Source organism: Nomascus leucogenys, chromosome 2, assembly GCF_006542625.1.
Source record: "Nomascus leucogenys isolate Asia chromosome 2, Asia_NLE_v1, whole genome shotgun sequence".
In the NCBI taxonomy this organism is placed as follows: Eukaryota; Metazoa; Chordata; class Mammalia; order Primates; family Hylobatidae; genus Nomascus; species Nomascus leucogenys.
Genome location: NC_044382.1, coordinates 148,181,822 through 148,326,000, shown reverse-complemented (window position 1 = coordinate 148,326,000; position 144,179 = coordinate 148,181,822). Strand labels below are relative to the sequence as shown.

Genomic DNA, 144,179 nt, shown 5'->3' with positions numbered 1-144,179 from the left:
CAGACCCAAACCATATCAGTAACTATACATGGTATGGACATGTAAAATAATGGTAGCCAAAATGCAGTGACTTATTTAGGAATTAAAGCAAGGATGATTTTCTAAAGGCGGTAAGACCTCCCTACAGACTTGATCATTATCTAATTGCACTTATTTTTAAAAGGCTCCCATAAACTGTAACCCTGGTGATTTACATGAATCAATTAACATCTCTGTACAGTAATCATTCATCCAGCAGAAAAATATATTACATATATGCCAAATTATTTTTTTTGTCTCATTTAACACAACACCAATCTCAGTTCACATATGTTCACTCTTCTTCTTCTTCTTTTTTTTTTTTTTTTTGAGACGGAGTCTCGCTCTGTCACCCAGGCTGGAGTGCAGTGGTGCGATCTCGGCTCACTGCAAGCTCTGCCTCCCGGGTTCACACCATTCTCCTGCCTCAGCCTCTCAATTAGCTGGGACTACAGGAGCCCACCGCCATGCCTGGCTAATTTTTTGTATTTTTAGTAGAGACCGGGTTTCACCGTGTTAACCAGGATAGTTTCGATCTCCTGACCTCGTGGTCTGCCCACCTTGGCCTCCTAAACTGCTGGGATTACAGGCGTGAGCCACCGCGCCCAGCCCTGTTCACTCTTCTTAATCCACAGCTGCTATTGCATGATTCTGTGCTTATCATTTTAAAAAAAAAGAAAATTTAATTTTAAGAAATCTGAATTAAGCATTTATGTTAGAAAAACAGTACGTCAGCTCAAAGGAGATGGTTGTGTTAACGTAACAAAAGGTTTACCTCATTCCTTGTGCTCACTGAGGTAACCCTCATTCAAGTTGATATCCTTAAGTGAGCTGTGGTAAAAAATAATTGTATCCCAGGAGCTTAGTAGGGGCAAAGGAAACTGCAACACAAAAGGAATCTTTTGAGATTAATTTTATTATTTAATATTTATAAGATTGTACCTAAAATGCTAACTCAAGAATAAAGAAATGTCACAGGTTAACATAAGTTTAAATATTTACAAATATTGAAATAGTGGGAATTGTCAAGTGAAAACACAAGAGACAAGGGCAATGCTATGCCTGATCCTATGAGCATCATCAGCTCATTCTGACAACTATGATCAAAGAACACAAAGAAACCAGAATTACAATGAAGTGATTTTACATGGCTTTGGTTAGTGTGTTTTCTGTTGGAAATAAAAGAAGGAAAACTAGAATTGGCTTAAATAATGACTTTTATGATATCACAAAGCAGGAAGTCCAGAGCTACAGTGGCTCCGTGGTGAGTTCACTTGGTAATTCACTGATGTCAAAAGGAACCTTCTTCACAACTTTCTACTCTTCCAACTTAAGCATGTTGGCTTGCCCTCTGAGACTGGTTCTCTTCAAGATCCTTAAGATGGCTTCTGCAATTTCAGGCATCACATAAGGATGACAATCGTCAGAGGCAGAAATCTTTGCTTCTAAGGGTAAATTTTACACAGAAGCACCATATGCCTAAGCCAAAGACTCCCCCTCAATACTTATTGGACAAAATTATATCACAAACCCATGTCTAAATCAATCACTGGGAGGGTAATAATTAGAATTAGAATGTCTGATTTAGACTATTCAAGATTCACCTTCTCTCAAGGCTGATGGAAACGCTAACTTCCCCTAAAACACATTACTACCCAATATTTGAGAAAATTTAGAGTTCTACCAGTAACAAATAAGGCTGGTGAGAATGACAACGGGGTAGACAGCCTGAAGAATCAACCACATATACCTAATAGAAATAGAATAGAGCTTAACTCACTACGCTATGGCTCAATTCATAGAGTTGACACAATTTCACAGGTGGACAGTATCATGTATCTAAGATTAGCCATTGTTATTATAGCAATATATCTTCATAGAGAGCTGGAAAGACATGAATCTCTCTTTAAAAGGCACTAAGTGATTATAATTGAAGCACAAATCATTGCTAAATCCATATCATCTACGTGCACCCAAAATAGATATTTCCTCTATTATTGCAAAATCAAGGGTTCCTTTTACTGGAAATTTGAGTTCCAATGAGTTTCCAGTAACAGTTTCACATTACAGATGTGCATTTGTAATAAGTTTAAATTGGTTAATTGGGTTCAATTTATCTAATGAGCTACTAAAGTGCTCAATTGTTATGCAAATTAGGGAACATGGCTGTATTAACAAGTAATGTATTGTATAACATACTACCTGAATATATTCAGATATACATTGTTTCATTTTTCATTTCATTCTAAATTTTCATTTATCATATCACCATCTCCCACATAGAAAAAATGGCTACAACGATACTTGTTAACTGTGTGCTGTTTTCCAAAATATTTAATCAATTCTAATGAGAAAAAATACTACTGAAATATTTTACTCTGTTTAATGTGGTGTAACAATAAAACAGTCAACTGAAAGGCAGGAAACAGAATTCCAACTCTGATAGCATTTATTGAGTACTCACTATGTACCAGGAACTGTGCTAAGTGTTTAACCCATATTCGTTTCTTTAATTCTCCCAATAACTCTGTAAACGAGGTACTATGATTATCCCATTTTCAGAATGAAGCACAAAACTGGGGCACAGGGTCACTTGCGCAGGCTTACACAGTTAGTAAGTGGCAGAGGCAAGATTCAAACCCAGACCACATGACTTCAGAGCCAAAGCACATAATCGTGGTGCAATACCACCTCTCTAGTTCTGGAATTGGCACTAGCTGCTTAAATTGGTGGGGAGTAGGGAGTGGTTACAGTTTTCTAATGAATTAAGAATTTGAGATATTGGAGAACATTTCCAGCCCTAACACTAAAAATGTCACGAAATCCATGACCTTATAGACAATCTCCTCTGCCATATGGTTTATATTAAGATTACATTTATGAGCCGAGGGCGGTGGCTCACGCCTGTAATCCCACCACTTTGGGAGGCTGAAGCGGGTGGATCACCTGAGGTCAGGAGATCGAGACCAGCCTGGCCAACATGGAGAAACCCCGTCTCTACTAAAAATACAAAATTAGCCGGGCGTGGTGGCACATGCCTGTAATCCCAGCTACTAGGGAGGCTGAGGCAGGAGAGTCACTTGAACCTGGGAGGCAGAGGTAGTGGTGAGCCAAGATCGTGCCATTGTACTCCAGCCTGGGCAACAAGAATGAAACTCCGCCTCAAAAAAAAAAAGATTACATTTATGACAGAACTGAACATCCATCTCTGGACTTTCTAAGTAACAACAACTGCAAGGTAATTCAGAAGGAGGAGAAACTAAAAAGCCAACCATGACATATAAGTCACAGAAAAAATACATCCCCTTGGAGGAATAATGTTACAGTTTATGAGACCTAAATTCATAAGGTATTCCAGACACTGGCGTGAGACCCACCTAGAAGGTAGGCTACAGAAGTGAATTTCCTAAACTATGGCTCCTGAATTAACCAAATATTTTTCAAAGCACACTACAATGTTTCATGACAATAAACAAGGGAAAATTCTTTCCTCTCAGAGCAAAAATTCTTTCATTACTCTGAGCCTCCTAAAGAGTCAGAATTAAGGTATTTTTAAAAATCCCACCAAACATAATTATGAGTATTCATAGGATTTCTCAGAATATCCTCTTTGGCTATACCCAAACTGAGGCATAGAGATCTATACATTTGCAGAAGAGTGAATATTAAATTTTTTTCTCCAAACACTGTGAACTAACTACTCATTAGAAGGGCCTACCATTCAGGTTATCTGAAGAGTGAAATTTGTAATCTAAATGACTAAAGTATCTAATCTTATGTGAAGGATACAAGCAGGATTGTGCAATATCTTCCTGCAGTCTGTGAAGAAGTTCATCCTTTATGTACTTTCTCACTATATGTAAAGAGCATCATTGAGTGGTCTAAGTTCTGGAAAGTGTCCTGGTCCGAGGTGTTTTCTCAGCCCAGTCCCTATGGCCCATGGTGGAATGGCTATGGCACAGAAGTGCAAAGGATAGAAACGTTTTCTCTGAAACAATCACTGGAATATAAAAATCAGCAAACTTTTTGTTAAGGATCAATTTTCTTTGCGGTATAGACAGTTCCCTTTTGAGTGTACAGTAATAACTCAATTATCTCCAATAGATAAGGGAAATAATAGTGTGACTATGCAAATAATTCATGTCTCATAATATGTGTTTGTGTGTATGTGGGCATATCATTTTATGGATTTTGTTTGCAATCCCATTCTTCTTATATTACATAATAAAGTTAATTTGTTATTCCTGAACAAAAGATGACCAAAAGGTTCCAAAGCATTGTGGATGCTAAGGTCAAGTTGTGAAAAATAAATTTGCTACAGTATGCAAGGGCTAATCCATAACAACTTGCTTAAAAAGATAGTAACAGCTTGTTTACATCTATAATGTGAAATGTATTCCAAATAAAAGTGCTGTGCACTTCTATTCCCATATACTTGCTATATCTTTGTCCTAGGTTTATGGAGTAGATAAATTAAAAGGAACTTTATGACATTTTCCACTGATGAAAAACCTTAGGCAGCTGAGGCACAATACAAAAAGCCATTGATGACAAGAACCATCTGCTTGTCATGTAAATGTTTCCTAAATCAGAAAAGGCATGAAGTTCCTTTTGTGTTGTTTCTCCCTTTCATCTTTCAGGCCAATCAGATTCTATGGACAAGGGATAAAATGGGAGGAATTACTACTATGTCTTGTCTGAGCCATTAGTTCATAATAAAATAAGGATAATATGGCAATTCAGCAACAAAAGAGGCAAACAAGTATGAACTGAAATAACAAAATTCATTTGGTAATATTGAGACTTCAGAACCCAGGGAAGCAGAATAATCAATGAAGCGAGTGGAGCAATGGCCAGGGAGTCCCACCAGCTCAGGACCAAGCCTGGGTCAGACTCTTCCAAACCTCTGGCAAGTAATTTCGCTGCTCTGGATCATGTTTCTTTTATTTCCTTTCCTTTTCTTTTTTCGTTTTAGATACAGGGTCTTATTCTGTCACCCCAGGATGTAGTGCAGTGACTCAATGATAGCTCACTGCAGCCTCAAACTTCTGGGCTCAAATAATCCTCCCACTTCAACCTCCAAGCAGCTGGGACTACTGGCATGCACCACCACTCTGGCTATTTTATTATTATTATTATTATTTTTATTGTAGTGATGAGTTCTCACTGTGTTTCCCAGGCTGGTCAAGCAATCCTCCTATCTTAGCCTTCCAAGCCAAGCACTGGGATTTCAGGAGATCATGTTTCTTAATCTGCGAAATGGGAATAACAACAATACCTATTTCAAAGGGTTGTGGTGAGAAATAAATCATCAACTTGAAAGCGCTTATCCCAGTGCCTGGCACATGGCCAGCAATATATACATGCCAGCTGCTACTCCTATTAACCCGGGAGTAAGATCATCCAACTTAGCGGCAATATGTGGATAGCACACCCTGCCCTGAGAATGTCTCTCATTGCATGTTTTAACAAAATGTATGTAAGTTCTTCCTTTCATGAATTCTTTGAAAATTTAATTCAGAAAGTAATATACATTTTCAGCCAGGTGCAGTGGCACATGCCTGTAATCCCGGAGGCTGAGGTCGGCAGATCACTTGAGGCCAGGAGTTCGAGACCAGCCTGGCCAACATGGCGAAACCCCATCTCTACTAAAAATACAAAAATCAGTCAGGTGTGATGGTGCGGGCCTATAATCCCAGCTACTCAGAGGCTGAGGCACAAGAATTGCTTGAACCCGGGAGGCAGAGGTGGCAGTGAATGAAATACTTCCATAGCTTCTATGGTTTCATTATTGCGTTTGAATTTTTTTTTTTTTTTTTTTTTTTTTTTTTTTTTATACTTTAGGCTTTTAGGGTACATGTGCACAATGTGCAGGTTTGTTACATATGTATCCATGTGCCATGTTGATTTCCTGCACCCATTAACTCGTCATTTAGCATTAGGTGTATCTCCTAATGCTGTCCCTCCCCCCTCCCCCCACCCCACAACAGTCCCCGGAGTGTGATGTTCCCCTTCCTGTGTCCATGAGTTCTCATTGTTCAATTCCCACCTGTGAGTGAGAACATGCGGTGTTTGGTTTTTTGTCCTTGCGATAGTTTACTGAGAATGATGTTTTCCAGTTTCATCCATGTCCCTACAAAGGACACGAACTCATCATTTTTTATGGCTGCATAGTATTCCATGGTGTATATGTGCCACATTTTCTTAATCCAGTCTATCGTTGTTGGACATTTGGGTTGGTTCCAACTCTTTGCTATTGTGAATAGTGCCGCAATAAACATACGTGTGCATGTGTCTTTATAGCAGCATGATTTATAGTCCTTCGGGTATATACCCAGTAATGGGATGGCTGGGTCAAATGGTATTTCTAGTTCGAGATCCCTGAGGAATCGCCACACTGACTTCCACAATGGTTGAACTAGTTTACAGTCCCACCAACAGTGTAAAAGTGTTCCTATTTCTCCACATCCTCTCCAGCACCTGTTGTTTCCTGATTTTTTAATGATGGCCATTCTAACTGGTGTGAGATGGTATCTCACTGTGGTTTTGATTTGCATTTCTCTGATGGCCAGTGATGATGAGCATTTCTTCCTGTGTTTTCTGGCTGCATAAATGTCTTCTTTTGAGAAGTGTTTGTTCATGTCCTCTGCCCACTTTTTGATGGGGTTGTTTGTTTTTTTCTTGTAAATTTGTTTGAGTTCAGTGTAGATTCTGGATATTAGCCCTTTGTCAGATGAGTAGGTTGCAAAAATTTTCTCCGAAGTCAAATTGTCCCTGTTTGCAGATGACATGATTGTATATCTAGAAAACCCCATTGTCTCAGCCCAAAATCTCCTTAAGCTGATTAGCAACTTCAGCGAAGTCTCAGGATACAAAATTAATGTACAAAAATCACAAGCATTCTTGTACACCAATAACAGACAAACAGAGAGCCAAATCATGAGTGAACTCCCATTCACAATTGCTTCAAAGAGAATAAAATACCTAGGAATCCAACTTACAAGGGATGTGAAGGACCTCTTCAAGGAGAACTACAAACCACTGCTCAATGAAATAAAAGAGGATACAAACAAATGGAAGAACATTCCATGCTCATGGGTTGGAAGAATCAATATCGTGAAAATGGCCATACTGCCCAAGGTAATTTATAGATTCAATGCCATCCCCATCAAGCTACCAATGACTTTCTTCACAGAATTGGAAAAAACTACTTTAAAGTTCATATGGAACCAAAAAAGAGCCCGCATCGCCAAGTCAATCCTAAGCCAAAAGAACAAAGCTGGAGGCATCACGCTACCTGACTTTAAACTATACTACAAGGCTACAGTAACCAAAACAGCATGGTACTGGTACCACAACAGAGACATAGATCAATGGAACAGAACAGAGCCCTCAGAAATGATGCCGCATAGCTACAACTATCTGATCTTTGACAAACCTGACAAAAACAAGAAATGGGGAAAGGATTCCCTATTTAATAAATGGTGCTGGGAAAACTGGCTAGCCATATGTAGAAAGCTGCAACTGGATCCCTTCCTTACACCTTATACAAAAATTAATTCAAGATGGATTAAAGACTTAAATGTTAGACCTAAAACCATTAAAATCCTACAAGAAAACCTAGGCAATACCATTCAGGACATAGGCATGGGCAAGGACTTCATGTCTAAAACACCAAAAGCAATGGCAACAAAAGCCAAAATCGACAAATGGGATCTCATTAAACTAAAGAGCTTCTGCACAGCAAAAGAAACTATCATCAGAATGAACAGGCAACCTACAGAATGCGTTTGAATTTTTATAGCAGTGAGGTGAGATTGCGCCACTGCACTCCAGCCTGGGCAACAGAGTGAGATTCTGTCTCAAAAAAAAAAAACAAGTAATATATCTCAAAAAAAAAAAAAGTAATACATATTTCGAAAAAGATTCTGTTAATGCAGGTTTTAAAGTGAGAGTCTCTTCCCTACTCACAATATCAATTGCAATCATTACTTTAAATACCACTGTTCTTGATTTGGGATATATGCTTCCAAGCTTTTACATGTTTAAACAAATATAGATATCATTTTTATAATTTTTTTTTTTGAAATGGAGTCTCACTCTGTCACCCAGGCTGGAGTGCAGTGGCCCGATCTCCACTCACTGCAAGTACCGTCTCCCAGGTTCACACCATTCTCCTGCCTCAGCCTCCCAAGTAGCTGGGACTACAGGCGCCCACCACCACGCCCAGCTAATTTTTTGTATTTTTAGTAGAGAAGGGGTTTCACCATGTTAGCCAGGATGGTCTCGATCTCCTGACCTCATGATCCGCCCACCTCGGCCTCCCAAAGTGCTGGGATTACAGGCGTGAGCCACAGCACCCAGTCTCATTTTTATGATTTTTAAAATAGAAATTAAACCATATTATAGAATTTATTGTTACTTCCTCTTTCACTTAACATATCCTGCATATCTTTCATAATACGTTAGTAGGTGTAGATTTCTGCTGTTGATATAAATCTAATATTAAATTTTAAATAAGGAGATAAGTGATAAGATAAATGATGAAAATAAAAAGATCATTAAAAAGTGTTCTTTCATTGTTGCTTAGCTTTTAAGTGTGATGATGGCATTGGGATTATGTTTTGTTTTAAGTCCTTACCTTTTAGACATATCTACTGGAATATTTACAGATAAATTACATGATTCCTAGAATTAGCTTCAAACTGAAAGAGGGATGGAAAGAGGAAAACTTGGAAACATAAATAAAACAAGATTGGCCATAAATTGATAATTAAGCTGGCTGATGACCATGTAGGGATTAAAGTATTCTCTTCTTTGTACTTTTGAATATTTTTAAATTTTCCATAGCAAAAAGATTTAACATTTTCCTTTCTTAAAACTGATCTACTAAATGCCAAATAGCTATATCTTTAAATCACAGCAATTAATTCCTCCTGACTGGTTAGATAATAATTTAATCTACAAGACTAATCATTCCTAACACACATCCCCTAAGCCGCGCAAACCAATTACAATTTACCTTTCTTATAGTTTGAATGATGCTATAAAAATTCAAATGCAATAACGAAACCATAGAAGCTGGTTATTGTATTTCACCAATGTTAAGGGAGCTATTTATCGACAAATGCAAATTATAAACTATGATAATTATTGTTTTTTTAGAGTTAATGGCGTGCTTTCCTTTTTCTCTTACATTGGAATTATTGCAGCTAGATGAAAAAATAAAAACAGTTGTTTAGTCTAAGTACAGTCAAGAAATCAAGAAGATCGCATGGAATGTTCTGTTTGTTCACCCAGCTAGGAGGACACATGCCACCTGGAGTGTGCTCACCAAAATTCTGCCATGCTGAAGCCAAGAGAAGTTCTTTGCTATGCCACTGGAGCAGAATAATGTTTTGAGTTTCATGTTTTACTCTATGCACACCTCAACACTTCCAGGAAGGTGGCCAGGCCCTTTGTCTGTCTTATCTCTGGCGCGGGAGAGGAGGTTTATAGGACATAGAGGGGAACTGCCTGAATCCTATAGCTCCTCTTGGCTTTTGTAAAAATCTACACACACTGAAGAGGTATGTCCCTGAAGCCCAGAGGCAGACAGGAAAGACAGTACTTTCTAGGGAAGCAAAAGGGAAGAAGAAGTTTTTTCAATATTGGGTTAGAGGTCAGAGTTCAGCAGATCCAGTGAGACAAAGAATCTTACAAGGCAAACAGTATCTGTATTGTGCACCCAGCAATGTTGGATGCTAGACTTCCAGTCCTCTCAAAGATTTCTGACACCGAACGTGGACTGGAAGAAAGGGAGAATCAGAATCTAAAAAGATTAAGATGAATGGAAAATAGATATCTCTGCATTATCAGTGAGATAAGGACATGATAATGCATGATCAATGACAAGGAGATCTTCACCTATGATTTGGCATCATTTAAGATCCTGAACCCTTGGACTATGCTTGGGGCAGGACATCACTAATAAATATTTAAATTTAATTTCTGCCAGCCCATAAGTATAATGAGATGTTAGATTTAAGTTTAAGTGGATTTAAAGAAAATAAAAATGTCCAATAGTACGGATCTTAGTTTATGGCAGTTAATTCATACAGGCTACTCCATTAAAAATCCACCATGCCAATAAAAGAGACTATAGAAGCAACCTACCTCCATTCTGTAATAACCATCCTTTACATCTGCACAGCTTTGGATTTGTAAGGTGTTTTCACACACGTTGTCTCGTCTGATCCTCACAGAGTTTAGAGGGTTCAGCGGCTCTTGAGCTGTTCAGAGTAGATGGGCAGGAGCGAAATGACTCAATGGAAGACAGGAGTTTCTCAACTGGTCACTAGTCATTTCTTTTGCTTGCTCGCTCTCTCACTCTCATTCTTGCTAGAAACAAGAGGAACCATTTATTCAACACTTCATTTAAAAACATCTGTGCAAAATTGTCACTTGTAAGATGGATTTTATGGAACCTGTTGTCAAGGATGAATTCACTTCCTCAGGGGTGGCAATTTAGGCTGCCATCCAATGGTGGTGGTGAAGTCTTGGCCAAATATTACTCAGCAGAGAAATAGTAATATAACAAAACAATTGTTTGTAGGTATATTTAAGAAGGAAAAATAATTATAGCACTTTCCAATGTCTTCTTACTATAAGAAACAGACTTCTTTCTTAAAACAATTCAACAGAAAAAAAGTTCATTTAAAGAGTGTTCTTTTAGTGCAAATTTTTGAAGCCAGAAGATTTAATGGAAGTTGCCTCTAAGGAATGGGAGTTGGAGAAATGAAGTAGGTGAGACTTTCATTTTTCTAATTTGTACACTTCTTTACATATATATATATATCATAGTTTGGAAACTAATCTTTTTTAATCAAATGAATCTAATTATCTAATTGGGTTCTTTTCCTCTTTATCACATCATTGCTAACAAAATATCTACAAACGTGAGCATTCTTTAATAACTTACAGGGCTTTAAAAAGAGAACTTTGATTCCTAATTATTTACTTTTGTCACTAAAACCCCTGCCCTGATTTGTCCATGCTCTTTAGGCCAGGAATTTCTAACTATGGTGAGAACAGTGGGATAAAGGAGCCTTCAAAATCAGTATCAGGATTAAGAACTCACTTTCCATCAACCTACGCCATCTGGTGAGTATGCAAGGTTTCATGCACCTGCCTTTGATTTTTCAGACATATTCTCAGCATACAAGCAGTAATACAGGAGAACAGTTTTTTGTTTCTATTTTAAAGTTGTAAGAGGAAAAAAATTCTCCGAAAGACAAAATGCATTTTTATGTCTGCAAAACTTACTACAGGCTTTCATGGCTAGAAATCCTAGAACAAAGATTCAAATTCAAGTCTTTCTATTTCTAAAGATTATGTTCTTTCCACTCCACCATACAACTTCCCCTAGAGATCATTTTCATAAATTTAGTTTTCTTTAAAACAGTAAATTGGATTTGCAGAGTTTTTTTCAGCCCCTGCTGCTGTGTGAAACAGAGAAAATGTCTCACTGTTATGGTCAGCAGTGTCTGGGTACCACCAGTATGTGCCTGTATGATTTGTGTCCAGGTATATGTGATGACATCCTTCTCCAAAAGCTGTGAGCACCTGCGTAGCTTGAATTCAGCTTATGTGGAGCTTCCCATAGCCACAGAACAAACAAGACTTCCCAGCACAACTAATAAAAGACGATTTTTTAAAAAAACTTACTACAAATAATAAAATAACAAAACTTAAAGACATGTAACTGTCCTTATAAGAAAAATATTGGCTTTCTGTTTTTTAATGATGGGAGGCATATTCTTAGAGTAGTAGAGGGATATAGGAAGGTGAGAGCAAGAGCCCTTGACTCGGTCCACAGGCCCAGCAGCCTTCTTTTCAGCTGGCATCGGCTTCTATAACCTGCTCTCCTTTTCTAGGAGTAAGGATTCATTGTAGGTAAAGAGAAGACTGTTTGGCCTCTCCAGTCCTCTGATTTAAGACCTTTCTTTTGTTACTTCTCATTAGTAAACACGACAATTACCCCCTTTCCTTGAGAAAGTAACAATCCTATGTCAGCTGTGGCCAGGTTTCCAGTTATAACATGTTCCCCTAACATTTCATTTCCACGTGCTTCCTTTTTCTGAGAACCTCCTCCGTCCTTCCCAAATGTCTTCCAGGTTTAGACCTTGTGGCTTCATTTGCATTATTTGATTATGTTTTTTAAGTTGTTTCTCTTCATAATCCCCATAGAAACTGGCTTCTTTAGAAATTTCCTCACAGTCCAAAGATATCATACCTTTTAACTGAAAATAACATTTTGAATAGAATTTGTACAGGAAAATAAGCTGTTTTATTACCTCGTCCTTGACTTTTCATTTCTTTAATTTTCTTTTGTAAAATTAAAAATTTTAAAAAAACCTGTCAACTCAGCTGGATGGAATTTGTTGGGTATTGTGGGGCCTGTAAGTTATTAAAGGATGTATATAATTTTTTAAATGCTGTCTCACCCATTTTACAGAGCAGGCAGTTTTTCACTTACTCATTCAATAAGTGTTTTTTTAGTATCTTAAGAACTGTGTTTAAAGCTGTGAAACTTTTAAGGTGAGTATAAAACCCAGAATTGTCCTCCTGCACCTGAAGTCATTTTAGGTAACAATAAAATGTAGTGTGTAATTAAACACTGAAACTATAAAACAGCCCTATCATCATTTTCAGCTGATAGAAGAAGGTGAAATTTGAATTGGGCCCTGAGGAGTAGGATTTGAAAAGCTGAAAGAACACCGAAAACATTATTCTAGGCATCATTCCAGAAGAGAAGGCAGTGTGAAATTTATATGAAGGATAAATGTGGAGTGTTTGGAGGGACAGTGAGTAAATCAACTTGGCTAGAGGGCAGTATATTGAGACATATAAGACAGATGAAAAGCTAGAATATAAGGCTGGAAGGCAGGTGTAGAAAGTCTTACCCATCAAGTCTCTACCTGGGTTTGGATTTTATCTCAGACGTGATAGGATTAACTAGATAAAATGGAAGATTAATCTGCAGGAAATTACAAAGTGTAACCTAAAAGAATCTTCAAAATGGCTTGAGCGTCAGGCTTTCTCCTTGTCTTCTGCTTTGTTCCTTCCTTCCTCCATTTCCCTACTCCACTTTTAGCCAGTGATCTTAAGAATCACACAGTTCTATTGTGCAATGTTTAAATGGGGTCATTCTCCTGCTTAAAACAGTTCAATAGCCTTGCAGAGACTTTCAGAAAAAATCCTACCAATTTAACACATGGCCTTTAAGATCTGGCCCTAACTTGCCTCTCTAGACTTGTCACCTATACAAGAGGCATCATTTTAACCCTTTTCTACTGGACTGAAATATCCTTCACTCCTCCATGCCCCTTTCCGTTTTTTTGTCTGACAAACGTGTAACTCATCTTGAGGTTTTGGCTTAGATGACACTTTCCCAAGGATGGATCTCAGAGCGCTTTAAATCCAGATTATGCTGCTTTCCACATCTTCCATTTCCATGACAGTACTTAAGATCCACATCATTGTCTTGGGCATACCCATAGGGGTGGGGTGGTTTCCCTAGTACCTAACATAGCACCAGAAACATAAGAGATGCCTTAAAATTTTTGGTAAATAAAAGAATAAAAAAATGAAGAAGGCGGAAAAAATACGAGTCTATGGCAATCGGACAGTCATAAAATAGTAAGATTTAGGGCATAAATTCTGGGATAGGCTTGCAGCAATGGAAAAGAAGGGATGGATGGAGGCACAGTAAAAAAGAAAGCTGGGTGGAATGCTAACAAATCTCAATTCTGACTGAGCTGACATAATTTGGTATACATAATTAAAAGGTCCATCTAACTCTATAGTTTCCAAATACTGGCTGATCATCAGAATCATCCAGAGAATCAGGAATGTTTTTGGTTTTGATGTGTTTTAATTTTTCATGATCTTTCTCATAACAACTTACTGATGTTTAGGAATTACCTAGATGTCATATAAGGCCATTTGCAGCACTAATGTTCTGATTTAACCAAGACATCCATGAAAAGATAATAAGTAACTGAATGTAAGAGCAGAAGGAATGCCTTATACTACTACATTTTTAGGCTGGTTAACCTAGAGTCACAATTTGCATGTAACAGGCAGCCAAAAAAAAAAAAAAATACTTGATGAACAAATCAGGGAAGCAGAAAGAGGGAGCACATTTTGCGGGATGGATTTGATGTTGGATATGAGTTCCTAATTGACACTCAACCATTTGTGTGTCGTTCCAGCTGTCGCAACAGAACTCTCATCCTGCTTTAAGTGGTTATGTCCTTGGCATTGCTGTTTTGGCTAGTATAGTGACTATCTCTGAGGAACAGCACCCAATTTCTCTTTAAAGAATTACCCTCCGCCATTGTGTAGTCTTCTTGAAATTGTAAATCAGGTCCTGCCCTCCCTCAGCTGAGACATAACGGAACTCTCTCCTTGATTTTGAAAACTTCACTAGAGTGTCCAAAGAGCAGAAAAATCGATTGGTGCTCACCATTCTTGCTGTGTCATTAAGTTCCTTGGAATGCCCTGGTTTCTGTTCTTTTAACTTAGCCTTGTTATCAAGCCTTCTCAACATCTATGAACTACCGAGTATCCTTCTAAATCATCATTTTGTTTAACAACTCTTTTCAATATCTGGTACCTACAAACAAACAAATGAACAAAAACTAATAATATACTACCTTCATTGTCTCATTGCATAAGAGTTCCTTCCTGTGCTCACCCTAGATTTTCCTCTAGTTTCTGCACTAGGAAGGTATGCATAGCCATTGCAGCATTAAAAAAAAAAAAAAATGCAAGCCACACATGTAATTTTATATTTTCTAGCAGCCACACTTTAAAAAGTAAACAGAAACGGATGAAATTAGTTTTAAGGCTATATTTTATTTAAACAAACATATCTTTATTATTAATATACAATATGAAAAACTTTTTTTTTAGTGTAAGTCTTTTGAAGTGTGGTATGTATTTTACAGTTACAGCACATCTCAATGCAGATGCTAAATTTTGAAAGGTTAAAGTGATATATGTTCCTTCTGAAAGAATATAGCCACATATACAGAAAAATAACTCACACTGTTACTTTTAATATTTAAATTGCTGGGCACGGTGGCTCATGCCTATAATCCCAGCATGTTGGGAGCCCAAGGCGGGCAGATTGCTTGAGGCCAGGAGTTCGAGACCAGCCTAGCCAAAATGGCGAATCTCCGTCTCTGCTAAAAATTCAAAAATTAGCCGGGTGTGCTGATGGGCACCTGTAATCCCAGCTACTCAGGAGGCTGAGGCATGAGAATTGCTTGAACCCAGGAGGTGAGGTTGCAGTGAGCCAAGATTGCACCACAACACTCCAGCCTGGGTGATAAAGCAAGACTCTGTCTCAAGCTAATAATAATAACAATAATATAATGAAATTTAATTTAAATTAACTAAAATATTCAGTTCCTCAGTTGTACTAGCCACATTTCAAGTGCTCACTAGTGACATATGACAAGCATCTATGTACTAGGCACCACAGCCTTAGATCTGCTACAGGAGTGAAGAGTCAAAGAGAACCTTTTCTTGATGGATCTAGTAGTTGGCAGGAATTGGAGGCTTTCATACTTCCAACAAATTCCATTATGACAGGACTCAAAACTGTGTGAAGACCTGTTTGAAATATTTCTTCCCCCAAAATGACGTTTCTTTGGCTGGGTAACTACAACAGGTTAACACATTACTGATTGTGAGATCTATCCTCTGTGCTCTGCAATTCAGGTGCATAGAAAGATCAAGGAATTATCTTGTCAGGTAGTTTTCAAAGTTAAAATTACACTATTACTCTTAAATCACTTCTCATTTATAACATGTTGAGGGGTGGGAAGAGACTTGGGGGATTCGTTTTAATTTTAAGGATTTTCACCATCAAATAGAAAAATAGAATTTTAAGTGGCAGGTTGAAGAAGTTGACCTTTATCAGACAATAACAGATATTGTAAATTTTAGAGTGAAAGAATAACATAATAATGTCAATGTTTCAGGAAAACAAATCAGAACCCAGACTGGTACAACAGCAGTCCATAGAGAAGGTGTGGTGCTTCCAGCATCCTTAGATGATAGATACATGCTCTTATTTCGCCAGGAATGCTGTTTTCCTCTTCTGAAGCTGATAAGATATGTGTTCATCCTAGTTCAGTCGCCCCTTAGTTTCCCAAGTGCAGATGGCAGACTGAGTCACTTCTCCCTTCACCTCTACTCTCACAGCAGTTCTTTGAGAATCCTGCAGAAAAGTCAAATTTATAGAGACAGAAAGTAGTCGCCAGGGGCTGAGGAATTATTGTTTAATGGGAACAGAGTTTTCTTTTTGCAAGATGAAGAGTCCTATGGTGGTAAAAGCAGCACAACACTGTGAATGATTGGTGGGCCTTTCCCCTGATTAACTCTTCTTCACGTTTAGGAGAACTCTCATTTCCAGGCCAGAATGGTTTAGGTACCCTTGTTGTACCCTTTCATGACCCTCATACTTTCCTTACCGGGCTCTCATCACAACTGTCATCTACAGCTAATTGTATGGTATATCACTCTGCTAGGGTTACTATAAGAAAACACTACAGACTGGTTGTGATTTTCTCACAGTGCTGGAGGCTAGAGGTCTAAGATAAAGGTGTTGGCAAGTTTGGTTTCTCCTGAGACATTTTTTTTAATTTTTTTATTTTTTTGACTTTCAGATAGTCTTTCCTTTATGCAAACACAACCTTGGTGTCTGTGTCCAAATTTCCTCTTCTTATGACGATATCAGTCAGACTGGATTAGGGCTCACCCTAAGGGTCTTGTTTTAATCACCTCTTTAAAAGCCCTGTCTCCCAATACATTCACATTCTGAGGCACTGAGAGTTAGAACTTCAAAGTATGAATTTTGGGGGATGCAATGTGGCTTATGATTAACCTCTGCTGTTTCCACTTGTTAAACTTTTAACAACACGGACTTTGTCTTGTTCATATTTCAGGACCTTTACAGTTGCTGCTGTCTTCTGAGCACACTCTACCTCCAACTCTTCATACAACACGTTTTTCTCAACTTTGAAGCCTTAGCACCATCATCTGACAAAGGCCGTTCCAAACTACCTTGTCTAAAGTAACCCTAAACGTTACTCTATCACATCACTGTTTTCTCTCTTTCACAGCAGTCGCCACTTACTTACGTCCAGATTATCAGCTTCAGGAAAGGTGGCGATATGTGTTTTTACACGCTATTATACCCCCAGCATCTCACACACAGTCCCAAGTGAATTAGATTCTGTAGCCACTTAGCACATTACAATGATTTTATTTACCCCTGGGAAAACCTAAAGGGCTTTTAACATCCAAATCGGTGTTTGAATTTCAGCTCTAACATGGGTTAGCTGTGTGAACACCAAGTGCCTTACCCGCTCTGTGTCTCAGAATCCCTAACAACACGATGACAATACCTTCTTTCCGGTTCTTATGAGGATTAAGTGAGCTAATTACCCCTAAGGTGACCAGGTCAAGAATTTGACATAGAACTCGTGGTATCACCTGAGATGCTATTAGCTTGAGAGTGTTCCAAAGCGTCGGACCTGGGAATGGTTTTCGAAAACGTGCTTAGGTGGTACCCAGAGCATTAAACACCAGGGTATGAACGCTACCCTATTTTCAGTGGGTTTTTTTTTATTCTTTTTGTTTTGTTGTTTTGTTTTTGAGACAAAGTTTCGCTCTGTAGCCCAGGCTGGAGTCCAGTGGCGGGATCTCACCTCACTGCAGCCTCAACCTCCCGGGTTCCAGCGATTCTCCAGCCTCAGCCTCCCAAGTAGTGGAGACCACAGATCCGTGTCACCACACCCAGCTATTTTTTTTTGCATATTTCGTACATTTTTTGTATATTTTGTATATATTTTTGTAGGTATTTTTGTATATTTTGTGTTTTGTGTATATATATATATATATATGTATATATATATATATTTTTTTTTTTAGAGATGGGGTGTTGCTATGTTGCCCCTCGCTATGGTCTTTTCAATTCTTTTGATCAAAACCAGGCCTTGTTCTCATTCACGTGTCTTTGGCACCCATCCCTGCCTCCATCCCTTGCCGTTTCTTGAGATTCTTCTGTTTAGTAGAGATCACTCGGCCAGACACGCACCGGCAGCAGCCCGGGGATGAAGCCAGCCTAACTGGGGCGCCCCCGCCGCGCTCCCCCGGGACTCCCGGCTGCTGCGAGGAAAGCAGCAACTCGTGGGGTCCTGATGAAGAGAAAACGACCTGGCCCCTGCAAAGCGACCCAGAACACAGGGAGCCCGCCACCCACGTTATAAAGACAAAACACGTGGGTAACACAGCCCAGGCGGGTGGCAGGCGTGGCGGAAACCTCTGAGGCTAGCGAGGACTACTGAGTCTAGAGGGGGTCCCTGAGGAAGGGAGTCCCTGAGGGAGGATGGCCCTCCGAGGGGGCCAGGCCGACGTCCCGGGAAGGCGGCCCGCAGCTCGGGGAAGCCAAGCTCTAGGTCGTCCTCTGACTTCGGCCTCTTTGGGTTCTGCCGCGCTCATCCTCGCGCCGCCAACCCGCGCGCTTACCCGAGCTTGCCAGCCAGTAGAGCGCCCGCTGAGGGGCCTCGCCCGCGCGCGAGACAAGGGGCGGGGCGGGGTGGGGCGGTGCGTGTTACGTGAGGGCGCAGCTACGCACGCGGCTCCGCGCATGTGCGGTGAGGCTCGCGGCTGCAGTGCGGCGCTGGGGGGAAGCCACCATGGCGGCCGAACGCAAGACAAAGTTGTCCAAGAATCTGCTGCGCATGAAGGTGCGGGGACGCTGAGAGAGCCACGCCGGGCGGTAGGGGCACCCGGTCCTTCCGACCTGGCCGGGGCCGAGGCGGAGGGTGGACAAGGGACACCACAGAGAGGCCTCAGAGGGCTTCCAGCTCTCGTGCTCATTCATTCACTTAGCGTCTGCTCTGCACTGTTTACTGGAAACCAGGTTACGAATTAGGCCGATTCTCAGGAGGCCCGCGGGCGGATGGGAGCTTGCATACACATAAGCAGTCAGGGTACAGCTTACCAAGTGCAGTGAGGGTAAAAGCGCCGGGGTCCCTGGGAACTCACCGAGCTTCTCGCGGGGTAGTAGTCTCTTTAGGTTACTGGGAGGGTGGAAGGCACAACGTCCTAAACTAGGAGAAACTGAGTTCAGAAGTCTGAGAGGCAAGAAAGAAAAAGAAAACCATGGAGATTTCCAAGAATTACAGACAATTAAGTATGTCTGGAAGGCAAGTACTAAGAAATGGTTGCAGAGTAGGCAATGGTCACAACGTGCAGAGAACTTTAGGCTAGATTAAAGGTATTTTCCTTTATTTTGTGAGCAATGGAAAGCTATTGACACGGGGAACAGTATCCAAAAAAATAGCAAATACTTACAGTACTAGACAATGTTTGAAGTGGTTTGCGAATATTAACCTATGCAATTCACACAATGACACTTTGAGGTGACTACAGGCAATAACTCTCTTTTTACAGCTAAGGCAACTGAAACAGAAATAAGTAACTTACCCAAAGTTACACAGCTAATAAGTAGTGTAGACAGGACGGGAACTCAGGCAGTCTGGCTTCAGAACCCTGGCTCTTATATTACTGCTCTGTACTCTGTGATGCCTGTTACTGAGCACTACTTATAGAGAGTAGCAAACTGTTACATGTCATGTTTAAAGAGGTGGAATTTCCAAAAGAAGGAAGGAAGCATTCATAATGTTTTGAAAGATAGGCCGTTCGCTTTGGCTCATGCCTGTAATCCCAGCACTTTGAGAGGCTGAGGTAGACAAATCGCTTAAGCCCAGCTGTTTGAGACCAGCCTGGGCAACATGGTGAAACCCAATCTCTACAAAAAATACAAAATATTAGCCGGGCCTGGTGGCACGCACCTGTAGTCCCAGCTACTTGGGAGGCTGAGGTGGGAGGATCACTTGAGCTTGGGAAATCAAGGCTGCAGTGAGCTGAGATGGTGCCACTGCACTCCAGCCTGGGTGACACAGGGAGACCCTGTCTCAAAAAAAAAAAAAAAAAGAGAGAGTAAACATTACATGGGCAAGATTTGAATGGAGTTGAGCTAGGATGGAGTTAGGGATGAATGGGTGAATGAGGGTGGAGGACAAATTGCAGCATAACTTAGAGTTTGTCAAGCACTTTCATGCATGTTAGCAAAATTTGATCTTTACTGAACAGAATTTGATTTTATGATTTGTAATAACATTAATTTCAGAGAAGTGGAGTGAATTGGCCAAGCAGATATTGAAAAGATTTTAGCAGTTGTTTTAGCTCTTGGAATAAGCCAGATGATGTACTGGGTGACTCAGGCTCAAACTAAATATCCGAGTTGCAACTAAGAAGAAATTAACTTAAAACAAATGTCCATCCCCACCAAATTGGGAGACTCAACTGGACATTGGAAGCAAAGGAGAAGGAAAAAGATCACCCAGATTCTCTATTTGGTTTAGCAGCTTTGGTCATTGATAAGAAAAAACTTACTGGCAAGATAGCAGGAGACACTGTCTATACTGATAGAACTGAGTATACTGTGAGAAGGCATGGAGCAGCTGCACTTAGAGTGCCTTAACCAGAGCTAAGTCCTATATAGCATGGGTCCCAAACCGCCAGGCCACAGACCAGCACCAGTCCATGACCTGTTAGGAACGGGCCACACAGCAGGAAGTGAGCAGCGGGCAGGCAGGCAAGCAAGTGAGGGAAACTTCATCTATATTTACAGCCGTTCCCCATAGCTTGCATTACCACCTGAGCTCCACCTCCTGTCAGATCAGTGGCAGAATCCTAGATCCTCCTAGGATCAAAAACGTTACTGTGAACTGCGCATATGAGGGATCTACCTTGCGCTCTACTTACGAGAGTCTAATGCCTGATGATCTGTCATTGTCTCCCATCACACCCAGATGGGACTGTCTAGTTTCAGGAAAACAAGCTCAGGTCTTCCACTGATTCTGCATTATGGTGAGTTGTATAATTATGTCGTTACGTATTATAATAATAGAAACAAAGTGCACAATAAATGTAATGCACTTGAATCATCCCTAAACCATCTACCCTTCCCCTCTCCACCACCCGTGGAAAAATTGTCTTCCAGGAAGCACATCCCTGGTGCCAAAAAGGTTGGGGACCACTTTTTAGGGCAAGTATGAGAGGGTTGAGGATTTAATCCTGACTCACCTCAATGCCTCTGACTTGGTCAGCCATTGCAGGGTGATCCTGATGGGAAGCAGAAAAAGAAGGATGTGGATGGAAGGTCTTCCAGTATGGAATGCTTGTACAGGGTGTTTATTTGTGATTTTAGCACTGTTAGGCTCTTAGAACAGGGCTTGGCAAACTTTCTGTAAAGGACCATATAATAAATATTTTGGTCTTATGAGCCAGACAGTCTCTGTTACAACTACTCAGCTCTGCCATTGTTGTTCAGGATCGAATGACCATGGCTGTGTACCAGTAAAACTTTATCGACAACAACAGACATCTGGCCTGAGGACTGTATTGTGCTGATGCCTGCTGTGAGTCCTCACTAGTTTTGGAATGTGTTCTGAAATGCTCTGGAGTAGGAAAATCGAACTTCTACCTAACTCTGGAGGTGGTCGATTCATATTCACAGGGAGTTCTGTCCTTTCTCTGTGTACAGAACATGTATATGGCTATTGTATACCAAAAGAATAGGTGCATGACTAAATGGGAGAAAAAAAGGGCAGTTGGGCAATATTGATGAGTTTTATCACGAGGAATATTAGTGATGAAATGAGGCATCTGCATTTAAAGAAAACCATCCCAGAAAGAGAGTCTGGAAAAATAAGACAGGTCCAGGTTCATTTACATTCAGAGAACCTTCATTGAGTGAGCTCTTTTGTGTACCAAGGGTGCCGCCTAAGTGCCAATGATACAGGATGAACAAGAGTCATGGTCTATTCAGAATCGTAGTCTTGGGAGACACCAAACCAGCACGATGGTGAACAATAATCCAGTGTTTGTGAGGCTGTCTTGGGAAGGTGCTTCTTTATAGGAGCAGGCCTGGGAAGAGCCAAGCCAAATGCCAACCAGGAAGTCTTACCAAAGGACACACGCTGTGGGCTTAAAAGAGTAAATATTTTGCCGAAATATGGCAGAAAATGGAAACGTTAAGTCGCAAAGGCAAAAAGGACTGGGAAGTATAGCATGCACATTCCAGAAACTGCAGTTCTTTCCTGGGATGAGGATATACGCACAGGTAAAATGGATGAGGACTGCAAAACAGTAGTCTGCAAACTTGTTTTCTTTTACTTTTTATTTAAAATAGTGATAGATTCACAGGAAGTTGCAAAAAGTGTACAGGGATATTCTGTGCGTCCTTCATGCCACCTCCCCCAGCGGCAACATTTTACAACACTAGGATACAATAAAGAACCAGGACATTGATGGTGAGCTGACTCAGATTTCACCATTTTACATGCACTCACTTTGCGTGGACGGTTGCTGGGTCATATGGTAAGTGTATGTTTAGTTTGCTAAGAAACTGCCACGCTGTTTTCCACAATGGCTGTACCATTTACTTTCCCACTAGCTATGTTTGATTGATCAGTTTCTTCCCATTCTCATCAGCACTTGATGTTATCACAGTCATGAGTTAGTTAATACATGATTTAACAACAAGGATACATTCTGAAACATGCATTGTTAGGTGATTTCATCATTGTGAGATCATCGTAGAGTTCACCTGTGCAAACCTGGATGGTATAGCCTAGCACACACCTAGGCTATGTGGTACAGCCTGTTGTTCGTAGGCTGCAAACCTATACAGTATGCTACTGTACTGAATTCTGTAGGCAGTTGTAACACAGTGATATCTGTATCTAAACATATCTAGATATAGAAAAGGTACAGTAAAAATGCAGTATTGTAATCTTATGGGACCACTTTCATATATGGGTTCCATCGTTGACCAAACATCATTTTGCAGTGCATGACTATTTTATTCGTGAACATTCTTAAGATTTTTTCATTTAACTTAGTAGTCATAGTTAAAGCGCTTATGCCTAAAAAGGCTTCGGTTTGGAAAAGATGGAGTAGAAGGAGGAGAAATATGGGACCTGGGCCGGGCGCAGTGGCTCACACCTGTAATCCCAGCACTTTGGGAGGCTGAGGCGGGTGGATCACAAGGTCAGGAGTTCGAGACCAGCCTGGCCAAGATGGTGAAACCCCCGTCTCTACTAAAAATACAAAAATTAGCTGGGTGTGGTGGCGGGCGCATAATCTCAGCTACTTGAGAAGCTGAGGCAGGAGAATCACTTCAACCTAGGAGGCGGAGGTTGCAGTGAGCTGAGATCACGCTACTACACTCCAGCCTAGGCAACAGAGCGAGACTCTGTCTCAAAAAAGAAAAAAAAAAAAAGAAATATGGGACCTGAATAAGGGAAAGAAATGGGGGATACATAGAAACCAGTGGAACCTGAAACCTCACTGCTAGGAGGCTTCTGGGTATTTTCTGATTTTATTTTCTCCAATGTTGATATTTTATCATTTTGCTGTGGTTAGCCTCAAGTTTGTTCACTTGTTCCCTGAATAAATACAGGTATTCGTGCTAGTGAGAGACTGGCAGCAGGACTATTATTTACTGCCATATTTTGAGTCAAGTTTCTGCAGATTTGATAAGAGCAGCTCAAGAGTTTAGCAGCATTTCAGAGGAAAAATAAAGACGAAGAGCAGACTTATAGATGTACCTTTGCTTCTGCCTACATTTATCAGGCTCTTACTGTGCTTCAGTCATCATATTGGGATAGATGAAGGAAATGACCCAGACACCCAGTCCTTAAGGTCTCTAGAAGAGATAGATGCTCAAAGAGTTAAGATGTGGTGAGTCTATTGGAGGGAGCCATGGAAGCATTTAGGACAGAGGCACTGATTTTACAGGCACTCAAAGAAGTGTAGTAGCTTTACCTATGTCAGACGGGCGAGGAGTTGGCTAGGTGGAAGAGGATAAGAAGAGCATTTCAACCCCAGATCAGCAGGTGCCAAAGCCAGTGGGCTCTGTGGGTGAGCACAAGACGTTCGAATGTGGTGTCTTGGCCCTTAAGTTTTCCAAAGGAAACATACATTGTGTATTTTCTCATGCCCTGACACAACCCTTCATCGTCTAATGTAAAGTTGGAAGGGTAGAGCTAAACCGTGTGATCACTTGCCCCAACCCTCAATCTTGAGATGGGTTCCATAGATAAATGAGGGAGAACAAGTAGAAGAAGAAAATTATTTGGGGTTTTCCTCAATTCTAAAATGGGAAAAGTTTCTGACATTGATTTTGTTTGTTTTCACAGTTTATGCAAAGGGGACTGGACTCAGAAACCAAGAAGCAACTAGAAGAAGAAGAAAAGAAAATCATTAGTGAAGAGCACTGGTACTTGGATTTGCCAGAGCTTAAAGAGAAAGAGTAGGTTTATTAAAATTTATACTGATGATGCTTGGGGCATTCAGAAAGAAACTCCTGGTAAATTTAACTCATCATTCCAGTGACATAAAGCCCGTGACATAGTTTCTGTTCAGTTTATTGAGTTAGTGGCACAACTAAAAAATATTAAACCTATTAAAGTTGTACATGGATTTACACATTTTTACTACTCCCCCTCCCAGCCACTATTTATCACATTGTCCTTTTTTACATTGAACAAAGGAACCTAGCCCACATATCTCTAACAGTAACAGCAGACGTTTGGGGGAAGCTGTAACGTTCTGTCACCTTAAGTTCTAAAGATTAGGTGTGTACTTCAGGCCTCTCCAGTTTTGTTTCAGTTACAGAGTTCATTAGGTTGAGCATTTTAAGGCAGGTCAGGAGTTTTTGTTTCTTTTTTTAAATTGTTACTACTTGTAATACCGTCCATTTTAGCTAACATTTACTGAATCTGTAGTGTGTACCAGGAACTGGGCTAAACACTTTACTTCTGTAGTTATTGAATCTTCGTAGTTACTGAATCTTCGTAGCAAACTTAGGAGCTGCCTCCTATCATTCTGTCACTTTGTAGTTGAGGAACTGAGCTCAAGGGAGGGTAACTTGCCCAGGTTCACCCAGCCAGTCAGTGCCGAAGCTGGGGTAGACAGTTTCTGGACCACCCCCAAGCTTGGCTGGTGCCTGATCAACAATTTTGAAGGAAGGAGTGATGGATTTATTGCATCCTTTAATTTAGCTGAATCCTTCTGGAAGCTATTTTTCATTTTTCCCTGATACTTTTCTCACCTTAGTAAGCTCCGTGGTATGGTAGTTTTACTTAAACTTTGGTCAAATGACTGAAGATGCTGCTTACTATCTTGTGACATATTTGTGTCTTTCCATTCTGTACCTGATGTTTGGGCTTTGATTTGGAATGTTATATTCCCTTGTTGATTTGGCTGACCTCTGGACATTGTTTGAAGGTTACATACCCTTCTCTAAAGATAGAAAGTATGTCCCACCAGGAGGGATCGGGGGAAGGTACTTTTTTTCTCTACTTCTTGGAGGAAGCAAGATGTTGGTGAGGAGGGAGAAGATAATGCCAGGGGCAGGGTCACAGGGAGGAAGGGACCTTTGCTGCTGAGGAACTATAATTTAATTTTATGCCTTAAGTAAACTGGCCGAAGTGTTCCTTCCAGTTGCTTATTAAAGAGCAGGACTGTTTCTATCTTGTTTCCAGTATTTTTCCCCCAATACAGCATATTATTCCCAGAAAATGACCTTTACATTTCTTTCTGGGAAGGTAAATAGTACCTTTTTGCCATTACTCAGCATCTTGTTTATGTATAGGTGTGTATATCAGCTCAAGATGTTGGCAGGAAAACATGACCCTCTCAAACTGAGGAGAGACTATCAAGGTGTGGGTGGGGCATAGGGGAGCCCCTCGGGGCAGTGCAGTACCTCCTAGCATGTGTAGTGAGAGTGATTACCACCTGAGCTTGCAGAGTCAAGGGGTCGGGGGGTAATAGCTGCTACCGAATCTGGAGATAAGCTGTGTAGAAAGAGCACCTTAGAGGAGCTACTACCTCCACTCACGGGTACAGCCAGCCCAAGGTCATCCTAGCAAGGGAGCCCTTCCGTGCATTACATTCAAGTCAGCCTCCCAGGCCAGAGAAACGGGTGAAGACGGGAAGTAGGTCTGGAGGGGTGAATGGATGACATAGCTTTGGTATATGTGTTGTATTGAGTTGTTGTTTTTAACACCCTAAATAGGGAGATCATGGAATGGATTGGTTGATTAAGCATATGGGCTCTGAAGTCAGGCAGACCTGGGTTTGATGCCCAGCTCCATCACTTGTTTACTTGTCACCTTGGGTGAGTTACTCAACCCGTTTTGTGTCATTTATGTATTGGGTATGATGATAGTACCTGTCCAGTACATTCCGAGAGGTAGATGAGGTAATATACGTAAAACACTCACCATAGCACCAGGCATAAAGCACAGGGATTGTTGCCATTGTGTGTGTTTCCTTATACCTGAATATATGAAGTACACCCATTCCTTTCTACTCGCTTATGTTTGTGTATCCTTTTTTGCTAGTGTTATCTGAACTATTCTGTGAAGTTGGAGATTGCATGTGTCTGTGCTCTGAAAGTCTCAAGTTTCCCATTTTTAGTGTCAGCCATATCAGTCTGTAATTCAGTGAAGATAATTAGGGCTATTCAGTGTTAACACTGCCTCACAGGGGACACCTTTAGCCAATGGCTAGACCATGCAGGGGAATGATGATCTAGCTGCTGTGCCTCAACTTGGAACAACTGAAGGGCTTTCCTGACTCCAGAGCTGTCATATGTGGCTGAGGCCTTACTGTAGCCACATTGCCCATCATCTTCTCCCTCTGGCCAATCCTCCTGTCTCTGTTTTCCTAGAAGGGCATCTGCCGAACAACACTGCCTGCTAAGTTTTCTGCATATATGTCTGTCTTAGAGTCTGTTTCCAGGGAACCCGATACAGTCTGAATTCCTAGGAGTGAAATTTACCAGATCAAAGATTTTGCTATGTATTGCCATATTGTTTTTTTCCCCAAGGATATGGTCCGGTAAGAGTGTGCAAGAATAGGCGGTTTAATTACTCCTTTGCCGTAGCAAGTTGTTTAAGAAGTATTTTTGGCTATTGTGCGTCTTATGCTTGTATTTTGTGGTCTATTTGGAGTCAGAAGCTGTAGGGACCTGAAACTAACAAGTTAGCCTGCCACACTTTCCCTGATGCTGGTGAAAGATAGGAGCCTTCTGGGTCTGAGATGTAGGGGAGGAACAATAGCCTTTCCTTCCACCCATTTGAAATTCATTAGTTGGGGTCCCTGTAAGAAAAGACAGATTAACAAGAGAAAGGTATACACTTTGATTTCACAAAAGTTTTAGGTGACACAGGAGCCTTCATAAGAAAATGAATACCGAAGAATTGGTTGAACCTGAGTGTTTTTATGTTAGGTTTGACGAAGAGTGGAAAGTTGTGAAGGAATATGATGGGACCAAGGGGTATGACCAAAGAGTAATAAGCCAGGAGAAACTTAGCAAGTCTTTAGTTCAGATTCCTCTCTCTGTCCCTTCTTCTTCTGAGATAAGGATGTTGCTTTCCTCTGAGTGTAGGGAGGGCACCTCTTACGTGAGGGTTTTATGACCTGCTTCAGGGGACGGTCAGAAAATCCTACCTGCACGTCATTTTTCAGATTCCCCCAGCGTAAAAATTTTCAGTATGCCAAGATGCCATATTTTGGGGGTAGTGTCTCCTGAACACCATCAGAAACAAAGGACTTACTGCACAGCAAGCAGCACAAGCATCAAGTTGGCATCATTTCTCTTTTGTCCCCAAGTCCTATGAGGGATGTCATGAAGTGGCCCAGGTGGATGCTCTGCACCCACTGAATTTGCATCATAGCTGAGATCTCCTGAGCTTAGAAAACTGGAACCTTGGATAACGGGCCACAAGCAGGCTTGCCTTCAGCCCCAGGAGAGGCATCCGTATTATGGTGGACAGTAAGTAAATCTGCCCTTTGCTTTAGAGGAAGACTGTTTTTCAAGGCTGCTCGCTATGCATATATCCTGCAAAGATAGTCCAGAACAAACGAGCAGTTAGTGCCTCACTCAAAAAATGTGCAGGAATGTGAGACCCACTGAGAAGGGTTTTCTAACTGGAGTTTTGCCATGGTATTTGTGGCTTTAGGCAAGTTCAGCGTTTTCTGAGCAATAGTTTCTCATCTGCGAAATTTATGAAATAGATAATTTTGTGGGTGTGTTTTAGCCCGAAAATTATAGAACCTCCTTAATGAAAATTGGATACTTAAAATACAAAAACAGTTAAGTTTTGAAATATTTCACTTGCTTGTCAACTCTGTAATTAATTTTTCTAATTCTTAAAACCATGCATGTAGATACAAAACACCCGTGCTCCTTTTTATATTAAAGTTACGGTGTCATTGCAAAGCCGTGGGAAAAACCTCTAAGGGGCCAGGTAGTCCTGCTGTGAACCCAGTCCTGGCCTCTGGAGGTTGTCTTTCTCTGGGTCCCTCGTTTGTCTTAAGTGAAAGCTTTGATGTATAGTGCTTTCCTGAGAGAGGTGATTAACTTTGGAATTGAGGAGGTCTCATCAGCTGCTCACTCTATAAGGAATAAGACTGGGCAATTGAGAGGGAATCCCAAGTTCCTAGAAAAAGCTGAACAGCAAGTTCTGTGCCCAAATTTAGATTCCCTCAGGGAGAGGCGGTTCTGAAGTAACTGAGTTGCTGGCCAGACTAGAGGGCCAGTGAGAGAGGAACCAAAATCACAGTGGTTCTCAAAGTTTTGGAACTCAGAAGCTATTTGCATTTATAAAAATTATTTAGAACTCCTAGGCCTGGCACAGTGGCTCACGCCTGTAATCCCAGCACTTTGGGAGGCCAAGGCAGGCGGATCATGAGGTCAGGAGATCGAGACCATCATGGCTAACATGGTGAAACCCCGTGTGTACTAAAAATACAAAAAAAATTAGCCAGGCATGATGGCGTGTGCCTGTAGTCCCCGCTTCTCAGGAGGCTGAGGCAGGAGAATCACTGGAATCTGGGAGGCGGAGGTTGCATTGAGCCCAGATCGCGCCACTGCACTCCAGCCTGGGCAACAGAACGAGACTCTATCTCAAAAAAAAAAATTTTATTTAGAACTCCTAGAGAGTGTTTTGTGTGATTTATATTTGTCAATATTTACTATATAAGAAATTTTAAAAATTATTTAAATAACAAACTCATTACCTAACACATTTTCAATGAAAAATAACTTTTTTAAGACAAGAAATTTAACGAGAAGAGTGGTACTGTTTTCTGTTTTTGCAAATCCCTTTAACATTGTGGCATAATAGAAGACAGCTGGACTCTGAACACCTGCAGTCAGCCTGTTAAAACATGTTGTTTTGGTTGAAGTATATAAAGAAATTCCCCCTCACACAGGTGATACAGTTGAAAAGACAGGAGTATCTCAATGGCCTTTTCAGATAATTCTTTGGTACAACTCCAAAACTCAATCAGTAGTAGTTTCTTCAGAGTAAATTGCAACATGGAATCTGAAAACACCAGTGAACTTTTCATGTCTTGGTCTGTCTTGTATTCTAAATAGATCTTTTACCCGTATATGATTTCTTAACATCCTGCATCTGTCATTTGGAAAATGAGTTTAGTATAGATTTTCCCAGTTTTAACTCATCTTGTTATACAATATCAAAAATCACATTCATTAGTATCACCATGGGTTTCATCAGAAAAGTCTTTTAAGTGTTGGGAAGCTATCAAGCCGAAGATGACAGATAAAAGCTATTTGGAATTCTAACTTTTTCTTGAAAGCTTGAATTTTGTTATTGGCAATAAATAGTGTCAGTTGTTCCCCTTCAAGTGTCAGGTTCACTTTATTTATTTTCAAGAAAATGTCTGCCAAAGAACCCAAACCCGCAAAACCATAGTTATGGTGTCACATTGAAAAAAAGTGTCTAGTTCGTCTCTCAGTTCAGTCACACAAGTGTGGTTATTTGACTATGAAGAAGTATCTTTTTTTTTTTTTTTTTTTTGAGACGGAGTCTTGCTGTGTCGCCCAGGCTGGAGTGCAGTGGCGAGATCTCCCCTCACTGCAAACTCTACCTCCCTGGTTCACACCATTCTCCTGCCTCAGCCTCCGAAGTAGCTGGAACTACAGGCGCCCACCACTATGCCCAGCTAATTTTTTTTTTGTATTTTTTTTAGTAGAGATGGGGTTTCACCATGTTAGCCAGAATGGTCTCAATCTCCTGACCTCATGATCCTCCTGCCTCGACCTCCCAAAGTGCTGGAATTACAGGCATGAGCCACTGCTCCCGGCCAAGAAGTATCTTATATATATATAGTTTCAATTTTGTATACCGAATATTTTTTAAAGTAATCGAGGGCTAAGATTAACAGAAATAAATTTGTGCTGTGTCATCAAGAACATTCTAATGTGAAACTGGCATTTTTCTTTGAACTGTGAGGGCCTGGCAGTGATTACCAGAGTAGTCTGGTATCACTGCTGCTTTCACTCATGCTAAGATTTCGTTTTACCCAGAGTAACTTCTGCACATTCTGCAAATGTCAACACAGTAAAAGATGACACCTTAATGTTATCATGCAAGTAACTCTGACCTCCTACTACTCTGCATTCTCTCCATTTCAGCTGCAGGGGCTTTATGTTTCTCAGGCCGGTTAGATTCCCTTATCAGGGCCCCCACTTACAACGGGGACTTCAGGTGTTTTTCACCTGGGCGTCCTGATATCTTGCTTCCTCCTTGCCTCCTGGTCCTTGCTCAGATGTCACCCCCGACAAGAGGCCTATCCAGACCACTCTTTTAAAAGACAACACCTCTCCTCTAGTCTGCCCTCACTATCTCCCCTTAAACTGTGTGCGGGTGTGGGGGTGTGGGTGGTGGTTGCATTCAGTGGAATGTACTTAAGTCTACAGCTGTATGTGTTTTGATAGTGCATGCATCTTTGTAAACCATACTCCTATCGCGGAAACATTTCCGTCATCGCGTAAAGATCTTCATCCCTCTTTCTAGTCAGTCTCACTCCTGCTCTGACGCAAGCACTCTTCTGATTTCTTAAACAATAGATTGACTTTGTCTGTTCTTGAACTTCATAAAAGAGGAATTGTGCAATGTGTGCTAAACTGTGTCGGCAAAATGTTTCGGATATTCATCCTTGTTTTGGAACATCAGTAATTTGTTTCTATTGCTAAGTAGTATTTCATTTTACAGGTACACCGCGGTGTATCTATTCATTCTTCTATTAATGGACATTAATAGAGAAGTGTTATAACACTTTCACTAAGGAAGTATGAGAGTTCAACATTTGGAGTTAGATATCTTTTTAATTTTATTCTAATGGCATCTTATTGTGGTTTTTAATTAGCCTTTTCCTGATGACTAATAATGTTAAAGAACTCATGATTGGGTTGTTTCCAGTTTTTTATTTTTTTATTTTTATATTATTTATTTTTTTTTTTGAAATGGAGTCTCGCTCTGTTGCCCAAGCTACAGTGCACTGGCGCAACCTCGGCTCGCTGCAGCCTTCCTCCCAGGTTCAAGTGGTTCTCCTGCCTTAGCCTCCCGAGTAGCTGGGATTACAGGCATGCACCACCATGCCCGGTTAATTTTGTTTTTAATAGAGACCATGTTGGCCAGGCTGGTCTTGAACTGCTGATCGCAGGTGATCGCTGGCCTCGGCCACCCAAAGTTCTGGGATTACAGGTATGAGCCTCCACACCCAGCCTGTTTTTTTACGCTTATGGATAAAGCTGGTATGACATTCATACTCTTGTTTTGTTATGTTTTCATTTCTTTTGTAACTGTGGAATTGTACTTTAACAGAAATTTTCAGACCAGTTTGTTCTACGATTTTACACTTTCACTAAGGAAGTATGAGAGTCCAACATTTGGAGTTACGTATCTTTTTACTTTTAACTATTTTAGTGGCATCTTATTATGGTTTTTAATTTGCATTTTCCTGATGACCAATAATGTTAAAGAACTTCTTCCTTTTTGGCCATTTCCATATCTACCTTTGTGAAGTGCCTTTTCAAATATTTTGGCCATTTTAAAAATTGAGAAAGTTTTGTTTTTGTTTTGTTTTTTTAAATAATTTATGTCACATATTTGTTCATCCCCCATCCATCCATCCGTTTATTGTATTTTTGATGCAGTAAGTTGCAGACATCAGTACATTTCTTTCCGAAATATTACAGCATGCACATCATTAACTCAAGCTCAGTGTTTCTGGGGGTTTTTTTGACACAAAACTTACATACATCTGTGCATGTAGGAGTTATTTATGTTCTGAATACAAGTTCTCTGTCACATATGTATATAGTGAATATTTTCTTCCAGCCTGTTAATGTTGTCTTTTGATGAGTTTTTATTAATTTTGTTTTATCAATTTTTTCTTTTATGGTTTATTCCTTATGACTCTTGTCTAATGAATCCTTGGCTATGCCAAGATGGTAAGATATTTTCTGTTTTCTTCTAAAAATTTCATAGTTTTAGTGCTGACATTTTTATCCATGGTTTGCCTGTAACTTTTTGTGTACAGCATGAGGTAGAAATCAAAGGACATGTCTTTCATAGATAACCTGTGATCCTGTTAACTTTTTTTTTTTCTTTTTTGAGACAGAGTCTCACTCTACCAGCCAGGCTGGAGTGCACTGGCGCAATCTTGGCTCACCGCAGCTCCACCTCCCAGGTTCAGGCGATTATCCTGCCCCAGCCTCCTGAGTAGCTGAGATTACAGGCGCCCCCCCCACCACACCCAGCTAATTTTTGTATTTTTAGTAGAGACAGGGTTTCTCCGTTTTGGCCAGGCTGATCTTGAACTCCTGGCTAACACGGATCTGTCTGCCTTGGCCTCCCAAAGTGCTGGGATTACAGGCTTGATCCACTGTGCCTATTAACATTTATTGAAAAAATTTTCTTGTTGCATTGTTTCTCTCTAAGTACTTCATAGTTTTATATATCATAAATAGAGTTTTTTCAAACTTGTCTGTTGTGTGTATGTATGGGGTGGAGGGGTGTGTAGAAATTGAAGGTTGTACGTTGACTTTGTATTCTGTAATGCTAAATTGACTCACTGACAAGTAGTTTTTTTGTGGATTCCTTAAGATTGTTTACATGCATAATTATGTCATCTGCAAAAAAAGAGAGTTATACATTTTATTTCCTCTTGTTGATTGATTTCATGGCTAAGGACCCAATACAGTATTGAATAGAAACGACAAGAGTAGTCCTTGAATTGTTTCTGATCATAGTTGGGAAGGCATTTACTTTTTCTCTATTGCACATGAAGTGCTGTTTTCATGAATGCCCCTTATCAATGGTCACAGCTACTCCTTTATTTTCCTAGTTTGCTGAGGGTTTTCATCATAAATGATGTTGAATTTTGTCAAATAATTTCTTATGAGAAGATCATGATTTTTATTTCGTTAGTGTGTTGAAAACTGTATTGACTTTTGAATATCAGAACAGCCTTATATTTCTGGCATACGCTCTACTTGGTCTTCATATGTAACATTTAAAATTTTTAAATTCAATTTGCTGACATTTTATTAACGATTTTCACGTCCATATTTATAAAAGATGTTAGCCTGTAGAGTTACTGTAATGTCTTTGGTTTTGGCCATAAAATGAGTTGGAAAGTGTTGCTACCTCCTCTTCTCAGTTTTTGATTTGTGTAAAATTGAAAGTATTTCTTCCTTAAATGCTTGGTGAAATTCACCAGTGAAGCCATCTGGATCTGAAGCTTTCTCTGTGAAAAGATTTTTAGTAATGTATTCCATTTATTTAATAGATATAGGACTAATCAAGTTTTTTACTTCAGATTTTTTTTCAGGTATATAATTTATTTTTTTGATTGTTTTTTCCCCTAATTACATAAATTCTATCGATGTTTTTTTGCAGTCTCTGTTTCTTAATTCAGGCTGTCTGTTCATTGCATTCATGTTTTCGTTTAAATCCTTGAATAAATTTACAGTAACTGTTTTAAAGTCCATTTCTACTAATTTCATCTTCAATTATTTTCCTTCTTTCTATGAGGGGATTACATTTTCTTGCTTCCTTGCATGTCTAGGAATTTTTTATTGTGTGCTGTGCATTTATATGTATTACATTGCTGACTACCTGGATTTTGTTATTTTTCTTAAGGGCGTTGAATTTTGTTTCATTAGGCAGTTAACTTACATGCCAATCAGCTTGTTTTTGTTAGGGTATGTTTTGTAGCTAAGTTGTCTCTACTCCTAAGGTGTGGCCTTTCTCCTAAATATCACAGAGTGTTTAGCTTGTTCTCTCATCTCTGGCTAGGCAGAACTCAAACATTTCCTTGCTCTGTGCAAGCTCTGTTATTTCTTCAACATACAATTGCAGGGTAAATTTTTTTTTTTCCCCAGGTGTGGTAGGCTGGAAAATGGTCCCCCAGATAATATCTAGGTTTTCATCTCTGAAACCTGTGAGTGTTACCTTATAGGGCAAAATTTACCTTGCTGGTATATGAGTAAATTACGAATCTTTAGATGAGAGATTATCCTGGATTATCTGGGTGGGCCCTAAATGTAATCACCTTTCCTTATAAGGAGGAGGTGAGGGAGATTTGACACACAGAAGGCCTTGTAACCGTGGAAGCTTCTGGAGGGATCCCAGGCCTACCAACACCTGGATTTTGTACAGAACTGTAGGAGCATAAATTTCTGTTGCTCTAAGCCACCAATTTTGTCAGCTTAAATTTGTTACAGCAGCCACAGGAAGTTAATGCAGCAGATATTCTCCCAGAAATCATCTCTCCAGCAGTTAGTTTTCCCCTAAGTCTGAAGACTCATCCTGCATATGTGGAGCTTCATGGTCAGCCAAAGATTCAAGGGAACCCAATATGCAGGTCCTGAACTCCATAGTGTAGCTCCCTTTCAGTGGTATCCTCACCCAGATATTCCAGCCACTGCCATAACGCCAGATTTCAGTTTGTGTCTTTATTTTTTTCAACTAAAGCCCCAGTGAAACACTTTGTCTCTTAAGCTCAGCAAGACAGGGCTTTGTGTGAGTCCCCCACTCCCCGCCCCACAATCTGGAAATTGCCTCCAGGCAGAAAGCTCCACATTCATGGGGCTCACTTCATTTGATTTTCTTCTCTCAGGCATCACGGTCATATGCTTGGACTTGTTCATTATCTGAAAATGGTCATTTTATATTTTGTCCTGTTTTATATAGTTATGGCGCGGGAAAGCTAGTTCCATACCAATTACTCCCCTAGAGCTAGGGATGGAATAACCTGCTTTATTTTCATCCATTGTGTGATATGAATGTTTCATGTTTGATTCATTATTTGGCCCCTCTTTCTATAGACTGTAACCTCCATGAGAGCAGAGGCTCTTTTTTTTTCTTTTTTCTTTTTTTTTTTTTTTTTTTTTGGAGGCGAGTGTTTCGCACTGTCACCCAGGCTGGAGTGCAGTGGCACAATCTTGGCTCACTGCAACCTCCACTTCTGGGATGCAAGCAGTTCTCCTGCCTCAGCCACCTGAGTAACTGGGACTACAGGCGTCCGCCACTATGCCCAGCTGAGGCTCTTTTATTGGTGGCTGTTTCCGCAGTTTGATTTAATACACCCAGTTTGGTTTAATAAGTGTTGCATGAGGGAATCTTTATGAGAATCAGAGCCTACTCCAGCAAACAAGCCTTAAAAGCCACATGTTTGCTTTCCTGCCATGCTTTAGGGTTTATGGACAGGCTGGAGATAGATATGTCACCTTGGATTTAGGGTCATGTGGTGGTGACTCAGCAGAGAAATTCTGCTGGAGACAGTAACATCCTGGTCCAGGGAACGCAGCCTGCCCCAGTGCCGTCAGTGGTGTCGTGCTCAGCCCTGTCAGCAGCAGCAGTGGTTTCCCTAGGGTCATTCTTTAGCATGATTTTGGTTTTGGTGCAACCACCTAGCGACCGTTATTTCTGCCCATCTTCCTGTTCTGCCCCTCCAGCCTTCCCGGTGATTCTGAGATGCCCAGTACAGCTGGCTCTTTTTATCACAGATTTTGATATCCACAAGGGGTCCTGGAACCAGCCCCCCTTGGAAATGCAGAGCCTGCAGTGTTCTTACAGTAAATTCTTTCTCTGCTGAAGTCATCCAGGGTCAGCCTTTGGTGTTCATAGCTAAGAGCTCTGACTGATAAGACTGTTTAAAGCTGCCCAAGCCTCTGATTTCCCACTACTTCACCTGGATTTGTAATAAGAATTTGGTGGGGGCAAAATCTCAGAAGTCACCACTAAAGAATTTATCCATGTAACCAAAAAACCACCTGTTCCCCAAAAACTATTGAAATTTTTTGAAAAAAATCTGTGTATAAGTGCACCACACAGCTCAGACCAGTGTTCAACAATCAACGTAAATGCAAGTATAAAAAAGACTGGAAGGAAATATTCAAATATATTAACAGTCCTTTTTAACCTCCTGGTAAGGAACTTACAGGCAGTTTATAAACTCATACTTTATTCTGTTTTCCAAATTATGTTCCTTAAAATGTGCTACTTTGATAATTAGAGAATGGAATTTTTGAAATCCCTGAGAACGAAAGACAAAATATGCCAGAAACTTTAGTAAAATGATTTGGAGTAGTGTGTCATTGTATACCGTATGTGTTTTTTTACATACATATTATTTCCTTTCTGAAAAAGAATTGAAAAAAAATATGGTGAGGGGATGTAAACAGAAAAGAAACTTTGCTTCAACTTTGGCAAATTCAAGTTTATTGTCAATACTTTAGATCTTTATATTATGTAGATATTTACGCAAATTAAATGTGGTGTTTAAGAGAGGCTGTGCCTCCAGCCTCCTGCTCTTGTCTCCTAATGCCTTTGCTGACCAAATTAATCAGATTTTATTTTTAACGCTAAGTTAGAAATCTTACTGTGTTTTTACTTCATTCTACTGAGAACCATAGGTTGATTTTTTTTTTATTCAAAGTGTTGGCTTTTGTTTGCTGTGCTTTATATACGGAGAAATGCTATTTTTATTTTCCCATGTAGGAGTTTCATAATAGAAGAGCAGAGTTTCTTACTATGTGAAGATCTTCTCTACGGAAGAATGTCATTCAGAGGATTTAATCCTGAGGTTGAGGTATTAAATATAATTGCTTCAAATTAAAAATTTTTCCAATTGAATTTTTTTCTGCTAATAATTGGGCTTAGGTGTTTCTCCACCAGGTACCATTTCTACTCATTATATAGAAAATAACAAGTCTTGAAATATCGCCATAGCTATTTAAAGAAATTGGAGACATTGCAGTCTAGTTTTATGGTAGAGGTGAGTAGATAATTTCATATAGCAGTATACAGCCCTTGACAGTGCCACCGTAAATAATAAAATTTCAAGTTGAGTCTTTCACAAGAACGTCAAGATTTTATTCATATGATGCTATTATGAAAAGTTATTTTCTGGCACCTATAAATGTATTTTTTCTAATGGAAAAATGTTACTTTAGAATTGCGTAATTTGACTTTTTAATGGACAGTTGTAATCCAAGCTTGTAAGTAGATTTTTAAATGAATCCTTTCGACAGTTTGTTTGAAAAATGAATATTTGCCTTATAACTGAGCTATTGATTTGAATTTTCGTGCTCCAGGATAGAGAAGCAGACCTTTATTTAACAAATATTCATTTAGAACTTTGGCTCATATGTTAAAAGCCATCCTATCAAGTACTTGATGAACCAAATGGACACTTGAGATACAAATCTTTAGTTTTGTAAATATTACTCGAAGCCAGGGTTTCTCGCCCTTGGCAGTGTTGACATTTGGGGCCAGATAATTCTTTGTGGTGGTGGCTTTCCTAAGAGAATGATGAACCACATCCCTGTCCTCTGTTCTCTACCAACTAAATATCAGTAGCACACGCACACCCCATCCTCCAACCCAGTTGTGACAACCAAAAATGTTTCCAGACATTGCCGCAGGTTCCCTGGTGGGGAAAATCATCCCCAGTTAAGAACCACTTCTCTAGGAGCCACAGTTAACTAAGCCAATTGCCAGAGTTTATTGAAAGATTCTAGATTAGTTTTCCTTTTCTGCTTTTTTGGCAGAGTGGGAGGAGGCATGTGTGATAATTAAGGTGTTGTATTAGAAGTGTTTCTTTTTAATATATGCTGGTCTCGCTTTGACCTGCTTTAAGCTTCAGATTGAGAAGGAGAGGGGCTGGGCAGTGGGATAAAGAGGGAAGAAAAAGGCAGGGATTATGAAGATGTGGTGTTCAAAGAGTAGGGTTTGGATAGGCGAGCATTCCAAAGTACGTGTGCTGCAATGGGAAACGAGAGGTGCCACTGCCCGCAGAATTTGATGGGGACGGGTGTTAGAAAATGGCCCTAATTACTGGATTCTGTAACACTGAGTACACTCCCCCTAGGAAAAGGTTTTGAACTATTATCACTCTTTTAAGCCTTAGATAAACTAGTTGAGATTGATTTCTCATCTTTTATTCCTTCTGCTCTTGCTAAAAAGAAGAGATTACACATTTTTTAAAAAAAAAAAAGGTCAGAGAATAATTATCACAAAAAGGTTTATGTGAAAGAGTTGGAGGAGAGACGAGACTCGTGATGCATGGATGTTACATGGGATGCATTATCCACTTTAAAGTTTAGGAGGGTGAGGCTGAGGTGCATAGATTCCCTCCATTACACGGGGCCAGACTTCCACTTCTCCCACCTCCTCCACCCACCACCACCACCACCACCAAGAGATGCATTTAAAATTATTATTGACTACTAGTGTTTCTTCCATTTGGCTTAAAGATGGGGTGGGGGGAGTTCAGAGAAAATCTGAAAGTTTATTATTTCTTTCCCCACTCACTGGAATGTGTCAGCAGTATGCCTGCTTTAAATATGAGTAACTAATACTAAGATTTATGATCTTAAATACACTTTAAATTCACACTAAGTATAATCCAGTGGGGCTTTGCCTTACTATTTTTTTGACTCAGAGCTGACTTCTCTTATACCATTGTGGTATCAAGTATTACAGAGAGTCCCTTATCAATTTTGACTAGTTCTCTAGATTATTTGACTTCAGTTTCTCTGCCTTCAGGTAAGTTTGACATCAGTTCCTTTCACAAGCTTTTTCTAGCCTGAAGGTCAGCACTGGTGTATTTTTCAGAAATTGATGCTTCAGATGAATGCTAAGCACAAAGCAGAAGAAGTTGAAGATGAAACAGTGGAGCTTGATGTGTCAGATGAAGAGATGGCTAGAAGGTAACCGTGCTGCGCAGCAGCTTTCTAATCTGGACCTAGCATTCATTGGCTCTCCCAGCAATGCTCCTCTTACCGCACAGTCCACGGCAGCTTTCAAGGGAGTCCCCCATTAGGACGATGACTGTGATCGGCCTTCTCTTAATGGCCTATGGGGGCCGCAGACCTGTTTCAGGCTGCCAGTTGAGGGCCCATTTCCAGAGCTGCTGGAAATGTGTATTTTAAAATGTACATCTCTTTTTATTTAGGGTAATGCAAACGCCAAAACGGCAAGGAATTTAATCACTCTTAGAGAAGTTCATAAATTGTTAAATCAGATGGTTTCTTTTAATCATAGTTTTCTTTTTGTTAATCTTTTTTATTGCATATTTGGTCTGATATTCTTGACGAGGCTTGATCCCTACGTTTTTATTTGAAATTAAACGTGTGCTGTCTGTCCTCTTGACAGATATGAGACCTTGGTGGGGACAATTGGGAAAAAGTTTGCCAGAAAGAGAGACCATGCCAATTATGAAGAAGATGAAAATGGAGACATAAAACCGATTAAAGCAAAGAAGATGTTCTTAAAGCCCCAGGATTAAGATGGATGCCCTAAGCGATGGCCCCGGGGTGCTTGGTGGAAGTCAGCAGTGCATCTGGAGTTCATCCCAATGGTGTCTCTATAGTTATTAATACTGTAACGTTTACTTTGTAAAGAGATGTATCATTTTAGAAACATGCTGTTTTTGAAACAGATGTGTGATGGATGTTGTACATCCTTTGCTTCATGGTATTCATTCAGAGTGGATTTTTAGCCCCTGATCTACAAATGTACGTTGTTACAGGGCTGCTTCCTAAAGATTTTTTTGACCTCAGGTTTTTCTTAATACATTTCTCCAGTCACCAACCTTGAATTGACTCGTATAAATTACTGCCAATGTTTAAATTTCCCTTATGTTTATATTTAAATTATTATGTCAAGCCAATTCGTACATACAATTTGGAATCAAATGTCATAAGAATTTATTATATAAATTTATCAAGAATAAAAATGCCTCTCCAGCCTTAAGTATTTTACATGCTCCCAGGTCATTGTCAGTTTATGGTATTATGTTGTTTTATTTAAAGCATTGAATTAATAGAAAAAAAATTGCTCTGTAATAAAAATCTACTTTCACATACTTTTTATATTTTCTTGTACTTTCAAATAACAATTTTAGTCTAATTCAGTAATATAACTTTTTTCCAAATAGTAACTTTAAAAAACAGCCATTGATCAGAATATAGTGATGTATTAGGTTGAACCATAAGAAATTGCCTTTTACAGGTCAAAAACAACCATTAGTTTCTTACGGTATAGCCCAATAGAATTTACCACTGACCAATGGTACCATCTCCTAGTCTGAACTCTATTCTAAATGCTAAGTACAGAAAGAAGCACATAGAATTAAGTGTGTGTATGTGTGTCTGTCTGTCTGGAGATAAGTACCTAGGACTTCTGAGAACTACTGATTTAATTTCGCTCCCAGGAAGTGAATGAGGTACATGTCTTCTCTCTCCTCAAATCTCTATATTATTGCTCTGTGACCTCAGTTCTCTGGTGAGTTATGAGAAAAGATAGGAATTTGAAGTTAATCTGGCCTTTTTTTTTTTTTCATTGTGAGTATGAGAATGATGCACCTCCCAACTCTGGGCAGTAACGAGAAGTTCTTCCCAGTGCCTTACCAGCGCCACAATCCATGGACTTATTACATGTCTTATGTACCTGTCTGCACAGTACAACTTCTGATTGACAAACTCATTTCACCATAAAAGAAGTGGGGTAATGGGGGCTTATGCCTCTCGAATGCACTGGTCTTAGCATATCCCCCATCACCCAGGAACAGCGGGCATAATAGGACGATGGAATGGTCTGCTGAAGACTTAGTTATGGCACTAGGTGGAATACAATTCCATCTGACAAATGTAACGTGTGCTTTGATTGAGTGACCATTCCATGGGACTGTTCTTGGTCAGAATGCATGGTCTGGAATCAAGCAGAGGTAGATGGAGTGGTCCCACTCATGGGTGATTTGTTTCCTGCTTCTCTTGATAAGTTCCCAAGGGAGGAGTGCTCCCACTAGGGGACACAACAGTGGCTCCATTGAGACAGGAATTGACACCATCCAGTCATTTCAGCACTGAACCAACAGGCTGGAGTTTACTGTTTTGGCTGGTACAAGTGATCCTGGCAACAAAGGGGCATTTATGTCATTCCTACACAATGGATGGCGAGAAAGGCATCTGGAACCCAGGGATTCTCTAGGGCATTTTTAGCACTTCCCATGTATGCCACTAACTTTAAGGGATAGCTATAACAGTCTCAAAGAGGGGAATGATTGAGGTCCTTTAGGCAATGACGTTTTGGTACACCCCACACCGTATAAACCCTGAGAAGCTGAGCTAGTGGCTGAGGGAAGAGGAACCATGTGACGTGTAAGGAAAGAAGGAAATTTATTATTTCAGCCTTGTGACTTGCCAGTTACAGAAACAAGTTACTGCAGCTGTTACATGTAGGGTTGGCACTCCATATCAGTGAGTTTCAGATACAGACTTGTCAACCACAGAAAGTACTCAAAAAATAAAAATACAATAAAAAATAATATAAAGTACAGTACAGTATGACAACTATATAGCATTGACATTGTATTAGGCATTATAAATCATCTAGAGGTAGTCTAAGGGATACAGGAGGATGCACATAAGTTATATGCAAACATGCTGTGTTAGGTAAGGGATCTGAGCATCTGTGGATTTTGGTATCTGCAGGAGGTCCTGGAACCAGTCCTTGGATACCCAGGGATGACTGTTTTCTTCTGCGTGCGTGTGTGTGTGTGTGTGTGTGTGTGTGTGTGTGTACTAATTTGTTCTCTCACCTCATTTTGTTTTCTTATGGCGTTAATTTCGCTATTTAGTCTCAGGGTAAGAATATTAGGTGGGATTGTGATTAATTTTAGGTGTAATTAACTGATAGAATGTCTGCTGGGACTTTGTATCTCCTCATTTTGGAGAAAGGGTGAGGCTATCTTGTACAAAGGACGTTTGCAATGTATTTGGTAGACACAGTTGTTTTCCTTGTTGCAGGAAGTTTAGGTTAGAAGTGTGTGGATGCTAAATGGCCGAAAGGGCAGATTGTGGCAGATTCAAAGCTGTTGCTTCACAGAATCAAACTCACCCTCTGTATTCAGCTTTTTGTGCCGGGCTGGGACTGAGCAAACCCCATGTCTCCTATGCAGCTGACTTGATTAGGATTGGCCAGTGGAGGCCCAGCTGGAGATGGTGAGGCTAGAGGAAGAAGACAGGATGTGTCCCTTCTCTCTGCTTCCTCTGCTTTTCCTATTTCTTTGTCACCCTCAAAACACCTGCACCCCCACCGAGGCTGGTATTCCAGGAAGAGTTGTTAATATGAGTTTACTCTTCCCAACACTTGCTGCAACAGCCTCATAGCAACTCCTCAGAGACATCACCAGCAGCAACCACCCTGTACTAATTCAGACATATATCCAGCGCCTTGGCCACAGGCCTCCCCCACCCAACCCAGAGACACTGATATCAACAGAATAACAACTTAATGTCAGAGGTCTGAGTTTTGGCTCTTTGGGGCCCCTCCAAAGTTTCAAAAATTGAACAATTTTCCTCTCTTCCCTAGGAGTGGCAGCTTCCTGCATGATACCTCAGTGTTTTCCTTTTGCCTCGTTTAGTTCTTTAATACCCAATTAACAATTCTTTATATTTAATTTCCTCTGTTAAAATAAGGGTGGCTTTTAATCTCCTGACTAGATTTTAACTGTTACCAACACCCTAAAGCAGTATCTGAAATCATGGGTTTGCTAAGCTTAAAATGCTTATTTTTCTAATCTGCATTCAAGCGTATAATGATTAAAGTTGAAATGTTTATCTACCTACAACTTCCTGGAAGTTATCTCAGGAATCCAGGAATTAGCATGCACTTTTTAAAAAACACTGCCTCTGTGTTTTAATGCCCTTTGACTTGGTTGCCAAGTCATCCTGTTCATCTGCTTAGTTGCCAGGTTACTGTCCTCTAAGGTAGGGCCTGTATCTTATTTCATTTGCCCCTGTGCCTAGCAAGGAATATGGCCTATATTGAAGCTTTTAGTAAGTATTTCTTCAGTAAGTGAATGAATGGCAGTTAGAGTGATTTAGAAACCAACTGGCTCACAAAGCCTATTTAAACCTACTTAAACAAAGACCAAAGGAGAAAAGCAAAGCCTATCGATTCTGAGCTTCCTATAGCAAAGGAGTCAGCCACCATCACTACCATTTGCGCGGAAACTCAAAGGCACGCAGAGGAATGCAAAATCTTTAAGACCCGTGGAAGAGAAGGGTCAGGTGTGCTCTGATTGGACTATTGGCGTGAAGAAGCTGGAGGTAAGCTAACTACGTGCAGGTCACCGTGTGTGATAGGTAAGAGGTACATGTTTGACTTTCTGTAGTTGGTCCTAAGTTGAAAGCAAGGGCAAAATTAGGGAAGCTGTCAGTTATTAAGTCCTGGCCATCTGGGGCCGATTGTTACAGAAATTATTTACCTTCCAAGATAGCCATCTGGCTTCCTGCAAGTGTGGTTTATATAGCAGGCTGGGTTCCTGGGTTGCTTACTGTAAATAGGAGTTGGTTTCTTGGGCAGGTTGCTGCAGGTGACGGGTCAACATTCTATTTTTATATATGGTCTGGTCGTTGTATATTCAGTTTCTCAGTCCTCAGGTTTATTTCTAATCATAACATGCAATGTTTGATCGTGTCTCTATGGAAATGTGCACCCAACTTAATAGGAAAACGCCGGCAATGGGATCAGGAATGTTTGTGGCTCTAGCCATGAGCAGAGGTGCCTATTCTGGCGGCAAGTACTTCAGCAGTTAGCACCACAAAGACAAAGCCCACAAATCAAGGGATCTTTCACTATCCGAGATCTTGGGGAAAAAAAGTGAATACCACACGGATATAAAATTCGGTTTCACATAACCATTGTTTCATGCCGACATACAACCATCCAATCACTGACATTCCCATTGGTTGATGAGCTTAATCCAAGTGGGCTTTCTGGGGAAAGAGAGATGATGTAGCTTTCATGGTAGTTTCAAGAAAATCCCTAGAGAACTCACTTTTTAATATGTCTTTTATAAAGGTATCAATTTCCCCCCCTTGCCTGCTGAGACACATTTTCCCGGTCTTGGCCTCAGAGAATACACAGATGCCTTATCATCTGAGTCCAGGGTGTCTTGGCAGCCTCTTAAAGAGAGACTGGAGTCTGACCTCCCATAGAAATATCCTTGCATAAGCAGTTTATTAAAATTATTTGATGGTTCTGTAAGTTCCTGCAGGGCTGTAAGGTCTACTACAGAAGGTTTACATTTTAATTTTAATCATTGTGGAAGTCATTAACCCAGAATCTTACCTTGTTCAGCTCTGTTTGGAAAAAAAAATCATTTGCACAGAGAGGTCACTGCTTTTCAAACCAACAGCTCAATGTTATATACCAGAGTTTCCTTCCGATATATTTTGCTTGTTTTTTTTGGATGGCTTTGTGTTTTCATTTTCCCCAGGGAAAAGATGCACTAGGTTTCAGGATACTCATGAAGTAAGAGTCTGGACTCATTTGTGCAAAGTTGCACTGATATCTGTAAGATATATTTGATCTGGATGGTATCTCTTGCTAATACCTCTTTCATCAGTGTTGTCTGGATGGGAGAAAACTCTGCCTGCACATGAGAGCAGGGGTGGCCCTACATAATTGCAAAATTGCGGCAGGAACTCAGAATACCATTGAGGTCATGAAGATGACAATCTGCCAAATATTAGCAGACTGCATGTTAGTGTGACATCCCTCCTCTCCCGATAATGGCAGGTTCTCACCTCCAGCACCCTTCTCTGACCTCTGCTCTGATCCCTGTCCCTGATGGATAGTTCATCATGTATAACACCTGTATCAAACAAACGCTCTCCCTGAACCGAATCCTTCCTGCTTTCACCTCAGAGCTTCATTTAACCTCACTGGGATGGCCACAAGTCAAACATAGAGAATGACACAGGAACAGGTCTGCAGTTCAAACTTTAGAGTAGGTTCTGGAGTCCATAGGAACAGAAAACGAGCTATGTCAGGAGGGTGAGGCACAAAGCCATACTTGGCTATCTGAGCTCCTATCAGGCATTCAGTCAAGAAGTTAGTAGATAATGACAGGAACAGGACATTACCTGCAGGAAAATAAAGCAAGGTGGAAGCAGCTGCTCCGATGGGTGCTCCCCAAAAGAGTAACCACTGTGACAGCCATGCAGTGGAGACCTGTGTGTAAATGCCAGGAACATTTGGGACATCATTCACCGTAATGATAATAATAATAACAACTCAATAATAAATATTGAGTTTTGACACTGGGCCAGGCACCGAATTATGGGTGGGGGATGTAAAGTATTACCATCATTTTACCCATGAAGAAACAGAGGCACAGAGACATTTGGTACACCCAATGTCACACAGCTTTTAAGTGATAGAATCAGGATTTTAACCCAGATTAACTGACTACAAAGCCGGTGTTCTCTCTCTTAGGTCATGCCCAAACCGAGGTTGTCAAGCCCAAACCGAGGGTCGGGCTACTTATTCTCGCAGCCCAATAACGAGCTGCAGATGAACTGGGAGAGAATCGAGTTTTTATTTCTGTAACCAGTTACAGGGAGAAGGCCTTGAAATTATCTCCAGACAAACTCAAAACTACAAAGTTTTCCAGAGCTTATATACCTTCTAAGCTATATGTCTACATGTAAGTGTGCGTTCATCTGAAGACATAAGTGATTAACTTCTTTTAATCCATAACTAAGGTCTGAGTCCTGAAGCTCTTCCTCTGGAACCTCAGTAAATTTACTTAACCTAAATAGGTCCAGGTGCTGGGGTCTATACCGTTGTCTTGTCTCCTGCTAAATCATGGAGGTTTGGGGAGTTTCTTTAGTCCCCAATAAAGCTTGTTTGTGTAGGCCTGGGCAGTTTCTTTGGACCCCGCAATAAAACTTATTTACTCCTAAACGGGTCCCATTAAGAATTCCTTCATTATCCTGTCATGATTCAAGGCGCACGAAAGGCCCAGGCAAAGCTCTTGATGGGCTTTTGTGACATTCCATCCTTTGCAGAAGGGCACTGACTCTCTCAGCTTTTATTAATTAATTTATTTTTTTTTTATTTTTTTTTTATTTTTGAGACGGAGTCTCACTCTGTCGTCCGGGCTGGAGTGCGGTGGCACGATCTCGGCTCACTGCAAGCTCCGCCTCCTGGGTTCACGCCATTCTCCTGCCTCAGCCTCTCCGAGTAGCTGGGACTACAGGCGCCCGCCACGACGCCCGGCTAATTTTTTGTATTTTTAGTAGAGACGGGGTTTCACCGTGGTCTCGATCTCCTGACCTCGTGATCCACCCGCCTCGGCCTCCCAAAGTACTGGGATTACAAGCGTGAGCCACCGCTCCCGGCCTCTCTCAGCTTTTAATATTTAATGGAACCGCTCGGTCAGTGCTGAAACCATTGTTATGGAAGCCTGTGTTAGTGAAACCAGGCCTGCCACAATGTGGTGAAGAAAGCAAAAGAAAATAACCGGGAAACAGGTATAAAACCTAGCCCCATAAAACTGTTTTTTTCTTTGTTTGTTTGTTTTTTCCAAACAGAATCTTTCAAAATCCTATTGTTCTGGCAGGTATTTTTTAATATTTCCTTCTTACAAATTGCCTTTTTACAGATTATATGCATTAAATTGACATTAGCAATCAATCTTAGATGCAAGTGATTGTTTTTATAAATTGGATCTCCTCAATATTAGTGATCCCATATTAAGAAAGATAGTACATGTGAGCCAATGGTAACCAAAAAGAATTTGAAAAGTAATAATTTAGTGAGAGCTCACTTGGAATATAACTGTATGTCATCATGTATTTATTTAAGTCATATTCTATGAAATACCCTATTTGAAAGCAAGGACACCCTTTGGTTCCAACCCCAAGTTACTCATGCAGTACTTTGTAAAAAGGAGGTGTTGGCTGGGCGCAGCGCCTGTAATCCCAACACTTTGGGAGGCCGAGGCAAGCAGATCACTTGAGATCAGGAGTTCGAGATCAGGAGTTCAAGATCAGACTGGCCAACATGGTGAAACCCTGTCTCTACTAAAAATATGAAAATTAGCCAGAGCAAGATTCCATCGCAAAAAAAAAGTATGTGTTTAATAGATACTAGTGAATTGAATGAAAATATCATTCTATTTACCCAATCTCACATAAATGTTTTCAGTGAGTCTCTTCTGTAAATGCGTTTTACAAATATTGGACTCCTCAGAGGTTTTGCATGTTTCACTGTTTTCCAAAGTAATCCTGTCTGACAGCATATATTCACAAACTCAACCTCTTCAGTTGTTCAAGGCTCAAGAGTAATGGAGTAGAATTTCAGTATTTTCCCCGGAGACCAGCGTTATGAAATTCGTGGTTTGGGATGTACTGCTCCCTTCTCGTTGAATCCTGGCACCAGACTCGATTCCCTTCTGTCACACAGAAGGTTCGAGGCAATTGAGGTGGTTTCTTCCCAGAAATTAAATCTACAGTTCATTTGATCTGGTAAGATCTAGCTAGGGAAATTTCCAGGCAGAATGTTAAACATGACAGATAGCTTTCTCTGGCTTCCTATGGTAAAATACAAGATAGAAAGGAATTGTTTCATTTTTCAGCAGAATTTCAAGAAAAGTTGAGGCCCCATGGTGGTCTTTCTATACTAGCAATCAGAAAGTTCTCAAAGTCAGAAAATTCAAAGATCAAATCTAGCATGTTGTCAGCAAAATTTGGTCTAAGGATAAATATCAAGGTAAATCCTCAAATGAAGATGCAGCTGTTAAATCATTTTTTGAGATGTCAGAAAGATTTAAGAATGTGCCTCCTAGACCCTCCTTGCTATGTAAAAGAGATTTCTTGAATCTTAAGGGCATTGTCATTAATTTGGAGTATAGTTTGTTATGCAGCAATACATAACTAAAACACCAACTTTTAAACGTTTGCCAATCTTATGTGTACAATGTGTACCATCTCAGTGTTACTTCATTTGGATTTATGTGACACTAATAAGCTTGAGAAGCTTTACATGAATCACTGTGAATTCCCCCCACCGCCAGCATTGAATGACAAAGTTTGGAGGGGAAAAAAGTTTCTCTGAATTAGCTAATTCAGAGAAATAACAATAAATCAACAACAGGCGATAAGCTATAGTGTGGTTATTGCTGGAGAGAAATTTCAAGGGAAGAAAATAATTCCAGAATATTAGGTTGCCCTCTGGCACTGGTGCACCTCATACAAGATAGTGGTAACATTGGACCTGCTTTCAAGAGAACAGTTGTTCAACGGATTATGGCCTCTATCCCCTTGATTCTAGGAAAATTGGTCTCTGTATTGTTTGAAAGTAAAGCTCAAAATGGCCAAATGCACAAGTCTGAGGTTGCTTCTGTCACCACCAGCAAAAGTGGCTGGTGGTTTTTTTTATTTTTTAGTTTTTTTGAGGAATCTCCAAACTGTTCTCCATAGCAGTTGTACTAATTTACATTCCCACCAACAGTGTACGATGGTTCCCTCTTCTCCAAATCCTCACCAACATTTGTTATTGCCTGTCTTTTGGATAAAAATAATTTTAACTGGGATGAAATGATATCTCAATGTGGTTTTGATTTGCACTTCTCTGATGATCAGTGAGGTTGAGTGCCTTTTTATATGCCTGTTTGCCATTTCTATAACTTCGTCTGAGAAATTTCTATTCAGATCTTTTCCCCATTTTTAATCAAATTATCAGATTTTTTTCTACAGAGTTGTTTGAGCTCCTTATAAATTCTGTTTATTAATTCCTTGTCGAATACGTAGTTTGCAAACTTTTTTCATTCTGTGGGTTGTCTTTTCACTTGTTCATTGTATTCTTTGCCGTGCAGAAGCTTTTTCACTTGATGTGATTTGTCTATTTTTCTTTGATTTCCTGTGCTTATGGGGTATTGCTCAAGAAATCTTTGCCCAGTCCAATGTCTTGAAAGGTTTTTGTAAAGTTTTTGTGTAGTAGTTTTATAGTTTGAGGTCATGGTTTTAAGTCTTTAATCCATTTTTATTTGATTTTTGTATATGTGGGAGACAGGAGTCTAGTTTCATTTTTCTGCATATAGATACCAAGTTTTCCTGGCACCATTTATTGAAGAGATTGTTTTTTCCCCAATGTATGTTATTGGCATCTTTGTCAAAAATGAGCTCACTGTAGATGTACAGATTTATTTCTGAGTTCTCTAACCTGTTCCACTGGTCTACGTGTCTGTTTTTATTCCAGTACCATGTTGTTTTGGTTGCTGTAGCTCTGTAATATAATTTGAAGAGAGATAATATGATTACTCCAGTTTGGTTCTTTTTACTCAGGTTAGCTTTGGCTACTCTGAGTCTTGTGGTTCCATATACATTTTAGGATTTTTTTCTATTTTTGTGAAGAATGTCATTGGTATTTAGGTAGAGATTGCATTGAATCTGTAGATTGCTCTTAGTACTATGGACTTTTTAACAACATTTATTCTTGCAATCCATGAACATGGAGTAACTTTCTTTTTTTATCCTCTTTAATTTCTTTCATTGATGTTTTATAATTTTAATTGTAGATATCTTTCACTTCTTTGATTAAATTTATTCCTAGGTATTTAATTTTATTTGTAGCTATTATACACGAGATTACTTTCTTGATTTCCTTTTCAGATCATTTGTTCTTTGCCTATAGAAATACTACTAATTTTTCATATGGATTTTGCATCCTGTACTTCTACTGAATTTATCGCTTCCAGTTGTTTTTGCGTGGAATCTTTAGGTTTTTCCAAACATAAGATTTTATCATCTGTAAACAAGAATAATTTTTTTTCCAATTTGGATCCCGTTTATTTTTTTCTCCTGTCTGATTGCTCCAGCTGAAACTTCCAATATTATGTTGAACAAGAGTGATGAAAGTAGGCATCCTTGCCTTGTTCCAGATCTTAGAGGAAAGGCTTTCAGTTTTTCGCCATTCAGTATGATACTAGCTGTGGATCTGTGGTATATGGTTTTTATTGAGTTGAGGTATGTTTCTTCTGTACTCAGTTTTTTTGAGGTTTTTTATGAGAAAGGATGTTGAATTTTATCAAGTACTTTTTCAGCATCAATTGTAATAGTCATATGGTTTTTGTCCTTCATTCTGTTGATATAATGTATCATATTGATTGATTTGCATATGTTAAACAATCCTTGCCTCCGTGGGATAAATCCCACTTGGTCATGATGAATGATCTTTTTAATGTGTTGTCGAATTTGGTTTGCTAGTAGTTAGTCTAGAATTTTTGTATCAGTGTTCATCTGGGATATATTAGCTTGTAGTTTCTTTTTTTTTTTTTTTTTTTTTTTGTCTGGTTTTGGTATTACAGTAACACTGGCCGCACAGAAGGAGTTTGGAAGCATTCCCTGCTCCTCTATTTTTCACAATAATTTGAGTAGGATTGGTAATAGTTCTTCTTTAAATATTTGGTAAAATTCTGCAGTGAAACCATCGGTTTCTGGGCTTTTTCTTTTTTTTTTTTTTTTTTTTTGCTGGGATACTTTTTATTACATCTTCAATCTCATTAGTTGTTATTGGTTTGTTCAGGTTAAGGATGTCTTCATGGTTCAATCTCAGTAGATTGTATGTGTCTAGGAATTTATCCATTTCTTCTAGGTTTTCTAATTTATTGACATACAATTGCTCATAGCAGCCTTTAATGTTGTTTTGAATTTCTCTGGTATGAGTTGTAACATCTTTCATCTCCAATTTTATTTATTTAGATCTTCTCTCTTTTTCCTTAGGTAATCAGGATAAAGTTTTGTCTATTTTGTTTATCGTTTCCAAAAACCAACTTTTTATTTCATTGATCTTTTGTGGTTTTTTTTCCTGTTTCAATTTTGTTTATTTCTACTCTGATCTTTATTATTACTTTTTTTTCTACCAATTTTGGGTTTAATTTGCTCTTGCTTTTCTAATTCTTTAAAAGGTTGTTTATTTGAAGTTTTACTAGTTTTTTGATGTAGCCACTTATCAAAAGAAGCTATCACCTTCCCACTTAGTACTGCTTTCACTGTATCTGATAGGTTTTGGCATGTTATGTTTCCATTTTAATTTGTTTCACCTTAGGCCTCTTACTAGCAATGGAACTCAACCTTAAAACCAATAACCTTAAACTAAAATACCCACTACGGACATTCAACTTCTCCAATATACTAGGTTTTCATTTGTTTGTTTGGTTGGTTGGTTGGTTGGTCGATTGGTTTTTTTGAGATGGAGTCTCACTCTGTCGCCCAGGCTAGAGTGCAGTGGTGCGATCTTGGCTCACTGCAAGCTTCGCCTCTGAGGTTCATGCCATTCTCCTGCCTCAGCCTCCTGAGTAGCTGGGATGACAGGCGCCTGCCACCAAGCCCGGCTAATTTTTTTGTATTTTTAGTAGAGACAGGGTTTTACCGTGTTAGCCAGGATGGTCTCAGTCTCCTGACCTGGTGATCCACCCGCCTCAGCCTCCCAAAGTGCTGAGATTACAGGCGTGAGCCACCACGCCTGGCCCAATATACTAGGTTTTTATTCGATCAGAATTCACCGTACAATTCACCCACTCAAGCCTATTCACAAGCCAAAATATGGGCTCACTTCTTCTAGACCTAATTTGACTAGAAAAGTCTATACCAAAGGCCATCTCACAAACCCAAGTTTCAGCCTCCTTTACCATATCTACTCAAAAAGTCCTAATTAAACTATTTCTCTCTTTTTTTATCCCATCCCTTCTAACCCACTCTTAATTAATCTATTACCCCAAGTAGTTTCAATTGCAACATAAATACTAACAAATAATGATCAACCAGCAACTACCACCAATCAACACCGATAAATGTACAAGGCAGCCACACCCGCAGAATCCTCACGCAACAACCCCGCTCCCTCACCCTCAAAAATCATTCAACTCTCTATGCTATTAAGATCAGTCATAATTACCACCCCATCGTACTCAACTATTCACCAAACCAACACCAACTCTATTAATAACCCTAATAATAAAGCCCCTCAAATGTCAATATTTGACTCTCATGTTTCAGGGTATTCCCCAATAGCCATTGCCACAGTATAACCAAAAACAACCATCATACTGCCCAAATAAATAAATAAATAGGAACTATTAACCCCACGAAAGCTCCGCCAAAATTCAACAGAATACCACAACCCACAGCACCACTAATAATTAACCCTAGACCTCCATAAATAGGAGAACGTTTTGAAGAAAAACCAACAAACCCAGTAACCAAAAGTACACTCAATAAAAATAATGCATATGCCATTATTCCCACATGGAATATAACCGTGACTAATGACATGAAAAATCATCATTGTACTTCAACTATAAGAACAGTCATGACCAATACCAGCAAAACACACCCGCTAACAAAAATTATTTATTACTCATCTACTGATCTTCCCACACCATCTAACATTTCTACATGATGAAACTTTGGCTCGCTTCTTGGTACCTGCCTAATTGTCCAGATCATTACGGGATTACTTTTGGCCATGCACTGTACATCAGACACCTCAACTGCCTTCTCTTCAGTTGCCCATATCAGTCGAGATGTAAACTACGGCTGAATGGTCCACTGTTTTCATGCTAATGGTGCTTCAATATTTTTCATCTGCCTCTTCTTACACATTGGCCGAGGCTTATACTATGGATCATTTATATTCTTGGGAACCTGAAATATTGGCATTATCCTCCTATTCACAACTGTAGCAACAGCATTTATAGGCTATGTTCTCCCATGAGGCCAAATATTATTTTGAGGCACTGCAGTAATTACAAATCTACCATCATCCATCCCATATATTAGAACTGACCTTATACAATGAATCTGAGGCGGATTCTCAGTTGACGAAGCCACCCTTACACGATTTTTGCCTTCCATTTCATCTTACCCTTCCTCATTACAGCTCTAGCAACTATTCGCCTTTTATTTTTACATAAAATAAGATCTAATAATCCTTCAGGGGTTTCATCAGACCCTGACAAAATCACTTTCCATCCCTACTATACAACCAAAGATAATCTAGTTTTCATTTTTCTCTTCCTCCTTCTAATAACTCTAGTACTATTTTTGCCTGACCTTCTGAGCGACCCAGATAATTACACTTTAGCCAATCACCTTAACACCCCACCACACATTAAGCCAGAGTGATACTTTGTGTTTGCATACGCAATCTTACCATCCATCCCTAACAAAGTAGGAGGTGTACTGGCCCTTGTATTGTCCATTGTCATTCTAGCAGTTATTCCCGTACTTCACATGTCTAAACAACCAAGCATAGTATTCAGCCATTCAGTCAATGCCAATTCTGAATGTTAATCGCTGACCTGTTTACACTCACATGATCAGAGGGCAGCCAGTCAAATGCCCTTTTATTGCCATCGGAAATACAGCATCTATTATGTACTTCTCTACCATCCTCACCCTCATACCACTCACTACCCTAATTGAAAATAAACTACTTAAATGAAAATGCCTTTGTAGTATAATTCAGTACTCCAGTCTTGTAAACCAGAAATGGAGAATTCCCTCCCCAGGACAACTCAGGGAAAGAGCATTCCCATTTCACTGTCCACACCCAAAGCTGAAATTCTAATTAAAGTATTCCCTGAACTTTTCTCAGCACACACTTCAACTACCATGCCAGTCCTAATCAACTAGCACTAATACATTAGTGCTTTTATGTACTTCACACATTACCGTTAGTCCCCATGGATAATATATAGTACTATAATGGCTTATTTGTACATAGTACATTCATATATGAGAGTACCTTATAAATCTAGTCCACATACATATAAGCACGTTAACAATCCCTTAGCCAATTGTTGCACATCTACTATTTTGAACCATACAACAAAACCTAATCCGTATGAATATTGACCCATACTAAAAATCCTTAATATTACATAGTACATACATTAGTTCATCGGACATAGCACAACTCAGTCAAGAAATCTCTCACCAACATGCATATGCCTTACTAAATTTTGGTCTTTTAATCTACCACCCTCCGAGAAATCAACAACCCGCTCAGGAGTACTACTCCTCGCTCCAGGCCTATAACATTTTGGGGGTGACTATTCTGAAACTATAGCTGTTTCTTATTTCAGAGCCATAACATTAAGATCGCCCACATGTTCCTCTCAAATAAGACTTGTCGATGGATTAGTGACTACCACTCTGTTAACCAATCACAGGAGCACTCTCAAGCGTTTGGTATTTTTAACTTTTGGAGATGCTGTCACTCAGCATCGCAGAAGGCCTGGTCCCCTCCAAATCCGCTGTGGACGAACTCGGATTTGATTCCTGCCGAATCAGTTGTAGAAGCTGTTCCCCTAGTCCTGGGTAGGCCCAGAAATTCTGTACAAGAGCCAGGGCCTGGAGTCAAGAACCTTAGGAATCTACCTGGTGCTCTATTCTAGTGTAGCTGAGCTGTCACCCAAGCCTCAAGACAAAGCGCTTCCCACTCTTCCCTCCCCTTTCTTTAAGCAGAGGGAGTGCCTCCCCATTGCCAGCACTACCGCAGGCCTGCAGCCAGTACTTACTGGCTACGGCTGATGTTCACTCAAGGCCCAAGAACTCTTTAGGAATATAAAAATAACCAAAAGTAAATTTACCACAGAAGACATGCCTTGCAGACAGATGTAAATTCTATAGAAACCAGAGCACTGAAACCAGAAGGGCACTTATCTTTATGCCAGAAAAGACAAAAAGTATTTTATGTTCCCAGGAGTGTTTTAAGGTCCTTTATTAAGGCAGCCTTATCACCAAAGCAAATCCAAAATGAAGCCAAACACCTCTACCAAAAAGAGAGAGGCTTGGTATGAAAGAAGACTCCCCAGGGCAGAAAAGGCCAGCCATAAAAGGCAAACCATGGAAGTGGGGCTCCAAGGACTCAAGTGACTGCTGAACACTAACTCCATGAATTGCCAGTTCCTCCTGATAGTGATATTTCTTCAGGTTCCCCTTCCCGCACCATTTATATCAACCTAAATCACTAACAGAGAGAGCCTCTCTAAAATAAAATTATATCTGTTTGGAAACAGGGCATTGCAATGGGAATATATCTGCCATAGTAAACTATAAAGTTGGTGCAAAACTAATGAAAAGCAGCGGCAAAAACCGCAATTACTTTTGCACCAACGTAATATGTGCACATTCAGGGAGGAAAAGGAAGATAGATGTTTTTAAAGGAAAAATCAAGAAGGTTACATAATTCTTTTGAGATAATAATCCTTGGCTAAAAGGATCAATAACAAGGGTGGTGCCAGTTCAGGCCTGGACAGGCAGTTGCTGGGCAGATGTCCTGACAGCAGGTTTTTGTTTTTTTGTTGTTGTTGTTGTTTTGCTTTTTGGTGTTGTTGTAAGGTTGCATTGGCCTTTGTGAAAGATTGTGGCTTTTGCAAAGTGTTTTGTGTTTGTTTTTATCAGGCATTTATCCATGAGAACCTGCCTTCATGGACTTTTAAGGCTCCATTTGTCAATTTTTTTGGTTTTTTAACACAAGTGACTTTATATGTATTAATTTATTTTGTTTTGTTTTATTTTTTGAGACAGAGTCTTGCTCTGTCACTCAGGCTTGAGTTCAGTGGCCCAATCTTGGCTCCCTACAACCCTCTGCTTCCCCAGTTCAAGTGATTCTCCCACTTTAGCCCCCGGAGTAGCTAGAATTACAGGCGTACACCACCACGCCCTGATAAGTTTTGTATTTTTATTAGAGATAGGTTTTCACCATACTGACTAGGCTGGCCTGGAACTCCTGAGTTCAAGCAATCCTCCCGCCTCACCCTCCCAAAGTGCTAGGATTACAGGCGTGAGCAGCAGCCCCTGGCCACGTGACTTTATTTTTATACTGACAACTTCAACAGTACTATCTTCATTGTAAAATTCTAATTTATCTATCTTCAATTACTCTTAGAGAATCCAATGTTGCCTAGTTTACTCTTTATTTTCTTACTGAATACCAAACAGAAAAATAAAGAAATGAATGGAAAGGGAAGAAGACAGGAAGAAAGAAAAGAAGAAAGGGAGAGGGAGAGAGGTAATAACAGAAAGAAACAGAAAGGAAGAAAGGAGGAAAGTGCCGTCAGAAGGAACAAAGAGGTTCTCATCCCTATTGTACCCTCTCTAAATATCTGATCCACCAACTCATAGGTGGCCAGAGACATAACTTTTTCTGGGAATAGCCCTCAAGCAATTACCAGCCCAACTGATATCAACACATCCCATCAGGTGGAGAAATTCGGAGATGTGTGTTTAACACCATTTCGTAGGATTTTCCTAGCGATTAAGCTGCAATTGCCCTCAGTGCTGGCCTGCTTGTTAAGACAGCTTGTAAGACTGGTTTCTCTTCTCTTTACTCTCTTCCAAATTTTTCCTACACCTCCAAATTAACTGCTGGCACATGAATCCTCATCTGAAGGTCTGCTTCTGGGGGATCTCAAATCAAGACAGCAACTCTGAACCAGACATTTGAATAATAGTTATTGGTAATGTAAGAATGGATAGACAGGCAGATTAATAGATAGATAATAGCATGGACAGATGGATGAAATAAATGGATGGATAGATGGGGATGGATGATTAATATATAAATCAAGAAGAATCATTGGAAAGGAGAGATATTACAGACATTTTTATCTGGAAGTTCATGTTAATTAAATTCATATTTTCTTACTGAATGCTTTAAAATTCTGTTTATTTTTTTAATTATCTTTGAAAATTTTAACCCTGTACCACAGTAGAAAAACTGCTAGTATCATAAATTTCCATATATCCATCTTCTAGGCTTCAAAAATTATCTACTCATAGTAATCTTGTTACATTTCTACCTCCACCCACATATCCCACTCTATATTATTTTAAATAAAATCCCAGATGTCATACAGTTTTCTCTGAAAATATTGCACCATATATGTATAAAAGATAAGGACTCTTAAATAATAATCACAGTATTATTATCACATCTAAAGTAATTAACAATTTCTTAATATCATAAAATATCCAATAAGTATTCAATTTTCAAATTGTCCAATTTATTTATCTAATTTTTTTTACAGTTTTTAAAAATCATGATCCAAACAAGTTCTCTACATTGTGGCTGGTTGATATTTTTTTTAATTCTCTTTTAATCTGTGTATCTCTGCTCCATCTCTCTTTTTTCTCGTGTAATGCATTTCTTGAATAATTACTTGATACATTTTAATTTAGCAAAAACTTGGCCAAATCAAATGCAAATTACATTTTTGCTTCCTATGAGTCATGCAATTTATAACCCAGGGTGAAGCCAGTGCTTTGACTTTATTTCTTACTGTCTGAAGACTAATAGCGGAAACTGTTATTTATATTGTGGAAAGCATTCTTGAAATGTAAATGCTTGGAGGCTGTGGAAACAGTCATATGTTTATGAAAGTAAAATTAGGTATTCTCAGAAGCTGGATAATTAAAGAGAATGAGAAAGCCAGCAGTAAATTCCAAATTACTGTGCCTTATAAACCTGGAAATTGATCATGCCATTTCCCTGCTTAAAATATTTCTATGGGTTTCCATTACATTGAAAAGACGCTGCAAACTCCTTATCCCGACCCCGTGTGATCCTGGCCTGTCTACCCATCTAGAAGCTCTCCCTCTCTCTCACTACACTACAGTTACATGGTCTTCTCTCTAAACCTTTGATCACATTATGCACTTGTATTATAGGCCTGGATAGCATTGTTTCTAATTCTAAAAATGCCTGCTCACAACGGAGAACTGAAAAAGTGCAGAGTACTTCTCAGGTTTAAAAACATATATCCAAATCTGAAAGCAACAGACGAGTGGCCATGGGGGATTTTAGCCATAGTAGTAAGCAGAAATAAAAATCTTTTGGCCCATGTGGGTGTCTAGACAAGCAAATTCTTTTGGAGCTGGACCTTGAACCCATGTTTTGAAATGGAATCACCCTTTGGTGATTGTTCATTTGGGTACAGAATTCTGGGTTGAAGTGTGTTTTCACAAACACAGAGACCAAGACCTATGACTCTTCACAGACTCTTTCTGGAGCCAGTATTAAAGAATAGGCTTAGGAAAACAGAGACAGTTGTGTCATGCAAGAAGCATTAGTGAGGACAGAAATCAGCAAATATTGGTTGGAAAATCTAAATATACATCGATTGTAAATTGTATGATTATTTGGTTTTAAAAATAATACCGGAAAAAAATAACACGGAAGACAGGAGGGGAGCATTTTAAGGGGTTAAACTGTGCTTAGGTCCTCGATTTATTTAAAAGGAGACCTAAAATACAAGTTTATGTAGATACGATTTTTAAAAATATAACATTTAAGTGTACATGTTAAAGTTTTGAGGAAGCACTAAAGGAATTGAAATAGATTATGGTTAAGTTAAAAATAGAAGGTCAAAGAAAACTTAATTCATCCAATACAAGACAGAAAAAGAGGAAAAATAAATAAACAAAAGCATATAGCATGGCATACAATAGATAAATGAATGGAATATAAGAAGTACAGAAATACACCCACAACTATATGGTCAGTAATATTTTTTTTTAAAAAAAAAAGGCATCACAGCAATTTGGTGGGTAAGTCTTTTTAACAAATGGTGCAGGAAAAACTGGATATTCTTATTTAAAAAAAAAAGTGAATCTTCACCCCATTATTCTCTTGTGTGGGCCAATCAAGTGTAAGAATTTCTCAAAACTCATTGAGCCATATGCTTAAGATGCGTGTGTGTGTGTGTGTGTGTGTGTGTTGTATCTAAAATATTACTTACTTTTAAAAATCTTTATTAGAAATGATTACATCTGATTCCTTATCAACCTTTGTTCTCAGCCTAAATGTTACTTCCTCGAAGAGGTGCTCCATAACCGTTTATGGTAGGTTAAATTTTAGGCCTCAGTTCTTTACCAGCTCCCTGCCTCCACACCCTTTCTGTGGGTAGAACTTACTTTCCCGTGTCTGGATTGGAGATTGGCCATGTGACATGCTTTGGCTAAAGGAATCTACGTGGAAGTGACAGTGTGTAGGTTCTGACTTTAAGTCTTAGAAGGCATCATGTGTTTTCGCTTTCGTTTTGTACTTAGGCTCTTTCCATGAGAAGAGCTTCTGCTGGGTAGCCACTATGCCTTCTGCCTACTCCCCAGAAGGAATCCAAGCTGAGTGAAGCCATCCCAAACCAAATGAGCCCAATCCACAGCTTAAAGCAGAACTGCCACGCTGCATACATCCTCAAAAACCGACCCCCGGTTGATTTGCAGGTATGTGAGATTAAATGGTTGTTGTTGAAGCTATTAAATTTTGGAATGGTTTGTTACACAGCATTTTGAAGGTCATAGCTACTCTACACAAGTAAGCCTTATTTGATTCTCTCTCATGCTTCTTGGTTTATTTGTTTGCCAGCAATTATTGAAATTGGTGTGTACTTATTAGTGTATTTGTTTACTGTTTCATTGATTATTTCCCCACTAGCCTGTAGACTCAAAAAGGGCAGAGACCTAATCATTCTTATTCATTGTTTTATGATTCATGTAGAGCCTAAGTCTTGGCATGTAGTAGATTCTCCGTGAACATTTATTAAGCTGAATTGAACACTGCTCTTTCTAGGCTGATGGAGGGAATGGCATCAAAGGAAGTTTGTTTTAGAGGGGGAGACCTGAGCATGTTTGGAGATTGAGAGGCAGAATCCTATAATAAAGGAAAGACTGAGAAGCTAGTGAGAGATAAAGATAGAGATAGAGATGGAGATAGAGATAAAAATAGAGACACAGATAGAGCTACAAAGAGATAGAGATAGATAGGGAGAGAGATACAGTCATGTACAGCATAATAACATTTTTGGTGAATAATGAACTACATATATGACAGTGGTCCCAGAAGATCATAATAGAGCTGAAAAATTCCTACTGCCTAGTGATGTCATAGCTGTCATAAAGTCATAGCACATTACCTTTTCGATGTTTAGATACACAAATACTGACCATTGTATTACAATCGTCCACAGTATTCAGTATAGTAACATGCTGAACAGGTTTGTAGCCTAGCAGCAATCAGCTATACCATACAGCCTGGGGATACAGTTGGCTATCTCACCAAGGTTTGAGTAAGTGCACTCTGTGATGTTTGCATAACAAAATTCCCTAACGATGCGTTTTTCAGAACATAATCTTGTCATTAAGGGACACGTGACTGTATGTCAATAGCTGGCTGAATATTAATTATCTCAGTGTCAGGAATTTCCTCTCCTTTTCCTGGGTGTTCCATGAAACTCTGTTGAAGGAACAGCTTCAATATTCAAAGCTCTTGAGGTTAAGCCTAACTCCCTAACATTGGTTTCAAGCCTTTCATGGTATGACCTTTGCAAATCTCACACTTACCTCTTTACATTCGAAGTTCCACCGAGCAATGTGTGGCTTACAACACACCAAAGCTTGTATCTGAGGCTTTGCACAAATGCTGTCCCCTCTGCTTCCCTCTTCACTTGCCCACTAGACTTCGTGCAGCTGGCACCTGTTCTTGCTTCAAGTGTCCCTCTATACGTCACCTCCAGGAAGCCATCTGTGAATCACTGGTTGGATTAGATGGCCTATCACTCGCCACACCTTGGCACTGATTTCATTCTTAATAATAACTGCCATGTACACGAGGCAGGCTGTTCAAACAATTTTATATGCATGCACTCATTTAAGATTTATAACAGCTCTCACTATAAGGCAGGTATATTATTGTTCATTTCTTCAGATAAGAGCAATGAAGCACAGAGGGGATGAGTATCTTGTCCGAGATCCCACAGCCAGTAAGCAGTACAACCGTACAACCAAGACTTAAAGCTTGTCTCTGAGGTAGTGTGGATTCAGAGTGTGGGGTTTTCACTGCTACACTTAACTGCCAAACTACGTTGTAGAAGGTCTTGTACATTACTGTTCACTAGAAATATACTGTGAGCCATATATGTCATTTTAAATGTTCTAGTAGCCACAGATTTAAAAAGTAAAAAGGAACAAGTGAAATTAATTTTGATAATATATTTTGTTTAGCCCAATATTTCCAGAATGCTAGCATTTCAATGTGCATGTGACAATAATTGGTGTGACTATCATTATATTGAATTTTCAATAAAAAAAGTTTTTGAGCATTTTACATTCTTCTTTATTTTTGTACTAAGTCAACCAAATCTAGGGTATATTTTACACTTTACAGCATATCTCATTCGGCACCAGCCACATTCGAAGTGCCTCATGGCTACATGCAGCTGATGGTTACTTTATAATTCCTGAGAGTACTCTATAATCCCGGATTAGAATGCTATAATTCCTGAAAGTAAGGATTACATCTAGTTAATTGCTGTGACCATCCCCCCAACCTTCCCAGCATAGTAACTAACACATAGTAGGTTCTTTAAAATTTCAAATCAAATAAGTCGTTGTATGAAAAAGACACTTGCACATGCATGTTTTTAGCAGCACAATTCACAATTACGAAAATATAGAACCAGCCCAAATGCCCATCGATCGAGTGGATAAAGAAAATGTGATATATATACACATGTATATATATATGTGTATATACTTATATATGTAAATATGTACATATATACACATGTATATATGTGTATATACTTATATATGTAAATATGTACATATATACACATGTATATATATGTATATACTTATATATGTAAATATGTACATATATACACATATATACATACACATACATATATATACGTATATACATATCACATGTATATATATACATATATATATATCACATTTTCTTTATCCACTCAATCAATGGGTACTTGGGCTGGTTCTATATTTTTGTAATTGTGAATTGTGCTGCTATAAACATGCGTGTGCAAGTGTCTTTTTCATACAACGACTTATTTGATTTGAAATTTTAAAGAACATACTATGTGCTAGTTAGTATGCTGGGAAGGTGGGGGGGATGGTCACAGCAATTAACTAGATGCATATATATACGTATATATGTGTATATATGTATATATGTGTATATATGTATATATGTGCATATATGTATATATGTGCATATATATATATATGTATATATATCATATCATATGTGTATATATTACATAGTGTGTATATATATCTATATATGATATATGTAGTGTGTATATATGTGTATATATAGTGTGTGTATATACATATCATATAGTGTGTGTATATACATAGTGTGTGTATATATATGTGTATATATAGTGTGTGTATATATATCACATAATGTGTGTATATATACATATATATACACAGACACACTATGGAATACTACTCAGCCATAAAAAGAAACAAAATAATGGCATTTGCAGCAACCTGGATGGAGCTGGAGACCATTATTCTAAATGAAGTAACACAGGAATGGAAAACCAAACATTGTATGTTCTCACTTATAAGTGGGAGCTAAGCTATGAGTACACAAAGGCATAAGAATGATAAACCCATTACCCAATGTGTAATATTTTATTCCTCACCCTCCTCTCGCCTTTCCCTCATGCTTTGGGGACTCAGGGGAAAAGGTGGGAGTGGGGAGAGGAATAAAATATTACATGTTGGATAATGGGCATGCTGAAATCTCACAAATCACCACTGGAGAACTTACCCATATAACCAAACACCACCTGTTCCCCAGAAACTATCCAAATAAAAAATATAATAAAATAAAATTTCAAATCAACTTACTGGTCATGTGGGCCTCCTCATTGGCAGATGCTTGGACTACTAACTAATCTCCACACCTTCAACTCTACAATACCACCAAGTCTTCACTTTCCTTTATTTCATTCTCAATTAGGCCAAGTAAACTTAGGCTGGGGCCACATGTAGGGTGACCTCCCAAATTAGCTGGGTCTTGGGAAACATGGAAGGGCTTACAGAAATAGCCCTTGATTTCCGAAACCTAGGTACTATCTCCAAGGAGGTTACTGTCATAATGTTGGGAAGCTATGGGAGGATGTGGTCACTAACTTGGCAAAGTGCCCATTCAGAAATGTCATCCTCTCAGCCATAGGAATGTCAACCCACTAAAGAATCTGCAGGCATAGTAGACTGATTGCATTAGTGGCCCCAGTTATATATCTTTCACTGCATACGTGCCGTTTGCCATGTGACTTTGCAGCTCCTGTCACTGAAGAGGCAGAGTGTCTCTTGACTTGCTTTGGACAATAGGATATGTTGATCATAGCAGGGTGCCAGCTCTGAGCCCAGACCCCACGGGGCCTTGTGTGCATCCACTGGTTGTCTCTCATGCCTCTGTTGTTGCCATGACATAATGCCCAGACTGGACCTCTGGAGAATAAGAGCTATTAGAAGCAGAACTGAGTCATCCCAGTTGTTCCTGCTGGGCCAACCTGCGTCAGTCAATAACCAGTCTACCCCATGTATGCTAGTAAGCCCAGTCAATGTCAACAGAGCCACATAGCCACATAACCCCACAGACCTGTGAGCAGAGGAGCCTTCTTGTTGTGTGTTTGTTAGGAAGTAATAGTGTGTCAGTTGACAACCTAGTCAGCAGGAGAAGAAAATTACATTGATTAAGTACCTGTTACTTACTAGGCACTCTGAATTTGTGCTTTCAGTATATTTTCTCACTCAATCCTTTGTCTATTATAGATGAAAAGGTTTGGCAAACATTATTTGCCTACAACCGACAGTTAATACATAGCCCAGCCAGATCTGGACCTAAATCTATCACCAAAGCCCAGACTTTTTTCTCTATTTAGGAAGATCTGCTGAGTACTGATCAGAAGTGCTCTCTTAAGATAAAGTTGTTTGGTGTTTGAGGAAGTGTCCCCACACAAATGCATGTGGACCCAGATCCTGTGGGTGTGACCTACTAAAAATACAAAAATTAGCCAGGCATCATCACACATGGCTGTAACCCCAGCTACTCAGGAGTCTGAGGCAGAGAATCACTTGAATCCGGGAGGCGGAGGCTGCAGTGGGCTAAGATTGTGCCACTGCACTCCAGCCAAGGAGACAGAGGGAGAATCCATCAGAAAGAAAGAAGAGAGAAAGAAAGAGAGAAAAAAAGAAAGAAAGAGAGAGAGAGAGAGGAAGGGAGGGAGGGAAGGAAGGAAGGAAGGAAGGAAGGAAGGAAGGAAGGAAAGAAGGAAGGAAGGAAAGAGGGATGGAAGGAAGGAAGGAAGGAAGGAAGGAAGGAAGGAAGGAAGGAAGGAAGGAAAGGGAGGTGGAGATTGGAGTGATGCCACCACAAGTCCGGGAACATCAAGGATGGCCAGCGTCCATTGCAGCTGGGTGGCAAGGAAGGATCCCGCCCTCGAGACTTTAGATGGCATGGCCCTGCAGACACCTTAATTTCAGACTTCTAACCTTCAAAAATAAATTTCTGTTGTTTTAAACCACCAAGTCTGTGGTGCTTTATTACAGCAGCCCCGGGAGATTAACAGAGTGTCTTCAAAACTGGTAGCTTTAACACTTCTTTTGCTTTTGTTTCTGTATTTTTTTGTTTGTTTGTTTGTTTGTTTTGTTTTGTTTTGACAGTTACCAGTGGTAAGAAATAGAAACCATTGCAAAGAGGCAGAATAACAGAGTTGCTAAGAGTTGCTAAGAGCATGGTTCCGGCTCCGGAGATCTCTTAGGCTCAAATTTCAACTTCCCCATTTGCTAATTATGTGATCCAAGGCAAGATACACAATCTCTTTGTGCCTCCTCTCCATAAAATGGGACTGATGCAACAAATTGGATGAATCTTGCAGGAATCATGCTGAGTGAAAAATGCCAGTCCCATAAGCTCACATGCTCAATCGATTCCATTAACACAATAGTCCAGAATTGACACAATTTGAAAACTGGAGGACAGGTTAGTGGTTGCCAGGGTTAGGGGCACAGAAATATGGTTGATGTGACTATAAAAGGGCACCATGAGGGATCCCTGTAGTGATGGAAAAGTTCTGCATCTTGACTTTATCAGTGGCAATTTCCTGGATGTGAGACTGTGCTAGTTTTGCAGGATATTAGCATCAGGGGAAACTGCGTCATGGGCACAAGGGATCTCTCTGTATTACATTTCATAACTGTATGCGATCTACACTGATTTCAAAATAAATACTGTAAGTTTTAGAAATTGAGCTAATAAGAGTATCCAGCTTATAATTTGGGTTAGTTTGTATCCTGATGACTGAATGAGTTAATACACGAAAAACAGGTTGGACAGGGCCCAGCAGAAGTGCTTATGAGTCTTTATCATTATCGGTTATTGTTCAGTACGACATCCTGTTTCAGAACCGTTTTCAGTCTTACATCTTGAAATGTATCTGTGCATTTGACACCTGGGCTCAGTCTCTGCTTTATCATTGCCATGAGGCAATCTGAGTAGATGGCCATTCATATAGGTGAGTCAGACGTTATGACAATTGTCTACAGGGCACAGAGCCTTTTGAGTATCGTTTCATCCACGCAACTCTGGAAAGAAGGTGCTTTCCACACAGTGAGGAATCCAACAGCTGTGCGTGGATGGTTGCAGCAACCAGTCCAGGGCATGCCAGCGTGGGTCTGAGCACACCTGGTTCTCTTGGTGTGAGATGTAGTCCTTTACTCTCAGGGATTATAGCATTGTAATTAGGGATTATAGAGTACTCTCAGGGATTATAAAGTAACCATCAGCTGCATGCAGCCATGAGACATTTCAAATGTGGCTGGTGCTGAATGACATATGCTGTAAAGTGTAAAATATACCCTAGATTTGGTTGACTTAGTACAAAAATAAAGAAGAATGTAAAATGCTCAATAACTTTTTGGAGGACACTGCCTACTTCCGAGAGCAGCCCATGGAATTACTGAGCACAGAGCTTTGCAGGCAGCACAAGGCACGTGCCCTGTAAATAGTATTCGGAGTACTTAAGGCAGAATTCTAAAGATGGAAACACAGTTGTAGATTGAGACATTCCTTTTCTGTATTCACACAACCGTGTATACCCTTCTCTCTTCCCCTCCCCATTCCCAACCCCAGTGTCTGAGAAGTCTTTATAATTTAGGAGTACCCATGTTACTGGGTGGCCAAACCCGAGGGGGTTGGTGTTATCTGAACTCAGCACTTCTTTATATTAGAGAACTAAGTCAAAATCTCCACTGGAGACACAAACCTTATACTATTGCTATCATGTCAGCACAAAGACCTGGAAGTTTTAAATTCCATGAAATTCTATGCTCAATGATTTCCTCCTTTATAAACTTTTTATTGAAGTACAAATCACGGTGTAATCCTCAATGAATTTTCACAAAGCGAGCACACTTGTGTAACCAACGTCTGTACTTAAAACAAAAACAGAACATGGCCAGCCTTCCTGAGGCCCCCTCAAGTCTGCGTCTAGTGAAGATTCCCGTCCACCCAAAGTAACTTCTATCTTGACATACATTTACTTACTTATTTGTTTATTTATGTGTTTATTTTATTTATTTGAGATGGAGTCTCGCTCTGTCACTCAGGCTAGAGTTCAGTGGCTCAATTTCGGCTCACTGCAACCTCCACCTCCTGAATTCAAGCAATTCTCCTACCTCAGCCTCCCATGTAGCTGGGATTACAGGCACCTACCACCACGCCTGGCTAATTTTAGTATATTTAGTAGAGACGTGGTTTCGCCATGTTCGTCAGGCTGGCCTCAAACTCCTGACCTCAGGTGATCCACCCACCTTGGCCTCCCAAAGTGCTGGGATTATAGGTGTGAACATGAATTAGGTTTTTCTTTTTTAAAAATGTGTATGAATGCTTGGGGTTGAAGCAGAACTCCCTTCTTTTATAGCAGTGTGGACCAGGTGGGTAGAGGGGACCACTAGGACTTGCCTTGGCCTTTGGCTGAGCAGCCAGGAGTCGCAGGGCAGAAACACTGGGGCTCTCGCTGGGGTAGGTGGGATGTATCATATATGAAATAGTGAAGTTGTGAAATGCTTCATCCCTTAGCGTCTATTTTGGCTGGTATGAGTCTAGCTACACCAACTTTAAAAAAATTAGTTTTAGCACGGTGTATCTTTTTAAAAATCTTTTTACCTTCAATCTTGAGATGTTTCTCCTGTGGACACTCACTTGTTTTCACTGTCGTGGTGGACATTGACCCTCAGGAGTTTGAGGAAAGTGCATTCCTGTTCACTACAAAGTGAATTCTGGGAAGGGGGGCGGTGTTCTCTCTGCTCTGACCTTCTCCAGCTTCTCACCCAGCACTGTTGCTTTACGATTTACCAAAGTGGGGCTGCCTCATATCTTTCACCAAGCCAGGAATCTCACTCTCAATTACAATGAAGCAGAAGTCACAGGACACAATGATATAGAGATGGGTCAGGATGTTGCCCTCTGCTTTTACTGCACGCCAATTATGATGCCAGGTGTTACTGGCTCTGCCTCCTTGAGCTTTTCTTGTGCTTTTCTTCAACCACCCATTCACAGCTGTCCTGAGAGGGAGAATGTTCTGTCCCTTTTATCATTTCACTCAAGATAGAAAGAAAAGGTTCATGATGACACTGAATTAGTGTACTTTTACCTTATTTGAAACACTGATGAGGCATCTTTTCTCCAATTTTTCAAAACATATAAATGCCGACAGTAATTTTCCAACAGGAAAATTTGACAATTTCAACAATGCATTATTATAAGAAATAACATCTCAACAAAAGGCATTTACACACCACCTACATCTTCTCCCTTCCTGCAGATGAACATGCCTTTATTGGAAGGGGCACACAGACTTTGGAAATTTAGGAAATTTCCTTACTTAGGAAATTTGTTACAGGTAGTACCAGGAGGTTTCATGATCCTTCTCAGGAGGAAAGACTTTCTGACACCTCCCGGTAGATTTCAGTAAACCTTGGCACATAGTAGGTGCCAATGGATGCCTTGGAATGAATGGAGGATGATTTCTTTTCCTCCTGAGTCCTAATCTTCCCATTTTTCTTGAATAACAGTCCCATTTACTGGGTAAATAGACCATACAGCTCTACAAGGGCACTAGCAGCACCGAATGTAACTAAGAATAAATCTTGCATCTCCTGATATGGTTTGGCTATGTCTCCACCCAAATCTCATCTTGAATTGTAGCTCCCACAATTCCCATGTGTTGTGGGAAAGACCGAGTGGGGCATAATTGAATCACAGTGGTAGTTTCCCTCATACTGTTCTCATGGTAGTGAATAAGTTTCACGAGATCTGATGGTTTTATCAGGGGTTTCCCCTTTTGCTTGGATTTCCTTCCCTCTTCTTGCCTGTTGCCATGTAAGATGTCCCTTTGTTCTTCCTTCATCTTCTGCCATGATTGTGAGGCCTCCCCAGCCATGTGGAACTGTGAGTTCATTAACCCTTTTTACTTTATAAATTACTCAGTCTCGGGTATGTTTTTATTAGCAGCATGACTAATATACCTTCCAAGCTCCTCACCCATTTAACGTCAACCCTGTCCACCTTAATTAAAATAACCCATTAGTATGTGAGATAAAGGGCTCTGAAACCATGCAGTTTATATATGAAATCGTGACTTAGAAAGAGAAAGTGAACTTCCATCTAGGATAGAAAAGAGAGAGCTTCCTTTGACCTTTCACCGCTCTTCAATGAGAACTGATGCTTCTCTTGGTCTTTTCTGATGGCTAAGTTGGAGCTGTGACCGAGTCATCAGAAATAGCCTCGGCCAGCCATGAAAGAAGCTGTCTGGAACATCTAAACCCTGTTGTCATCAAGAGCTGGATGGCAAATCAGTTTCCTTTCTCACATGAATTGTCATCAGCTGGCGGTGGCTGTGTGGTGCACAAAGCTGAAAGAGTCGGAGGCCATATCTAGGCTTGGTGGAAAAGAATTTCCTGGTCGCTTAGCAATCTCTACCCTAGTAATTGTTATGAAAAAATTAACCAAAATTTGGAACCAAGACAAAAAATACATGTGTAGTGTTTTTAGTATCACGTAAACAATGCCAGAACGTTGTCTAAAAGCCCACGTAAGGACAACCTGACTCTCTGAGAAAATGTGACTTTGCTTGCTGTACAACTTATACACTGGCCCAGTTCCGTAAAGGTAGATATTAACTTGGAGAAAACTAATAGAGTGGCAATTACTTTTCAATTTTTTTAATTTTTATTTTTAAGTTCCAGGGTACATGTGCAGGATGTGAAGGTTTGTTACATAGGTAAACGTGTGCCATGCTGGTTTGCTGCACCTGTCAACCCATCACCTAGATATTAAGCCCAGCATGCATTAACTATTTTTCCTAATCCTCTCTCTCCCACAACCCTGCCTCCCGACAGGCCCCAGTGTGTGCCATTACCTCCCTGTGTCCATGTGTTCTCACTGTTCAGCTCCCACTCATAAGTGAGAACATGTGGTGTTTGGTTATCTGTTACTTTGTTAGTTTGCTGAGGGTAATGGAGTGCCTGTTACTTTTATCCTGTACAGATGCAAATAATTTCTGACCAGGATAGAGCCTAAACCCAGATGATAAGTACATTGCTCCATAGAACCTTAATCTGTTCTTTAGTTTTATATCTGATTTAGCAAGCTAATTCTACCATCATTTTTTAAAGGACACTCTGTTTTATATAACAGCTTCTCGTCTCCTCTCTGAGACCAGCTTTGCCGTCCTACTGGTTATCTCATTAATGAATTAAATAAAACTTTGATGTTTGCTCATTGTATATTCGTATGAGATTTTAACATTTTCTGAAAATTATTTCTTGACCCTGTGGAAGGAGGAGGGAGGTAGCATGAAAGTCATGAGTTTTCCCTTCCTGGCCTGGGGTCCAGTGAAGGAGAGGGGCCTGAGGATGTGGCCTACACAGGCTTGCACTGTGCACCTCTTCCCAGGCCCTCCATGCTAGGGAACCAACCCCGCAGAAAGAAATGCACATGTGTGATCAGTTCCTTCTTGGACCACCCAGTTATCTACTGATCAGAAAGATCATGCTGCCTTTCAAAATCATTTAGTGACCTGCTGAAAATTTACCACCATTGTATAAGGAAATGATGTATTGCTTCAAGCCCAGCTCAAAGAAGTAAGCTTAAATAAAACTTTACATAGTCCAAAGCCTTCTCCGCATCACTACGTCTTTCCTAATGCCTTCCGCTCATGTTTTAGTTTTTCTCCCATCATTACTATAGCACCCTATAATTAGCCATATGAATAACAACTTACTGTGTGCCTTCTAGAGCCAAGTAAGCTCTAAGTACTTAATATAGATTTACTTATTTAATATTGTAACCGCTCCATGTGACAGCTGCTATTAATCATCATCGTCTCGACCGGGAGTTCGAGACCACCCTGGCCAACATGGTGAAACTCCATCTCTATTAAAAATACAAAAATTAGCTGGGAGTGGTGGCCGGCACCTGTAATCCCAGCTACTCGGTAGGCTGAGGTGGGAGAATCGCTTGAACCTGACAGAAGAAAACTGCAGTGAGCTGAGATCATGCCACTGCACTCCAGCCTGGGTGACAGAGCAAGACTCCATCTCAAAAAAAAAAAAAAAAAAAATTATCCTCTCCACTTTACAAATGATGCTTCTAAGGCACTAGGAAAAAATCAGGTAAGATCCATTCCCAAGATCTCATAGCTTATCAGTGGCAGAACTGTGACTTGAACCCAGGAAGCTGAGTTCAAAAAAAAACCAAACACCGCATGTTCTCACTTATAGGTGGGAACTGAACAGTGAGAACACATGGACAGAGGAAGGGGAACATCACACTCCGGAGACTGTTGTGGGGTGGGGGGAGGGGGGAGGGATAGCATTAGGAGATATACCTAATGCTAAATGACGAGTTAATGGGTGCAGCACACCAACATGGCACATGTGTACATACGTAACAAACCTGCACATTGTGCACATGTACCCTAAAACTTAAAGCATAATAATAATAAAATTAAAAGAAGAAAAAAAAGAAATTAACCACTGCATAATTGCTACTTTATAAAAATTGAAGTTGAACAAGTTCAGATTAAAAATTTTGCTCAACTCCTCTATGTCCTAGGTGTGTGACTTTGGACAAGTTAACTTTCTAAGTCTGTTATGTTATCTAAAAATTGTGATTAGAATAACACCTACTTCATGGAATCATTATAAGGATTGGATTGGTATATCCAAGTACAGTTGTCCCCATTATTCACAGTTTCACTTTCAGTGGTTTCAGGCACCTGTGGTCTACCATGGTCTGAAAATATTAAATGGAATATTCCAGAAACAAACAATGTATAAGTTTTAAATTGCACCCTGTTCTGAGGAGCATAATAAAATCTCACTCCATCCTGCTCCCTTCCACCCTGCCCTGCATAGCGGGGATTCATCTCTCTGTCTAGTGTTTTCACCCTGCCGACACTCCCCACCCATTAGTGACTTAGGAGGCATCTCAGTGATCAGATCAATACTTGCTGTATTGCAGAGCTTGTGTTCAAACAACCCTTATTTTATTAATAATGGCCCCAACATGCAAGAGTAGTGTTGCTGGCAATTTGGACATGCCACAGAGAAACTGGAAAGTGCTTCCTTTGTGTAAAAAAAAAAATGAAAGTTCTCAACTTCATAAGGAAAGAAAAAAATTGTACGCCGAGGTGGCTAAAAGCTACAGTAAGAACAACTCTTCTGTTTGTGAAATGGTGAAGAAGGCCAAAGAAACTCATGCTAGTTTTGCTGTTGCACCTCAAACTTGAAAAAGTATATATAGGTCTGTACTACCCCCTGTTTCAGGCATTCACTGGGGGTCTTGGAACATATCTCCTGTGGGTAAGTGGAGATGACTGTGAAATTGCTCAACAGAGTCCCTGGCATGTAGAAAGTCATCAATGATTGTTATCTTAAAACCAACAACAAGAACAACAACAACAGGCAGTAGGGATTTTTATCAGGAGGAATGGGAGGTGTAAGCCTCATTGTTTGTTCATATTAGGTTGGTGAAAAAGTATTTGTGGTTTTGCCATTTAAGAAAAATGTAATGGCCAAAACCACAATTACTTTTGCAACAACCTAATAAAAGATTCTCCTGGACCTAATGGGAAGGAGAAGCATTAGCCAACAAAGAGTGAAAGGCCCCATTTGGATTAGGCTGTTCCTGAAGTCCTGGGTACAGATTCAGAGCCATGTTGACCTTCTCACTGTCTGGCCTCAAGCTAGAAAGGACACACCAAAGCGACCTCTTGATCTCGTCTTCATTCACATAGAAGAGAAGAAAAGTATGACTATTAGTACCACATTCATGGAGCCCTTATTAAATTCCAGGCACTGGCTGAACCCTTTGCATTATCATCATAGTTAATCCTCACAAGCACTTTATGAGATTATCGTTACCACTGCCCGTTTTTAGAGTAAAAAGCAAAAAAGAAAACTTAAGATGCAGAGAAGTTGAGCAGCTTGCTTAAGGACTCTCAGCTGTTGAACAGCAAGCCCGAGATTTGAACCCAAGTCATTGTGTCTTATTCAGTTGGCGCTTCTGTAATAAGTTACCATAGACTGAGTGGCTTGAACGACAAACGTTTGTTTCTTACAGTTCTGGAGCCTGGAAGTCTGAGATCAAGGTGCCGGCAGACCCGGTGTGTGTTGAGCACCTACTTCTTGGTTTGCACACGGCCGTCTTCTTGTCATGTCCTCACATGGTGAAGGGAGAAAAGCAAGCTCTCTCTTGTCTCCCTTGTCTCCTCTTGTGACAGCACTAACCTCATCACAAGGACTGCAGCCTCACAACCTAATCACCCCCCACAAGTCCCACCTCCAAATATCATCCCATTGTGGGTGAGGATTTTGACACATGGATTTAGGGGGCATGCATTCAGACCGTAACACCAGGTGACTCCAAAATGCCCATGACATACTGCCTTGTTGATCTGCCACCGAGAATGTGACATTTGGTGCAATATTAATCTGGATTGAAACCACAAGAACAAACACAAAATGCATCTGGAGTGCTGGGGTTTTGGGGAAGGGTGAGCAGTTCTTTGACCTGAAAATAAGGAGAGCCACCTTGGGTTCCCACAAGTTCTGTTTGTACATTGCCCCATCCCACTTCATCCCAGCAGGTGACGGCAGAGTCCTAGCCAGAGAGAGGGGAGGGATGGGAACCTGAAATGGTGCACAAGGGGAAACGCACATCCCATCATTTTCACATGTAGGGCCTTTTAGAGAGTGAGTTCTTCTTGCAGCCATTCATCCTGAGGACCCATGAAGATGTGGGTCTGAGTGTTAGCCATAAGCCTTTGAAAACACTGTGGCAATGATACTGATGATAATGATGATAATGGTATAAATTAGAATGCTGTGCTTGCAAGTAACGTAAACTGAATTCTGACTGTCTTTTACCAAAAGGAGAGTATTTTTGAATGTATATATAATTCACGTAATCGAGGCAAGCTTGGAGGACTGGGCTTAAAATGTTGGATTGGGGGGAGCCAAATGTTTATAAAGGACCAAGAAATGGGAGACACACCTTCCATTTGTGGGAGATTGTCAGCCTCACCCTTCATGTTGACGTTCCATTCCCTAAGAGGGTCATATGTTTCTTCATATGTCCAAGTCCTTGAGCTAAAATGCTGGCAGAGGCAGGATGTAGACCTTATGTCTTCTGTGGTTGGAAGAAAATCACTGCTTCCCATCAAGATCTCACATTTGGGCAATGACCCCCAAGTAGGAAAGTAAGTGGATGCTGCACAGCCACGTCCCCTCCAAAATATCCAGCATTACAATGGCAATGGCATATACTGGCCTAGCTCTCATATAATTTTCAGACCTATTTTGCAACTCATCTTAGATATTCAACATGGAAGTGTGTGCTTTTTGTTCATCAATGAAAATTTCTTGCCTGAACATTTAAGCCTTACCAAAAAACCCTACCCAGACCAAAGAACAACGTGTTTCTATTTAGAACCTTCTCTATGTGGCATTAGTTCACCTCTGACAGTCAGGAGAGAGAGCACAGGGCAATGCTAAAGAGAGGGGTGATGTTGTGTCCAGCAATGAATCATTACCTGTAATCAAAATAGGAGAAAGAACAGAAAATGCAGCTAAGCAAAAATCTCTCTATAATAAAATTCTCTGGGCAGTTACCTGGTGGCGAGAACATCTTCACACAGATGGAATTACCTGAGAGGAACAAATAATTTGCAACAAATGCCTGGAGTTTCCTTGTTGATCTTCCTGATTCCCATGGTAGTTTGGTAGTCTCACTTTATTCATCTCTATATTTTGCAATATGGTCGATAAGTTTTACTGTCTTACTGTGCTAGACACAATGTACATTATGCTATTATCCTAGCCAAGCATGAGTCCAATAATATAGGATTGCCAGTGGTCAGCTAAAATCTTTGATTTCCACCTTGAGGCTCGGTAAGGATTTTAATTCATCTTGTTCCAGAGGGACTGTATTCATAGACTTTGGGGATGAGATCCCAAAATAAATTTTAACAGAAAAGTTGCTTTTCTATGGGAGAGGGTCACTAAATGGTGATATCACCCACCCTAACCACTTTCTCTCTTTTCATGTTCAGTCTCATCACTTTCTTTCTCCCCTAGGACATTGAAACATTGCTCATTTTCTCTGTTAAGCATTATTTTATTCCTCATTCTTTATCAAATCTATTTTGAGAGTGTATATTTGTCAGAAATTAATTTTGTTGCAAAAAAATAGAAGTTCAGCTAGAAATAGTTTGAAGAAAATGTATTCATTCACACAATTTCAAATCAATCCAAAGGGTAGGTCTGCAGGTATGGCTACATCAAGGGGCTCAAACTATGTCATTAGACCTGGATATTTTCTTCATTGTTCTGCTCCATTTTCCTCTATCCTGGCTTGATTCTGTAACAGATTCTCTCTCCTTGGTGGGCTCTAGAAGCTTCAGTTGTTACTATGGAAAGTACAGTTCAGCAGCTGCTCATTTCTCCCAGTTCCCGTTAATAATCTTCCCACCAAAAATCTTTGATTGGCCCTTCCTGGGTCGCATGCCCATCATGAACTAATCACTGGAGCCAAGGATGTAGGTTTGTTGGTCAGCCTGGGTTACAGCCTGTGGTCGTGGGGGTGGGGGGGTCCCTTGAATGACAGTCTCACCAAAATCCCAAAACGAAGAAAGGCAGGACAGGCAAGAGAGTAAGCAACTTTAGCCTACAAACATATTGAGGTCTCCCTATCTTGAGCCTTCACATCTGTCCCCAGTTTCCCTCTTCCCTTTGCTTCTATTTCTTGATGTGGAATTCTGAGCTGGGTATTGTACTGGGACTCAGAAACATCCATCCAGGTCTGCCATGTCCACCAATGATCTTGGAGATCTCAGAGGGAGATACTGGCCTACAAGACAAATCAGTAGAGAAACACTTTATTTTGAGCCCCTCCAGAGCAGGTGTGTTTAGGAGTCCTAAACCCCTGCATGGAGCATTATATGTAGGCCGGACTAGACACTTCTACTGGGCAGGAGTTACAACAACCCCATCAGAGCTGTTTGTATGGAATTTCTCTTTCTCCGAATTATACCATCCAGACATCCAGAATGGCATTCCAGAACATGGTCTTTATCACGAGTATAATGAAACTGATGAAATTTAATGTTCTATTCCAATACTATAATAGAATTTGTTTGTAGGCCTTTTATCAGCTCCCTGTGTAATAAAAGAAATCATATTTTCACTGGATGCTTTTTCTGACTTATCCTGGGTCTGCTGTGAGGATGGTCCATTTTCCTGCTGGCAGCGCTGGGAAAACAGAGAAAGGGAAGAGAAAAAGAGGGTGGGTGGGTTTTGCAGGTGATGCTGTATAGCCAGGTATTAAAGGCATCTTGCATCCTACCCTTGAGCAGGACAGCAGGACTGGGGAAGGGGAAATTCTTTTAGCTAGGAGTCCTGTTGTTGAACTACCGTTTCATCATGCCTTCCCCCAGGAATACAATGAATTGTCGATGCACGGAGGGCTTCACTCTGCCCTTGGCTCTTACTGGTTTCTTACAGTAAATCAGAGATGTCAATTACTGTGTAGACATGGTCAAGTCGTGAAGGTATTTTGTATGTAACACTTGTCTCTTTTGTTTTCTGAGAAACTGTATGTATTGCTCTAAAGTGAAGTATATTTGAACCTTTATTAATGCAATCAGGCAACCTTGTCTCTTCTGCTTTAAAACAGATACATTTGAAGCTAAATTCAAAATTATCTTCCCTCCTCCTTCTCTTTTCCTTGGTCTTTTCCTCAGGGTCTAGATTTGTCGGGGCTAAAGTATTCTCCTGGCATTTGGGGAAAGAGCATTTGTCTTATCTTCCAGTTGAGATATCTCATCCTTGCTTTGGCCCAAGTTCAAGGCTGCCCACTATGGTGCCTCTGCTATGGTGTTCCCCGACCCACATGCTGGCACCCTGATTCTTCCAAGCTCTGTTCCCTACTCTCCTAAGGAGCTCCAGTTGAGTTTTCCCAGATCTCCTCACTCCCACCCAAAGCCAAAGGAGTCATGATGGGGGCTAAGGTCTGAATGTTTGTGTCCCAACAAAACTAATATGTTAAAAGCTAATCGCCTTAAGAGGTGGGCCATCTGGGAGGTTCTGCCTTCATGAAAGAGATTAGTGCCCTTATCAAAGAAATCCCAGAGAGATCCTTCACCTGTTCCACCATCTGAGGACACGAGGAGAAGATGAAAGTCTATGAATCAGGAAGCAGGCCCTTACCAGACACCAAATCTGCCAGCGTCTTGATCTTGGACTCCCTGAGAACAGTGAGAAATAAATCTCTGTTCTTTGGAAGCTATCCTGTCTATGGTGTTTTTTTACAGCAGCCCAAATGGACTCTGACAATGGGGGTGGCATGAGAGATTGTCAATCTTTCTCTGGCTAAATAGACCACTGTGTGGTTTATTTTGCTCCCAGGTAACCCCAAAATCATGTGGAAGCCCTTCTTCAGGGAACCCAATATGAGCTTCTCTGATCTGGGGTTCTCAGACCCATGGGGGTGTCTATTCAGCACCTTCTCCTGATGGCTCACAGAGTTTTCAACTCTTCGGAAGCTGCAGAAGAGAATAGATCCCACGCTTTCATGTCAGCTCTCTTGATGTCTCTCACAAGAGTCTTCCCCACTTCTTCTGTAGCCTGAGCACATACCCAAAAGCCTGCTCACTCCATGGCTTGGAGGAGTGGTTCTCAAATGTGGATGTGCATCACCTGGAGATCTCCTTACAACACAGGTTGCTGGCTCCATCCCTGTTTCTGATTCAGTAGCTGTGGTCAGTAGGACAATGGTCTTCGATATGATTGGGGCCTATGTCCCCACCCAAATTTTATGTCAAATTGTAATCTCCAGTGTTGGAGGTGGGGCCTGACGGATGGTGATTTGATTATGGGGATGGATGTCCCCTTTGGTGCTGTTCTAGTGATAGTGAGTGAGTTATTGTGAGGTCTGGTTGTTTAAAAGTGTGTAGTACCTCCCCGCCACTCTGTCTTCCTCCTGCTCTGGCCATGTGAAGATGTGCCTGCTTCCCCTTCACCTTCTGCCATAATTGTAAGTTTCCTGACGCCTCCCTATCCATGCTTCCTGTGCAGCCTATGGAACTGTGAGCCAATGAAACCTCTTTTCTTTATAAGTTACCCTGTCTCAGGTATTTCTTTATAGCAGTGAAAAAATGGGCTAATACAGTCCTTAACAATGATAACAGTGCACGAATCCTCAAAGCCTGTGAATCCGTTATCTTACGTGGCAAACAGGACTTTGCAGTTGTGATTACATTGAGGATCTTGACATTGGGAAATTCCACTGGACTATCTGGGTAGGCCCAATATAATTAAGAGGGCCTTATGAGTGGGAGGCAGGAGAGTCTATCAGAAAAGATGTGACAATGGAAGAGGAGATTGGAGTGGTGCTGCCATAAGCAAAGGAACGCAGGCCTTTGGATGCTGGAAAAGGCAACAGATGGAGTCTTCCCTGGAATCTCCAGAATGAACACAGTTCTGCTGACCACTTGATTTTAGCATTGCAAGACCCATTTCAGAATTCTGACCTCCAGAACTGTAAGGTCATGCCTTTATGCTGCTTTAAACTACTACATCCATGGTAATTTGTTACAGCAGCCATAGGAATATAATACAGAATTGGGGTGGCTCCTAAGAATCTGCATTTCTAATAGAGTCTCAGGCGATGCTAATGCTTCAGGTCCAGGGATCACTCTTTGAGGACTGTTGGCTTTTAGGGAAGAACACCATCCTCAGTGGTCTTCCAAACTTTGGACTATAAGCTCAACAAATCGCTTGTTCTCTCAACAACACTGGAATCATGCAAATAGAAGTGTTGGCTTCAACAACACTTATCCCCAGAAAGTGCCTACTAGGGAAATCAACACTTAGACGGATTTTTTTTTCTTTCCATTCTGCTCTGAAGCAATGGTGGAGAGCCACTGGGCTGTCAGTTTGACTAGCCATTAAAAATACATCGTGTTAGTGTTTTATAAGTATTTATCTTGCTATATGGTTATTTGTTATTTTCTGTGGGAGAAATTGCAGAGCACTGTCATAGTATATACTCTCATGAAATCACCAAGGAAAATAGAAAAAGAGCCTTCACGTTCTAGAAAGGAAATGCAACAGAGAGGTTTGCAGTGAGCAAGGTATTCTGGTTCCCTTTATGTACCTTCTGCCCACCAGCTCCTCCCCTTTTGCCACACCCAGCTGACCTTGGCCATACCTCTATAATTATCTGACATTGCTCCCTTCCACTAAGCTCTTCCGGGTAATGATACTGGCTTTTCCATCCCAGTATGTTCAGATGGGGGTAACATAGTAACAGTGCTGGTTACTACGGGCACTAAACCAGTCAGCCATATTCCCTAGATCTGCCAAGAGGTCTCCAGGGTTCTGCTTGAGATAGGACACCTTATCCTATTGTCTTCAGAGCTCCTGGTAGAGAAAAAAAAGAGGAAGGAAGAGAACAAAGCCCTAATGATTTACCGTGAGTCCAATCCCTTGGGTGTAGTAGTTACAGAATATCAACGCACAGTGAGGAAGACTTGCAGGAGCCATTGGACTGTTGCCCTTGCCATTTCTGTCTCCTCCTTTCCTTCCCTCTCTCTTTCTCCTTGTCTCTCTCTTTCTCTTCCTCTTCTCTTGGCAGGCAGTGGAGTCCAACCCAGGATTTGAATTCTGGCCCTGCTTTTTGCTAGCGTGTGACAAGAAATCTCTCCAATTATATTAAGTAGGGGCAAAGATACCCACCTCAATTCTCTGAAGAGAACTAGATGAAGGAATATCTGGAATGTATCTGGTGCGTAGTACGAACTCAATTAACATTCTCCATAAGGCTGTTGCTACTCTCCAGCCTTCTCACTACAAAGTACTATTCAATCAATGAATTTCACAGAGAATACAGAGTGAGAAACAACTTTAATGAGAAACCCAGTTTCCCTTTCATTTCAAGACTATGACATTCTCACTTCTTTGAGGCCTTCCATTGCCTAGGTGGCCTTTTTCTTATAGTTAGGCATGCTTAGAGCTCTGGGCACGGGCTTATCTTGGCGAAAATGTCTTTTAGCAAGGTAATCATATATGCCAATAGGCAAATAGTAAGCAAGGCAGAGCCACAAGTAAGCACCTTTCCCTGGCGTGTAATAGGCAAAAGGGCTCTTCGCCGAGATAGCATGCTGGATGTCCCGCAGCACCGGAGAGAAGTCCGTGCTGGCTGCCGAGTTGATCAACAGGAGGAAATTCCGCTGCGCTAAGATGTAATCCTGGCCGTAGTCTTCCTGTACCTCAGCGGGGAGGTGGTCCAGAATGTCCTTCTCCAGCTTTTCCCACTTGTCACTCGTGCCTGCGATATCTGGGGCGAAAGGAAAGGTAAGAGTCAGATCCTGGGAAGGCCAAGGAAGTCAGGGAGCAGGCGCTCATCTCTGTTGGGAAGGATGGGCCTTTGCAAATGCCTTTTATTTATTTATTTATTTATTTATTTATTTATTTTTGCGAGACAGAGTCTTTCTCTGTGTCTCAGGCTGGAGTGCAGTGGTGTGATCTCAGCTCACTGCAACCTCTGCCTCCAGATTTGAAGTGATTCTCTTGCCTCACCCTCCCGAGTAGCTAGGATTACAGGCATCACCAACATGCCCGGCTAATTTTCGTATTTTTAGTAGACACGGGGTTTTGCCATGTTGGCCAGGCTGGTCTTGAACTCCTGACCTCAAGTGATCCACCCGCCTCGGCCTCCCAAATTGCTGGGATTTCAGGTGTGAGCCACCACGCCCAGCCTGCAAATGCCTTTTAAAATGTTTGCTTTATAATGGCATTTATTATCATTTCTAAACCTACATACAGAAAAGTGCACAAGTAATTGGATTTTTCCAAACTGATAGCCCATGTGACCAGCAAACAGATCAAGAACAAAACAGGGCCAGGCACAGTGACTCATACCTGTAATCTCGGCACTTTGGGGGGCCCAGGGAGGGGAATCGCTTGAGCCTAGGAGTTCAAGATCAGCCTGGGCAACATAGCGAGATCCCATCTCTAAAATATATATGTGTGTATACACACACACACACACACACACATACACACATACATAGACACATACACAGAAATTTAGCTTGGCACAATGGTGCTTATCTCTAGTCCCAGCTATTCGGGAGACTGAAGCAGGAGGACCCCTTGAGCCTACGAGTTGGAGGATGCAGTGAGCTGTTATATGACTGCATCACTGCACTCTAGCCTGGACAACGGAGCTACACTCCAATTTTAAGAAAAGTGAAAGGGGAATAAAAGAAAAAAGAAAAACAAAACAGAATAGGACCAGCCTTGAAAATCTCTCCTTTCAGCCCACTTCTCAGTAACTATTTTCCTGATTAATAGGACAGATTCATCTTGGCTGGTTTTGAACATTTATATAAATGGAATCATATGAATAGCACTCATTGTTTAGCATCAACTTCTTTATTCAACAGTATATTTGTGACATTCATCCATGCACTGTGTGTTGGTTCTCATTTCAGCATAGTATTCCGTTGCATAAAAATACCATGAGTTATTTATCCACTATACTGTGATGGGCACTGTGCTTATTTTCAACTGGGCCTTTACAAATGCTGCTGCCACAAACACTCATCTTTTGGTGACTATTGCATATATAATATATCATGTAATGTCTACAATATAATATATACTGTATATAATATAGTGTATATACACTCATATAAGCATACACACATATAATTTTTTAAGATATAGAAGTAATGCCTACCAATTAATTATAGGATTTTAGGCTGGGCACAGTGGCTCATGCCTGCAATCCCAGCACTTTGGGAGGCCCAGGTAGGTGGATCACCTGAGGTCAGGAGTTCAAGACCAGCCTAGCCAACATGGTGAAACCCTGTCTCTACTAAAAAATACAAAAATTAGCTGGGCATGGTGGTGGGTGCCTGGAATCCCAGCTACTTGGGAGGCTGAAGCAGGGAGAACTGCTTGAACCCAGGAGGCAGAGGTTACAGTGAGCTGAGATTGTACCACTGCACTCCAGCCTGGGTGAGAGAATGAGACTCCATCTCGAAAAGTAAATAAATAAATAAATAAATACAGGATTTTAGATATTTAATCTATTTAATAGATACACTTTTCATTTATGTTTTTAAAAATATAAGAAATATAATTTTAATATAATTCACACATATATTTAAATTTTAATATACAAATTACATACAATTAAGTATAAATATATTTTAAAAATAAAGACAATACCTGCTTATTATATAAAATTAAATAATTTATTTACTTTAAAATGTAGCAGCTCTGCCTCCTCATTGTATAAAGTGAATAATAAGGAGATGTGCGTATTTTTAAAATTAATCTCCTCTAAGGTAATTAACAGTTTTACGTGCCCTTCTACATTCCTTCCTTGTTCCTACAAACATACATACACATAGAAGAATTTGGTTTAAATTTTTTTACCGGGAAATAACAAAAACAAAAAGGATCATACTAGAGTATTTATATTTTCCATGAATTTGTTTTGGCTTAGTAATAAATCACAGACCTGCCTTCTTGTCAATGGCTATAGATTAAACCAGAGCAACAGAATTTCCCATTGAACAGCTTTCAGCCAACCACTTCCCTATCCAATGACCTTCCAGTTGTTCCTATAAGTTTCAGCATTGCAGGCACTGCCACAGTAAATAGACTTTCACAACCTATTCGTTTGTACTTTGGCTTTATTTCTGTAGGCAAGAGTCCTCAAAGTACAGCCTGGTCAAACGCACATTAATTTTGAATTTTAATAGCTACTGCCAGATTACTTTCCAAAAAGCTTGCAGTCTCCCACGCTCCCTCCTGCAAAGTGCTTGGTTGTTCAGATAGCTGTGGAGATGAGCCCTTGCTAGCTTGGGTGACTCCTGGATATCAGGGCTGCGGAGAAGGAGGGTGCTCACTTGGAATTGTAGGCCAGTGAAATCCAATTATACTCATGGAAATGCAAACGGAGTTTCAATTGCTCTTTTCTTTTCAGGAAGGCACACACCGTGCTTAAAGAAATGATTATCATGGCAATTACTCCAGAGGCTTCTAGGTCCTGAAAAACATGTTTTCGTGAGCTACTATTCCTGCTTCTACCTATCCCCTGTCCCTGTCTTCGTAGACTGGGGATTCCTTTTCCTTTCCACCTCCTTCTTCTTTAAACACCTCATGGAACTTCTGGCCACTCTTGTGGGTATCCTATCCAGAGTCCCGAAAGCTGTCTTTGTGAGTGACAAAGCCATCAGCCTTTTGCCATCAGTCCATCATCATCTCCCTCTTTTGACAAACTCTCCCTACCCATCCATCCCATGCCACTTGGGTGCTGCACACAATGAAGTTATTGATATGACCTGTATCAGAATCCCATCTCTGCCTCCTATCAGCTCTACAGCTTTGGAACTTCCTTAAGTTCTCTGAGCCTCCATTTTCTCACTGCAAGATGGGGCTATTATGATGCCTACTTCACAGGTGAGGATTAAGGGAGATAATGCACCTAAAGCACTTAAAATCTGCTAATCTAGCATGCAGTATGATTTAGCTGTCTTTATTTCAGGGCACCAGAAAAATCTAGAATGTCTCTTAGAATGTCTTCAGAAGCTCCTGGTCTGTGTCCCTAAAGACTCCTTTTCTTGCCCCCACCTTCAAAAAAATATAAGTATGAAGTGTCATTCTCCAAACATGAGTTCTCGGCTTTCTGCTCTTGGGCTTCTTGCCTTCAGAGAGCTCATCAAATAGCTTTAGACTGGGGGCAGCCTGATGTAAAAGGAAGAACCCAGGCACTGTATCTCAGGATCTGATCTCAAATTTTTCACCATCAAGGTGTACTTGGGATACCAGATCCGCACCCTAGGGCATATTATCCACCCCAGCTCAGCACCATCACCTGGAGAAAAATGTCAATGAGACCTGCTCCTCAGAGTTGTGGTGATTGTAGTATACATAGAAAGGGTGGAGGTATAAATTGGAGCAGTATTTTAGAAAACAGGTTGGTATGATTCAGTGAAGCGGAAGACAGGAAAACTCTATGATCTAGTCATTCTTTCAGAGGCATTTGAACCAGAGTAACTCCATCTTGAATAGGGGCTGGGTAAAATGAGAATGAGAGCTGCTGGGCTGCATTCCCTGGAGGTTAGGCATTCTTAATCACAGGATTAGATAGGAGGTTGGCAGGATTGGTATCACAAGATACAAGTCATAATAACTCTGCTGATAAAACAGGATGTGGTAAGGCACCCAGCCAAAACCCACCAAAACCAAGATGGCAACAACAGAGACCTCTGGTCATCCTCATGGCTCGTTATATGCTACTTATAATGCATTAGCATGCTAAAAGACACTCCCACCAGCACCATGACAGTTTATAAATGCCATGGCAATGTCCAGAAGTTACTCTGTATGGTCTAAAAGGGGAAGGAACCCACAGTTCTGGGCCATCCCTTCCACTTTCCCAGACAACTCATGAATAATCCACCCCTTGACTAGAATACAATCAAGAAATAACTATAAGTATACTCAGTGAAGCAGTCCATGCTGCCGCTCTGCCTAAGAAGTAGGCATTCTTTTATTCCTTTACTTTCTTAATAAACTAGCTTCACTTTACTCTGTGGACTCACCCCAAATTCTTTCTCACACAAGATCCAAAAACCCTCTCTTGGGATCTGGATCAGGAGCCCTTTTTGGTAACAATTTTACTCTGGAGCATGTGTCACAGGAAAATTCAAGCACACAAAAACCAAAGTACATGTACCAGAAAGTTCATAGCTGCATTGTTCGTACTTGTTCAAACTAGAAGGGACTCAAATATCCCATCAACAGTAGAAAATCATGGCATATTCACAGAATAGTACACAGCAATGAAATGAGTGGACTACAGCTACACACAGTGCAGATAAATCGTCAAATCACAATGTTGAGTGAAAGAAGCCAGACGCAAAAGGATACATACATATTGATTCCACTCAAAGTGCAAAAGCAGTTAAAGTCAAATGCTATTAATTGGGCTGGGTGTAACTCTACAAAGAAAAGCAAATGATCATTCCAAAAAGTAAGAAGTGATTACCTATTGGGAGGTTAGAGAGGGCTGTGATGGTAGAGGATCATATAGGGGCTCCTGGGTGTTGGTAATGTTTTATTTTTTGATCTGGGTGTTAAGTACAAGAGTGTTTATAATAATTTGTTGAACCATGTGTGTATAATGCTTTTTTCTGTTTATGTATTTCTCGATTTTAAAAAATAAGATCAACATCAGTAAAGAATGTATGGTAAGTGGGTAAGAACAGCTCTCCAGAACTATTATGCATAGCAATTATACTGAATCTCCAAAATCATAACCTAACTGCAGGATTGCTCTCTCGTCTAAATGGAATTTTACATCTGTGTGTTGGAATTCTCTTTGGGCTGTGTCACCAAACCCTGAATCCTCCTGCCAGATTGAAAATCAAATTCACCATTTCCCTCTTCCACCAGCTCTCAACCAGCTTCCCTCTCTTTGTGTCCCAGTCTCTCAGTCCAACCAGCACATTTGTCTTCACCTCTGACCCATGTCTCTTCTCCATCTCCTCTCCTCAATTCTCCTCCCAACCCAGGGAGTCCTCAAGTTGGAAACCCCTGTCAAGACTTCATCTTCTCTGCATTTCTATCGCCCTGGTCCTGCCTGTCATCGTGGTGACCCATATCCTTTTCTCTGGGTCTCTGTCCCTTTCTCTGAGTCTTGTACCCCCTCCGCAACCTTAGGAGGTTCTCAGCTATCAAGTGTTTCAAGCCAAAATTTCAATGTTTCTGTATAGATTTTATCTTTTGCATTTGGGATAACATTCAAAACTTTAGGGTTTGTTCTTTAGTGCGTTTAGCAATACCTCCCAGTCTGTGGTCTTTTACTAGACATACTTTTTACATCTTCACCTGAATCATCGATTAAATGTTTGATGGCCCAGAACTGAAGACTGAGCCTTGGGGTAGGTTGCCTCTTCCCAGAGTTCAGATATGCAGGGAGGGGAATGGAGAGAATGGCCATCTCTTCTTGGGGTGGAGGGGAGGTGGGTCATATTCTTCAGAGGGAAGGAAAAAATATTGTTTCTGAAATATAAAGAAGCTGGGGAAGGAAACCTTCTTGGCCAATGGCAACAAAAGACTAATAAATGTTACTCTGAGTATCTGCTCAAACTTTTAGATGAAAATAAGCTCTCAAGCTAAATAAAGAAACCTGGTATGAAACTAATGGATTATATACTGTTAAACAGTTTGGGTGAGGCAATGAAAATAATCAAAATTGGTGAGAGTCAGTTAGGGACCGTTTTTGAGCTGCATTCCCACAGACCAAATACAACTCTACCATCAAGGGAGAGAGTATATGTCCCAGAAAGGTCCCACTCAGAGCAGGCACCAGGGCACCAGGGTTCTAACCCAGTGGGGCCTCTGCTTTTTGATGACTTATGAGCCAACGCAATTCCTTTGTGAAAGGAAGCAGGGGTGAAGCGATACAAGGAGACGCTGGCACTTAGAAGAGGCCCACGCAACCCAAGCCCTGCTGGGTGGACACTGAGAGCTGGAGAACTCTGGATGCATAACAACCCCTTCCCAACCCCCTGCACTAAGAGACTTAACCAAACTCCAGCACAGTTTCTAGCAGCATAAGGCCCTGTCCCTTGGATGACACCAGCCCCTCCCTAAAATGCCTGCCTAAGAAGGCTCAACCTTGCCAGAAAATTTTACTATTTGTTCTAGCCAACACATCCCTGAGAGGTCCCTGACTTCCCTTTCCTGAAATACTTACTAAAAAAGAACTTAAAATTGTAAATATATAGCTCTTGCAATGCAGAAGCATTTCTCTCCAGGATCTGAGAGCCATTCCTTTGGAATTGAATCATCAAGAAGAATCAGACCTGTTTCTCTGTGTCTGTAGGAAGACAGAATCTGGACTTCTTTAATTGCCAGCTGGCAGACACAGCTGACCCCTCTGCATGGACACTGATGGACCATTGTACTTTTTCACTAATCTGACTTACTGAGACCCACTTTCCCCTCTCCCTCTTTCTCCTTTTAAAATGTTTAAAACACCTTTGCACAAATCAGCATGGAGCTTAGCTCTTTCCCCTACTGTCAGCAGTTACTGAATCAAACCTGTTTTCACCACTTTAACTGATGTCTGGCTGTGCCCATCTTTGACAACACTGAGGGGTTCAATGTGTGCTCTGTCAGACCAAGAGGACCTTCGGGGTTCCTTCCAGGATGAACATCACAGGTTCTTGGGCTCAGAAACCTACTTGTTCGGAAGCCTCCAGGTTGGATGGAAACAACTTTAACTCCCCACTTGGAAAGCTCTATTCTCATAACTGATGAGAACATGGTCACAGCTGCCTTTGATGAGCCATAAGATGCTATCTTTGCCATTGCGGCACCTCCTGTGGGAATAATGAGATAAAAAGAAGTAAAGTTAGACATATTCATTTGTTCATCCAATAAATATTTAATCAGCATCTACTGTATGCAAGAACTGGTATCAGTGACTTAGGGGAACAAAGGCAGACAAGGCCCCCTGAGCCCAGGTGAGCAATGTTCTTGCACATTCCCACAGTATGGTTTCATTTGCTTCTGCCTTCCTTGGCTACCCTATTGCAGCTGGTATGATGACAAACCAAGTTGAAGGCTCAATCTTGTCCAACTCCTAAGCAAAATGTAATTTAGGGCTGGCCGCAGTGGCTCATGCCTGTAATCCCAACACTGTGGGAAGCCGAGGTGGGCAGATCACCTGAGGTCAGGAGTTTGAGACCAACCTGGCCAACATGGTGAAGCTCCGTCTCTACTAAAAACACAAAAATTAGTCAGGCTTGGTGGCACATGCCTGTAATCCCAGCTACTCAGGAGGCTGAGACATAAGAATCGCTTGGACCCCAGGGGACAGAGGTTGCAGTGAGCTGGGATCACGCCACTGCACTCCAGCCTTGCAAAAGAGTGAATCTCTGTCTAAAAAAAAAAAAAAAAAAAAATGTAATTTAGGTAAGATGAAGAGCACCTACTGACCAGGCCCTGATCTAGCCTGACCAACATATGTTCTGAGATTCCTGGTAAACATATCCTTTTGTGGGGAGGAGGGTCCACTATTCAACCCACTACAGCACCTATAATCAAACAGATTGGGCTCAATACTTGTTGCAACAAGGAATAACATACATCCCGGGGAATGGTGGGGCATCTCTGTAAGAGAGTGTGAGAAAGGACTTATTCTAGGGCTAGAGCAGATACTCTGTATCCCACCTAAATCATATTTAGCTTAGAAGCTGGTGAGATTGAGCCTTAAACTGAGTTTGTCACTGGACCAGCTGTAAGGAAGTAATGGAAGGCAAGATCAAAGGAAGCCAAGAAAGGGAGTGATCTACTTGGAATAAGAGTTTCTGCAGATGTCACTGAGGCAAGGATCTCTAGGAAAGACCATCCTGGATTAGGATGGGCCCCAAATCTAATTAATGATGGGTGTCCCTATCAGAGACAGAAAAAGAGAAGGCACAAGGGAGAAGGCCACATGAAGATGGAAGCAGAGATTGGGGTTATGTCGCCCAAGCCAAGGCATACCTAGGGCCACCAGTAGCTGAAAGAGGCAAGGATAGATTCTTTCCCAGAGCCTCAAGAAAGAGCACAGCTCTGCTAACACTTGGTTTAGACATCTGGCCTCCAGAACTAAGAAAGAATAAATTTCTGATGTTTTAAGCCACTCCATTTGTGGGGATTTGTGACGGCAGCCCTAGAATATGAATTGAGGTGCATTCCTGGTGGTCTTCAGCAGGAAGACACTGGTGTTATGAAGGAGCAAAGACAGTGGGGGCTCACAGTGCCTCATGAAGTCTCATAGGAAGACTTGACCCATAACAGGGCTCCCCGTCTTGGCAAAGATTTCCCAAGTCAAAGAAGCATCCACTGAGTGAATGGATAAGCAAACTGTGGTCCAGCCATATGATGGAACACAACTCAGCCATAAAAGGGAATGAACTTGATACACGTAACAACATGGATGTCTCAAAACAATTATGGGCAGTGAGAGAGCAAAACAGAAAAGGATTTGTACCATTTGGCATAATTCCCTTCGTGTAAAGTTCAACAAATGAAAATTAATCTCTAGTGAAACAGATCAGTGGTTTCCTGAAGGGTGGGGGTGCTATGAACATTGTGCCCACCCCCGTCAAAATTCATATTTTGAAGCCCTAACCCCTAGTGTGACGGTATTTGGAGAAGGGGCCTTTGGAAGGTAATTAAGTCCTGAGCGTGGAGCCCTCATGATGAGAGGGATTAGTGCCCTTTTAAGAAGAGACACCAGTGAGTTTATTTATTCTTTCTCTCAGACAATTGGTGAGCTAGTAATTTATTGTCTCTCAGACAATTCAAGAGCTAGTAAATTCCTCTTCCATGTTTGGTTTAAGCTAAGTTGGGGTTTGGCCCTGTCACTTAAAACAAAAGGTCCCAAGGCTTAACTGATATAATTTTAACACAATGTCTGACATCGAGCAGGCTCTCATTAAACTGGTTAATCTTGCCGCAGATGGCCAGTGGATTTTTATGTAAGTGATTTATAGTTCCATGAAATCTTAGTGTTTGAAATCCAACTCCTTTCTATTACTAGTAAGAGAGGCCAAAGAAGTTACAGCAACTTGTTCAAAGTCACAGTGTGGGCTGTGTGGCAATCCCACACAGTTCGTGAAGTTAGCCAGAGTTCTCACTTCTCCATGACCTTTATAGATGATGAAGGTTGGTCACATAGAAGACAAACAGGTTAGCAGCGGAGCCAACACTGACTGCATTCAAATCCTAGCTCTACCACTGATTAGCCACCTGTTATCAAGATAGTCACTTTATATATGGTCTCTGCCTTTTTATCTGTAAATTAATAATGATAGTACATGCGTCATAGGATCGTTGTAAAAGTTAAATTAATAATATATTAGAATAGTGCCTGGCACAAAGTAAGCTCCATATAAGGGCTTCCTACTATTAGTGCTACTCAGGCTTTTCAAAATAATATCTCAATAGCCCAAAAGTCTCCATATGTTCATGGTTTCTTAGAGTAATAAGCGCACTTGCTTCAGAATCTCCAGCGGCCGTTGTTTATTATGTAGCTTACTAAGAGCCACCCTGGACCCACTGAATCAGAATCTGCACTTATTACCTATTCAAGTAATCTTTTGAATATTAAATCTTGAACATTAGGGTTTTGTCACATATTTGTGCACATGAGCTTTCATGATAGTGCACTGCCTTATGGATAAGTGCTATGGTTTGAATGTGTCCCTCCAAAAGCTTATATTGAAACTTAATCCCCAATTCAACAGTGTTAGGAGGTGGGGTGTACCAAGAGGTGATTAGACCTTGAGGATGGGGTGAATGGATTAATGCCATTATCTTGAGAATGGGTTCATCACAAAAAGGGGAGTTTGGCCCCCTTTCACTCTCTTTCTCTTTCTCACTTTCTCTTGCCCTTCCACCTTCTGCTGTGGAACAACACAGCAAGAAGACCCTCACAAGATGCCACCCCGTTGATCTTGGACTTTCCAGCCTCTAGAACCAAGAGCCAATCAATTTCTGTTCATTATAAATTACCCAGTCTGCAGTATTCTGTCATAGCAACACAAAACAGACTAAGACATGACATATGAAGTTTGTTGAGAGTAGATCATATACTACATTGACAATCTAAACAAAAAGCATGCTTTGAATCAAACATTTAAGACTCATTTGTCTTTTGCATTAATTTGAACCCTGCAAGAACTGCCAATATTAGACCATGTCTTACCTATGAAATGGCAGTATTGTATGCTTCGACCTCATAGACCCAATCTTGTCGTTAATGTTTGAGATGACGTAAGATGAGATAAATATAGGTGTCCAAGTTTGCTGGTTAAGAGCCACTGTGTCTCAAGGCTTTTTAACCTTACGTACCCCTTCATTGTCTGTCCAGTTAGAGCCTCTAATTTTTTAATTTAACTTTTAATTTTATCAAGGTAAAAACACTTAATATGAATTCTACTTTTTTAACAGATTTTTTAAGTGTGCAATACAGCATTGTTAACTATTGGCACAATGTTGTATAGCAGATCTATGTAACTTATTCCTCTTGCATTACTCAGACACTTTGAATAACCTAATATTAGGTAACTTAAGAGAACACGCCTTATTATGGACTTCACGTTTGTGTCCCAAAAATTTCTGTCTCAAAGCCCTAATCCTCAGGATAGCTGTATTTGGAAATGAGGACTCTAAAAAAGTAAAGTTAAATGAGATCAGAAAGATGAGGCCCCTGATCCAACAGAATTAGTGTCCTTATAGGAAGAGACACCAGACGCTTCACACTCTCTCCTTGAACATGCACCAAGGAAGGGCTATGTGAGGACACAGCAAGAAGGTAGTTGTCTGTAAACCAGGAAGAGAGCCCTGACCAGAAAACCAACCATGCTGGCATGTTGATCTGGGACTTCTAACTGCATAACTGTGAGAAGATTAATTTATGTTGTTTAGGCCACACGATTTGTGATATTTTATTGTGGCAGTCTGAGCAGACTAACATACGTAGTCAACAAGAAGACCTGCCTTAACCAACAATGTACAGAACTATGGACTCTTTCCACTCTTCCTAGACCTAGACTGCACACTTTCTATCCTTACTTAGCATAGGCATGAAAAATCATCCCCTCTCTTCTAAGTCATATTCCCCTGAATGCCTCTGTGAACTATTCGGTCAATTTGTTCCCTGGGCTGTGTTCCCTTATCTTGCAAGGGAATAAATTCAGCATTCACTTTGTTGGTTATTCTGGTGGTCATTTTCTTTCCTTTACACTGTGATATGTTGTTGACAGCGGGCTAAAGATAAGGGACTTGAAGTTAGCATTCTGAAGCTTACAAAAGAGTTGTGGAGACCCTCTCCCCACCATATGTGTACTTAGCACCATGTTTTCAAGGTTCATTCATGTTGTAGCGTGTATCAGTACTTCACTCTTTGTAAAGCTGAAAAATATTCCTTTATATGCATATGCCACATTTTATTTATCCAGTGATCCCTTTATGTATGCTTGAGTTGTTTCTACCTTTGGCTATTGTGAATAATGTTGCTATACCCATCTATGTACGAGTTTTGGTTTGAACACCTGTTTTCTATCTCTTACGTATACACCTAGGAGTAGAATTGCTAGGTCACACAGTAATTCTAAGTTGAACTTACTGAGGAACTGCCAAATGTTTTCCACATCCGCTGAACCATTTTATGTTTCTACCAGTAGTATAAAAGGGTTCCAATTTCTCCACATTCTCACCAACATGTGTTTTTTCTGTGTGTTTTTTTAATTATTATAGCCATCTTAGGGTGTATGTTATATTATGGTGGTTTTTCATTTCAGCCATCTTAGGGGGTATGTTATCTTATTGAGGTTTCGATTTCCAGCACTTGTGTATTTAGAAGCCCTCTGGTGATTCTGATGTAGCTAAAGCTTGAAAATGTTTTCCGGGGATTAGTACCACCAACATCACTCAGGAACTAGTTACAGACATGCAGAATCTTAGGCTCCACCCAGACCAACCCAGTCAGATTCTGCCTTTCAGCAAGATCTCCAAGTGATGCCCACATATGTCAGCGTTGAGCAGCAATGGAGTAAGAGATAGCACTAAATTGCCAACACTTCCTAATTACCATTTAAACAGACCAGAGTTAGGGCTTTTTGTTTTATGCCCCTGCTTGTCTGACATGTTCTTGCTTAACAGCCTGGAAAAGTAGAAAGCACATAGTACTTGGAGTTAAACAGACCCTGGTTCAAATCCTGACTTTATCACTTACCAGTTATACAAACTTGGGTTACAGAGTGCTTGATCTAGAAAATTAATTAACATCTGCATTTTGTGGATGTTAGAATGAATTGTCTATAGGCATGTAAATCTCTCACACAACCCAGCATGAGGAGATTCACTCAGTCTTGCTCTACCCACCTTCCCCCTTGTCCCTCAAGCGCCCTGCAGAGTGTCAGGGAAGAAAATCTCAGCCTTGGCTTCCCGTCTTGCCACTGAGCAGCTGAGGGACTGGATGAATGACTTGCCAAATGATTCTTTTAAAGCAGCTGGATCAGCAAGGAAAAGTCCAGGAATGATCCCACAGTCTGGATTGATACAGAACTCTAGGCTGAAACTGTGAACTCTACTAGATCCTTTAATTTGTAGACTTGTGAGAATCTCTAAGATTGCTTGCTTTGGTATAAAGTAATTCTGATGTATTTTAAACAGCTTGGGATGGGCTCAGTAGCTCATGCCTATGATCCCAATACATTGGGAGGCCAAGATAAGAGGATTGTTTGAAGCCAGGAGTTCAAGACTGTCCTAGGCAACAAAGTGAGACCGCATGGCAAAAGTAAATAAGCAGATGTGATGGCATGTGCCTGTATTACCAGCTACTCAGGAGACTGAAGTGGGAGGATCACTTGAGCCCAAGAGTTCAAGGTTATAGAAAGCTACAATTGTGCCACTGCACTCCAACCTGGGCAACAGGGGGAGACCTGTTTTAGAGGGGTTTATTTTCAACTCTTCTTATTCAAGCATAGCATGCAATTATACACAGGTGTTTACTCTGCGATTTCTGGAGGAAAACTGGCCCGAAAAAGGTTTTGGGCCTCAAACAGAACAATTTTCCAACTGCCCTTTGTACAATTAGAGTTGTTTCCCACTTCCTCTAATTCTAGGTAAAAAAATAAAAAATAATAATAATAAAAAGAACAGTTTGATGTGGCACACAGCTATGATTACTATCTCTCTGTTGAGCGGTCCCTTTTGCTCGGGTACTTCCTATATACCAGTAACTGTGCTATGCACTCAAAACCCATGATGCATTTAAATCTGCATCCAAGATCAGAGGTTTTCAATTGGGGGTGATTTTACACCCCAAAGATCATGGGAAATATCTGAAGATGTGTCACAATTAGGGGTGGGTGCTACTATTATCTAATGGGTCAAGGACACATATGCTGTTAAACACCCCATAATGAACAGGACAGTGCCCTTACAGAAAGAATTATCCCCACCAAAATGCCAATAGTGCCAAGGTTGAGAAATATTGACCCAGACTCAGGTGCTACATGACCCTCATTTGAAGATAGAGACAGACAAGTAAGGTGACCTGACCTAGGTCACCCAGCTAGAAACGGAAGAGCAAGATTTAAGCCACAATGACACAAAATCTCTGAGGCCTAGGTCATTTTAGAAGGGCTTGTTTTCAAGCATAGCATGCAATTGCACACAAGTGTTTATGCAAACATTTCTGAAGAGGAAAACTGGCGCTTTTAGGCCTCTGAAACAGAAAGCTTTTCCAACTGCCCTTTGTACCATCAGAGTTGCCTCTCATGCCTCTGATCCTTGGTTAAATATTTATCCAACTGCCTTGCTAGGATTGGGGTTAAAGAGCTATGCTATTTGTGTGGAAGGGATAATCAGCATGTTATTACAATGGGGAAAAGTCTCCTCCTGTAGTAGACATGGTCAAATCTGGAAGGAGTTAACTGTTGGGGTCATCTCCTCAGGAGCTAGTAAGTGACGGGGCAGAGGATGAAGGGTAATTCAGTGTCACAGTCAGAGGCAGTGATACAAGCAGTTGGCAGATTAAGAAGCTACAAGCGCACAGACTGTCAGCTGCTGCCCCAGATCCTCATGATGGGATGGTTTTTGGGTCACTAATGCTACTGGACCATTCACTGCATGCCAAGCACAAGGCTGATGCTTAAACGTGTTATTTCATCTCATCTCTCCATGGCCCCCAGAAGAAGCAATTACTATTATCCTCATCTTAAAATGAGGAGGCTGCAACTTAGAGGTTCAGAACTCTTCCCAAGGTGACACAGTTGTCACTGGTAGAGACAGGATTAAAACCCGGGAAGTCTGTCTTCATTCTGCTTGCTTGGCATCCTAGAAGATTCTTACCTGTATTCCTACATGGTGTCTCTTACTCCTTCCCTTTCGTGTTCCTTTCTTTAGGGATGGAAGATGTAGGAGGGAAGGACACCAGAGGGAAGGACGTGGTTGACTCTAGATTGCATTTCTTAGAGAAGAACTTAAAGAAGTAATGTTTCTCCCCATCCCACTCCTGGAAATTCCCACCCGTAGGAGTGTATTTAGAAGACATGGGTTATGTTGACTTTATTTCCACACAAGATTAGGAGTTAGGCTGGAACAAGCATCTAACAGTGGAGCTAGTAGAAAGCAAAAAATGGTCAATAAGGTACCACTCGGAAGAGCATCTGAGACCCCTTGACCTTGTGTTTGATGTGGTGGTAACATATGGTGACAGCGAGTCACCAGGGAACGAGGTGGCTTGGTGAGTCAGAACATGAAACTTAAGTTCAAGTTCAAGTTCTAGCTTACAGGCCAGTCACTGAACCCTTCTAACCTTGGTTCTTATAACTGCAAAATGAGGATAGCAACTTTACATAGGTTATTGGGGTCGTATACCTGAGAGAATTCAACAAATGCCTGGAATGTAATGGATCCTTCATAATAACTCTTAATACTTATTAGGTGTCTACTGTATGCCAAGCACTGTTCTGAGTGTTTTAACATCAGCTCTAAATGTATTTAATAGTCACAACAGTCATAGGAGGTAGATTCTCGTATTGTCCTCAGGAACCTCATTTTAAAAAATGAAAACACTAAAGTGTAGAGAGTTTAACTGACTTTCCCAAGGACACAGAAAGTGATAGAAATAATAGCTAACCCTTACATAAAATTTATAGTGTCCACACTAAAGCTTGTACAAAAAATATTCAGAGAAGCATTATTCATAATAACCAAAAATTGGAATGAACCTAAATGTCCATCAACTGATGAGTGGATTTTTAAAATGTGGTTATATTCATATGCATATTCAAAAAGCTGCAAAGAAACCTATTGAGGAGGACATTTTTGGAGTTTGAACTTTCAGACAAACATCCTTTTAAGCAGTGTGTACGTTCCAACTCTGGCTGCCTCTGCCCAAATGAGAGGCACATGGAACTTCTCATTGAGGCTGGACAAGCAGGTAGAAGGTCAGGAGAGGGTGTGGAAATTCTGCCTGATAGAGACAGCAAGGTGGATAAGAAGTGGCCAGTGGGCACACGGAACTGAGCAGTCTTTAATGGAAAACAAAGGAGCCAAACTTTAATGGGTTAATGAGGTTGTCAAGAAGTATAGGCTGCAAGTCACCTAGCTTTTGAAGGAGCTCAGGGGAAAAGGGGAAAAAAGCTCTCATTGTTCAGCTCGCACTTACAAGTGAGGACATGCAGTATTTGCTTTTCTGTGGCTACATTAGGTTGCTAAGGATAATGGCTTCCAGCTCCATCTGTGTCCCTGCAAAGGATATGATCTCATTCTTTTTATGCCTATGTAGTATTCCATGCTGTGTATGTACCACATTTTCTTTATCTAATCTGTCATCGATGGGCAATTGGGTTGATTCCATGTCTTTGCTATTGTGAATAGTGCTGTAATGGAACATAGATGTACCCTAGAACTTAAAATTAAAATTAATTTAAAAAATAAAGAAGTGTGGGGCAGTGTCCATTAATAAAAATAATAATAACTCATAACCTTCAGGGAAGACTTACTATACATAAGCAGCTATGCTAAGAACTTTATGATAATTATTTTATTTAAACCTCAGAATCGTCCTATGTGGTCATATTTCCTCTGCTTATTTGTCCACTCTTATTGCCTCCACTTTATGGGGACAAAAGTGGAGCTTAGAGACGCGATAGGACCTCAGGTTTTCCAGCAGTGTCACCCAACCAGGAAGTGAAGAGGAGAGCCCCACCCTCCTGGCTCCCAGTCCAGCTCAAACAGAAAAGGATTGAGAGCCTGGGGAGGAATCATCCTTAGAGCATAGCCTGGGGTAGAATGAAAGGCCCAGGGAGAGAGAAGGAGCTAGTGGGGAGGAGGAAGGAGGAAAGGCTGAAGAGGAGAATGAGTGACAACAGAAGGAGAGAGGAGCAGTTAGAGAAGTTCATGCGGGACAGCTTCAGTTTGCTTGTGAGAGTTTCAGAGAGGAAGGGAATAGAGCAGACAAATAAACAGCAAACACGATTTGAAATAATTTTTTCTTCTATTCTGCACACCTCTTGCCTTCCAAGGAGGGCAGATCCAAAGGAAGTGTTTAGCTTATTGAGCAGCTAAGAGTACGTGGATGTGATATGAACGTGCTGGTTATGTGGAGGAAGGAAGGAGAGGGAAAGATGAGGAAAGGAACCAAAGAGATTTGGGAGCCAGGATGGACAGGGAGGGGGAAGTAACCAGAAGTGAGGTGGCTGGCAACTGAAGACCTTCGGAAGGAGGAAAAACAAAACAAAACAAAAACAACAACAACAACTAGAATCTAAAGGGAATTTGCGTTAAATGGTGCTTTGTGATACATGGAATCTCTAGTAAAATCTGTTTGATTGGCGCTGCCTTTTTGGAACGCAATAAAGTGCTAAGCGTTCCTTCAACATGGTGTAAAGAATGAGGAGAAAGTGTTCATGGAGACGCGAATTACATAAGATTGGGAGGAATGAAGTTTAAATTTGAGGAGAAAAAAGAAAAATGTTTGGAATCGGTAATTAGGTGCATGTGATTTGTTATAAATCAGAGAAGGTTAAACCAGACACATTATTTTCCCACAGCTGCTATAACAAATTACTACAAATCTAGTGGCTTAAACATTACAAATGTATTATCTTATGATAAAATCAAGGCGTCAGCAGGGTCATGCTCCTTCTGGAGGCTCTAGGGGAGAGCTAGTTCCCCTGACTTTTCCAGCTTCTAGAAGCCACCTGCATTCCTTGGTTCCTGGCCCCTTCCTCTATCTTCAGAGCCAGCTAGGTACCATCTTCCAGTTTCTCTCTGACTCTGACCCTCATGGCTCTTTCTTATAAGGACCCTTGTGATTGCATCAGATTCATCCAGAATATCCAGGATAACCTCCTCATCTCAAGATCCTTCACTCAATCACGTGTGCACAGTACCATTTGCACATGAGGTAACAGGGTCACAGGTTGCAGACACTGGGACGTGTATGTCTCTGGGGACTAATTATTCTGCCTCCCAGAGCAGCTGCCTACTCACAGCAGCCTGAGATAGTTTCTTCAGGGTTATTTACTCTGCAGCAATGAATAACTGGAACAGAGTAATCAATTCCAGCTCAGTTTTTCCTGGCTGGTGCAAAGTTCCATGATAAATCTATGCCACCAAAATTCTTGTCACTCAGAAGGTGACAGAGGTGCGAGACTGAAGACAACCTGGTGGGTCAGGGCAACCACGTGCTTCTTCTGGAGCCCTTATTAGTAACTGATTGCCTCTCTCCCTACATGCACCTTGCTTCAAAATGAAAATAACAGCAATGAACTCCCAGATAAGCATGTTTCCAAAGTTACTGTTACATTAATTTTGCCAAAGATATATCAACAAGTCAGCATCACATTGGATGTTAATTTGTGTGGATTTGTTGGTTATATATTGCCTTTTACACATACTTTGACTTTTCTAATCCTTGTGTTATATTCTAGCTTTTTCTTTTCCAGCTCAAAATCTTTTCTGTTTTTTCATAAAACTGTCCAGTAAGTGCTAGAGAGTCCCTGACTGTGTTCTCTGCTGAATTCCCCTATTCCTTATCAATTACGGTGTTATGGACTGAATTGTTCCCCCCACCACCCAGAAAAGTTTATATGTGGCAGTACTAACCTCCAGTACCTTGGAACGTGACTGTATTTGAAGATAGAACCTTTAAAAATATGATTATGGTTAAATGGGATCATAAGAGTGGTGCCCTAATTCAGTATGACTGCCATTCTTATAAGAAGAGGAAGAGATACCAGGGGTGCAACAGACAGAGAGATGACCATGTGAGGGCACAGCAAAAAGGTGGTCATCTGAAAGCCGAGGAGAGAGAGCTCAGGAGCAACCAACCCTGCCGACACCTTGGTCTTGGACTTCCAGCCTCCAGAACTGTGAGAAAAGAAATTTCTGTTTTTTTAAGACACCTTGTCTGTGGTATTTTCTTGTGGTAGCCCTAGCAAACTTACACAGAGGAAAATCAATCATTTCAGAGCTTTGTTTCTTTTTTTTTTAATTTTTAGTATTTTGTGGGTACATAGTAGATGTATATATTTATGTGCTACATGAGATGTTTTGATACAAGCATGCAATGCATAATAATCACATTGAGGCAAATGGAGTCTCCATCACCTTAAGCATTTATCCTTGTGTTGCACACAATCCAGTTATTTTTAATGTTATTTTTAAATGTACAATTAAATTATTATTGACTATTGTCACTCTGTTGTGCTATCAAATACTAGATCTTATTCATTCTTTCTAACTATTTTTTGTACCCATTAACCATTCCTACGGCCCCCTCCTTAGTCCTCTCCACTACTCTTCCCAGCCTCTGGTAACCATCATTCTACTCTATCTCCATGAGTTCAATTGTTTTAACTTTTAGCTCCCACAAATAAGTGAGAACATGTGAAGTTTGTCTTTATAATCATTATGTTATTTCATTTAGCATAATGACTTCCAGTTCCATCCATGTTCTTGCAAATGACAATATCTCATTCTTTTATATGGCTGAATATTACTCCATTGTGTGTATATGTACCACATTTTCTTTATCCACTAATCTGTTGATGGACACTTAGGTTACTTCCAAATCTTGGCTATAGTGAACTGTGCTGCAACACACATAGGAGTGTAGGTATCTCCTTGATATACTGATTTCCCTTCTTTTGGGTACATATCTAGCAGTGGAATTGCTGGATAATATGGTGGCTCTATTTTTAGAGCTATTCTCCATAGCATTTGTGCTAATTTACATCGCCACCAACAGTGTACAAGGGTTCTCTTTCTCCACATCCTTACCAGCATTTGTTATTGCCTGACTTTTGGATGAAAGCCATTTTACCTGGGGTGAGATCATATCTCATTGTAGTTTTGATTTGCATTTGTCTGATGATCAATGATATTGAGCACCTTTTCACATACTTGTTTGCTATTTGTATGTCTTGTCATTTTTGAGAAATGCCTATTCAGATCTTTTGTACATTTTAAATGAGATTATTTGATTTTTTCCTGTAGAGTTGTTTGAGCTCCTTATAGTTTCTGGTTATTAAGTCCTTGTCAAATTGCTAGTTTGCAGATATTTTCTCCCATTCTGTGGGCTGTCTCTTCAGTTTGTTGATTGTATCCTTTGCTGTGAAGAAGCTTTTTAACTTGATGTGATCTCATTTGCCTGTGCTTGTTGGGTGTTACTCAAGAAATTTTTGCCAATTCCAATGTCCTGGAGAGTTTCCCTAATGTTTTCTTATAGTACAATAGTTTCATTGTCTGAGGTCTTAGATTTAAGTATCGAATCCATTTTGATTTGATTTTTTTATATGGTGAGAGACAGGAATCTATTTTCATTCTTCTGCATATAGATATCCAGTTTGTTTTTCTTTCTTTTCCTTTCTAATTTTCCTCTCTTTCTTTCTTTCTTTCTCCTTTCTGTCTTTCTTCCTTTCTTTTTTTTGAAACAGTGTCTCACTCTGTCACCCAGGCTGGAGTGCAATGGTGTGATCACAGTTCGCTGCAGCCTCTATCTCCCTGAGCTCAAGTGATCCACCCACCTCAGCCTCCCAAGTAGCCAGGACTACAGGCACATGCCACCATGCCTGGCTAATTTTTTGTAATTTTTGTAGAGACAGAGTTTTGCCATGTTGCCCAGGCTGGTTTTGAACTCCTGGCTTCAAGCAATCCACCTGACCTCCCTATGTGCTGGGATTACAGGCATGAGCCACAGCGCCTGGCTGAGTTTTCTCAGCACCATTTATTGAATAGACTGTCCTTTGCCTGGTATGTTATTGCATTTGTTGAAAATGAGTGCACCATAGATGTGTAGATTTATTTCTGGGTTCTCTATCCTGTTCCGTTGGTCTATATGTCTGTTTTCATGCCAGTACCATGCTGTTTTGGTTACTACAAATCTGTAGTATAATCTGAAGTCAGGTAATGTGATTCCTCCAGTTTTGTTCTTTCTGCTCAGGATATCTTTGGCTCTTCTCAGTCTTTTGTGGTTCCATATAAATTTCAGGATTTCTTTTTCTATTTCTGTGAAGAATGTCATTGGTATTTGGATATGGATTGCATTGAATCTATAGATTTCTTTGAATAGTATGGACATTTGAACAATTTTGATTTTTCCAAACTATGGACATGGAATATCTTTCAATTTTTGTGTCCTCTTCAATTTCTTTCATCAATATTACATAATTTTCATTGTAGAAGTCTTTCACTTCTCTGGTTAGGTTAATTCCCAGGTATTTCATTTTATTTGTAGCTACTGTAAATGAGATTACTTTCCTGACTTCTCTTTCTGATTGTCTGCCATTGGCATACTCACGCCTGTAATCCCAGCCCTTCGGGAGGCTGAGGTGGGTGGATCACAAAGTCAAGAGATCAAGACCATCCTGGCCAACATTATGAAACCCTGTCTCTACTAAAAATACAAAAAAGAAAAAAATAGCTGGGCATGGTGGTGCACACCTGTAGTCCCATCTACTCGGGAGGCTGAGGCAGAAGAATCACCTGAATCCAGGAGGTGGAGGCTGCAGTGAGCCGAGATCTCGCCACTGCACTCCAGCCTTGCAACAGGGCGAGACTCTGTCTAAAATAAAAAGAAATACATGCTACTGATTTTTGTATGTTGATTTTGTATCCTGCAACTTGACTGAATTTGTTTATCAGTTTTAATTGTTTTTGGTGGAGTCTTTAGTTTTTTCCAAATATAAGATCATATCATCTGCAAACAAGGATAATTCAACTTCTTCCTTTCCAACTTGGATGCTCTTTCTTTCTTTCTTTTGTCTGCTTGCACTAGCCAGGACTTCCAGTATTATGTGGAATAACAATGGTGAAAGTGGGCATCCTTGTCGTGTTCTAGATCTTAGAGGAAAGGATTTCAGTTTGTTCCCATTCAGCATGACACCAGCTATAGGTCTGTTGTATATGGCTTTTGCTATGTTGAGATGTGTTCCTTCTATACACAGTTTTTTTTTATTGAGGGTTTTTATCATGAAGGGATATTGAATTTTATCAGATGCTTTTCTTAGCATCAGTTGAAATGATCATACGGTTTTGTCCTTCATTCTGTTAAGATTATGTATCGCACTGATTGATTTGTGTAAAGGTCGAACCATCCCTGCTTCTGTAGGATAAATCCCACGTAGTCATGATAAATGGTCTTTAATGCACTGTTGAATTCAGTTTACTAGTATTTTGTTAAGGATTTTTACATCAACGTTCATGAGGTATATTGGCCTATAATTTTCTTACTTTTTTTTTTACATGTATTTTCTGGTTTTGCTATCAGAACAATATAGGCCTTGTAGGATGAGTTTGGAAGTATTCCCTCCACCACTATTTTTCAGAATACTCGAGTAGAATCAGTATTAGTTCTTCAATAATAAAGTAAAAAAAAAAAAGAAAAAGAAAAACTAAAAGTTTGGTAAAATTCAGCAGTGAAGCCATGAGGCCCCAGCCTTTTCTTTGCTTGCAGACTTTTTACTATGGCTTTGAACTCATTACTTGTTATTGATCCATTCAGGTTTTGGATTCCTTCATGATTCAATCTTGGTAGGCTCTCTGTAAGAATTTATCCATCTCTTCTAGGTTCTCCAATTTATTGGCATATAGTTAGTTACTCATAGTAGCCTCTAATGATCCTTTGAGTTTCTGTGGCATTGGTTGTAATGTCTCCTTTGTCATCGCTGACGTTTATTGGGTCTTGTCTCTTTTGTTCTTAGTCTCATTAAAATTTGTCAATTTTGTTTATCTTTTCCAGAAACCAACTTTTCATTTTGTTGACCTTTTGTATTGTTTTCTTCCTTTCAATTTTATTTATTTCTGCTCTAATATTTTTGATTTCTTTTCTTCTACTAATTCTGAGGTTGGTTTGCTCTTGCTTTTCTAGTTTTTTGAGATGCATTACTAGGTTTTGTACTTGAAGTGTTTCTACTTTTTTAATGTAGGCACTTATAGCTACCAGCTTCCCTCTTAGTACTACTACTTTCACCACATCCCATGGGTTTTGGTATGTTTGATTTCCTTTATCATTTGAGAAATTTTTAAATTTTCTTCTTAGTTTTTTTCATTGACCTATTGGTCACTCAGGAACATATTGTTTAATTTCCATGTGCTTGTATAGTTTCCAAAATTCCTCTTATTTTCTAGTTCTAGTTTTGGTCCATTGTGGTCAGAGAAGATACTTGATATTATTTCATTTTTTAAAGTGTTTTAAGACTTGTTTTGTGGCCTAACATATGGTCTACCCTTGAGAACAATCCATGTGCTCAGGAGAAGAATGCATATTCTGCAACCTTTGGATGAAATGTTCTGTAAATAACAATTAGGTCCATTTGGTCTATAGTGCAGATTAAGTTTGATGTTTCTTTATTGATTTTCTGCCTGGATGATCTATCCAAAGCTGAAAATGGAGTATTGAAGTCTCCAGCTATTAACGTATTGAGGTCTATCTCTCCGTTTAGTTCCAATAATATTTCCTTTATACATCTGGGTGCTCTGGTGTTGGGTGCATGTATATTTACAATGGTTATATCCTCATGCTGAATAAACACCTTTATGACTATATAATGTCCTTCTTTGTCTCTTTTTATGGTTTTGGTCTTGAAATCTATTTTGCCTGATACAAGTATAGCTACTCCTGATCTTTTTGGTATCCATTTGCATGAAATATCTTTTTCCTACCTTGACAGTGCTTTGTTTCTGTCTTTACACAAACTCCTGGCCCTGTTGAGTACATATGCCTCCCATCTCTTCTGATTTCTTGTTACTGTTTTAATAGCTTTATAACGTACCTTGGGTGGTTTCTGAGTCCTACAAATAAACTCATTTCTAGAGTTTCTCTGGGACATGAAATTCAAAGCTGGGTGTGATGAAGGAAAACTTCATACCTCTTGGTGAGTGGGTGGGAGAAAGAAGAGAGAGGCATGGGGAAGAATAAATCCAAGATGACTCAAAGCTCTGAAACTCAAAAGACTAGGACAGAAAGAAGTCAGGGTCCAGTTACAATGTTCTGCATATGGCTAGCCAGTTACCCCAGCATCGTTTATTGAATAGGGAATCCTTACCCCCATTGCTTGTTTTTGTCAGGTTTGTCGAAGATCAGATAGTTGTAGGTGTATTGTCTTATTTCTGGGTCCTCTATTCTGTTCCATTGATCTTTGTATCTGCTTTTGTACAGGACCATGCTCTTTTGCTTACAGGTAGCCCTGTAGTACGGTTTGAATTCAGGTAGTGTGATGCCTCCAGCTTTCTTCTTTTTGATTAGTGGTGCCTTGGCTATTCATGCTCTTTTTTGGTTCCATATTAATTTTTAAATCTTTTTTTCTAGTTCTGTGAGGAACCTCAATGGTAGTTTAATAGGAATAGCATTGAATCTATAAATTGCTTTGGGCAGAGTGGCCATTTTAACGATATTGATTCTTCTTATCCATGAACATGAGATGTTTTTCCATTTGTTTGTGTCATCTCCAATTTCTTTGAGCAGTGTTTTGTAGTTTTCATTGTAGAGATCTTTCACCTCCCTAGTTAGCTGTATTGCTAGGCATTCTGGAGGGCTGACAGCAAGTTTTGTTTCAGATAGGTTAACTTGGTGATGATCTTAAGAAAATAGGTGGACATAGCTGGGTGTAATGAATTTGCACAACCAGAGGGTGAGAATAAGAGTGAGATATGCCCAGAACTTTGGGAGGCCGAGGTGGGCGGATCACGAGGTCAGGAGATCGAGATCATCCTGGCTAACACGGTGAAACCCCGTCCCTACTAAAAATACAAAAAAATTAGCTGGGCGTGGTGGCAGGTGCCTGTGGTCCCAGCTACTCGGGAGGCTGAGGCAGGAGAATGCCGTGAACCCTTCAGGCGGAGCTTGTAGTGAACTGAGATCACGCCACTGCACTCCAGCCTGGGCGACAGAGTGAGACTCCCTCTCAAAAATAAAAATAAAAATAATTTTTAAAAGAATGAGATGTGTTATTTATTTTAACATTCAGAGTTTCCCTTCAATGAAAATACATGACAACAGAATAAGAAGTTCTGGCTTGGAAAGAGCTTTAGAGGCCAAGTTGAAGGGTATGCTCTGTATTGTGAGTTATCTTTTGAGAGAGGGTCTCACTCTGTCACCCAGGCTAGAGTACAGTGGCATGAACACAGCTCACTGCAGGCTTAACCTCCCAGGCTCAACTGATTCACCTCAGCCTCCTGAGTAGCTGGGACTACAGGCACGTGCCACCATGCGTGGTTCGTTGTTTTTTTTTTTTTTTATTTTTTTGTACAGACGAGGTCTCACTATGTTGCCCAGGCTGGTATCAAAGTCCTGGGCTCAAGTAATCCTCCTGCCTTGGCCTTCCAAAGTGCTGGAGTTACATCCTTGAGCCACTGCACCTGGCCTTGTATTGTAAGCTCTTCACTTACCCATTCATTAATCCGTTTTCCATTTTTCACTCATTCATACACTTGCATTTCTTCATTGATTAACTGAGCTGCTGGCGCATGCCAGACACTGGGCGTACAGCACACACTCCACATTTTGGCAATAACTGAAGTGAACTCATATGCACGAAGGTGTTGCTCAAAGTTGAGAACAGAGAAAAACAAGAGAAAGTTCTTTGTCAATATGCCAAGGAAGAGGCAGTACTCTGTTATTTCAGTAAATATTTATTATATAAGTGAGGCAGAGAATCTGTGAGACTTTCCCAGAAGTACCAGACTATTCCAGGGAAATGAGAAAGGTGAGGCTTCCATTCAGGCCAAAATTGTAAAGGCTAAGTTCAGAACAAAGATTAGGAAAATATTGCCGTATGTTTTCTCAGGATTCATTTGCTTTGGCAAGGTAGCAGGAAATTGGAACTACTTTAGGGTTCTCACACAGCTAAAATATAATACTCATCGCTCCTAACCATCCTAAAGGACACTTCGTCTCCCCCAACTCTGTCTCTCTCACTCTCTCTCTCTCTCTCTCTCTCTCCCTACCTTCTTCTTTGCTTATGCCTCAGGCCAACCAAGACTCCAGTCAAAGACACATAGCAGTTAGTTTTAAGAAAGTAACTGAGTTAAAGCCAGGAAAGGGAATGTGATGGACAACAATATTAGTCTAGGAAATACGAAGAACCCCCTCCCCGACCAAATCATTCTAGAACTGATATTCACATTATTTAAAAAAAGCACAAAACACAAAAATCAAGAAAACAAACAAAAACAGCCTAGTCATACCCTTTATTTTAAGAAATTTTACTTAGAATTAATTGATCCAACAGCGAAGAGTGGTACTCCTCTATTTGAAGGCAGGATCCTAGAGTCAAGAGCCCACCCCTTTGGCTTCCCTCTCACCACTGCAGTGACCCAGTGACCCAAAAGTCGGGTCGATGGATCTTCCCCAAACTGAATAAGAGCCCGAGGAACCCCAGTTTAAAAATGTCTGTCCCAGAAAAGAGGGCGTGCTATGACACCCATGGGCATTGTTTATAAAAAGGCAAGACTGTTCAGCCCTTGACTCAAGTTGTGTACTATTTGTTCTTGGAAACAGAGAGAGGCAAACCATGCAGTGTCATCACATCCTGACCTAGCTGGGTTGAGGCTGCTCAACACTGGGGATAATCTTCGGGTTAACAATAGCAGGCAGCTTTTGTTTGACGGCACGAACAGAGGGAAGGTATTGCCTACTCAGCTTACAGGGAACTGAACACAGTGTGTTTAATTGACGAAGTGTTGAAAACAGGTTGCCTGAAATGCTGACATTATTTGTAATGTGAGATTTCCTGTACAAATCTGGCAACCTTGTGTATCGGCAGTCACATTATAAAGACATATAAGAACCCTAAATCCCCAGTAACAAATGGATGAGTTAGAAGGCAGGTAAGAGATTGTACATGAAAGAATTTGAAAGAAGAGAAAGGTTCTATTGCGTTAAGGTCAACAGGGGATATACAATTTGACTAATCCTGACCCAGCCCTGCCTTTGCATGCCCTGTGTTTTGTTCAGCCCACAAAGAATGCCATGAGCCATGTCTTGTGATGGGCACCCCATGATCACTTGTGAAAATGCTGACTCACCTCCCATGCTGCTGACATTAACCAGCCTCCCTTTGGATTTCCTAAGAAGAGGCAAAAATGTCTTTGTGACCTCCACAGTTCCAAAGAAGTTCACGGCCATGCATTGTTTGTAGTCAGTCATAGGAAGAAGCTCCCCATCAGCTGGAAAGCCAAGCACCCCAGCATTGTTGATCACAGCCCACAGTCCTGGAGACAGAAAACCATAATGAGTGAGTGTCTGGAAGAGGAAGTGAATAACACAACCTGCAATACCTAGAAGACCATGCAAGAAGTGTTACGTGTGAGCCAGGTCTCCCGGGGGATTAGAGTCTGCCACTGGACAAAGACAAGAGTCTTAGGGAAAGGGAGTGGGAGTGGGAGGGGAATTCCTGTAACAGGAAGCTGGATGTGCAGAGATGTAAAGTAGAACATTCTGTTCCAGAAATGTCAGAATTTACTAAGTGAACCAGCAGGTATTGCAAATTAGGAGTTTGGCAGGAGCCATTATCCTGAAAGGACCTCTAATCCTTGTTAAGGTGTTTAGATAGGGAACCACTGATAGGGAACCAGCAAACCACTGATAAAATAAATCCCCCATCACAGGCATGCCATGTGGGAGGACCCCAACACATGGAGGCTCTGTATGTCTAAAGATTTTTAGGAGATGGATGGCATTGTAAAATGTGAATGCTGGGAAGATTAGTCTCTGGAAAGTAATGGGGAAGGAAAGATGTGTTGCAAGGAAGGCATTGGAATAGCCGAGGTGGAAGAAGGTGAGGGTCTGTGCTAGGTCATAGCGCTATGCAGTGGTAGGAAGGCGCTGGAAGGTAACTATCCAGGAGGTGAAATTGACAGGACTTGGGTCAGTAGGATACAGGCATTGAGGATAAGCTGAGGGTCTCAGTGACCCGCAGGTTGCTGGCTTGAATGACTGGTTAGGTGGTAGTGCCAGTGTCTCCGCTATGGGATGCAGGAGAGCAAACCAATTTGCAGAACGGCAGCAGGGAAAAAAAACAACAAGATGTGATATGTTGAAGTTGAAGCCTCTGGAGTATAAGGGAAGATGTCTGATAGATAACTTTGTATACGTGGACAAGAAGGATTAGGTTGGTAATATATTAATAGATTTAGGAGTTATTGGCATAAACCAGTGTTTCTTGGCCCTGCGCTAACCTTAGCATCACATTGGGAGCTTTAAAAACTAATGATACCTGGGATCCCATCCTAGGGACTGATTTAATTGGGTTTAGGGGATCTGTTCAGTCACACAGGGCCTGGTGCTTCAGAAGGGTCTTGCACATGGTTTCAGTCTCTGCTGTCACCATCTTACATTCCTAATAATTTTCCGAAATCAAACGAGGGGCCCCATATTTTCATTTTGCATTGGGTCCGCCAAGTTACATAGCCCATCCTGGACCCCAGCATGGGTAATTTTCAAATGATTCTAATGTGCAGTTGGATTGAGAACTCTCGGTATATGGAGAAAACAGTATGGCTCAGGACACACGGAGTGGGAAGTCTGCGGATGCAACCCTCAGAAGCATTTGTATTTGTGGGGAGACAGAGGCAAAGTTTCTTCCAGGAGAAGTGGAAAGAAAGATTGGAGAGCTAGGAGAGCAATGGGGGCTGGGGACCCCAAAGTCAAGGAGGAGAGTATAAACAACATGCTTAAATACTGCAGAGAAGTTAAAAACTGGGTCTTCCAGCAATCCCACTACTGGGATACATCCAAAGGAATATAAACCATTCTATTATAAAGATACATTCACACATAGATTCGTTGCAGCCCTAGTCGCAATAGCAAGGACATGGAATCACCCCAAATGCCCATCAATGATAGACTGGATAAAGAAAATGTGGTACATATACACCATGGAATACTATGCAGCCATTAAAAAGAATGAGCTCATATCCTTTGCAGGGATATGGATGGAGCTGGAAGCCATTATCCTCGGCAAACTAAAGCAGGAACAAAAAACCAAACACCGCATGTTCTCACTTATAAGTGGGGGCTGAACAGTGAGAACACATGGACGCATGGTGGGGAACAACCCACACTGGGGTCTGTTGGAGGGAGGGGAGGTAGAGCATCAGGAATAATAGCTAATGAATCCTGGGCTCAGTACCTACAGGATGGGTGGATCTGTGCAGCAAACCACCATGGCACACGCTTACCTATGTAACAAATCAGCACATCCTGCACGTGTAACCCAGAATTTAAAGTAAAAGTTGAAAACAAAAAACAACTGGTTCTTCAGGCTAATACTGATTAGCTTTGCCAGATCAGTTAGGGAGGCAGAGTGAAAGCCAACGTCAAATTGAAGGTGAGGAAGAGAATCAGAGAGCTGCAGGGTTCCATGGAGCTTAGCCATGAAGGAAAGAGAAGAGGAAGGGTAATGGGTAAAGAAGGACAGTGACCATGAATGTATTTTTTTTTCTAAGCTGGGGACTCTAATGGATGTTGCTATTGTGGACAGAAAAGCAATGAGCTGGGGCTGGGGGAATTATTCATGGGAGAGTGACTGAGAAGTTGGAGAGAATGAGATTGAGGTTTCTGTAAGTTCTGTATGGGTGGGCTTGTGTCTGAGTCACTCCAAAAGTCTTCATGTTGATAGAGGCCCCCACACATGGTAGGGGTTCAGCACAGGTGTGCTCCAGTGCAAGTAGTGGCCAGAGTGGAGTGAGGGGCATCATCAGCCTAAGCCGGAACAAGAGCCGGGCATTCGGGAGGAGGGTAAAGGCACCGAGGGTGCTGGCGGCATTACCTCTGTCCTGCAGCATTGCTGCAACTTTGCTGTAAGCATCTTTTATCTGCACTGGCTTCGTGATGTCCATTTGGAGCACCGAGAGGCGCGGAGAGCAGGTTCTTCGCAATTCCTCAGCTCCTGGGCCATTTTCATTCAAAACTCCGGCAAATACCGTGAAGCCCAGCTCATCCAGATACTTGCACAAAGCGTGGCCAAGCCCACAATCACCACCTGCATAGGGTCAGGGGAGTAGAGAGTAAGGTCAAACCAGAGTGACAGGAGAAAATATTTAACAAGGAAAACATATTACGTTGTTTATGATTCTCCATGATCTCTGAAGAGAGGGGTTCCTGAGGAAGTTTCTTTATGTGCTAAGTGGAGAGGTGGAAGGAGAAGCCAAGCCAGACAGATACATTTCCCCATATAAAGAAAGGGACATAATGTAGAATTAGGGGTTGTGAGTGGGCATAGGTGGAAAGAGAAAGGCTTGGGGGAAGGGTAGTCCAGGAGTGGCTGGTGGCCAAAGTAATTGGGAAGGAAAACCAAGAAATCTAATGCAAGTACTTTTAGTAATCTATAATGTGTAGTGTTTGATGTAACTTCACTCACTCTGTAAAACCTTCAGTCAAACAGTCATTACAAACTCATACTTTGGACTCGGTTTTGCCTTATGGAGACACAGGGCAATAACAGAGGCTGCCCATGGGGGCCAGTTCATGCTGGATTATAAAAAGTTCATGGCCACCTGTGTTTCTCAGCCTCCGGGGCCTTTTTCCCTATCCATGGCCTGCCCTGAGCCATGGAATAGACATCAAGCCTAAAAAGAAAGTTACAACAGAAACCAGATAGAAAGCCCTAATTGCATTGCTCTGTGAAAACAGAGACTAATGTAATACACAAAGTATGACTTAAGCTTCTCAGAATTTGTGATGGGAGTGTACCCAACCCAGCCAAGAGGGTATTAGGGGCCCCGGAAAAAGTGTTTTATACCCACAAGTGCAAAACGTAGATGTCTGAAATTCACAAGTTGAAGATAACATGAACATTAAATCACCTTTTGAGCTACATACACCATAATAAACATATAACAGTTAACATCTCTCTCGTTTTAATAAGGAAGTATTTCACATTGCCTGTGTCATGTGATCTTCCTTGGACTCCTGCAGGGATCTCTTGTTGGTAGTCAGACATCCCCGTCAAGAATTGGGAAATAAGGAAAATCAGATTACATGCAGAGAATCAACTCAAAGATCAGTATGTGAGTGGGCAGAAAAGAGATCTTGCTTCCAAGCTAACAACAGTGGCCTGAAATCTACTGTCCGCAAAGAGAGGACAGGTGTTCACACACACTGTTGATAAACATGTGCACGACTAAAATCCACCAGTGTGAATTCGCCTATCTTTTGACCCCAAAAGTCTCAGTATTTATCCTAGAGAAGTACTTGCAGGCACTTAAATGATGTTCTTTACAGCACTGTATAAGAGCAAAAGAAGGAATTAACTTAGATGTCCATGAATAGGAGAATGGTTACACAAATTATGGTACATAAAATGGAATATGACAAAGCAGTTTTAAAGATGGAATAGAACTATTGAAAATGACATGGATATTGCTCCAAGATGCTTTGTTAAGTGAAATAAAATAATTTGCAGCATAATAATAATTAATAAAATCCAATTTAATGCAAAAAAGAAGGAGAATTGATGCTATACATATGGAGGTGTGGAAATGTAAAAAATAAAAATAAAATAAAAAAGAATTTGGAAGGAGAGATCCCTAAGTTTTCCTTAGGAGGGCAGGCAGAATGGAGGGTGAACCTTACCTTGTAATGTTTACCATTTTTGCTACAAGAAAGTATTTATTTTTCTTCTGTAATTTCTTTTTTTAAAGGCTATGCTAATTAGAATGGAGACTGGCCAGCCCTCTAAGTGTAGAAAAGGGTGGAAGAGAGAGAGAGTCTAGCATGGTTGGCATCTGCAAACACTGCCGGAGAGAGAATGATAGTCATGGCAAAAGGTGTGTGGGTTCCTGTCCTTCTGACACCACCATTATGACATGAACACCTCTGGTTGCCATCACTGATTGCATTTAACGTTTGCTCCATCTCCTTCCTTCTCATGTCTCCATGTGTGTTGGTGCCCAGCAAATAGCCCTTGAGTGTAAGTGGTTTCCTCCCTGGGGCCGGCCAGAGGAGGAGATGGTACCAACTGAAACACATGCAAGTGTCTGGACCATGTGATAGACACCTGCCTTAGTGTAAATTAATGCATTAGAATTCTAGTACTAATATATAATATGTGTGTATAACCATTTTGTGAGCCCAGTTCCTGAAGAAATGGACCTGTTGCTGGACAAATCCAACTTCTGGATCCACAGTGCTGAGGCCAGATGCTGGGCACTGGCAAGTTCACCAGACTGCACACCAATGCTGTGTAGGCTCTCCCTGGAATCCCCTAAATACCAGTGGTGGTCAAGTCTGTATTATAAAATTATTCCCCAAATGTCTATAGTAGAAATTATCCTTCCTGTCTTACAGATGAGGAAACTGAAAACAAGAGATGCCAAGATCACACACATGGTAGGGATCGACCTGGACTCTGTTAGATCCTAAATCCAAGTTCATGAGTCACTGTCATACTGCACCAGCCATCTTCTCCTTCATCTGTGTCAGCAGAGAAGGGAGGTTTGGGCAAGCTAATCCCAGGATGATCCTCTTGTGGTGTGTAAGAAAGGATATGAATTAACCTGAAAATAACTAACTTTGAACCAGGTTGGAGTGAAAAGTACCTAGATCCTGGTTATACACACCCTGTTGGGTGAGGCCAAGTGTTTCGTGGACAGCCTCTCCCATTTTGTGATGTACCATGCCTTATGCTTCTGCCTTATTATTGGCACAGCTAGATATATGGGGCCCATGGATTTTAAAGCCCCCAGTTCCCCCTAGAGGCTTGTGTAATATCAGGATGCCCAGCATGTTCCTTCTGCACAGAGAAGAAAACTGTTCTGCAGTGCAGAGACGAACACCATGACCTTGACTCTACCGAGCACATCAACAGTCAACCAGGGTATCTGCTGCTTTCTAGAGTGCTAAGAGAGGGGGAAAAGGTTCATCCACCCACTTAGAGCTGCTGACCATGAAAGCATGCAAACTGTCATCTGTATCCAAACCTGAAGTCCGTCATCTACTCCCCAAATCCACATGAGAATCATGAACTTTGCACTTTCCAGTCCTTCCTTTGGCCTTGCATCCCACAAACACTTTGATGTGTTCAACACTGTGTGCCTCCACACAAGATGCTGAGAGCTTCCCCTTCCCCACAGGGGTACGTGAGGTTATAATTGTCCTGTGTAACTCCACCACTTGTCTGGGGCTGATTGGACCAGAGTCAACCAGCTTTTCCCTTTCAGAAATGTGGAACTGTGGCTTCAAGATCAAAAGCAGTGTCTGATACTGTCTGAACAAAGAAGACATTAAACTCAATAGCAAATGGGGGGACTGGGTGGCTGTCTTCCTTCATGCACATGGAGATAAGGCTTAAGTCCTCTTGAAGAGTAACAAGAGGCAAAGCTACAAATAAGAGCAGATTCTGAGGTCAGATATTGTCCACAGATGTAGACGAGCATCTTCTTGGCTCATGATAGCTTTCCAGTCTCTGGTAAACCTCAAGTGATCTCTTCCCCATGTATACCTTAAGAAATTCCACATCCTCATAATAATCCCTCTTCTTTCTCCAGTTAGTTTTAGTGTCTTTCCAAAACCATCTTTTTCACTTACTGCCGACACTAAAACTAGTTATCTCTGCTTTGGAAAACAGTCCTCAAAAGGTTAAACATAATGTTGCCAGATGACCTAGCAATTCTGCTCCTAAGTGTGTACCCAAGATAAATGAAAACATATGTTTACACAAAAACCTGTACACAAATGTTCATAGCAGCATTATTCATAACAACAAAAAAAAGGAAACTAACCAAACATCCAACAACTAATGAATGGATTAAAAATACGGTATATCCAACAGTGGGATATTATTAAGCCATAGAAAGGAATGAAGTTTCTATGCTTGCTACAGCACGGACATTGAAAACATTATACTGAGTGAAAAAAGCCAGCGTGGTAGGCAAAGGGATGAGAGCAAGGAGGAGGCATTGTGATCTTGTCTCGTTTTCCTCTGAGTAGAGGATAATTTGTCATATTTTGGAAGGCAGTGCCTTTGAGCTGCTTCATGAGCCTAGGATCTGACTCTCTTAGGAAAGTTCCTTGGAAGAGCCTACAAGTGACAACAGTGTTGAACTTTAGGCAAGCCCTGTGATCCTGGAAAATTGCAAAGGTTAAGAAACGTCCCCACCCTTTTGTGTTCTGGGAAACAGCTCGCTGCAAAGAACTCCCTTCCCCGTATGACTTAGATGAGACTCACAAGTGCCCCCACTTTTTTACCTATGACAAGGCCAGACCCAGAGCATCCAAACTCCCTTTCTTTGTTTTTGTGGTTAGTTGAACTGCCTGTTTCCACCGGTCAGTCAGAAGAAAGTGTTCGTTAACCTAACTTTGGTGTAGATTCTCTCCTTTCCCCAGGTCCTGGCCTACCCTCAGCCTGAGCCAGCAGACAAGTCCTCTTTACAGACCTTCCTGATCAGCCCTCAACCACTGTCTGACTGTATCACTCTGACCATCCCAGCCCCCAACACCCACTTCTTTGTAGCCTTGTTTATGCCTCTTTAGCAAAGCAAAACATTTACTGCCTCATCTTGAGACACTTGCAGATTAAGTGGTCAGAACATTCCCTCTACTGCAATAATCCTTTTGAATAGTCTCTCCTAACTAAATCTGAGTTTGTTTTTATTTGGCAGTGAATTAATGAAGCCAAAGATCACGGGAGACCATCTGCTTGTGTTTACCTATGAGGCAGTGTGGCATAGGGGCATGGATGCGTGTCTAGCTCTGCTATTCCTGTCTGTGTAACCCTAGAGAGCCTTTCTAATTGCTCTCTGCCTCTGCTTCCTTACCTGTAAAATGGGCTTCATAATGGTACCTGTTTCAGTTAATATTTGTGAAGTGCCTAATAGAGCCTATTCCAAACAATTACTACATCGGTCTTTTTAAAAAATAAAACTGTGTCTGTATTTTAATTTTCAGATGTTTCCACTCACAATATTGGTAAATGCAGAGTTTGCCTCTACTGACTGTCAGCTGAACATCTTGGTTAAGACTCAGACTGCCTGATTCTCCTCTTCCACTTACAAGCCTTGGTAAAGTCACATATAACCATGAGGAACCTCCACTTCCTCACATGGAACATAGGGTTATCATAACACCCCCTCCTAGACTGGCATGGGAAGTCAGCAAGACAGGATTTCGCACTGGCCCAGCATGTTGTGAATGGCTGTCATCAGTATCATGGCTGTAACCCTGATGTCATTTCTGACTTATGATGTTAGAGATCAGGCTGTGCTAGCCCCTGGTGTCTATGAAGTCTTGAGGCAGTTCAGGGGTCAGAGGGCCTTGAAAAAGTCTGTGGCTAAGGAATCACTCCTTGAGGAGAGGGGAAAATAATTGTGTACTCCGGAAACCTGGCGACAAAGCCAGGGATTTCGTGAGAAGTTGGAAGTGTTTCATAAGAGTTACCCAACAGTGGTGTTTGAAAATAAGCACACCAAGTATGGATTGCGTGTTTACCAAGTTGCAGCTAGTTCACATGCATTTACTCGTTGAATCCTGTCAATCACCCTGGGAGGTAAGTAATGTTACCATCACCCATTTACACAGGAGGAAACTGAGGCACAGAAGGATTAAGTTATTCAGCTAAGACACAGCAGAGGTAGTTTGGAGCCAGGCAAAGATTATGATATAAACAACTGGGGTATAAAATATTCAAATCCTCCAAAGCACAAGGCATAGCCCACAGTGGATGCTCAATAAAAAGCACATGTTGGATGAATAAGCATTGAAGAGGGCACTAGAATATTTGTGCCTTACAGACTGAGAGAGGGTCCTTTGTCACTAGTGCTGAGGGCACCTGACTCATAGTAAGTGCTCAACAGGGCAGAGAAAATGCTGAGATTGGTGTTAAACTATGTCATTTGGGATCATTCTGTCTCTAGCAGCCTGGAAACCCATCAACTTGGAACAGGCAATGAGTACTAGAGACCCATTTGTACAAGATTGGAGTGAATTTGAAATAGCAGTTAATTCTAAAAATGTTAATAAAGACTCAGTTTATGTGCAAATTGGAAATAATGTGAATCACCTTGAATTTGAGAGCGTTAGGAATTGTATAATGTAGTTGCAAAATGTATTTAGGCTACTGCCACATGGGGGCACTATATTAGCTGGTGAACGGAAACGCCCCATCATTTGTTGGTTCAAGTCTTAAATTGGGCACATTGTGAATAACGCGTGTTTGGGAGTTCTTCAGGCCAGCCCTCTTGAATAAAATGCATCCACCCTATAAATACAGGATTGACTGATGGGATGCATGTGCCCTGGAACACAAGCACTGTCCTTTGGAAGCTACATTCAGAGAGAAGGAACAGGGGGGAAGAATTTACAAACCTGTAAATGTTTTTTAGTCATTAATAAAACATCATACAAGAAATAAAACCTCACAGTCAATACTGAGATCAAGAAAAGAAGGCATTCTCCACAATCTCACCATATTGCATAACTCTCATAATGTTCATGTTCTTTTTCTTCTAGTCTTTTTTTCTACATATCCTTCTTTGTTATAGCACACATACAATTCGACAGCTGACTTTTAAATTACTATTATATAGACCAGTTGTACATATTTCTACATAGTCTCCAAGGCCATAATTTTTCATTACTATAGATAAAATCGTCCCTATTAAAATGCAGCCAAGAGAAATGATGATAACCTGGATTCTGGAGCTGGGAGACCTGGGTTCAAATCCCAGCTCTGTCACTTAACAGCTGTGTGACTTTGGCTGTCACTTAACCTCTCTGTGCCCCAGTTTCCCCGTCTTTAAAGTGGAGTGACAGTAGGACTTGGGTCATAGAGTTGTTAGAAGGATTAAATAATTTGATATATTAAAGTAATTGGAAAAAGGTCTGGCGCAAAGCCACTGCTCTCCAGATGTTTATTAAATAAATGGTAACTTTTTTTTTGACAGAGTCTCACTCTGTCACCCAGGCTTGAGTGCAGTGGCACAGTCTTGGCTTACTGCAACCTCTGCCTTCTGGGTTCAAGCAATTCTCTGCCTCAGGCTCCCAGGTAACTGGGATTACATGCACCCCCCACCATGCCCAGCTCATTTTTATATTTTTAGTAGAGACGGGATTTCACCATCTTGGCCAGGCTGGTCTTGAACTCCTGATCTCGTGATCTACCTCCCTCAGTCTCCCAAAGTGCTGGGATTACAGGTGTGAGTCACCTCGCCCGGCCCATAAATGGGAACTTTTTAAAAAAAAACCCACACTACACTACTCCTTTCATTGGCCCCATCTAGTTTCTGGAACCAAAAAGGTTTTCAGTTCAGTTCTCCTCTCAGAAGGTCATCACCGCTATTCTAGCCACAGCAATGAATCAGCCAAAGACCACAGCTCTGCTTTCTGCATCCTTGCCCCTAAAGCTCCTCCGAGCGCCCTCTTTGCCAGTGATGTCTTCAACCACCAGCAGCTTAAGGGGGAGGTGCTTACGGGGTTGGTCTCTTCAGAGGCACCAAGACCCTTTCTCATAGTGGAATCTCACTTCTAGTGGTAGAATGGACAAACACAAATTGAAGATCTACTATGTGTCAGTAAAAGGATGTCATCTGAATAGGCATTTCATTTGTCCCACACAATGAATTTTGCAAAAATTTGAACAAAGACTCAGAATCGGGAGATTGTACCTGAAAACCCAGATCAATGGTTTCTCTTGATTAACCAGGAGAAGAGTCAGCATTCCCACAAGGGACCCATCAGCTGAGGCTGAGGACCTCCGGGGCTCCCCCTCTGATGGGGTGTGCACTCGAAGGAACAAGGTTCACTGATCAAGAGCTCTCTCACACATACACATTCCCATCACCCGCTTCCCTCAGTAATGCAGGCTGCCCTGATCCCACTATCACAAGCTTCCCTCAGTAATGCAGCCTACCCTGACGCCATAGCCTTTTGAGCTGGAGACCCCTGACAGACAGTTTCCCACTTACAAAGGTCATCTGAATCAAAGCTGTTTATCTGGTTGAAAGCCTGTGGGAAACTAGTGGGAAGTGGACTTCCCCACCCTTTTGTTTAAGACTTAGGCAATCCATCAGATTGCCACCCTCATGTTGATTTTGCCTGTTCCCCATAAAATAGATTAAGGTATAATAAAATGTTAGATAAATACAACAAAACTCTAGCATACTTAGCACTGCCCTGAGGTCAAAATAAAAGCTCAACTCTTAATCCAGGAAGAGCAAATACTTGACCTCCCTCCTCCTTTGCCCTCAGCATTCTTAAAGGATAGCAGTTGTTGGGTGAGGAGGACTTGGGAAATAACTAGATTTTTCATGTCAATTTTTTTAATGGAAACAAATGCATTTTTCTTGGAACATAACCTTTATGAAGAATTCTCCCATATTCTTGTGATTCCTGTGTTAAGATGAGCAACTGAAATGCCTGGAAAATTAAATACTTGCCCAAAGCTACAGAACGGGAATGTGGTAGAGTCAGCCGTGAAACCCAGGTCTGCTCTTTGCAAAACACATTCCCGTACTGTCCCGGTGCCACTTTTAACTTCTGACACATCTTCCTACCTATCTTCACCTTCATTCTTTTGTTCACTCATTTATTCAGATATCATTGTGTTAGGTCCTAGCAACACCCACCCACGAAAGACAAATACTCCCTGGCTTCATGACGCATATGCTTAGGAAAGAGGTTCTCACTCCTCAGCCCCACTACAATCTAAAAAAAAGTCAATGCCTGGGTCCCATCCCCAGAGAGTCCCATTTAATTGGCCTGGATGGGGTCGGTATCCACTGGCAACAGTTTCTGAGATCTCTCCAGGAGATTCCAAAGTTCTGCCAGGATTGGGAGCCACCAATGCAGGAAAGTGATTCTCAACCACAGACAATTTTGTCCCCTGGGGAATATCTGGCAATGTCTGGAAACATTTTTGGTTGTCACAACACAGAGTACTATTGAGGCCAGGGATGCTTCTCAACATCTGCCAGCCAACATGCAGCCTCAAATATCAACAGTGCCAAGGCTGAGAAACCCTGGTCTAGAGAGAAGATGCACATTGGATAAATAATTACAATATTGGTGAATGTTATTAATAGGAAAGTTCTAGGAATATAAGTCATAGTTTACTTTTATAGAGAACTCCAGTTTCCTCCTTAAGGGAACACTCATTGGAAAATAATACAGGCAGGAAAGCGAAGAAACTAGGTGATCTCCATCAGGGTACGGACCCTCTTGGGCTGTCTGGTTCACTGTTCCAGACCCCAGACCTAATGAGCGACTGCAGTAAATATTTACCAAATGACAGAATGAGCAATTGAGTAAATGAAGAAGTATCACAGTCCAGGCACAACCCATCACCTTCTCACAGTTTCATGTTCTTGCCCTGTACTCGCTCCCTGGACCCACTCATCACCCTCCCTGAGCCCCACCATCTGTCCACAGTGCCTAAAAATCAGATTTTTTTCTTTTAAATGACCTTCATTTTTTAATAGGAACATAACTTAGGAAAGGTTTCTCAATTCTATATTCACAAAGGAAACTGAGCTATACAGATGCCTCTAATTCAGCGTTCAACTAAGACCTGGTCACCGTGAAAATTCGCATTACCCTTAGGGCACATATGAACCAACACAAAGCTGATGTGGGAATGGGTGGGGTAGGTGAGCCCTAATGACTTTTGCCCATGTAAGGGGACTAAGTCCATAAAGTTTGAGAGCCTTATGTTTATATATGTTATCTCACTTTATGCTTGCAACCTAAGGTAAGGTGCACATTTTTTAAAAAAACAGATTTTATTTTTTAGAGCAAATTTAGATTTACAAAAAGATCAGAAAGCTAGTACCGAGAGTTCCCAAATGCTTTACATACAGTTTCCCTATTATTAACATCTTATGGCCGGGTGCGGTAGCTCACACCTGTAATTCCAGAAATTCGGGAGGCTGAGGCAGGAGAATCGCTTGAGCCCAGGCGTTTGAGACTAGCCTGGGTAACAAAGGGAGACCCTGCCTCTACAAATAATTTAAAAATTAGCAAGGTGTGCTGGCATACACCCCTGGCCCCAGCTACTCAGGAGGCTGAGGTGGGAGAATCACCTGAGCCCAGGAGACTGAGGCTGCAGTGAGCATGCTCACACTGCTGCACTCCAGCCTGGGTGACAGAGCAAGGTCCTGTCTCAAAAAAAAAAAAAAAAAAAATTAACAACAACAACAATCTTACACTAGTATGATGTAGTTACATCCCCTACAATTAATGACCCAGTATTGATACATTATTATTAAGTAAATTCTGTGCTTTATTCAGATTGCATTACTTTTACCTAATGTCCTTTTTCTGCTGTAGGATCCTGTTCAGGACATTGTGTTACATTTAGTGATCCTGTCTGCTTAGACTCCTGTGGGCTATGACAGGTTCTCAGACCTGACATAGTTGATACAGTTGATAGTTTGAATGAGTGCTCATCAGGGATTTTGTAGAATGCCTCTCTATTTGAATTTGACTGATGCTTTTCTCCTGATTAGACTGGGATTATATGTTTGGGGGAAGAAGATCACAGAGTTAAAATGCCATTTCATCACATCACATCACATTAAGGGTACATAGCACCCATGTGACTTAAGACTGCTGGTGATGTTGACCTGGAAGATGTTGACCTGGATGAAGTAGTGTTCATCAGTTTTCTCCACTGCACAGTTGTTTTTTCCCCTTCCGAAGCTGTACGCTTTGAAAGGAAGCCATTGTGCACAGGCCACACTTAAAAACTGGGGAGTTAGGCTGGGCGCGGTGGCTCACGCCTGTACTCCCAGTACTTTGGGAGGCCGAAGCGGGTGGATCACGAGGTCAGGAGATCGAGGCCATCCTGGCCAACATGGTGAAACCCCGTCTCTACTAAAAATACAAAAAGTAGCCGGGCATGTTGGTGCACGCTTGTAGTCCTAGCTGCTCAGGAGGCTGAGGCAGGAGAATCGCTTGAACGTGGGAGATGGAGCTTGCAGTGAGCCGAGATCGTGCCACTGCACTCCAGCCTGGTGACAGAGGGGGACTGTCTCTCAAAAAAAAAAAAAAAAAAGAAAAGAGAAAGTGGGGAATTATGATGCTCTTCCTTCTTTAGGGCGGAATAGCTCTATAAATTATTTGGAATTCTGCATAGGAGATTTATCTCTTCTCCCTCTCTTATTAATTTGTTCAATCACTTATTTATATCAGTTTGGACTCATGAATATTGATTTTATACTTTGGTTATAGCTTACTACTTTATTTATTGTGTTGCTCTAATTCTTCCAGCTTTGGCTATTTGGAGGTTCCAGTTGGCTCCCATAAAAGTGTACTTTATTTCCCATTTTACAGGTGAGGAAACCAAGCTTCAGAAAGAATATAAAAAGTTTCCAGCCTCACCCAAGTAAAAAAGCAGAGGTGCAATTTGAACCCTACATCCATAAGATTCTAAGGCACCTGTTTGTTTGTTTGCTTGGTTGATTGTTTTTGTTTGTTTGTATTTCCTGTCTAACACATTCTCTCTGAATATAGTCCACTTCCGTGAATCAATGACTGGTGTATATTTCACGTATCATTGTGAATAGGCAATAGCATTTTTGAGGTTACCAATCTGCTATGTATTATACATTACAGAGAAACTTAATCAGCACCCAGGTTAAGAAACAGAACATCACCAGCTCACCAGAGATCTCTCTTGTATCTCCTTCCAGTTGTCCCCACCCCTCATAGGTTATCACGATCCTGACTTACAACAGCATAGATCTGTTTTACCTGAATTTTGTTTTAAATAGATGGAAATAGGTATCGGTCCTCTTTGTGGCTGGCTTCTTTTGTTCATTCTCCTATGTTTTCCTGTGGTTTGGTTAATAGAAATTTTTTGTAAATGTTCCAACCATGTATTTCACAAGAATTGCTACAAGTAAAGTAACACTTTTAAAAACACGTTAAGCAACTACGTAAAAAGTAAATTTACTTAAGATTAGCATAACACAAACAAGAGAAAACTAACCAGAGATACAACTAAATTGCCCCACTATCCCAAGTTCCATTTTATCATTATCTAAGGTTTTATCTAAGCAGGGCAGCCTTGCTAATGTCCCTTTTTTTCATGGGAAAGATGCTTGCTGGCTGACAGGACATCATTCTTGCCAACACATGACCAAAAACTCACTCAGCCACTTCCAAAATATAATGGTACAAGATTCAACTTGCCAAACTTGAATAAAATCAAAGATGTCTGTGATTTACAGTTTTCTATTTTCTGTTTCATTACTAATTACCACCATTGACCTAGTTCTTTACAACAGAGATGACAAACCCTTGGTGCCCGGGCCAGCTTACCCTTCTCATGCCACCATGGACACTGTTCAATCAAATCACCTCTCCCTTAGAATCTACTCGCCCCAGTACTCCTCACCAACCATAGAGGAAACCGATTTGCCACCCTCACTCACACCAGAGCATTGTGTTATTTTCTGGTAGGATCCACGCTTCTATTACATGGTTTTCCAGTTGAATCCAGACTTCTCGTTTCTGCTCCATTCTTACCACATCTCTCCCCAAGTCATGAACCTGTTCTGACACCCACTTGTCTGATAGGTAATGGATACAGTATGCTGTCTGGATGTTAATAACTCCTATCATTTGCCCACTCCAGGGAAGTTTTCTACATTTCCCAACCTTAGGACATACCTTCTATTCTATTTGGGCTGATTTCTTAATCATCTCACATATGTCCTGCTTACTCCATTCTGTGTGTTTCTGCCTATTCATTACCTCATTCTTTCAATAGCTCTTTATTAAGCATGTGCCATGTACTCTTCTACATCATGGGGACAGGGCAACATGTAAAGCCATCCAAGTCCCCATCCCATGGAGCTTAGCTTGTAGGGGGTGATGGGAGACATCGACTAAGCAAATGTATTGGCGTCAGATGTGAATGGGTGTTTGCAACAGAATAGTGTCTGGGTGCCAGGATGCCTCATTCGGGGACAGCAACTCTGAGTGGGTAGCAGCTGGACAGCTATCCCAGGGAAGGGTGCACGAGGCACAGGGCAGAGCAGGTGCAAAGGCTCTCAGACAGGAACATAATTCTCAGTCAAAGAACAGAGAGGCCATTTTAACGAGAGCAGAACAAGCAAAGCAGAGAATAAAAGGAGGTAAATTACAGCAGTAGTTCAAGGCCAGTCCATGTGGGCTTTAAGTCAGTGATTTTCAGATCCCCCCACCCAGGAAACATTTGACAATGTCTAGAGACGTTTTTGGTTGTAAAAACGGGGATGGGCTACTGATATCTGGTGAGGCTAGGGAGCTGCTAAACTTCCCAAAATGCATAGAACAGACCCCACCACAAGGAACCATCTGGCCTCAAATGTTAAGAGAGCCGAGGTTGAGAAACTCTGCTTTCAGCCGTGGGGAAGACAGTGAGTTTTATTGTAAAGTGTGACGAGAGATATCATCAGAAAGTTTTGAACTAAGGTGTGACTTGAGTTGACTTAGGTTTTAAAAAAAATAGAAATATTTCTATTGGACAGCACCCTTCCCTTTCTGCTAAAGACACTAGTGGGGAAAGAGGAAAAAATGACACCCCAAAGAGATGAAGTGGGAGTGGGGTCAGAAAACAACATTTCTGGAGGTTGGGAAATCAAGTTGATGGAAATTCCTAAGTGGTATGTTAAGAACAGGGCAGGGCTGGGCACGGTGGCTCATGCCTGTAATCCCAGCACTTTGGGAGGCTGAGGCAGGTGGATAACTTGAGGTCAGGAGTTTGAGGCCAGCCTGGGCAACATGGTGAAACCCCATCTCTACTAAAAATGCCAGCTGTGGTGGCACACACCTGTAGACCCAGCTACTTGGGAGGCTAAAGCAGGAAAATCCTTGAACCTGGGAGGCGGAAGTTGTAGTGAGCCAAGATCACACTGCTACACTCCAGCCTGGGTGACAGAGCGAGACTCCGTCTCAAAAAAAAAAGTTAGATTTAAAAAAGAACAGAGAAGTCTAATATTTACAATGTCTGTGGTGACAGAGGAGCCCTGAATTTTCTGGAAAGCATATTACTTTCATCTGATCTATGTGCGTGGCTTTTCTTTCTTTTTTTTTTTCTTTTTTTTCAATATGTGGGTTAAGGTTAAGTGATTAAGGAGAAAGGGCTCTTACATGTTTGGGCTGATAGCAGAGTAAAGAATGAGAGATGAGATCTCATCTTCACTAGAAATCACAGCCAGAGGTGACTTGGAGAAAGACAAGCTTGGGAATTTGTAAACATGCTGTGGAAGGCATGGATAGACCTGCCTGAGGTCATCATGTAAGGACTCCAGCATATGATCTCTTGACTTAATGAGCATGGTTAATAGAAGGACATACCTTAACTGATATCTGAATCACTTTGATTATCAAGAACAACTGCTTATTACATAAAAACGATAATGAACTTCTGTCTATGGTTATGCATTCTATGTTAGAACTTCTTTACATAATACCAAAGGGAGATGTTCTACCAGTCCAGTACCATCCATGTCCAGTGTTGTTTGAGCTCCCCAGCAGCAACACAAGATGAAGCTTTCTTTCCACGGACAGTGGCACACAAAGTCTTCTCTGAGCACAGTCTCAGAGTTGATAGAACATCTTTAGAGGTCAACCACAACCAAAGAGTTTAATCAGTTCACTCAGCTTCTCTCTGCCCCCTTTACTGGGCTGGGTGCTACAGGTACAATGGTGACCAAGATGGACACAGTTCTTGGCCTCAAGGTCTTACAGTCTAGTGGAGAACTCAGAGTCCATGGCTAGCGCTATGAACTTTTCCCAATCCTGCTAAACTTATCATTGGTTACATTGGTATTTTTTATCTTAGTTTTCAATCTCTGCTACTTTAAAAATAAATAAATAAATAATTAAAAATTAATAAAAATGAAAACTCTGGAGAATGAAAAACGGTGATATTTCAATGTTCTCTTTTCATTTCTGTAGACTCTGCAGGGGTGTATCAATTGTAGTTTGCTTGGGATGTGCGCCTCTTCCAAATCTTCTCTACCTGTAAGACTTTGGGTTTGGCTATTTCCCCTGCAGCCTGACTCTGATCACCAATTCCCTGATGTACGTGGGCTCCTTCTGTTGACCTCTGCATTTGCCATGCAGCCAAAGCCTGTGCTACCAGAAAAAAAAGTTCTTAGCAACTTTTGGCTAACAAGTGCTATAGTTGGAATGTGTTCCCCAAATTTCATGTGTAGTAAACTTAATCCCCAGACTCATTTGTTGATAGTGTTGAGAGGTGGACCTTTTGGGAGGTAATTAGGACCAGCTCAGGTCATAATGGGGCCCCAAGAGGGGACTGGTGGCTTTATAAGAAGAGGAAAAGAGACCTAAGCTGGCATGTTCTTGCCCTCTTTCCATACGATGCCCTCCACCATGTTATGACGCAGAAAGAAAGAGCAATGCCAGTGCCATGCTCTTCGGTTTTTCCGCCTCCAGAAATGTGAGTGAATAAATTTCTGTTGTTTTAAGGCACCCAGTTTGTTATACTTTGTTACAGCAGTTCCAGGAGACCAATAAAGTGAACTACCTCTCTCCTACTACATGTGATCTTCAGTAGACTGTCCAACCCTGCCCAAGCTAAGAGAAAGGATGCTTTTTCCCTGGATTGTGAGTTTTGAGCATAAAAAAAAATAGAGAGATGGGCAAGACCTAGATTCAGGGCCTAGGTTTGTCATTTACTCTCCTAGTGGGACTAGGAAAAGCTAGTTCAAGGGAAATGCATGCCCAGGGTCTAGCCTTCTCTAGAGAGTTTCTGAGCAGGTAGAAAACCCCAAGGGATGCTCCCTGAGAGAGACTCATGCTGTGAGCAAACTAGAACTCACCGACAATTCCATTCACAAGACCCTCTCACTAGAAACATTTGGATACATGACAGTTTGCTTGCTCTGACCAAGGAGGAACAGCTGCCCACACTCAGTTCCCTGGGTCTAAGAGACAGTCAGACAATATCTTTGTTAAATTCATTATTTGCAAAGGCCTGGGCAGAAGACCACAACAGAAAAAGAGGTAAGAGGATTGAGGCGTAGCTTCTCAATTTTCGGCAAACTAGAATGCCCACCCAAATAACAGAGAGGGGCACACCCACCAAGCCCACACAGCCCACCAAGGAAGGACCTGGGTTTGCTCATTTTTCCAGGGACCAACCCTTATAAGAATAGTCTCAGCAAACTACCTACAAGACTGTCATCAAATCTCGGATACAACTGGATCCCTGGTCATATACCGCACAGACGTTATTTCCTGAGCACCTATGATGCGGTTGGCTCTGTATAAGGCACTGAGGGCACAGTGTGATCCTATCCTTGGTGATGGTGAGCCCTTGATAGAGACCTGCACCAGGTGCCAAGGGCACATGAAGAAGCATCCAAAGCCCATGGGGTCTCGGAGAGAGCAGGGAAGATTACACAGTTAAGCAAACTCTCAAAAGTAGTATCCCCATTTTACAGATTAGTAATCTGAGGCTCTGAGATGTTAATTATCTGTCCCAGGTCACACACCAAGCAGCTGGCAGAGCTGAGAAGCTGCAACTAACTGATTCCAAAGTCCATGCTCTTTTTTTTATTATTATTTTACTTTAAGTTCCGGGATACATGTGCAGAACGTACAGGTTTGTTATGTAGCTATATGGGTGGCATGGTGGTTTGCTGCACCTATCAACTCGTCACCCTAGTGTTAAGCCCTGCACGCATTAGCTATTTGTCTTGATGCTTTCCCTCCCCTCACCCCCACCCCAACAGGCCCCGATGTGTGCTGTTCCCCTCTCTGTGTTCATATGTTCTCATAGTTCAGCTCCCCCTTATGAGTGAGAACTTGCGGTATTTGGTTTTCTGTTCCTGTGTTAGTTTGCTGAGGATGATGGATTCCACCTTCATCCATGTCTCTGCAAGGGACATTATCTCATTCCTTTTTAGTCAATGCTCGTTTTGCGCTGCTAGATAATCTCTCTAATCCTGGGGGGAAGGCACTTGCCTGCCTAGCAGTCTTCATTTGCTCATGCATTCATTCATGCATGCACGCATTTCTTCAATACAAGTTTCTTAAGCATCTACTGCATACCAGGAGCTGTACGCAATGCTGTTATTACAGAATTGAATGAAATAGTCAAGATAGTCTAGTGGGACTATGACACAGATATTTACTAGATAAATATTCAATTTCAAGGTGAGAAAAGTTCTATGAAAGTAAGAAATAAGATATGAAGATTGAGAAATACATCTGGAGACTTAAAGCCTGGAGAACAGAGAATACCTGTTCAAGAAGTTAATGTTTAAGCTAGTAGTTATCAATTGGCAGGGATTTTGTCCTCATGAGGCATTTGGCATTGTCTAGAGACGTTTTTTCTTATCGCAACTGGGGAGCAGATTACTGTGTCATCCAGTGAGTAGGGACTAAATATCCTATAATGTGTGGAAAAGCCCCAACAACAAAGAAATTTTCCAGCCCCAAATGTCAATAGTGCCAAGATTTAAAAAAAAAAAAAACAAAAAACAAAAACCATGACTACAAGCAGTTAATTGTCATGTCTTAGACTGAGACATGAAGGTGAAGAAGAAGCCAGCCTGTAAAAGGTGGAGGAAAAAGCATTCCAGGTGAAAAGAACAGTACATGGAAAGACTTTAGAGCTTGGTGCTTCAAGCTAACCAGCAGGGGAGAGAGATGTGGGATCTGGGGGCTCAGATTCCACAGGGCCTTCTGGTCTTGGGCAAAAGTTTGGGTTTGAATTCTCTACAGCAGAAAGCCTTTGATGGGTCTTAAGCCAGAAAAAGACACTCAACCTACTCTGCAGAGAACAAGTTAAAGAGACAAAAGTGGAATCCCAGAGGCCAGGGAGTAGTCCTAGAACAAATGACGGTAGCTTTGACTACCTCAGAAGCAGGGGAGGTGACGAGCCGTGGACATATCCAGGTGTACTTGGAAACTAATAGCCTCAGCACTGAGAACGAATTGTATATGGGTGGGCAGGGGAGGAGATGCACAGAGAAATGAGAATGAAGGGGAGCACTTGGGATTCTGGTCTCTACAGAGTGCTGGGTAGTGCAGCTCACCAAGATGGGGAATCCTGAGCAAGGGCCAGGTAAGGAAGGGTCCCAAATCAAGAATTCAGTTTCAAGCATATAAAGCCTGAGACACCCATTGGAACTGGGTACATGAGGTGTTGGAGAGAGAAATTGTTTATACAAGATTTTGAGCTGTGGTTCATTCGTAAAGTAGGGCTGGCTATCCATTAGCTTCACCTGGGATGGAGGCTCTCTGAAGAAACACCAATGTCCAGGCACATGCCTTAGATCAGGTAAACTTGAGTTCTGGGAGTTGGTGCCCAAGCATCATTATTTTTTAAAAGCCCCAAGGTGATTCTGACACACAGTGACGGTTGACATCCACCAGATTCAAGAAGCTGTCCCAAGGTGGAGACCTTCTCTGTATGCATGCAGCCCCACTACAGGGCTGAGAAGCCTCACCTTTGTGTCTTACCAAAGGAACTGTCTCTGGGTCGTGTCTATTTAAAAATTCCATCTCTGCTGCTTCAGTGGTTGGCTGAAGTCTATCTGTCAAAACAATGAACTGCTTGTAGTCTTGGGTGTTCTTGTGTTACCTGCAGTTCCAGACCTTTTGTTCCAAGACTCTCTTGTTTATGGCAAAGTCAATCTCCTGATAAAACCCCAGGGCTGTTTCCTCTCTTTCATTCTTTGGGGAACAGAATGTTTGCAGTCTCTTTTGTGAACTTTCTTTCCAAAATGCTCACAGCATCTTCTGACACCATGTACTCACAGCAGGAGATACATTCAGACCTGGCCTATTCTTCAAGATGCAGTTAAATCTCCATTCCCTTTATTATTATGGGGCACCCATCATGTGACTTGCTTTGTACCTGGCACTTGGGGAAACCATGATCCACATGAATGACATGACCCCTCATCTAAGACAAAATGTCTCAACCTCAGAGCTATTGACATTTGAGGTCAGGTAATTTTTTTGTGGTAGGGGCTGTCCTTTGCATTATAGAATGTTCAGTGGCATCCTGGCTTCAACACTCAATACCTGTAGCACGTTCTCACTCCCCCTTACCCTATAGGTTTTGACAACCAAAAATATCTCCAGAATTGCCAAATATTCCCCTAGTTAGCCAAATTGCTCCCAGTAAAGAACAACTGCTTGAGAGGGAAGAGTATATTAACTAAATAGTCACAGAGAATGCTGATAAAGAATATGAAAGGGGCATAAACAGGAGAGATGTAATTGAACAGAGACATATAAGCTCAACATGGAACTACCTGTTCCAGCCTAGAAAGTAGCCAGGATTATTTTTGTCATAATGCGTTCTCTGATTACTTTCTTGTCCTTTGTCTTCTTTGATTTCCTACAGCAGAATTCACTGTTTGTGTACTATGCAGCCAGGCACAACACTAAGCATTTGGCGTGCTCATTTCATTTTAGTCTCATAACTATTCTACTGACTACAAGCAGTTCATTGTCACGTCTTATACAACTACCCTATAACCAACACTGGCACCACAAACAGTAGAAGATTTCCTACATAAGTAAGTTGCCTTTCTAACCAATAGCATGGCAGATTAGTCTTGCAAACTAGAACAAAAGCTGAGACATCTATAGTGTCCAATTTTTCTTTATCTCTTAAGCAACAGCCTCCTAGTTCATCAGTTATCACAATCCTTTTTGTACTATTAATGTCTCTTTTTCAAGTCCTTCCTTCTGGATCTCCAAATCACTCCCCAAATTTCTCTCTTCCACCAAATTTTTTCTTTTGATATTCGTGTTCCCTGGAACTAATTCCCCATCTTCTCCTTCCCTTTTCCACCAAAATTCTCAAATTTTCAGAGTTGCTCACAGACATCATCTCCTTGCTGCCTTTGCACTGGGACTCCTTCCTGTACCCTTTCCTGAAAGAATTCTTTCTAATCGGTATCCCCAAGGCAGTGAATGCACAGCTGTCAGCTCATCTCTTTCACTCTCTCCTCCACATTTGATGTTGTTTGTAACTATTTTCCTTGGAACGCTACACCACCCAGGTCTCTGTTCCCCCGCCTATCCAATAGGTATGAGTGAACCCCACCACCCAGTGCCCTGTCCTAATGGCTGTCTACACTCTTCTCTCAAATATCTTTTTAGGTTTCAGAGCTTCATTTGTCCTACCTATGTGGAAGATTAACCTAATTTTATCTTCCATCTTGGGCTGTTTCTTGGATTTTAGCCTCATTTCTCCAATTTAATTTGGACACCACCACCTGAATATAACCTTGGCATGTCAAATTCAACATGTCTCAAACAAAAGATAATATATTTTTCACAAAGTCAGCTCCTTTTCCTCAGTCTCGCAAGACCTACAGTTTCTCTTCATTGTTAAAATCACCCTCAGACCCTCAGAATCATTCTCTATGTTCCTTTGTCTATGCATTCATTCCTTGAGCCTGTTGTAGGCACCATGTTTTTCACTGGGGCCATAGTGCCTCCCTGCATGGAGCTCATGGTCCATCTGGAAATCCAGGCAGTCAAAAGAGGAATCAGAAAGGGCATTGATGAAAGCCGTGATAGGGAGAGTCCAATGTGCATTGGGTCTCTCCTTTTCTTCTCTGCCTAGGTTCAATGAGACAGCAAGTCCTGTAGGGCTTCCTTCATAAAGTCCCTCCAGTTGGCTGCTTGCTCTTCCAACTCATGGCCTCTACCCCAGTCTCCTACGTGCTCTTGGCTCTTCTCACTTCTGCCCACTTCTCTGAACTCTCACACATTATACTGTCCTGCAATATCCTGGTTTCTTGCCTACCTGCTCCTCTATACTACAAGTTGATTCAATGTCATGAACGCATGCTATTTGCCAATGTATTCCCAGTACCAGGCACAGAGGCGCTCAATAAGTGTTGGCTAAATAATGAATGATTGGATTCTAATCCCCTTTCCACACTACTAATCAGTTCTTTTTTAAAACCCTCCTATGCCATTGTCTTCTTCTCTAGCTCTTTCCTAAACTTCATACTTTAACATCATACCAGGTAGGTTCTGAAGTAGTAATCTAGAGGTAGCCAGGTAACAACCCCCGGGCATGACTGGAAATATTTGGAAAGCAGTGACAAGTTTCATGACCACAGGGCACTTATGATTGCTCACTGGAGAAGGGCCACCCCTGCTAACGGGGGGAGATCAGGAAGTTCCTGGCTGTTCAGTCTTTAATGTTCTCTGGTGCTATGGGGTAAGGAGTTCTCTTTCTTAAGGAATGAAAGTCAGCTTTGCCATAAGATTCTGTGTCTGAATGTGGAAGGTGCTTGGGCCAGCCGAGCAGGTATGAAAAAGATGGCAGCCAATGCCCCTTTCCCTCAAGGGGAGCACACTTGCCATCTACCTGTCTGCACTGCTTATATTATCTCCTTGAGCTAAAAGACCTGCATTTGAATTCCAGCACTGCCAATTACTTAGTTGTCACTTGACCTTAGTTATGTAAACTCTTGAAAACCCCAATTTCTTCATCGTTGAGTGGGGTTAATAATAAGAACCATTTCATCAATATCTGGACCATGATCACTCTAAAATATGGGTATTGAGTATATTGTGTACGTTTGCTCCTCTTGTGTACATTTAAAGCTTTTCATAATTTTTTTTTCCATCTCAGCTCACTGCAACATCTGACTCCCAGCTTCAAGCGATCCTCCTGCCTCAGCCTCCCGAGTAGCTGGGATTACAGGTGCCCACCACCATGCCCGGCTAATTTTTGTATTTTTGGTAGACATGGGGTTTCACCATGTTGCTGAGGCTAGTGTTGAACTCCCAGGCTCAAGTGATCTCCCTGCCTCACCCTCCCGAAGTGCTGGGATTACAGGTATGAGCCACCGTACCTGGCCCATAATATTTTTTAAAATTATCTTATAAGGTGTTTGTGAGAATTAAATGAAATTAGGCATGGAAAGTGCTCCTTACAGTGTCTGACACATAGGAAGCCTCTGATACAAGGTGGCTCTCAAGAGTACAGTCACACCACGATCCTGGCCATGAGGGTTTTGAGGCACGGAGATCATCTTATCCACTCGTTGGTTTGTTGCATTATGTCTTCCTCCACTAGAATTAAGCTTCGTGAGGGCAGGGCCTTATTCTGTTTTTGCTCCACACAGTATCTCCCGTGTGCATAGCAGGCAATTGGTACTGAAAACATGAGCCGTGAAAACAACCAGCTTCGGCCCCAGCCACAGCTCACATCAATCACACACCCTGCTCCTAGTCAGCACCCTTCTCTCCCCACCTAACAGCTAATGCCCTGTCTCATAGAGAGATGGGGACTCAGGAGGAAACGCAACAGGTGAACAGTTTGCCTAGAGCAAAGGTCTTCACAATCCAGCACCTCCCAAAGACTCTGTAACAGAAGAACCAAAAAGACAGCTCAGAGTAAATTATCAGGACTGAGAAGAATCAGGAGAGAAAACTCAAGAGGCTAGAGTGGTCCCAGCAGAAGCTCTCAATGAGGTCAGAGCTTGAAAGGGCATGAACCAAAGGTAGACAGCACAGAGCCAAGGGTCTCGACACTGGAGAAGCATCTGTCAGCGAAAACCTGGATTAAGCTGAGACCTGCAAAGCAAGTCTGCTACAAAAAGAGGGCTTGCTAGCCAAGAAACAGTCAGAATGCAAAAGAACAAAGGAGCAGGGCACCATTGTATGAGGTTGATGAGGCACATTAATGAATGGCCCAGAGGCAGAACTCTCATCGCCTATATTCCTTTCGTCTCCTTTGCCAAGGGGATTACTGAACTGGAAAAATAGGAAATAAGTAAAAATCATTATATTTTATAAAGCACCTACTATGTATCAGGCAGCAATATATATTCACAATCTTGCTTAATACTTAGAAGAGATATCAATCATGATTCCACTTTATATGTGAGAAAAATTAACCTCAGAGAGGTGAAGCAGCTTGCTCATGAGTGCAGAGCTAGTGAGTAGTCTAATATCTTCATTTAGATGCTGTATATCTTAAGAGGGAAGCTTAGGATGGATGGGGGGCTCACTGGGTGTAAACAGCCCAATGCTGACCCCGTTTAAGTTCACAGTCAAACCTCCCTGGACCATTTTCATACCAGCTGCAGTTTAGACACAGCATCTGCTGTTCAGAGAGCTGGTTTTCTTTTCTTTTTTCTCCTTTTTTTTTTTTTTTTTTTTTGACAGAGTTTCACTCTGTCACCCAAGCTGGAGTGCAGTGGTGTGATCTCGGCTCACTGCAACCTCTGCCTCTCATGTTCAGGCGATTTTCCTGCCTCAGCCTCCTGAGTAGAATAGCTGGGTTTACACGTGCACACCACCACACCCTGCTAATTTTTGTATTTTTAGTAGAGATTGGGTTTCGCCCTGTTGGCCAGGCTTGTCTTGAACTCCTGACCTCAGGTGATCTGCCCACTTTGGCCTCCCAAAGTGCTGAGATTACAAGCGTGAGCCTCCAAGCCCAGCCGGAAGACTTGGTTTTCTGAACCTAGTGTGACAGGGGAACACTTCTTCCCCGCTTCCTATGCTGTCTGCAATGTGGAGGGATATCTTTCAGTGTGACGTTCCTGGCCCCTCTGGCTCCTCTACCCTCCTCCCCCCAGGGAGGTAGAGCAAGGTATCTGATTGGTGAGTTTGGCAGAAAGAATTGGACATGAACATTTTGCCTGGTGCAAAGGTCTTTTCTCTCTCTAGCAGGAGAACCAAATGACAACTCGGAGGAAATGACCAGGACTGAGAAGGAGAGGAGAAAATCCAAGAGGCCAGATCCTCACATGGACCCTGTCGTCTCTTCCTTCCAACCTCCCAGCCTATAAACACCTGTGCTAAGCCCAGCTGCCCCGTCCAGGCCCCATCTGTGGGTGAGGCCTGAGACTTTTCGACCTTGCTGTGGCTGAGCGCCGTTATTACTACATGCCTAAGACCTGTGCTCCAATGCATCTATCAGGAATAAATCTGATGTCTTAAGCCCCCTGTCTTGTTTCTCCAATGGTTCAGAATTCGGGGGAAATTCTGTTTAGGGACTTACCCCACCAAACAAAGCAACAGCCTCTGGTGAAGAACCCTGCATTTGTTCTGATTTAATTTCACCTCATTTAGTTCCAGTTGGGTTTGCATCGCTCATACCAAGATGGTATGTGATATTAACTCTGAGTCAACAGATCAGAGGAATGTCAAGAAAGAAACTGGAAATGGTTCAGAGGAGGCTAAATAGAATGATGAACATTCTGGAAACTAGGCCATGGGAGGAATGGTAAAAGGAATGAGAAGATTTAGTTCAAAGAAGATTTGACTCTGATATGATGCAGTCCACATGTTTCAAGGGCAATCATGCAAAATAATACTTTAATTAGATTATCTGACTTCCAAGAACAGAGTTAACTTCAAGGGAAGAATATTTTGCTAATTATAAAGAAGATATTTACAAGTATTAGCATTGTATAAAAATGAAAAAACTTCCACCAATAGGAGGTCAACTCCCTATAACTGGGATTATTCAAAACCCCAAAGGATGAAATGGGATTATCCTGAAAAGGGTGTTCCAGTGTTGGGAAATGGTTGGGTCTGAAATAAAGTTTATCTATATGATTTTTATAAACCCTAAAGTGGCTGAACTAGCTGTTCTTGGCTCCTCACCCCTTTCCCCTCAATATCACAAGTGACCTAAAACAAGGAGGGCAGGCCAGGGGAGACCCCTTGCATGTGGCCAGATCCTGCCTGGGGAGCCCGAGTCCCCACACTGCACTTGCTAATGGGAGGGAACATGGAAGGCTCAGAGATCTATATGCTCCACTAGGGAAAAGCTTGGCCCAAGAGGAACTTCTTTCTCCCCTCATCCTTCCTTGAAGGAGTCTGTGATAGCCTGAGTAAGAAGACGGAGGCCCTGATAGCATAGCAACCCACAGAAATGGACTCAAGAGACGCAACTGCATAAGCAAGAGAAAAGCTTCTTCTCTGCCTGCTCGTCTCTGCAGGAACCAGAGCAGAAGTTGAAAGCTAACATTTGGGCACAAGAATGTGTTCTGTTTGATCTATGGGATTGTTTAAAATATAAGAAAGAGACCAGACGCAGTGGATTACACCTGTAATCCCAGCACTTTGGGAGGCCGAGGCAGGTGGATTAGCTGAGGTCAGGAGTTCGAGACCAGCCTGACCAACATGGTGAAAGCCCGTCTCCACTAAAAACACAAAATTAGCCGGGCATGGTGGTGGGCGCCTATAAACCCAGCTACTTGGGCGGCTGAGGCAGGAGAATTGCTTGAACCCGGGAGGAGGTGGTTGCAGTGAGCCGAGATCGTGCCATTGCGCTCCAGCCTGGGTAACAAGACCAAAACTCCTTCTCAAAAAATAATAAATAAATAAAATAAAATATAAGGAAGAAATCGTTGCCAACTTGTTTTAAATGGGAGATTTCACAGACAAAGATCCACAATTTTCTATTTCCCCTTAAATACCACAAAAATGGCAAAGTGGCAATAATTGACTGGAAGTAGGAAGCAGCTGCCTTCTCTAGTCAGGGGGTATGTGCTCCAGTTTGTATGGAACTTACCACCCTCCACCAAGTTCTAGACACTAAGGCCAAGTGCAATAGTTCCGGCTCACGCCTGTCATCCCAGCACTTTGAGAGGCTGGGCGTAGTGGCTCACGCCTGTCATCCCAGTACTTTGGGAGGCCGAGGTGGGAAGATCACTTGAGGTCAGGGGTTCACCTGGTCAACATGGTGAAACCCCATCTCTACTAAAAAATACAAAAATTAGCTAGGCATGGTGGCTGGCCCCTGTAATCCCAGCCACTTGGGAGGCTGAGGCAAGGAGAATTGCTTGAACCTGGAAGGCAGAGATTGCAGTGAACCGAGATCGCACCACTGCATTCCAGCCTGGGCGACAGAACGAGACTCTGTGCAAAAATAAAATAAAAAGAAAAGAAAAGAAAGGGGAAAGGATCAGGAGAGGAGATGATAAATTTGTTTTAAAACATGCCAAGTTTAAAGTTTCAGGCTAAAATTCTGGAAATATGAGTCAGGAGCTCATAAGTATGTCAGGTATACAAAACCACGGTTTGCCAATCCTCTCACAGAGGAGATAATTGATACCATAGGAGCAGGTATGACTTTGCTACTGGGTAGGGAATGCAACCAAATAAGAAGGTGGAGTAAAGACAGAGTCAGAGATTACCTTGGAGGAAGGGTAGGAAGAAGAACCCAGAAGAGTCAAAGGACAAAGAAATGGGGGAGAAGCATGGAAATGCAGTTCCTGCAAGGCTAACGAGGCCATGAAAAGAAGGAAAATATGGTCAGCAGTGCTGGAGCAGAAGTCAAGCTTTGGTGATTAGAAGGACACCAGTGACCCTTAGAGAGCAGTTTCAGCCGCCTGGTGGAAGCCAGTCGATGTTCTGTTTGTGCCACATCCTGGGTAAGCAGGAGCACGCTTAGAACCAAGTCAGCACAAAGCCTTCTCCAGGGCAAGCTAACAATTAAGTCACTACAGAACAATGGAGATTCCAAAAGCTCAGCCATGTCACTCTGCCCTTTTTATGCAAATGACCCCAGCAAAAAGAACAGCAAAGGTAAGTATCTAAGTGAGTGGGCAGATTGGGACACTCCTATTGTGTCCAAGTAACGACCATGAAAAGGAGAGGACGTTTCACCCACATGGTTGGTTCACTCACTGCGCATTCGCTCATTAACATTGTGTTAGGCCTAAGGTGCTCAGAGACTGAGAAGAGGCACATGGTCATAAAAAGAGACCTGGTTCCTGCCTTCAAGCAGCTTGCAGTATAGTTGGGATGGATTTCCATGCCGTCAGAATACTCCCCAAACAAAACACTCCATCTATAATGCCTGATACAATCATTGTTCAAACTTTCACAAAATTACCTGGGTTAATGATACCTTTTTTTAATGCTTCCCTGTAGTAGATAAAGGTAAAACTTAAACCGCATGATAAGTGGTGACATTTGTTCACGTAAAAAGCATCTGGTAGACTGGATTATAGACTCACTAACGGCCATCCTTTCAACATCCACCATCACTTTGTTGCTCATGCTTCTCCAGCATCTATCTACAAATCTAACCAAGTTCTATTTCATTATTTCCAACTGCCAGTGACACTTCACTTGAACTACCCCTCACTGCTCTCAGACTCAGTTCTGAAGTCAAGCTTAGCACATGGCATCTCTCAAATCATAACCCTCTGCAAACATCCCTAGCCCTGTCTATGGTACTCTTATTTCATCGTCCCTCATAAGCATCTTCTACACCCAATCAATTGCCAAGCTTTGTATTAAGCAGAGTCATGGGCACATAACAGATGTTCAATATTTACTTGTTGATTGAGTGGACACGTTTTATATCCTGGGTAACCTTTGTGGGCTAATACCAACTATGGATCTAACGCTTCTAATGACAGTGGTTAAGAGGATGGCTTTTGGTGAGAGATGGATCTGATCTGGGTTTAGTCCAATCTCGGCTACTTAGTAGCTCAGTGACTTTGGACACATTTCCTTGTTTACAAATGTAAGTTATTAGGGTTGTGAGAATCAAATATAAAATGCATGTAAAGGTCAGAGCACAGAGATGTTGTTTCTCTTAGTCTCTTAGTCCACTGTCAATGTTTATCCATCTAAATAATCTAACGTGAAATCCAAAGGAGTCAAAACCCCAAGAAGATACCCATGGTATTCAACTTGAGAACCTCAGTTGGACTATTCAACAATTGCAAGGAGGGATCGTTACTCACATGAGACCCTTTCTTGTGAGCATAAAATATTTTCACTGAAAACAGATCTTACTTCTCCTCCTGGATCCATTCTCCAATACATCCAGTTTTGAAAATTTCAACTAAAAATTATCTAATGCAGCAAGCTTTATTGAGTGCTAGCTGTATTCACTGTAGCTACTTAACCAGTTAGGCTGGAATACTTTCCCACTTTCCCCCTAGAAAACTAACTTTAGATTCTGAACAAGGTCCTTCTTTTTTTGTCCATCTTTCCCCAGCCCCACACACAAGACCTGTGTCTGCCTGGGATCCACTTTGGGAATTAACCTGGAGGTTTCTTATGTGTCCCATCACACAGCCACAGTTGGGTGTGGCCATGTCTTCCCTAGTGGTCCATGAAGCCCTGAGGTGTCTGCTCTGTACGCAGTAGATGCTGAATCAGGACTCAATATTTGAGATGGTTGAGAAAGACTGGAGGGGGCAGGATGAAAGGCCAGAGGATAGAAAATTAAAGTTACCTGTGCATCTCCTGCCAAGCTGAGAGGGTAGGCTGAGAAGGACAACGCATAACCTCAGAGGAGGGGGAAGGAACTCCAGTGAATGTGTGTCCAAGATGAAGGAAAAGTAGGAATTTTGATCCCATCACTTGACAGTAATTGCATGGTCTTAAAATTTTCTTCCCCTTTTGCTTCTGGAAAATGCATGGCACATACTGGCCCCTCAATGAATGTTTATTGAGTGAATACATGAATGCTTCTCTCTGTTTATCAACCTTTTCTTTTCCTTCATGTTCTTCCTAACTACTCAAACTTTCCCCTCACCACTCCAATACAGTCATTCTCTCTCTCTCTCTCTCTCTCTCTCTCTCTCTCTCTCTCTCTCTCGTCTGCTAACTCCATCTATAGTAGTATAACATATGTAGGGGTGTGTGTGTGTTCGTGCATGTGTGTGTGTGTGTGTGTGTGTGTGTGTATTTTCCGTTTACAGAGGCAAAAACAGAGTCCCAAAATCCAAAACCAAGCACCAAAGTTTACACAGTTGTCCACAGAGCTAGTAATAAAGATGCAGCAAATAAGATCTGATTCCCCCAGAACCCTCCCACTTTTGTGTGCATCAATCTATGGTGCACTTTGACTCCCAGCAGCCAGCACCTGTGATTCTTTAGCCAAAGGGCCAGAACCCACTTTGCCAGCCAGTGTCCACATGGTGCCAGAAGTGCATGGAGTTAAGTCTCCCCTCTTACCCACAACCAAGGGGGAAGAGGGGTGACTGCCCTTAGCTAATGATGACAGGTGTGAAGGCATAAAAACTACAGCTCTCCAGTCTCCAACTGGCACAGCTCTGATGAGTGATCCACAGTATCCCACGTCCGCCCAGGGTGATCAAACCCAAGTGATCTTCAGAGGATTTCTCAATGTTGCACCTTTACCTGGCTTCTTCCTTTTCCCTGCCCATCTTCTCTGGAAACCCTCCTAATAACTCTTTTGCACAAATCCTCACAGAAAGGTCTGCCTCTGGGGACCTGGCCTAAGGCAAGGTAGATGCAGGATTCAAACCCAGGCCTGTCTGTCTTCAAACTTTTTTCCCCACTATGTTGTGGTTGAGATGTTATTACAATCGTGTTGGTCTGCTCTTTGTTCATTTTACGGTTATACATTTAAAATGCATCATACAACCCTGTCTCCACTAAAAATACAAAAATTAGCCAGGCGTGGTAGCACATGCCTGTAATCCCAGCTACTTGAGAGGCTGAGGCAGGAGAATCACTTGAACCCGGGAGGCGGAAGTTGCAGTGAGCTGAGATCATGCCACTGCACTCCATCCTGGGCAACAGAGTGAGACCCCATCTCAAAAAATAAAATAAAATAAAATGAAACGAAATAAAATAAAATAAAATAATAAAATAAAATGCATCACACATACATTTTAAAAATTGGAATGGCCGCTGTGGCTTTAGGCATCTTGAAGACAAATATATATTCAAACACTCTATGCTTGCTTACTTTATCTTACTATAATTATATTGTCTCTGAGGCAACAGACTTTGAACATCTTAGCAAAATGAAATAAAGGGCTCAAAGGGGAGAAAAAAAGCCTATTTTTTTTTTTACTTGTCTTTGTAATTGCCTCTCGCCTAGGTCCATAATTAAATACAAACTAAAAGGAGCTTTAGCTGTTTTGTGTTCTAAGTATTTTTATTATATGAGTAATGTAATCACACTAGAGAAATTTGAAATCCAGGGGATTTCAAATACTCTAATCCAACCATTAACCAACTATTTCCTTTATAAACTATTTCCTTTCATTTACAAACTATTTCCAGTACACTAATCCAACCATATACAAACTATTTTCTTACAGCTGTTATCACAGCTTTTTGCCCAGCCCAGGGATCTATGCATTTGATGTGGCTGCAGACTTGTTCCACCCCTGGGATTTTCTGTGTGCTTTCCTTTGGCCCAAGCAGTTTTCCACGTAACACAGTTCTTGTGGCTGTCATTTTTAATGGTTGCACATTGTCATACCCAGATGTTATCACCCCTTTGGTGGCTTTTGATATTTAATATTAATCTTATTAAATAATAAGATTGTGTTGAATGTGCCATTTTGGTTTTGCTTCTACTCTTTTTTTTCATATTTCAGATTATGTCTTTAAAATAAATTTCCAAGACTTGAATTATCAGATAAAGGAACGATATATATGGTTTTGATGTACACTGCCACATTTTTCTCTGGTCCTGCCCCACCAAAATGCATACTAATCTATGTTGTCATAAGCCAATGTGGAATAAAGGTTATTCCAAACTCAGCATGGCTTCTTCATTCTTTAAAGAGATCTGGTCTAACAAAATGAATTCATTTTAAATTTCCCAATTTCATACAAAGGTCTTGAAACCTTGTCTAGAATGATATGAGCACATAGCATTCCTCATAAAAATGACAGAGAACTTCAAAATAACAAAGAACGTGAAAGTGACATTTCAGTCATCCTTAAATATATGTAGTGCTCATCTTAATTCTAAGCTTTCTTCATTGCCATAAGCATTTCATGCAGGGATTAGTCCTTGAGCTTGAGCTGCCTAATTGATTCAATCATCCTCACTCAACATTAAACTCGAGGCACCTTTCAGTGGCTGATGTGGGCTCACTGGGTTGGGCGCATATTTTGTGAGCATTAATTAATACCTGCATCTTGAAATGCAGAGGATAAAGAATGTTGACAAAATAAACAACCAAGAAGGGATTCCCATTTTCTGAGCTACCCTGCGGTTTGCCTGAGCTCATCCTAAGGTTTCATAACAGAACAGGACACAAAACAAGAAAACTGAGACTCTCTTACAAATTTCAACAATAAGCCATTTGAGAATTCTAGTAAAAAAGTGGAAAATCCAGCCAGAGTCCCAGATTCATGATTCCAGGTGATATCAGACATTCTTGCATATAAACTCCCATTGACTGAATTTTCTCCCTTTAAACTTTCAAAAATTAATTTAAAGAAGCTTGTTTTCTGTGGCATGTCAAACCCCCAACAAGCACCAATTTGCATTTTGTTTCAAGAAAGCATTTTACTTTAACCCAATAACGAAGTCTGTTTCTCTGTAAATTGTCAAGCCCCAGATTTTCTCCCAACCACATCTGCATCCCATTCTTGCCTTCACCCTGATGATCATGGTCAGAGGGGTGATGATCTCCCACAAATGATTCCACAGCTGATTTTTATTTTTTTTTATTTGGCAGGGCTTTCTGGGTTACGATAACGCTGGATAATCCTAATTACAGCCCTATCCAAGCTTAAACTCCATAACCAAACAAAAATTTTACAACTCAAAGAAATTTAATTTGGCCTCACACTTGCAGTGGGGAAACACACACACACACACACACACACACACACAAGGGAAAAACTGGCAGCTCAGCTAACAGGCAAATGAATGTTGGACACGATGCCAAGTTGGTCCAATTAAGAAACATTAGAGATCTAATGAGGAACAGTTCAGACAGGACACAAGGTTCTTGACAGCAGCCAAGCAAACTGCAAAGTCTCCAGCCCAGGTAAGTGAATCCCTTTAATATTTCAAAACAGCAAGGGAAAAGGAGAACTTGGCTTGAAAGCTTTCTTGCATGCCTAGGGAAGAAGAGTCCAGGTGGAGAAACTGGCTAAACGTTGATCTCAGAACAAAAGTCCATTTAAACCTAAAAAACAATCTATGGGCCATTCCTGGGTACCACAGAACACATGAAATACTGCCACTATTAATGGCAATATTAATATTTATTCCTGGGAAATTAACAAAATCATTGTTAATTAATGGCAATATTAATATTTATTCCTGGGAAATTAACAAAATCATTGTCTGGGTGCACTTCATCCTCTCCTTCCCTCCCACTACCAGCCCCTTCAAATGCACCTCCTGGAAAAAACGGAACCAAAACAATATCATGAAAAATACTTGGGCGAGGGCTTTCATTTACTCCATGCCAAGTATTTTATTTTTAAGCCAGGTTTGACAATGTCCTGCTAAGGCAAAGCAAGTTTCAGATCGTACCCTCAGTGAAAATTGTATCGCCGTCTGCTTACCTGTCACCAGGACTGCCTTCTGATCCACAGGTAAGAACTCTTGGCCAGATAAGTAAGTATACATGAGGAAACACGACAGAGAGAAGAGGATCAAGCCCCAAAAAGGGGACAGGATGAGTAGGCACCCTGCACAGAGGCCTGCCAGGCAGACCATCCAGCTCCACAGCTGCCCCGAGCTCTTCTTGTATTTCCAAAATAGAGTCCCACATAGTACCGTGGGGACAGCCAGGCAGATCCATGCTATGTCCGAGAAGAAAGCGCTCATTCTCAGCGACTCGCTGCACCTTCAAGTGCTCAGGGCCAGTGAGTCTAGTGGGCAAAGGCTGGCTAGAGGCAGCCTGAGTTATGTGAACAGAGTCAAGAAGGGAGGGGAGAAAGCAGCCCCAGCCCCTTTCGACTGAGCATAGATTAAGCATAATCAGATTCCCAGTGGGTAATTTAAACCAGTGTGCACTTCAACATAAATACCAAGGCACTTCCTATTTGACTGCTCTCCCCTCTCCCCGCCCCCTGCATACACAACACATGCACATACTCACCCGCAAACACACACCTTCTATTTTTTTTTTTAATGACAGTCCACCTCTGGAGAGATGACTAATTGGATAATAATTGACAGAATTCGAACTGCACGGAGAATAACAGGAAGATCCTCTAGCTCACAGGAAAATACTGTCTTCTTCAAGAGCCTGCAGTGTGTCTGGGTGCTGAGTCCTTTTTGTGACTTGGGAATGAGTGAGAGCGTGTGTGTGTGTGTGTGTGTGTGTGCGCGCGCGCGTGCATGCATATAGATATAGGCAATGGATGAAGTTTGGAAAATAGATTCTGGAAGGGAAATCACCTCTGATCTGGTCCATAGCTTCAGGACTCCTACAAATCCCAACTGAGGCAGGCTGAAAGGTTGGATGGAGAGGGATATGAAAGAAGAGGAAGATATTCCTTGGCAGAAGAAAGTGCTTTGGTCTTGCCTGAGTGGAAACATGCCAGGGAGAGATAATAATGACAATTAACTAATAGCAGCTAATATCTATTGGTAGTTTTTTTGTGGCAGAGGCTGTGTATAGCTGCTTATTTGTTCATTATCTTTATTGCAAGCCTATTCTATGCCAGGCTCCACTCACTGGGACATCTCTCATCCTCCCTGAACACAATATCCTTATGAAGCTGGTTCTAGTATTATAGTAATTTTACAGGTGAGGAAACCAGGGCACAGAGAGGATAAGAGACTTAGTCAAGATCACGTAGCAGTGGAGTCTTGCAGCCTGATCTCACAGTTTTGCTCCTAAGCATTCTATTCCACTGCCTGCTTTAGGCAAAAAAATTTTAAAAAAATAGTACATTACGTGCTAGATCTTTCCTACTTTCACCCCATTTCAAACTTATAAAACCCTTTGAGGTGGGTGTTATTACTATGGTCAGTTTACAGAGAGAAAAACTGAGGCTAGGAAAAAATAAATCCCTTACTCACAAGTGGCTTAAAAGCCAGCCCTCTGCAGCTACAGCCCCACCTAACAGTGCTGAGCCAGAGAGGGGCCACTGCACCTGGGCTCACGACGTGCCCCATATGGGCCACATGCCTGGCTGGAGGGAGGCGAGGTTCTGATAAAGGCTGGGCTTTGGCATAGCTAGAGAGAAACATTCTATTTGAAGTCAGTTTCCTCATATTCAAATCTAATCTTAGCTCCACCACTTATTAATTATATAGTCTTGGGTGGGTCAATTCACCTCCCTAGATCTTCATCCCTTCAGCTATAAAATAATATCATATCCTGCCTGGAACAGTAGAAGGAACCTCATAAATGCTAGTGATTGATGTTTTTTAAACAGGAGGAGAATTGAGAATAAGAGGAAGTCATGTAAAACAAACTGTCCAATGGAATATAGACTTGTCCCAAAACACGTGCTGGAGTTAAATGAGGGGCAGGTGGAGGAAGGGAGAGGATGCCTTTTGTTGATGATGTTGGGGAGGCAGGGCTCAGGAAGGAAGGGCCCCAGCAGCATATCCCCTGTAAAGGGAGGTGAGGGAGAGCCCACCTGGGCTCAAAGCCAACTCAAGACCCAAGGGAGAAGGGGTGG

The 144,179-nt window shown here is 41.2% G+C and overlaps 2 protein-coding genes across 2 annotated transcripts; one reads left to right on the top strand and one right to left on the bottom strand.

The window, feature by feature from the left end:
- Positions 1-18,724: 18,724 nt before the first annotated feature.
- MPHOSPH6 (M-phase phosphoprotein 6) lies at positions 18,725-40,410 on the top strand. Its single transcript, XM_003272478.4, has 5 exons — positions 18,725-18,824; positions 24,351-24,463; positions 37,041-37,131; positions 39,159-39,253; positions 39,699-40,410. Exons 1-5 carry the CDS (start codon positions 18,774-18,776, stop codon positions 39,829-39,831), a joined length of 483 nt encoding a protein of 160 aa, XP_003272526.1. The 5' UTR covers positions 18,725-18,773; the 3' UTR covers positions 39,832-40,410.
- Positions 40,411-79,678: 39,268 nt separating this feature from the next.
- On the bottom strand, positions 79,679-142,538 carry HSD17B2 (hydroxysteroid 17-beta dehydrogenase 2). The gene is made up of 5 exons (XM_003272477.3): positions 142,104-142,538; positions 109,660-109,872; positions 106,916-107,101; positions 87,061-87,198; positions 79,679-80,126 (listed from the first exon to the last, which is right to left on the bottom strand). Exons 1-5 carry the CDS (start codon positions 142,366-142,368, stop codon positions 79,765-79,767), a joined length of 1,164 nt encoding a protein of 387 aa, XP_003272525.1. The 5' UTR covers positions 142,369-142,538; the 3' UTR covers positions 79,679-79,764.
- Between the last annotated feature and the right edge of the window lie 1,641 nt (positions 142,539-144,179).

Bases quoted from the DNA above. Each gene is read 5' to 3' on its own strand.
- MPHOSPH6 (XM_003272478.4), top strand. From the start codon at position 18,774: ATGGCGGCCGAACGCAAGACAAAGTTGTCCAAGAATCTGCTGCGCATG. The intron at 24,464-37,040 runs GTAGGTTTATTA...TTTCCCATGTAG, and splicing joins CCAGAGCTTAAAGAGAAAGA to GAGTTTCATAATAGAAGAGC. The intron at 37,132-39,158 runs GTATTAAATATA...TGTATTTTTCAG, and splicing joins GATTTAATCCTGAGGTTGAG to AAATTGATGCTTCAGATGAA.
- HSD17B2 (XM_003272477.3), bottom strand. From the start codon at position 142,368: ATGAGCGCTTTCTTCTCGGACATAGCATGGATCTGCCTGGCTGTCCCC. The intron at 107,102-109,659 runs GTAATGCCGCCA...TTCTGTCTCCAG, and splicing joins AGCAATGCTGCAGGACAGAG to GACTGTGGGCTGTGATCAAC. The intron at 80,127-87,060 runs GTAGGTTTCTGA...CTTTCGCCCCAG, and splicing joins ACCTGGAGGCTTCCGAACAA to ATATCGCAGGCACGAGTGAC.